At 36.3% G+C, this 144,179-nt stretch overlaps 2 protein-coding genes and 2 non-coding genes across 4 annotated transcripts; 2 read left to right on the forward strand and 2 right to left on the reverse strand.

Moving 5' to 3' along the window:
- Positions 1-4,928: 4,928 nt before the first annotated feature.
- LOC150109579 (uncharacterized) lies at positions 4,929-119,064 on the reverse strand. The gene is made up of 3 exons (XM_090402690.1): positions 118,972-119,064; positions 27,497-27,648; positions 4,929-5,105 (listed from the first exon to the last, which is right to left on the reverse strand). The coding sequence occupies exons 1-3, from the start codon at positions 118,982-118,984 to the stop codon at positions 4,929-4,931; spliced, it is 342 nt and encodes a 113-aa protein (XP_090258816.1). The 5' UTR covers positions 118,985-119,064.
- Positions 53,716-53,803, reverse strand: TRNAY-GUA (transfer RNA tyrosine (anticodon GUA)). Its single transcript is given in 2 exon segments — positions 53,716-53,751; positions 53,767-53,803. It is a non-coding gene; the product is annotated as a tRNA-Tyr (tRNA).
- TRNAY-GUA (transfer RNA tyrosine (anticodon GUA)) lies at positions 77,706-77,793 on the forward strand. The gene is given in 2 exon segments: positions 77,706-77,742; positions 77,758-77,793. It is a non-coding gene; the product is annotated as a tRNA-Tyr (tRNA).
- LOC150109582 (beta-1,3-galactosyltransferase 5-like) lies at positions 106,478-107,563 on the forward strand. Its single transcript, XM_090414207.1, has one exon. The coding sequence runs from the start codon at positions 106,478-106,480 to the stop codon at positions 107,561-107,563; it is 1,086 nt and encodes a 361-aa protein (XP_090270333.1).
- Positions 119,065-144,179: the final 25,115 nt, after the last annotated feature.

Genomic DNA, 144,179 nt, shown 5'->3' on the forward strand with positions numbered 1-144,179 from the left:
GTAATGAGTGATATGTTACTTAGAATTAAGTTTAAGATTTGATTAGGCTGTCCCTAAATGTCTTAATCTACTGCTCTCCATTTTATTCAGCGAGTTAAATTTTTTTTTATAAAATTTGCAATTTTGTGCTGTGTTATAAAACGGCATATTTGGGTTGATTCAACTTATTCTGCTACCAGGAAGTTATCAGTAACGTTGCCAGTTTCCGCATTTTTTACGTTTCCTTTTTCCATATCTTATTTTTTCAATGTCACCTTAACAAGAGAACCGCAAACATCCACGATGTTTGTATATTTGTACACAAATATCCCTTGAATATTCATACACACGTAGCTCTTAGGCATTATTTCTTTTCCCAACCTTTTGGTAATTTTCGTTAATTTTTCATTTTGATAAAACTTTGTTTTGTTTTAAATTTCATTAAGATACAATTATATGATATTTTTATTTACTATTTGTAAAATTTTATTTGGACAGTACTTCAATATCTCTAAGGTTTTAGATGTTATCTCGAAAATGGTTAAACCTGTGGTGCATTATTTTTGTCCATTATTGCCGTGAGTCGCCTGTTAACGCAACTTAGTGAAATATGTATTGCATAGTTAACATCCTTCCGCTAGGCTTACGAGAAACTATAATAAAAATACATTCAAGTCAATTTTATTGTGTAAATGAGTGTGGATGGTAGTGCCTCATTGTTCAGATTTTCATCAAATTTTGTTCACGTTCTTATGAGTACTTCTAGGAATAATTATGCAGTTTTTTTTGTTTTTTTTAAATCGGTACACGTGAAGTATCCAGAACAAAAATTCTTATGTTATTTTTGTCTGTAATTCGAGACTACAAAAAAAAAAAAAAAAAAAAAATCTTTAATTCAATTCATTTCAGATAGTCGCGTGGATAGGCTTATGTGTTCGTCACACATGTTGAATTGAATTTAAACGGTATGGAATCGAACACAGATTGATAAGAAAATAACTGTTTACTAACTGAAAAGCTAATATTTCGATGGTATTATTATCCAGCATTTTCAGAGCACACAAACAAAGTTTGTTACAAATGCGAGACCACCACAATTCGGTGTAACAGTGGGGCTAGTATAAGTAATTGCTGTCTGCAACACAAGACTAAAGTCCTAATACGACGCCATCTAAGTTGGAAAAAAAAAAAACAGTAGTCCAAAGTTTGAAAAAAATAAATAAAATTAAAATAAATAAATATTAATTTGGTCTTAGGATGACAGTCTCCCAAATCTTTGGTACATTTATACAGCCATACTTGTTAAGGTTTGCAGTATGTTTTAAGGCTTCTGTTGATTCCAGGAATAACCTCTCTGACTTGTAGAAGCTTCTGTGCAGTACTTTTTTTTTTTTTTTTTCAATTGATCCTGTGTGCCGGGGTATCCAAAGCAGCATGGTCTGCCAGACCAGACTTGCCATAGAGAAAGTGCCGGATATATTTTTTGTGTTCACTGAGGCGGATGTCCACCGTTCTACCTGTCTGTCCATAGTAGGCTCGATGACAAGACAGGGCACTTCATAGACTCCTGGATGTGATAAAGGAGTGAATCTGTCCTTAGGTGAACGGATGAGAGTTGCCAATTTCACATGAGGTTTAAATACGGTGCGCAGTTGATGTTTGTTAAGCACCCTAGATATTTTTTCAGATGTGCCTTTAACGTATGGGTTGGTGATGTTTTGTTGTAGTCTTCTGTGGTAGATAGTGGGGGAGATTTCTGGGTAGCATTTAGTATTTTATCTTTCTTATGGGGATTATAGCCATTGGTTAGGAAAGTGTGGCGCAGATGAGAAAGTTCAGCAGTGAGAGCAATGTCATTGGGACAGATTGCTCTAGCTCTATGGGTTAGTGTTTTTAAGATACCATATTGTTGAGAAGGGTGACGGTGTGATTGTTTGTGTAAATATCTCCTTGTATGTGTGGGTTTTCTATAAACCGAAAATGATAAGAACCTTCTGGAAGACGTGTGTCCAGGAAGAGCAGGCAGTCATTGGCTTCTAGTTCCATTGTAAAGTGGATTTTAGGGTGTTGGCTATTTAGATGCACTAAAAAATGTATTCAACGTGTCTGGGCCATGTGGCCAAATAGCAAACACATCTTCAACACAGTATTCAGAGACTAGGTTTGAGAGTGGCTGTGTTGATAGCTAGCTTTTCTAGATGTTCTATGTAGAAGTTGGCTAAGGTGGGAGAAAGGGGAATCCCATAGCTGTCCCATCTAATTGTTTGTATATTTTCCCTTTCCATGTAAAATAACCTGCCTGTACTGTGAATTTAAATAGCTGAAATATATGGGGGGGGGGGAATTGTGAATTTAGTAAGTTAAGTGTTTCAGTCAATGGTACATTAGTGAATAATGAGGTGATATCAAAACTCACCACTAAGTCTGAACTATTTAAGGTGCGGTTATCTAAAATACCTTTTAGGTGGGTAGAAGTTTTAACAAAAGAGGGAGAATTGTTTGTGCAAGTGGCTAGTAGTTTGGCTAAATGTTTAGCTAGTTTATATGTAGGACTGTTTATATTTATATTTACTATTTATACTATCTACAATAGGCGTAAGTGTACATTGTTTGTGAATTTTTAGAGCTGCATATATTCTGCGTATTTTAACGTGAAAGGGTTTGAGTTTGTTGACTGTTTCTTTTGGCCAAGAAGTGACTTTGTTCAATAACTTGCACACCTTATTCTTTTGTGAGTTGGTGGGATCTCGATCTATAATTTGATATGTTGACCAGTCTTCGAGAAGTGTGTGCATTTTGCTTTCATATTCTGTTGAATCCATTACTACAGTTGCGTTTCCTTTGTCTGATTTGGTTATTGTAATGTGGTTATTATTGCATAGCTCTTTTAAAACCATTATTTCTTTATGTGGGATATTATTTTTGGGAGGCTGAAACACCTAACTTACTAAATGCACAATTACCCGCTGATATATTTCAGCTATTTAAATTCACAATACAGGCAGGTTATTTTACATGGAAAGGGAAAATGTACAAACAATTACACCTTCCTAACCAATGGGACAGCTATGGGATCACCCCTTAGCCAACTTCTACATAGCACATCTGGAAAGGCTAGCTATCAACACAGCCACTCTCAATCCTAGTCTCTGGTTACGTTGTATTGATGATGTGTTTGCTATTTGGCCACATGGCCCAGACACATTGAATACATTTTTAGTGCATCTAAATAGCCAGCACCCTAAAATCCACTTTACAATGGAACTAGAAGCCAATGACTGCCTGCCCATCCTGGACACACTGATGGCACGTCTTCCAGAAGGTTCCTTATCATTTTTGGTTTATAGAATACCCACACATACAAGGAGATATTTACACAAACAATCACACCATCACCCTTCTCAACAATATCTCCCCCACTATCTACCACAGAACACAACAAAACATCACCATCCCATACATTAAAGGCACATCTGAAAAGATATCTAAGGTGCTTAACAAACACCAACTGCGCACCGTATTTAAACCTCATGTGAAATTGGCAACTCTCATCCGTTCACCTAAGGACAGATTCTCTCCTTTATCACATCCAGGAATCTATGAAGTGCCCTGTTCTTGTCATCGAGCCTACTACGGACAGACAGGTAGAACTGTGGACATCTACCTCAGTGAACACAAAAAATATATCTGGCACTTTCTCTATGGCAAGTCTGATCTGGCAGACCATGCTGCTTTGGATACCCCGGCACACAGGATCAATTGAAAAAAAAACAAAAAACAAAAACAGAAGTACTGCACAGAAGCTTCTACAAGTCAGAGATGTTGTTCCTGGAATCAACAGAAGCATTAAAAACATACTCCAAACCTTAACAAGTATGGTTGTATAAATCTACCAAAGATTTGAGAGACTGTCATCCTAAGACCAAATTAATATTTATTTATTTTAATTTCATTTATTTTTATTTTTTATTTTTTCCAAAACTTTCTATTTTTTCTATCTTTCTGTTTTTCTATTTTTCAAAACTTTCAAGGACGACTATTTGGACTACTATATTTTTTTTCAAAACTTTGGACTACTGTTTTTTTTTTTTTTCCAACTTAGATGGCGCCGTATTAGGACTTTAGTCTTGTGTTGCACGCTGCAATTACTTATACTAGCCCCACTGTTCACCGAATTGTGGTTGTCTCGCATTTGTAACAAACTTTGTGTACTCTGAAGATGCTAGATATAATACCAGCGAAATATTGTATTCGCTTTTAAGTTAATAAATAGTTATTTTCTTATCTGTGTTCGATTCAATACCTTTTAAATCCAATTCAACATTTGAGATAATGCAATTTTGAAACTAAATTAAATAATGAAATAAAGATAAATGAAAATTGGTAATTGCTAAGCTGGAAAAAAAAAAAAAAAAAAAACTCCGCCTATATTAAAACGTTGCAATGAAGAGTTATTAATATGGAATTATTTCCATCGGATGCATTTTGAATTTTAGTAAAATATTTGATACAGTATCCGACAGACGAACACTGGATAAATGATTGATTAGTGCTATGGAGTGAGTAATATTAATATTACGAGTAGACAACTGAGATGAGGTTATTAGCGACATGCTTTTTTCGATCAGTTGCATGTGTTGTCTGTTTGGTAGGCGTTTCAGAGAAGCCTCTGTAAAAGTTCAGCGTCCATTAAAAAAATAAAATAAAATTTTATTTTATTTTTATATAAAATTAAATAAAAAATTAATATTTTTACTCATTTGGTTGAAAGATACATTATATTCAAATAATTACATGATGCCATAAGATGCAAAAATAATTTCAACAAATATTTTATGTGATACACACAAAAAATCAATGCATTCGAAATGCTTGGAGGTGCCTGTTCTTGGAGGCAACCTGTTTAACTTCTCAGTGACTGTCATATATGGAATATTTTTTATGAATTTTCATGAGAAAAACGTTCTTCTCTTTGTCCCATTTTCATTTTCTGTTACTAAAAGATCATTTACTCGTGTTTTTTTTTTTTTTTTTTTTAATCCGTTATAATATAGTGCCAAAAATATTACAGCAAACTGGTGCAATTCAGCAAACGAGTCCCTTTGTAATATATAAATAAAGAAATTCTGAAAAAGAACATTATATAATAAACATTGGAAAATCAATAATAATGAAAGTTTTTTTCTTTTCATGTGATATCTTAAAATACCTTTCTTTCTTCACTTCCCCTTAAAAATAAATAAAACAATATCTTAGACAATTTATTTTGTTAAAAGTTTTCTATTTTTGGAAATCTTTGGAATGCTTTATGAGATGCATTTATCATTTTTAATAGGGCACATTTCATTTCTTGGAAGTTTTAAATATTTTAAAATTTGTTATGAAAAAAACAAAACAAAACTATATGCTTTTGAAAAGTTTGCCGAGTGTATGTTTTATTATTTATGATGGTCATTATTATTAAAGCAGTCGTTAGAAATTCTGCATTGCGTACTTTGAATACCGAAAGAGAAAATATACATTTTTTGCCATTCTAAATAAATTCATTTTCGTCATGAAATTCCATTTTTATGAACTCCTTTACCTGCTAATTAAGTACCAAGTGGAATATTTTTGTTTCAAGACTCACAACAGTAATAACTCGTCAATTCATTAGACTCCGTGCGTTGTTATGGTAACGTGCACGAGGAGAATGATAAGAAACTATAATATGGCCGCTCGGAAGTGTTGCTATTTTAATTCTTCATTTCAAGAATATTTTTATAATTCAACTGACAATTTTTAAATAGTTTTAAAAATCTTTTATCAGTTTGCCGTTTTGTCCTGTTTTTATTTTAATGTATTTTTGTTTTTTACTTACGAATCAATAAAAGTTATCATCCTTTAAAATAACCATAAGTAAACTACACGGCTTGGAAAAAAGTTAATGCACACCCACATGGGCAAGGTGCCATGAAACAAGTCACGTGCTTATAGCCCGTATAAATGGGAGAAATGTGATGTTCCCAAGTCAGTGCAACTGTTTTTTTTTTTTTTTTTTTTTTTTGGTGAAATGGCTGAAAGAATGGAACTGACCGAGTTTGAGAGAGGCGTTTTGTGATAGGATGCTTATCTATTTGGCAAATTGTTGACAAATCGAGCCATCCTTGGTCAACAGTTAGTGATATCATATGGAGATGGAAACCCAGGAAGTCATCTGCAAGTGCTAGATGCAGTGTATGACTCACTACACTCACCGAACATGACTGTAGGGTGCTACGAAGGATAATATGTAAAAACGGCTTTCGTCGGCCGACACGTTGAGTTCCAGGCATCGACTGGAACACGAATCTACACTTGACTGTCCACCACAGAGTCCGGATCGCAACCCTATTGAACATCTGTGGGATGAACTGGAGCATAGGTGAGGGCAAGGGGGACGTTCGCCGCACAACAGTCCAGGACCTCATTACATGCGTACAGAAAGAATAGGCCACGCTTTTTTGGAAATATGGAGCATACTTTCCACGCTTGTGGAAAATTGGTCCCATAGGATTGCTGCAGTTATCGCAACGAAAGGAAGTCCTACATTTTATTAAGGTGGGCGCCATGGCTGTTTATTCTTCACACTGTGGTGTCAGTTGGTTTCTTTCCAAGCAGTATAGAGTGCAGTCGGTTAGCATTTTTATATATGTTGAAATCTGATCACAGTATATAAGAAAGTAACCCTATAATTTCTATAAAACTTTTCACAATGTTTCCTCTGGGCAGTTAATGGGAATATTTATTGCACCTATCTGTTGGATATATTATTTTATAACAGCCTTTGTGAGGAAAAAATGCAATAATGAGTTATTTTTATAACTATCGCTATTATAATTTTCGTTCACAATGGTTTATACGTTCTTCCCGAAACTGTCTTTGGAAATATTTTGCCAAATCATCATCATTTGTCACGTTGCGTCCTTGCTTTGTCGTAATGCTGTCAGGAGACATTAATTCAAGAATTAGATGCAAATAACCAATCAACACGTACAATAAAGTTACATCACTGATGAGCTCTGAGTCCTTATGACTCAGTAGAATATTTTTGCTAAGAAATGCGCAAATAAAAATTCAAATTTCATAAGAAAAAGAATGTAACACTTCGAGGTTCCAGTTTATTTATTTATTACTTCCCACTTCCTTTAATAAATAGAAAAATTATTGGTAATTAAAAGTATAATTAAATTTATGATTAAATTTGAATGTTTTAAGTGATATAAAACTTTATTTAATTATGAACAGAATTTTCATATTTATTTTGAAATAATAAAGGATAAGAGATGCGAGTGTCTGTGTGTATAATACGCCCACAGATACGAGACCCTTCGACACTTCTGCGCATGTCAAAAGAAGGAGAATCCATTCCGATAATAGGGTAATCAATCCGTATTATGGGATGAGTGTTTATTATTGCACGTCGGAAAATTATTATTATTATTATTATTATTATTATTCCTGATACCTCCAAGGAGTCCGAAGACTCATCGTGGGAGGACATCTACAATTCTCTCTACACCTAACCTCTACTACGAATCATCTCCATCAACGCCATCTACCGCCCACTTCCAACACCACCACAACTAGTAATTTTTGTCTGTAAATTGCGTGTGTTCTGATGGGCCGATTTGTATGTATGCGGGATGAAAAACCCGAGTTTCCGGGAGAAAAAACCCTGCTACCTCCATATGAGATCGGCTAACTCACCTTCGATTGAAATCGACCAGATAAAGATTCCTCCCGTCGCGACGAGAATCGAACTTAGGCCTATTCCAATCGAAGGGCGCAATGTACCGTCGTTCTTCCAATTGCGCTACGGAGGCGCTTTAACTTCTCTTTTATGATCATTATAGTTTTTAAAGAGGTAACTATTTTGCTTGTACAACAGTTGGAATATTTTACGTATAAAGCACGTGATTTCGCGTGTTGGTGACCAATTCGTACATCGCCTTATTTTTTTCTCTCCTTCAACATGAATTGACTCTTCTTGGCAGTCTTCCAACGACAGCTCTCGCTTATGTGGTCGGACTATAAATGTGAAAAGGTGTGCGACTGTCATAATAAACAGTGCAAGTAACGCTTGTAAAGCGAAAAGGTTGTGGTTATTAACCAAGATATGAGGCCAGTTTATATCTCGTCGTCGCATTCTCCACCTTGTTCTCTTTTGTATAAACAAAGGGGGGAACCCAGTTCTCCTGCGAAGAAACCGCGCAACATTCTGTGTCTCAAATTTCACCAGAAACAAATCAGAAGAATCTTGTCCAATATGGATACCAAATTGCACCGGTCCTAATTTTTTTTTTTTTTAATTGTTCTTATAGTTTGTGCTCCTGAGTTGACTCTCATTTTGTGTTGCCTTTTTACGCTCCTATTCCACTGGTATTTCTCTTTAAGCTTGTATCAGTCCATATTCCACCTGTTCCTAAGAAGGACGACCAAATTACCGTTAGATCATTGTTCAACCGCCTTCGCTTCAGTTATTTCTAAAATTACGGAGAAAACCATGAAAAGTCATCCCATTTCACCTGCCTTTAGACAAGTGAAATATGGGAAAGTTGGGAGAAACTCAAGTGGTTTGCTCTTAACATTCCGAAGACATTTGATCAAGATTTGGTATAAAGGCTCCTTAAGTAGGTACACACCATACAATGGGTCTTTTGCAACTGGTGGTGGAAGATTTTCAGGATCAACACTGACTACTATGATTACTGTGATACTGCATTCTGATTTCCTCTTTTAAATGAATAAAACTTTCTGAATATATCATCTCTATACCCTTAAATACTCGTATTTCTTTCCAAAACTATTCCTCATTGAGGATCTAGAACTTTGTCAACTTCGATGTCAGAACTCCATCCTGTCTTATTTCTCGAAAGAAGAAGAAGAAACCCCCCCCCCCCTTCTTCCAGTCTTATACACCCTCTGTCCAAAAAAGAAACCGAACTTTTCGAAAATAGAAGAAACTAGTGGCGCCACCTGTTGTATCTTTTTGTTGTCAAAAGCGGCAACCTTCACTAGTGTTGTTTCATTAGAAGCCGAGTTATAGTGCCAAGAGTGATAGTGTGTTTTGACGAACGGTCGGAAAATGAGTTTCAAACAGAGCTGAGATTGACTTTTGTGTTAAACTTGGTTAAAGTTTTACCGAAACGCATCAAATGCATCAAAAAGCATACGGTGATGAATGCTTATCCCGTACTCATTACGAGTGTTTTAAGCGATTTCAAAGTGGTCGTGAGACGCTTGAGGACAACGAAAAGCCGGGCCGTCCAAAAACTGAACTGAGCGAAGTTAACATCCAAAAAGTGCGTGATTTCATCAAAGAAAACCCGAAATCATCCGTGAGATTGATTGAAGATGAATTTGAGATTCCAAAATCAACTGTGCACAACATTTTGATGGAGAGTTTGGGCCTTCGTAAATTGAATTCGCGTTTTGTTCCCTCACAAGTTGACCGACGACCAAAAAATGTATCAAATTGAACACTGCAAGGATCATTAAAACCGCTCGTAAGGACTCAAACTTCCTTGAAACGATCGTTACTGGTGATGACGAAATGTGGTGTTTTGAGTAAGAGCTAGAAACAGTGTCAGAGTGCTGAGTGGAGACCACCAGAAGAGCGGGCATCCGAAAAAAGTCGCTTGGAGAAGTCAAAACTAAAGACAATGCTGATTTGTTTCTACGATTCTAAGGCCATTATCCACAAAGAATTCGTTCCGCCTGGCCAAACGGTCAATGGTGAGTTTTATCTCGAAGTTTTGAAGCGATTGATGGCGAGAATTCGTCACGTACGACATGAATATCGTGACGAACCGACCCGTTCGTCAAAACACACTGTCACTGTTGGCACCATAATCGGCTTCTGATGAAACAAATGTCATAAACAGTTGACACAACCCTAATTTAGGTTGCCGCTATCGACAACAAAAAGCTACAACAAGTAGCGCCACTAGTTTCTTCTATTTTCGAAAAGTTCGGTTTCTTTTTGGACAGAGGGTGTATATTGCAAATAAATATCACCTCCTAGCATCCAATAAATTATTTTCCCTTTCTCTTTCGCGCAAGACGTTACTTCACTTCTGAAGGGCTATTGCTCCATACAAATTACAGTCTACACATCCACAGAATGCTGTTCTTACATCTGGAGGGGAGACTACTAAGAGTGCCCTGAATTTCTTGAATGAGTACAGAAGAGAGAATTTCCGTTGACGGCTCTTGTGACGTCTTTCATTGATTCAATGCATTCTGTAATCACAAATACACTGGTGTCCGAAACCTATGAAGACTATTTCTGAAGATCATAACAGCAAATTCAAACGCATCAGCTTGTGGCGGTTTCTTTAACAGATGATTTCAAGTATGAAAGAGGGCACACGTTTCAAATTTTCGAATCGTGCACGAATGGGTCATGTGGTAGCACTCAACAGGATAAAAGGCAAATGGCTGTGCTAAGCAAATTGTGTTTGAACGAATAAAGCTGCAAGCTTGGATGTCTTGTAATGTCCCAAAGAAATCATCTAGATGATTTAATCTAAATGATTAATCTAGATGATTTGGGGAAAAATTATTGGAAAGTTGAAGAAGGCCGCAGAATTACTGATATTGCCAGAGAGTTTGCAATCTCAGATAGCGTTGTATCCAAGATCTGGGCAGCTTTTCAAACCAATGGAATGTGTACCAGAGGTTTACTAAATGTTGGAAGTTTTATTCCCCCCCCCCCATACACGCACACACTTGGTTAGACTATAATAAATTTAGTTTAATCCTTTATCCAAGTGTAAGTAAAAAAAAACAAAAAAAACCTTCAAACATCTTTCTATAATCCAGAGTAATTTAATAATATATAACTTTTGGCAACTCGTATAGGTAAATATGACTTCTCCATTATTTCCACCTTAGTATCACCACCTCTGGGTCTGGTCGAAACCGGCATACTAGACATCGTTGATTCTGCTTGGGGTAGGTTTTGGTCTGTCTCTGAGTAGAGGCACCGCTGAGATTATGGCTCTGTCTGGTGGTGGGGTAAGCCTGCCACTGGGTAGAGCCAATGCTGAGAAGTTCTTGGTGATGGGGTGAGCCTGTCACTGAGTGGAACAAAGCTGAGTTGGACGATCTTTCGGGATCGTCTGATTTTTAGAGAGGTCTTTACTTAAATACACCTCAATAAATATCGAAACCGGTCTGGGTAGTAGCCCTTCCCTTAATGCATATCATTATACATGTCTGCAAGGAGATGTGTTTTGTATTATGGGAGATACTAAGACAAGTGATGAGAGCTTGGTCCACCTTTACCACGAGTTGTCTCAGTCCTGAAGATACTTCAGGCGCACACTTTGTTTGCTTGCACTTGGATAAAGGATTAAACTTAATTTATTATAATGTTTACTAAGAGATCGCCCTCGCTCTACCACGGAGCATGGAAACAGATTTTTGGTTATAACAGCAAAACGTCATCGATGATCACGACAGGTCAACTCGCAAGTCGCCTCCATTCAAGCACGGGTACTCGGATATCTCAGCAAACTGCGTCAATACGTCTGCGACAAATAGGCCTATACGCCCGAAGGTCTCTAGTCTGCGTTGTCCACAGCTCATCGTGGAGCACGCTTTCAGTGGTGTATTCATAAAAATTGGACAAGACACCAATAGGCTAATGTACGCTTTACAGAAGAGAGTCGTTTTAGTCTTTTCTCCGATTCTAGACGACACTTGATCTGGTGAAAGTGGTACTGCTTATCATCGGAAGAATGTTCTTCGAAGGGATAGATACGGCAGTGTCATGGGTCTAGGGTCATGGTGTGGGGAGGCATTATACTTAATGGACGCACCGAGCTACAAGTGCTGATAAAAGGGACTAATAAACGATATTGCAACGAAATTCTTCAATGTCATGTTCAATTGTTCCGTGGTGCTGTAGACGAAGAATTCATTTTTATGGATGACAGTGCCACACCACATCGTATACTACTAGTGGAGATACTTCTGGAGACCGAGGATATTAATCGAATCGAGTGGCCAGCATGCTCCCTAGATCTCAACCCCATGAAAGATGTTTGGGATACAATAGGGAGATGCATTGCTTGAAATTCCCCCTCCACAAAACAAACTCCTGAATCACTTGGTACTAAGCATGGTACGATGTTGTGAGCGCTGCATCCCAATACGGAAGTGGACACATTCCGTAATGAAATCTTTCTCCGCATAGTTTTCTGTAAGCACTGCACATTAATTCCATAACTATGTCCTTAGGAAATTTGTAACTGTTGCCAAAAACGAATTTAATTTATACTAATTGTATAAATTAATTTAATTTATACTAATTTAATTTAACTTATACTAATTGTACAACACATTTAGTGTGTAACGGAATTTATTAGTATGCTGGCAATAAATTTATGTCCACATTTGACTGTAGTCATTAACTTTTTTTCATATTCAGGTAATAATGTAGTTCGTCCTTAGCTTTTGGACAACAGTGTACGTTCAGTTCGATTTGTACACAGATTGCACCTATATATTTTGTACTGATATATTCGTGGCTGTTGTTTGCCGTTAATATATCCCACGTAAACATAGTTTTTGCGAATTAAAAATCAGCGGTTTTCTGTGGGAAGAGGCAAGGCCCGCTGTACAAAGTTCTCTGAACTAGCACAGATTTTTATGACCATATTTCATTTAAATAAAAATACCTTTCATTTATGCTGTGGCCTAAATTTGAAGTAATATCCTTGCAAAGATACTTTATTGATCTGCTATAAGGAGAACGTACCATTGGAGAAGGGACAGTGAAGATTAACCTAAACAACTGGTTAGAAGGTGTCCTAAGCACTTGAGATTACCTAGTATTATTTTAATATGTTTTTATAGTTATCAATACTGTCAGTATTAATTATGCAAGAGTAGGGTGTGTATAGTTGAATAGTGTGTCAGACTAGATGGTGATACTATATATTTATCTCTAAGCCTATAAGTGCAATTAGGACAGTGAGTATTACCGAGACAGAATAATTAATGTATTTCAGGATGTGAACATCAATTTCATTTTATTGATTTTTATTTAATCTTTCCCTGACCTAGATTTAAGTTATCATAATTTACTTCTTTTGAAATAGTATTTTAAATCATTACGTTTAAGAAAATGCAATTCATTTTCTCAGGAGGAAACTAAACATTTGCAGTGTCGATTAAAAATGTAATTAATACGAAAAGATATTGGGAAATCCGAGGCGCGCAATAGCTTGTTTGTAAGCCTATTAGATTTGTTTTCTAGCTGCAGATCTAAATTTAGATCTGCATTTATGTAGATCTAAATCTAAAACAGCTGGCGATTTATGTAATGCACAGTCCGTTTCGAATTTTGTTGACGCCTTTAAAAAGGCTACTTCAGTATAAATAAGAACAATAATTTACTTATAGATATTATACAAAATATTATATAAGATTTTCAGATTAATTATTACTCCAATTTATAAAGCTTGGTCACTCGTTTTAGCCTTTCGCATTATTTCAAATTGTCTCGCTAATACACACACAATAAAACGAAGAAAAATTATATTCAAAATTTCAAAGAACATTTCTGAAGTTCATTACAGAATCATTTCACTTTTGGCATATGCTTTACATGTAAAAAAATTTTTTTTAAATGTATTATATGAAACTTGCCAGACTCAAAATAAGATCTCGTGGAATTATTATATAATTATTATATAGCAGCTGCACTATGCAATGGCCATCTCCTACCATTACGTAATAATATAAACTGTAAAAAAAAAAAGCACATAATTAAAAAACGATCGTGTATATAAATTGGTGTTCCCATTGCGAGAATTCTCCAACCTGGATAACCTGGATGCTGCTGTTAGAATACACGCTGTTTGTCGCCAGTGCCATTCAAGGTTCACTAGCAAGCATTCAAACATACAAAGAGAGAGAGAGGGGGGGGGGGGCTAGCTACAGGTAAGCTTTGTAGGACAAGGTTAACTCTGTACGTTCCGCTTCACTCATCACTTATTCTGAACGGGCAGATCCTGTTTTTAACTTCAAAATACTTGACAATGAAAATATATATATATACATTTCACACCAGATTAATATGTACTAAGCTGCTACTAGTTCTGTTTGGGTATGAAGTTTGAAATAAATTTACTATTTCAACATAAGATTACTTATTTTTCCAACTATGTGACCGATCACTTCCTATATCAGAGTATTGAGAGTATTGGAATAATAGGTATTAATACCTGTGCAATCATTAAATAAGTTTAAAGCATCCGACATGGCAAGTATTAAAAGCATTTACCTAAAAAGACCCACAATATTAAAGACATTATCGCATTTAAAGAAAATGATTTTTTAAAGCAACCGAAATGAGATAAAAATTTCTATTGCTGTATTTATACAACAAATTAAATGCAAGAAGAAAAAAATCCACGTAATGAATAAAACAAATAATCAGGTGAGGTTTATTCCCTTAATCGCGGTGAATATTGATCAGTATTATCATATTATTATTATTTACACGGCATACATGTACAATTTTACATATATGCCTGGTGGTGGTTTTTCCCTTCAGCCGTTTCCGACCGTAGGTGACCTACAAGGTCACCTACGGTCGGTCTTAATTTTCCCCAAACTGTTCCTGGTGAGATTTTTACAGGATAGTTCGCCATTGCTTCTCTCCCCCACCCTTCAATTTTCATGACTGTAATCCGTGTGTATTCACGGGACCGATTTGCCTGTTCTGACGGACAACCCTCCACCCCCGTATGAGACCGGCTAACTCACCTTTAGTCGAAAGAGACCAGATAAAGGTTCCTCACATCACTGACGGGAATCGAACCCAGGTTTTTCCGACCAAAGGACTTCGTCTGTACTGACTGAGCTACGGAGTCCCACATGTACATCTGTACAGTATTTATCATAACTCATTCATTGAAAAAGCACTCACGATCTGTTCTAGTCATCCATTGTACTCATTCCCTTGTTTAATCACATATATATAATAAGGATACCAAGTAATTTTATAAACTTGTTTTTTTTACTCCCTCTCCCAAGTAAGCAAAACATTTAAGTTTGCGCCTGAACGTAGTTCAAGTCTAAAGGTGGTGCAACACCAGGACAACTCGGTGTAAAGGTGGGTAAAGATCTGATCACTATTCTTAGTATTTCCCATAATGTAAAACACATCTCACTAAGATGTATACTGTTATACATTATGGTTGTGTGTGTGTGGGGGGGGGGGGGTCACTACCCAGACCTTATGAATAAGTAAAGCCTTCTCTAAAAATTCGGACGATCCCTAGGCCACTCAATTGTGGGCGAAAGACCGTCCATCTCAGCGTTGGCTCCACTCAGTGATGACCTTCCGCCCACTGAGCAGAACCGTTCATATTCTGAAGAAAAGCATTCACCGACAAAGTCCCTCACCAGGCCGTGCCGGAGAACACTTTCCCTGGAGATTCAAAAGGCAAAAACCTTAAGAGAGCGAACTTATAATGGTCCTCGCCGGTTTCAACCTTTATTGAGGTCTCATCAGTGGGAGCCAGGCTAAAAATACCAAGATTTTAGTAATACAGAGCTTGCCTTGACTTGCACTACTTTGAGGGTCAGCTAGACTTCCAATACGTGCAGGCGCAAACTTGACTTGTTTGTCTGTTTGCTTACTTGGGAAATGGAGTAAAACCAGGTTCAAAATAGCTTGGTATCTTCAACATTTATTATACCCAAGGTAAAATACTTTTTACATTTATATCTCATCCAGACATTTTTATTTAATAAGGTTAAAACACCTTATGGTAACTTGTTCTGGTAAAATACTTATAAGCTCTGTATTACTAAAATCTTGGTATTTCTAGCCTGGCTCCCACTGATGAGACCTCGATAGGGGTCGGAACTGGTGGGGGCTGGCTTTGAGAGGCTCTGCTTGGGGATAGGTTTTTGCCTGTCTCTGAGTAGCGCCACTGCTGAGATTATGGCTCTAGCTGGTGGTGGGGTGAGCCTGCCACTGGGTAGAGCCAACGCTGAGAAGTTCTTCTCGGTGACGGGGTGAGCTTGTCACTGAGTGGAACAACGCTGAGTTGGACGGTCTTTCGGCCACTATGCAGTGGTCTAGGGATCGTCCTAATTGTTCGAGGTCTTTACTTAAATACACCTCAATAAAGGTCGAAACCGGTTGGGGGCTATTATGAGTTCGCTCTCTTAAGGTTTTTGCCTTAAGGGAGCAATTTGATTCTCCAGAGAAAGTGTTTTCCGGCACGGCCCGGTGAGGGACTTTGTCGGTTAATGCTTTTCTTCGGAATATGAGCGGTTCTGCTCGGTGGTGGTGGTGGGTGGAAGGCCATCACTGAGTGGAGCCAACGCTGAGATGGACGGTCTTTCGCCCACAATTGAGTGGCCTAGGGATCGTCCGAATTTTTAGAGACGGCTTTACTTATTCATGAGGTCGAAACCGGTCTGGGTAGTGGCCTTTAATACATAGCATCATACATCTCCTCAAGGAGATGGGCTGTGTATTAAGGGTAAATATTAAGAATAGTGATCAGAGCTTTTACTACTTTTACCATGAGTTGCCTTGGTCTTGCACTACTTTGAGGGTCAGCTAGACTTCCAATACGTGCAGTGCAAACTTGACTTGTTTGTCTGTTTGCTGACTTGGGAAATGGAGTAAAACCAGGTTTAAAATAGCTTGGTATCTTTAACACACACACATATATATATAAAATAATTAAACATTCCTCTTTTAGTTATATTAGAGACATTTTAATAATATCAAAATTTATTAATTAAAACACGAAATTGAGTGAAATTCCACTTTCCACACATTCAGTTGCACAATTTCAGCGCCCTCTCACGTTTTTCGTGCCTAGTTACACAAGGTGATGTGACGTCATTTCACGTGTATCGTTTTACTAGACAAAAATGAAATTTCCGGCGTGCTTTTTTTTTTTCTTTCTTTAATTTGCATTTTTACCCGTATACTTTGTTAACTAAATTAATGCAGGAAGCATTAGTTATTGAAGAAGCTGCGTGCAATTTAATTGGTTAACAGCTCAAACAGGAAATGCGTTTATAAACGTAAAGAAAAAAAATAATAACAAAAAAAAGTGTCTTGTTAATTGCAGAAGACGCTATTAAACAACATTTTTCTTTTATTCAATGTCGCGTGGAAAGTTATGTTTGTATGTATTTTAACGTAGGTAAAAAAAAAAGAAAAAAAAAGTGTTTTGATCTGTAGTATGAGAATGATAAAACAGATTTCTTTGTTGTCGAAATAAAAGGCACGTTTAAAAAAGATGAGAGACATATCGTCCAAGTCGTCATAAAGAAGATCCAAGTGATTATGCATTCAGAAGTGCTCGTTTATCCCAGACAATATCAGATCTCGTTAATGGTAGGTTGTTTCTAAAGGGCGTTCACCAACTATGCATGTCTGATCAACGTCTTGTAGAACTAGTTTTCTAAAGACTGACTCTTATATCCTGCCATTAGACATATTTGTCCACGAGCTCGCGCGCTATTTCTAAACTGACGTAATCTCACAAACTAGAACTTTTTATTCCTTACTACTCGCCTGTACTAAGAACGTGGTTTTTATTTAAATAAGCTGTCTATAGTTTAGAGGTCAAGGGCTCGATGGTGTTTCACTAAGGTGTGCATGTGTAGAAATTAGTTTATTTATTAGTATTGTTATGCGATAAAATTACAGTATTTGATTTAGAATTAGTCGATATTAGTATTCTCGAATTTTAAAGTTGGCTTTTTCGATTAATATTCAAAATTTAAAAACTGTTCTCATCTGTTTTATTTTAAAGGGATGAGTAATATTTCTTGGAAGGTTAGTCCCCTTTTTAAATTCAATTTCTACTTAATAAAAAAAAAAAAAAAAAAAAAAAAGACAGGCAGGGCTGCATCTTAGAAATTATAGTAATTTTCATGGTTGGCAGTTTAAGGGATTTTGTTTACATACTTTTCTGGTGAATTATTTACAATTGGAGTGGACGGGCTTAGAATTGTATATGTGGATTAATCAACCACCTCCACGTTAAATTTAATAATTAAGTTTAATAATTAAACTGCAACCGAGTTATGCAGTGACGCACCCAGAAAAATTAAAATAGGAGAAGACAGTGTTGATGCATGACCAGGGTGACTACATAATAGCTGTAATATATGTATTATGTAGTAGTATGTCCAATGGGGGTTTATAGTTATAACCCACTTGGACTGCGACCGGTGTTACGGACTAGAATGACGAAGTTTGGCTCCTTGCCAATTAAGGCAAGCTAAAAAGCTAACAGTTACAAGGGAACTGGGATAGTTTAATAATAAACAGTATATTATTTATCTCTTTTGTTTTCAATAAAAAAATAAAATAAAACAACAACGCCTATCTCCATTCTCGGGTCGTAAGTGGCTCATCGGGGGGGGGGGGGGTGTCGTGCTCATCCTTACTGTTGGGTACGAAAGGGGATCAAATAATCAAAATAAATATTATTAGAAATTATTTAAAATAAAAAAATATAAATATATTTATAAATATTATTATCGTCTGTTTTTAGAGCTCTTTTAATGTGGGGTCGTATGTGAAAATCGTTATTCAACTATTACAGCGTACCTAATAATCCATGTACGTTGGAATGTTAACCATCTTATCCCACTCTTCCTCAGCACGTTCTGTTATCAGTCGTGCATTCTGTGTCCTTTCGTTGTCCTTGTGGATTTATCAAGGTGCGCATATTTACATCCTATCTTGTCGTAATGAATTCTCGTGTATTTTTGACTTTTTCATATTATTAGCTTATCTCGTGTAGTTTCTTAGAGCTTTTCCTTCCGGGTTTACAGAATTCTCTCTTTTTATTTATTTATTTATTTATTATTTTTTTATGGTGGTGCTGCCAGTGGCGGCTGGTGACAATAGAAACAGGTGGGGCCAGGGGCCAAAAACAACTTATTTTTTTATATTTATATAGTGGGTTCTATTATTGATTTATAGTTATTATTTCTATTACAATAATGTTTAGTCAGAATCCACTGATGCATTGAGCTATTCATTTTTTAAAATTGTTAGGACGTAACATATACGGGCTCAACGTATTAATAACACAAAAACTCGAAAGATTTGCAATTGCGGGCATAACTCAACGGACTAGAGCAAAAAAAAAAAAAAAAACAGCCGAATGGACTAGAGCAGTGAACCGGAAATCCAAAGACGCTGGTTTGACTTCAACTGGCCGCCCTCCAAAATGTTTTCATTTTTCAAGTGTTAAAACAAAAAAGTTATTATTTCTGTTATTTATTTTATAAATCAATGTCGAAACTTCCGAGAAATAACGAGAAACGTTTTTCCAATAAACTACCGATTTTGTTCATAGTTAAAATGTATTGTTTATGGACCTAATAAAAATTTAAACTTTAAAATAAATTATAACGAAAAACGACAAGAATAATTAAACACACTAAAAACAATAAAACAGATCAACAACGAGATTAAATAATAAGACAACGAAAGAATCGCCCGCTATTTACGTAAACGCAGTGACTGGGCCAGACTAAACTGGCCCCAAGATAAGCGTTGCGCGCGGTAAACAAACACGATCACTAGTGCACTAGCCTCATACATGCCCTGTGTTCTACACGTATAAAATAGGGCCAGTCGTGGCTGGCCCCAGAGACCGTACTAAGTCGCATTATTATTATTATTATTGTTATTACAGGCAACTCCAGGGAGTCCTTAGAGACTCATCGAGGGAGGCCCAAATCATGTCCATCACAGCTATTCGACAGTCACACAGTATCTATCATACCTTGCCTTAAACTCATTCACTGTCACAGCACCTACTACAGACTCTGGCAGCTTATTCCACTCATTCACCACTCTAAAAGTAAAGAACCCGGCCCTAACACCCTTGCTAACCACATTATACAATATTGCCACAAAATACTGCAGTATTTTTTTTTATTATTAAACAATAATAAAACGTGTTGGAAATAGATCAAAAAATAATAATTACGAGAACCATATTTTTTAAAACTACAATTATTGGGCTAGTTATACAAATATAGGTGGGGCCCGGCCCCTATAGACGAGTCGCCCTTGGGTGCTGCAGTCTCTCTCTCTCTCTCTCTCTCTCTCTCTCTCTCTTTCTCTCTCCCTTTCCTACCCGTATGAGTCATCTATTGGTTGCTACAAATAGCCTGCAATCATACGCTATTTATAGAGTTTTACTCGCCCTCAAAAATGACTTTTTATTAATTGATGATCATCCCAAAATGCCGTTCTTAACTAATAAAAATTGTTCGCATTTGAATCATCATTATAATAATAATAATAAAAACTAGGAACTATTTTCTTCGTCTACTATTTATAGTACAGCACCGGAAATTCCCTCTTAATGACTTTTCTTCACGCTAATGATTTATGCTGCTCCACCTGTTTAATGACACCAATTTCGATTGCTTGTCAGACGGTCATTACAAGATTTCGATAAGTTATTTTTTATTTTTATTTTTCTTTCTTTCTTTCTTTTTCTTTATTTTATTTTATTTTTTAATGGTGTAACTTGCAGTGAACGGTCGTACATGTTGAAGAAGAAGATCCAAAATTCTTGATAAGATTGAAATTTTAGATATACACGTATTGTTTTATTTCATTCTTTAGCCGCATACCAGCACGTCAAACTGTTTATTTTCACATACATAACGGAATCAGATAATGTGGTACAGAGAATCGACAAGAGATGGCACTGTTAACCACACAGTTCATTTTTGTATTCAGGCAGACGATAAAAGAGGTACGTTTTATTTTGTATAGTTTCTACGTTTTTTTTTTTTTTTTTTTCGTGTGTGTGTGTCTTGTTTAGTTGTTTCAAGTTCCTTAATAAAGCAGTTTATATTGGTTATTCTAAAATGTGGAATCTAAATTATTTTTAATAAACTGCTTCCTTCATAGAAACTAGTAGTAAAAGTTTCTATGAGGGAAGTCAACACTTGTATTGTTAACTTATCTCGTTTAGCAGAGCAAGACTTGTAACCGTATGATGTTAATGTTGCAATATTTCTACGCCGCTTAAGAGTGATATGGTGCATGCCGATAACTTTCAGGCAAGATATTAAGCTATGTTATGATAATATATTATTATTATTATAAAAACCTCCATGGAGTCAAAGACTCATCGTAGGAGTCCACTGTTATGCACACAGTTTATCATACCGTGCCTTAAATATATTCACTGCTTCTGCACACACCACACTCTCGGCAAAGCATTCCAATCACTCACCACTCTCCATGCAAAAATCCTGCTCCTCACCCCCCTGCTTACACCCTCCTTATACAGCTTCCAGGAATGCCCTCTTGTTCTCCTGCTATCCTCACCCATTCTGTGCAAAACCTCCCCGACATTAATCTGGTCATAACCACTTAACAGCTTATATGTCTCAATCATATCCCCCCTCCTCCTTCTATCCACCAATTTCTGCAAATTGCATTTTGTCAATCTGTCTTCATGTTCTACATTCCAGAGACCAGAAACCACCATAGTCAATCGCCTCTGAACTTTTTCCAACGCAATTTCATCTTTTTGAAAACCAGGTGACCAGATCTGTGCACAGTAATCCATATGTTGCCTGATCAAAGCTTCGTATAAAGGAACCATAACATCCTTACTTCTACAAGTCAATGTCCTCCGCATCATTCCAATTATCCGCTGTGTTGTCTTCACTATTTTAGTAACATGTCCCCGAAATTTTAGGTCCTTGTCTACAATCACTCCCAGATCTCTCATTTGCTCTACCTCTTCCAAGATATTTGCACCGATTGTGTACTTTACATCCCATCTCCGCTTCCCAAATTTCAATACCTTACACTTTGAAACATTGGATTGACATCCCCACTTATTTACCCATTCAGCCAGTGTATTCAAGTCCTCTTGCAAAGCTACAACATCCATTCTACTCCTGATAGCTCTCCCCAACTTTGCATCATCTGCAAACAACTGCACATCATCATTCAGACTCCAGATATCATTTACTTACAAATTAAACAGCAATGGACCCAAAACAGATCCTTGAGCTACACCACTAGTAACTTTCCTCTTCTGGGATATCGCTCCTCCATAGACAACTCGCTAATACCTATCAGACAGCCAGTCTCCAATCCAGCGAACCAATCTACTGTTCAGCCCCATCCGTTCCAATTTAATTACCAGCTTGTCATGTGGCAATTTATCAAACGCCTTTGCAAAATCTAAATATACCACTGTATATGCAACACCATTATCCAACGCATTTGTCACTTTATTATAAAAAGTAAGCAGGTTGCTAAAGCATGCTATTCCTTTAGTAAATCCATGCCAGCCGCCAAAGAGTATTTTCCTGTTTTCAACCCAATTCTGAATCTTGTTCCTAACTAACTTCTCTAATACCTTGACCACAACTCCAGACACACAGACTGGTCTATAATTTAAAGCCTTACTCTTATCATCTCCCTTATGAATTGGAACAATTTTACCCTCTTTCCACTCTTTGGGAACTTGACCCAGCGAGAGACTCATGTTGAAAAGATATACAAAAGCTCTTGTTAACTCTCTGGCACATTCCCTCAAGACACTTGGTGAAATAGCATCAAGTCCCACAGCCTTATTTACATGAAGTCTATTCAATTCCTCATATACCTCCTGTTCACTTACTAACAGTTCCTCCGCCTTCTTTCCCACTGCTTTCAAGTTCTGCATGATGCCACATTCACAAGAATGAAATATCTTTAGAAATTGCTCACTAAATATCTCAACTATATCCTCCGCAGCGGTTATAATTCCTCCGTTTTCACCACTCAATCCCATCCTACCATAATCATTCTTTCTTCTACTGGCCACATATCGAAAAAACTCCTTAGGATTTTTTTTGGCCGCTTTAGCTAACTGCTGCTTATATTTTTGCTACCCTTATCAAGATAGTCACCTTCCTCGCCTGCTCTTTGTACTTCTCATGCAACTGCTTGTTATAAATACTCATTTGGTGTTTCTTCCATAATACCTTCTTCTTCCAGACTGCATACCTTATCTCTTGATTCATCCATTTTACACCCACTCTATTTACCTTCTTGACCCTTGGAATACACTCTGATATTGCCTCCACCAAATAGTTCTTGAGTATGGCTCAAGCAGCATTGATATCCTTTCCATCCAGTTCCTCTTTCCAGTTTATTATCGCAAGCTGTTTCCTGAGTTTTTCGTAATTACCAGTCTTATACTTCCACATATATCCCTTTCTAACAGACGTCCTCGAATGACTGGTCACCCTGCAAGTGATCACCTCGTGGTCGCTCTCACCAACTGGTGGAAGATTTGACACCTCATTTATAATAACATCATCTGATGAGATGATCAAATCCAATACTCTTGATCCTCGTGTAACCTCCGTTACGTGCTGCCTAAGGTAATCATCTTTCAAAAACTCCAAAAATTCATTTTCTTTACCTCCAGATGCAGTCTCTTGCTTCCAGTCTATATTACCATAATTAAAGTCGCCCATAATGATAACTCGTTTCTTGCAAGCTAGGCCAATTTGCCTATACATTTCCTTCTCATTATCCTCCATATTACCAGGTCTATAGCAACACCCAACTAAATATTTCATCCTGTTTACTTCTACCTCACACCATACCGCCTCAAAACCGTGACCACTATTTGCACCTTGCAATTCCACCTTAGATGGGCACAACTCATCTGCTACCATTAACAGTACTCCTCCCTTTCTTCCTTGTCTATCTTCACAAAAAATATCATATCCATTCATCTCTGTTTCTGTCAGGATGTCATCGCCATCTAACCTCGTCTCACTTATACCAACAATTTTGGGGCGAACAGACTCGAGCAAAGCAACAATTTCCTTCCCCTTATTTCGAATTCTTCTAGCATTAGTGAATAAACATAAGAAATCATTACTGCTTCTACAAGTCCTAAGAACGTCACTCCTACGATGTGACTCTTCAATACCTTTCCCAGTCACTTCCTCTATATTACCACCAATTCTACAACTTTCTTCACACCTAAACTTTTCCCACCCACCCCAGGCCATCTCAATTTGTGTTTGTCCGCTTACACATTCACCTCTGAATTCAGCACCCGCATATTTCATAGAGTTCCTCCCCGTCCACTCTGACTCCCTCCGTTTCCCTGTTCGCGTTGTACCTCCACTCTCTCATTTACTTCATTCATAATATTCACCTCCCCATTCGCAAGGGAACAAATACCTCTCCCTACCCTACTTTTTTGCTCTTTCATATCATTTCGCACCACCTCAGATATATTCATTACAGTCATTAGTTCTCATGCCAGTAACAATCTCTCCAGCCGACTCACACCAAAACCATTTAAATGCAGCCCATCTTCTTTAGACAATTCCATCTATCTCTCAAATTTCACCCACATATTCACAAAATGCACTCCATTCTCCTCACATAACTGCGCTAACATATCATTCATAATCTTTGCTCGCCTCCTCAATTCATCACTATCATACCTTGGCAACACACTGACTACCTTTCCTACCACACTGTTATCTTTTACTCTCCTTAATAATCTCCTTATATCCAATCTGGCATTTTCCTTGTTCCCATCCAAATCATTTGTTCCTACTACGACCACCAACTATTGTGCTCTCTTATTCCTCATGTCCAACGCTTCAATCACTCTCTTCATTCTATCACAAGGAAAAACAAACCTTATGCATCTTCTCATTCACCACACCTCTAATAATGGAATCTCCATAGAGAACCACTCTCGAATCATTCGATATATCTTTCGCATGGCCATCTTTCCTTCTGCTCTTTTTCACTCTTCCATGTATGTCACTAATTCTTTTCATCTCATTTCGCATGCAGTTCATCTCTTGTCTCATCATCATCATCAACTCTGCTTTCATGCCCGCATCCAATATATATTCCTGTCTGTCATTTTCATGTAGTTTCATATTATGTCTTTGGATATTTTTGGTCGCGCAGCATTTACAGCAGTCCTTGCACTGATGTTCTGACGAGGATATCCATGGATAATTAACTGACCCATTTTCCTTCTCTTCAGCAACATTCTGATCCTGTAATGGAAGCTGCTGATCATGTATTTTAGGAATGTTTGGCATAACAGCAGTCGGCCTGGATGTATCCCAAGACATCATGGATCTACTGTCTTGATGTGAAGAACTGGCACAAGGTGAAACTGCAGCTCCAGATAATAAGAGTGAGACACCAGGTTCGATATCTTTTATCATACTTTGTGCAACTTGAAGAGAAGTAGATAATTCAGGTGATACAGAACAAGGAACTAATATTTAGCTATCTGTATAGCCCTGATTCTATGTTATTTGAGTGAGTTTCAATTAACTCAACAGTATTAAGAATAGGCATCGTATTCATTACTGGGATTGACAATGAATCTTGGAGCAAACTGAATTTGATCACTGAACTGTGATTCCTCAATTTCTATTATTGTATCTTCACTTTGTTGTGATCATTTTACCAACACTGAACTCTGTATAGATGGAAATGAGTTCTGAGTTGGACTAGGATATATTTGAATTAGAAACAGAAATCTCATTTAATGGATAATCAGTTCCTGACAGTTCTAACCTTCCTTCACTTGTGAACGACTTTATTGACCTGTTAGTATCTTCTGTTGTGTCTAATTCGTTTACTTTTGATGACACATTGGCCTTCATACCTTTACTGTTAGAACCACGAAGATGTCTACTTCGAGGTCTTCCTCTTTTCTTCTTAATTATCGGTGGCAATTCTGTGCTGCGTTTTTTCTGTTGCACATCAGCAAGTAACAAGGCCTGGTTACTTGAGTCATGTTCACTCTTCTCCTGAATATCAATACTGGAAGTATCCCTCTTTGCAACTTCTGTACAGATCTTAACATTCAAACTTTTAGCAGCACTAAGCAGCGTGGCAAGTTGGCCCTGCGAAATGATCACTTCACCCTTGTACATAAAATCTATTATCATTTTTAAATCCGTGTGTTGTATATCTTTGAGAATAACAACTGGATGTTTACAAGAGTTTTCAAGAAATATGCCATGAAGAATTGCATAAAGATATCATTGGATAACTGCTCGTAAAATGTAAACTGGAATGGTACGTATATATATATATATATATATATATATATCCTAAAGATTTGGGATATGTACGTACTCAGATGATCAAGCAACATTTTTTTCAGGGTTCGTAAAACAAGTACAAAAAATATAATGAAATAAACCTGTTTACGTGCAGATACGAGCATCTACCGATTATCTTACGATCGATCGAATGTCCTAGGAATTTCTATTGAAATTTTCTTGAAGACTCAGAGATTGTAGTTGTTTCAGAGGTAGATGGAATAAAAGAGTTAGAAAAGAACCAGGTTCGTCTGCAGGTGGACTGGATAGGGATGTTGAGAAGCTGCTGCTCTTGTTTTAACAGTGCCATCAGAAAGTGGAGGGATTGCTTCGATGGACACCGCCCCTGATCCCTGGAAAAAAAAGACACACAGAGCTGAAACCTTACGTTTGTAAGATAGTAAATGAAGAAAGTGAGGATGAGATCTTCTATCCGCCGAATTCGCACCATCCCGAATATGTGAGTAGTATTCTAAGGATGGACAGATTTGGGATTTGGGTTGGTAATAGCTGTAAAATGATGTCGGGTGCGCCATTGTAATATTTTTATGATAATTTAATATCTGCTGTTGCGGCTTTTATATTATATTTTTACTTATTGTCTTTATCTTTCCTATGTCTACTTTATCTTCTATGTTAAGTACTCTTTACCTTATTCTAATCTATTCCGATTAACTTAGTCCCTGCTTGCAATTCTTTATACTTTCTACACGTGTTAGCGCTGTTAGTGAGAAGTCCACTGGAATAGGCAACTCACGGTTACAGTTAACTATCTCAAGAAAAAATTTATATTGTTTTTCGACTGCGCCGTTCTGAATTAATTTTATAGCACGAGAAGATTTAGTTATAACACTTATAGAATAGATCACTTTCTAAACTAATTACTTAAATAGTCAGTCCTGGCAATTTCTCTAATTTAAGCACACAGGTTCGGTTATTTTTGTGAGACAGTGCATTGATCAAATATCAGGCGATAGTTTTAAACAAACCAAACATGTTTATTTTACCTTTAGCACTATACAATCTATTATACAATTGAACAATTTCTCTCTGATGCCCATTTTAAGGTCAATTCGCAACCTTACAATATAGACCAGCTATTCACAATGCTTAAATAACTTGCTCTACAAAATCTAGGCAATTACTGGCTGTTACAATCTATATCTTTGGCTAACATTTTTCTCAATATATATACTAGCTAATTCTCAGCCTCAATTATTTCTTATAGCGACTTATACAACTATTTTAACAACGCTACGTTCAGCGGACATACAATTCTTAATCGCTATCTCAGCGTTAATACAATAGAATCTACTCACAAATTCGTAGAAACATATAATCCTACCAGCTTTGAAGATTTGTGTACGGGCCTGCTGACTGCTGTCCTCCATCCTATATACCAGGGGTGTTCAACTCGTCGATCACGATTGACCGGTCGATCGCGGAGCGATTTTTGGTTGATCTCTTGTGTATTCCTCCTTACAAATTTAATTAAAACTGAAAACATAATTTTTTTTATCATTCTATTGTATTATTTTTAATTCGCTTTAAGTGTATTGCTATTGTTTATTTATTTTTCGTTAAAATTGACAAATCAGTAATTTTCTTATAAGTCCGGGTAAATGAATTCATTTGGATCGGGAGAAGTCAAACAGTGAGCCGAGGGAATACGATTATAAGCAAAGTGTAAAAACTCGATTGTAGCTAAAATATTAAATATTCCAAAGCACATTACATCGATTTTTTTACTTAGGTAAAGTCCCATGTGAATATTGTAAAAAAATAAACTTTGTTTGTCTCGGTATAGTTTGTATTAGATGCTTTTGTAAATAACTCTTTTGAAGCTAACTGTATATACTGCTTTAATAAGAATATGCTAGAGTGCTAAGAACAAAGGCAATGTTTTTGTCGCCGAAGCTGTACATGGCGGCATTAGAAATATTGTTATTGAAACTTGTGTATGAGAAAGGCTTGCAGGCTCTAAGTGTAAACATCTCCGAAGTCAGTCAGAAAGAGTTCAAACAACTTTCCGATGGCCGGCAACTTACAATCAAAAAAAAGCGGAGGAGAACAAAAGGCGTGCCGAACTTGAAACTTAAGATGAAAGACTCATACTGATTCTTTGGGGGTTGCAAACTTCATGCGAGGTCTCAGAGGAGGCCTACTAAAAAGGGGCTGAAGCAAGCAGAAGAGGTCCCTGTTCCAGAATTGCTGTCAGAGAGGAGGTCCCGGTTCCAGAGTCGCCATCAGAGAGACTGTCCAGATCCACGTTGCTTGAGAGAGGAGTTTCCCGCTTCCAGAAAGGAGCTTCTCTGTTCGAGACGTCGCTAGAGAGAGAGACTACTTGTAGGCCGCAGACAAGGTTTCAAATTGCCCAAAGGAAGAGCTCCAATTGCCAGAGAAAAGTTTCCAGGCCAGGTTAATGTCAGACATTCACCAGCGTGTTGCATTTCATTACAATTTGATGAATCAAACGACTTCACTGATATTGCTCAGTTAATGGTATTTATTCGCATGGTATTTCAAGATTATTCAAGTAAAGAACTTTTGAAAATTATACCATTATTGGGAAGGACTAGGGGAGAAGACATTTTTTCGGCATTTGATGAATTTGTGAAACAACACAAACTTCCGCTTTTTAAACTTCTGTCTATTATTACTGATGGTGCTCCTTCAATGATAGGCTTGAAGGAGCACCATCAGGTGCTCCTTGAAGTAATATATCAGGCTTCATTTCATTATGTAAAAACGATGACAAATATCCCGATTTTTTAACGTACCACTGTTTTATTCACCAACAAGTACTGTGTAGTAAAAGATTAAACACAGAAGATGTTTTGGATATTACATTTAAAATTGTAAATTCTGTTCGAGGAAAAGCCCTGCAACGGCGGTTATTTAAATTACAGGCAGATGATGATAGGGAACTTCGGTTGTACAATAATGTTCGCTGGCTCAGCAGAAGTCAATTTTTAGAAAGATTTCTTGTATTAATTAACGGTATAAAAATTTTTCTTGATGAAAAAGGAGATATTTATCCACAATTGAATGATAAAAGATGGTTGTTACACTTATCATTTTTAGTAGATTTCTGTACGAAATTAAGCAATTTAAATTTAGAGTTACAAGGTAGAGATAAAAATTTAATTGACTTGTTAAGTTCATCCAACAATACTTACTTTTATTAAAGAAAAATATAAATGACGCGAATTTAGACATCTCTCATATTTATTAAAATTTTTTGAACAAAATCAAGAAATGCTTCGCTATGATTTAAAAGAATTTATTCGTGAAATAGAATTAGTTGAGGAAGAAATAAATTCAAGATTTAATAAAACTGAAATGACTGTATCTTTTATCAATAATCCATTTCAAGAAAACTTGAACATCACAGAAATTTCAAATAAAATAAGTGGGCTGTTTGATATAAACCAAGCTGAAGTAGAACTTGAGATAATAAACATTCAGAATAGTTTACGTTTAAAATCAATAAACAATGAAGTCATTTGGAAGTATGCACATGAAAAATTCCCAATATTAACTGATATTGCGCGAAAAATTCTGTCGTGTTTCGGATCGACATACTTGTCAGAATCCACTTTTCAAATATGAACGTCATAAAAAATCAATTAAGAAACCAAATTACAAATGATCATTTGGATGATTGTCTGCAATTCGCCACTTCTTCATATCAACTTCACTATGAAAATATTGCGAGGGCCAAACAATGCCAAATTTCACATTAACTTTTTTTCTTTTTTTTAATCAACCAGCATTTCCTGTAACTTGTGAGTTTGTAAATCAATATGTTGTTTTTTCTAAGTTTGGTTTTCCAAAATAGAGAAATAAATATTTTATTCTAATATATTTATTTATTTTTTTGTTGTATTAAAATAATTAAAAGTGATAAATAAATTTTTAAATACACAAATAAAGTTTTTAGTTGTGTATTTTTTTTTTTTTTTTAGTTGTTTATTTGTGCGCAATCAGATATCAGGTTGGGGGAACGTGATCTGTATAAGAGAGTAGATCGCCGAATAACTTTTTATAGAAAAGTAGCTCGCGTAGTAAAAAAGGTTGAACAGCACCACTATATACTATCCTTCGCTGAACGGCTTTTTGTGGTCGTCCTGGTGTAGTCTTCTCCCGGGATTTGTGGCACATTTGTATCTGGTCGCACGTGGCACGTTCCATTAATGAAAATACATCTGCTTCTCCTGGTTTCCCCGTGCCTACGGGTCGCGATCCAACGAAATCTCGGAAGTCCGAGCGGGCCAACGAACTGCAGCAAGACGAAAAACTCCCCCCGTGTTTTATTTGAGGTTCTCCAGACCTCTTTTACGATTCAGACGTTCCTTGTTTTAGGATCGGAGACCCCCGAATCTTCACATCGCTGTAGTCTTGACCTTCAGTTTTGGCAGCGAAATCTCCACACCTTCAATACCTTTGTTCACTTTCAAGTCGCCAACATAATCTTGTCTAATCCTCTTAACTTGAGGCAAAATTACTTTTAACATTCCATTACTCTTATAATTTTACATCAGAACTTAATACTAAATCAACGTAACGCGCAATTTGAACCTTTACAATAGTTTATAATTTATGAACAATTCTGTGTCATTATTTTAGTCAGTTACTTTTTACAAGTTTACAATCAGTATTTATCCTTTAAAATACAATTTTATTTTTTTCCACATGATTTATGACCTGTGAAATCGATGTCAGGAAATTTTACAAAATATCACCACATCGAATTTTACATCTGGATGGATGAAAAGTAGCATCAGAAAAGAGTGCCTAGTTTTTTAGAGGTTGAGAAAGCTAATGATGTATTTATGTCAGTAGAGGCTGGAAGTGAATCCCGGTCTAAGGAGCGAGATTTGATCCTTTCTAGCGATATGTGTATCGTATATATGAGAGTATGGTAAGGTTCGCTGAGATCCCTTTTGTGAGAAAAAAAGACGAAACTGCATTTTGGTGGCATTCCAGTTGACCAGGTTATTCTTACTTCATTGAAAGATGATATGGAGATAGTGTTTAAGGCACTGGTTGCAGACGTTCTTGAAGCTTGGGGTGAATGAAGTTGACTATCGTTTACAGATCTGTGGATGGGATTATTGGTAATTCAGATTGTGTCATTTATGTATAGGAGAATGAGGGCTGGTGAAAGAACAGTGTCCTGAGGCTCCTGCACTTGGAGAACAGTTGGAAGAGAGGGAGTTACTGGTAGATAATCTCGGAGAGAAGGACTATAGCGAAAGCTGACTACCCAGTTACAGAGAGTGGAAGAGAGAGAGATAGAAGGATGGCAATTTACTGAGAAGATCTCGATGCCAGACATGATGAAATGCTCTGGAAATGTCAAGAGCGACAGCACCAAACCATCCCAGGTCACATGTCCAGTAATGGGTCATTTTTAGCTAAGAGATCAACCTTGAATTTAGAGTGACCGAATCCACGTTTGGGGTCGTTGATTAATGACTGTTGATGACTGTCTTCGTTATTTCGGAGAGGATTGAAATGATAGCACTCGGTCATATATGCTTGCTTCCATGCACTGGAAGCAAACATGTATCCAACCTATTTATAGTGTCTGAAGTTTATTAAGTATTCTTCTGACGCCTTTTCTGCCAAACCAGTACAGGAGGCAAACGGGGCTCTGTTTCTGGTAGGGTATGAAGCGATTTCTCGTGGTCAGTTATGCATGAGATGATTAAAGTTGCAGGTCCGTTTTCTCCTTTAGGCGCTGTCACACCGGTTGCACCTGAACCTGGATGAGAGAAAGGTGACAGTGCAGGCAAGAATTTGCGTCCAATGGTCTATGCAAGGGAAAGACACGACTTCCATTTGAGCAGGAGGCGAGTTTTCTGTTATTGCAGAAAATAATTTCTGTTATTGCAGCATCTACTTCAGCGTAGGCTGAAGTAGATGCTGGGGTGGGGATCCTTGTTACAAGTCCCATGCAGTATGCTGAATTTCCCTCCCTTCAGCTGTTTGGGTACCTTTTGTTAATTCATGGCTTGGAAAGTGTAAGGGGGGGGTAGGGAATTTGGATGGAATGGAGAATGAAGGCCTTCCTGACGGTGAAGATAATTTCTGTGACTCGCTCAGAGCAAGCGTTCTGGAGCAGCACTAACGAACGAGGGTTGCCGAGGAAATTGCGTTTTGTGAGAGAGGAAACTTGCACAAGATTGTGGTAAATTTATTTCCACAATCTTGTGCAATTAGCCACTCTCTCGGCAGTATTTTTCAGACTGTGGCCTGCTTCCCTTAGGTATGTTTTATGTGGTCCCATGCAAGAAACGTTTGTATAAACCTGTAGCACCGTGGGTGAGCTGAGGATTTTTTCTATTTTTAATCATTTATATTTTCTGTATTTTTTACGATCTATTTTTATCTATTTTTACATCGTCCGGAAACACTGCTCTTGAGACCAAACTTGAACTTTTTTTCAAGCCACTTCTGGCCTCCAATAAGCGAAGCTGTGGTCTCACACCAGATGATGAAATTCATCTCCCACCTGAAGACAGTCACAAAGCATCCATGCCCACGTGGTGGGATTCGAACCCACAGCCTATTAGTTGCAGTGCGAATACGCTAATCACTCGCCAACCGGGCTGGAAAGGTATGAAAATACACTATTCGATCAAAAATATCTGGACGCCTGCTTGACGTAACTCTCGCTTTGTGAAAAATATCAATATGGAGTTGGTCCACCCTTTGCTGCTATATAACAGCTTTCAATCTTCTGGGAAGCTTCCTCTAGAGTTTCGTTTGCTTCTTCCAGAAGCGACATTAGTTTGGTGAACCAGACCGAATTTTATAATAATTAATATTTAATTTTTAAATATTAATGTTAAAGTAATTAATATATTAATACTGCGTATTCAGCTCAAATTTTCGATAGTCGCAGAGTTCTTAAATGAATAATATTTACACACACACACGCATACACAATGTAGACGTTAAGTAGCATAACTGCAATGCTAATTGTTTATAAAATAACATTTACAAGAGCAAGTGCAACAACTTTCTTTTATTAAAACTTGAAACTTATTATAAACTGATAACTTTGTAAATCACTCCGATATAGCAAGCTTTTACAATAAACAATATTGTCCCGCTGCTCTTAACTCAATGCTCTCGTAACTACGGAAAAAGACAACTTCCTCCTTACTAGGAGGTTCATCAATTAATTAGTGATGATCGCTGTGAAGATCTGACAAACCTTTTCCACCTGTGGACGCAAGCCATGAAAAAGTTTGGAAAACTCACGTGACGCACTCCTGATATTTCTGCGGTATTTGATTGAGTCCGGCATAGAGGCCTTCATCCTTTGCGATTGGGACGCCAGTTCCCTCTTCGGATTTTCCATTGTCAGATTAAATTAGGGCTCTGTACTTCCACCGATGCTCATCCTATTCAGTTTTGCTGATAACAGCATGCTCCATTCTTCTCTTTCATCATTTGACAAACAGCCAAGTTCGAGATATTCCATATCTGATGCCTTAAACACTGATATGCTTACTTATATATATATGTGTAAGTGGAGGATTAAGTAGAATAGAATTTTTGTTATTTACTTTTTTTTTATCCTAAGACATGAAGAGAATCTCTTTAATGAGCCTTTTCAAAGTATCGGCATATTTCCAATGCAGTCTATAACACAAACTGCACAAAAAGTGAATGCTAACTTGGTAGTAACAGCCTTAGAATATGTTGCACACTCCTGGTCTAAAAACTCTGTTGAGCCTGTCACTTCACGTATGCAGAGCAGTTAATCAGATTAACTCCTTTTGCCTTAAGAACACCCTATACTCTCGGTGGCATTGATTCAAGTGTCTAAAACGTTCCTCTGGGATGGCATTACCCAGTTGTTGCAGATTGAATGGTGGTATGTTGCTGCTGCGAACTGCCCGTTCAACCTCATCCCAGAGATGCTCCATTGGGTTGAGATCTGGGGACTGAGTTGACCACTGACGTAAAGGAAACTCGCTTCAGTGTTGAAGTGGAATATTCAACACACTATGCGTGTTGAAGATTCCACTTCAACACGCTATGCGCTTTGTGGAATCGCTCATTGTCTTGCTAGAACTAGTTAGTTGATAATGGGTGAACATGATTAATGAGGGTGTTGAGACAGGCCGTAACATTCAGGCAGTGTTCAACTGGTATTAGAAGACTTAATGTATGCCAAGAAAATATTCCCTGCCACCAGCCTGAGTTGTTGCTACCAAGCAGGAAAGTCCAACGGTTCTGCCACATTCTGGTTCTGCCATCAGCATGATACGGAACAAAATGGGACTCATCGGAGAAAGCGACATTTTTCCAGTCGTCAGCTGTCCAGTATTGGTGACTTCGTGCCCACCCAAGCCGCATCTTCCTGTTCTTAGCTGACAGCATTGGGACACGGGATGGTCGTCTGCTGATGTACCCCATCCGTGACAGCGTACGATGAACTGTGTACTTCGAGATGATGTTCGGAACATCACTGTTATGCTGAGCTCTGATTTTTTGATTTAACTGGTTCTGGTTCTCCTGTCACGTTTCGCAATCATTGCCATTCTTCTCTGACCTCGTGCATCAGTGAGCTTTTCCGACCAGAGGACTGCTATTGGCTCGAAGATGTCTGGTTATTACATCACTCCTGCTATAATAACTTAGGTATTACACCCTAAACACTGTTGTGGGTAAAAAGCCTAGAAGAGCAGATGTTTATGAGATATTGGCACCAACACGTCTGGCACCAATAATTATATCACGCTCAAAGTCACTTTAAGTAACGCCTTTTACCCATTCTAATGCATCAGCAAAAAAAAAAAAAAAAAAAAAAAAACAGAACCGTCGGAGCTTGTCTGCTAGATTTATATAGCAAACTTTAGTCACGTCTTCAAGAATAGCTTTTTTTTTTTAAACGGGGAGCTGTTCCTAATAAAGTTATCATTCAGTATATATTTTTGAAATAAAAATTGTTACGATTAATGACTGTAGCGTTTGGAATTACAGAAAAGTTAAAATTAGAAGTGGCTGTATCGTTCTTTTTTCTGTATTATTCCATTCAATATGTAATAATATATTATTATTGTGGGGGGGGGATTTCCTGGGGAAAGAAATTCCGTGCATGCATAAGACTGTTGTTGGAGAAAGGAATGTTAGATGTTGAGGCTTTAGTAAAAACGAAAAAAAAGAAAGAAAAAATAAAGGGGAGGAAAGAAATTTCAGTGGCCTTGGAAGTGTCAACGGCTCCCAAGGCCATGGAAATATATTTTCTTCTTTCTTTCTTTCAATGACGTGTAAATGTCAGTGATCCGAAGACAGATGTCGCTACTGTAGTTATAATAATACGGTTGTACAGAAAGTGCGTTCTGGGAAAGTGGATGGAATTTTAAACGCCATTTCTGACACGTTTGGTGTCTTTTTTTCCCCTAATTGTCTCGTAACTTGACTGTTGGCTGTAAATTTGCTTCTGGCGGACATTGAATAACAGGAAGGTTGCTCAAAGTGATAGTTGGGAAATGTTATTTGACTCTGATATGTTTCATCCCCCTCCTTACCCACCCCGCATTTTTCTGCAACATGAGCGACTTTATATCAGCATTTTTGAATGCCGAAATCTAAAATAGATAATCAATGGATAAATAAAAATACAAAATAAATAAATAAATTCCAAGGAAATAAAAGAAATTTTTTTTTTTACCTTTGCGACCTGCAGACATTCCAAACATCGTCTCTTCTTCCAAAATGAAGAAGAGATGTTAGAAAAAAAAAAGTGTTTTCAAAAGAAAGCACTTTTTTTTTTTCTGTAACCACTCAGGTTTTTTACTAACTGACTGGTTTTCCCCTTTTAGTCGTTTCCGATCGTAGGTGACTTTTGTAGGCATTGCCCACAAAGTATTCCTGGTGAGATTTTTTTTATTGGGTAGCTCACCATTGCTTTTCCCAACCCCTCAATTTTATCCAGGCTCGGGACCAGCATATGGTTGGGACGTATTTATGACTGCAACCCATATGTGTTCACGTGTCCAGTTTGCCTGTTGTGGGGAAAGAAAAACCGGAGTTTCCCCTAAATTCCCATGAGACCAGCTAACTCATCTTTAGTCGAAAGAGACCAGATAAAAGTGCCTCACTCACTGACGGGAATCGCACCCAGGTCGTTTCGATCAAAGGGCTTCGTCTATACTGACTGAGCTACGGAGGCTCGGTTTTTCACTGGCTAATATATATTTCCAGCAATTAGCCTTCCAGATAGTTATGGTTCATGTTATAATAATTCATACAATACCTGGTCTTATTTACTTCTAAAGAAAATAAGACTGAATCCGTGTAAATATGGATATTGTTCTACATTCCTGTGAGTTGTTGTATATAGTCCGTTAATCATAATAATAAAAAGAAGTTTCTTGCATTGCAAAAAAAATAAAATAAAATAAAATAAAAAGGCTTAATGAAAAGATTCTCTGTTAATGTCTGGCACGCATTATTACGTCATTCGATAAATACTGTATTCATCTCGGCATGAAACACGTGAGAAGGAAGATGAAATGTAAATGAGACATACTCAAATAACCAAACGGGAAAAAAAATCAGTTTTAACAACGATCTGATTTTTTTTTTTTTTTTTTTTTTTTATTCTTTTCTTTTTTGGTATTATTTATTTAACTAGATTTATCGTTCAATTAAGAATTTAGCGACATAAAGTCAGCGAGGCGGAAACTGTAGCCGAGAATTGCGGGTCGATTCTAAGAACAAAGTGTCTCATTTGGCTTGCCATGCACCGCGTTCTAGGTTGTCTGTGCTATTAATTTGTACAAGCGTCTTGTTCTCGCAGAAGTCGCCTTTGTTCTCGTACTCAAAGCTATCGGTAACTGCTCTTTGTAACTAGTGTTCATGCTGCTCTGTTCGTGTCAAAAAAACCACTGTCATTATTCAACACACACTTCGCGACTGGAGGGGGGTAGGAAGAAGCCCCCCCCCCCAACTCTCGTGTCAAAGCATATACCGTCTTCTTTGTTGTATTATCTATTTTAAGGTTAAGGTGTTGGAAAGAAAGCTACTGATTTTGAATGCACACCAAACAGAAATAATGTGGTCAGTAGAATACGTCAAACAGTTGAAACATTGAAGTACATGCAGCCAACCAATCTTGGATTATATTTTAAAATGCGGATCTTTATCAACTAGTTCAACATAGAGAGGGGGGGGGGGACTATTAAACCTAAACATTTACTCATTTAGAAAGCTGCTCGAAAACACTAACTCCCAATGTTTATTTTACATTTTTTTTTTTTTTTCAAATTAAAAGCCAACTTCTTCCTCCTGAATCATTTACATGTTGACAATAATTCTTCCTTTTACAAGGTTTAGTTTCAAAGAAACATTTTGGCAAATCCTAGTTCGCGGAAGTGGTTCAAATTCTCTGTTTACAAGTAGGGAAGAGGGGTAGGGGGGGGAGAATGAAAGTGTCGTTCCCTTTCGTGATGAATCAACGTCAACTGGCTCCACCTTATAATACATCAATGTCAGTATGGGCATTCCAAACAGTATCGTCATCTGCCTTACAATTTTGAAAACATGAACTGAATCTTAAAAGAAATTTTGAATCCAAAAGTATTGTTAAGATAAAATTTAAAACGTTTTGTCTTTTTATATATATAATTGGCTAGTTTTTAACATCGCCTTTCAAATGATTGATTTCCTAAGATTTTTTTATGTGACGAAGATTGCTCAAAGATGGTCGAAACGTTATTTAAATTAATGATGTTGCCAGATTGTTGAGATAACTTGCAGAAAGGCGTATCTAAAGATTATTTCTTGATGAGAAATGAACTAGTTTGCCGTGCTGACATTTCTCTCTCTCTCTCTCTCTCTCTCTCTCTCTCTCTGTTTGAAGAACTTAGGGAGATGCTGACGCTCTTGTTTCATTCGAACTCTATAGAGGGAAAGATTATTTATAAAAATGCATCTATAAATAGAATTTGTAAAACAGAAATTACTTCTCCAAGGTAGCATTTCATACATTCTCTGATAAAAACATCAGATGATCTTATCTCGAAATGAAAGAAAAGTGCTTGTCCTCTGGGATATCTCCACAGGGAGGAGAGGGGGTGGGCTAGTATAGAAGCTCTCGGTTTTCACACAACGCGAAGCAAGAACTCATTCATATATTGTTCAAGGTTTGTGTGCATTATTTCTTCTGCTTTGAGGAAGCCAAGGAATCCAAGGAGGAAGGAATAGACGAAGTGAATTACATTTAAGTTTTCTTATGAAGAAAAAAAAAAAAAAGGCCAAATATGCACATTAACGTTGACTCTCCGTTCAATTAGATGTGAAAATTTTTGGGAAAACACAGAAAAAGAGGGGAAACAGGGGATGCTATGCGACTGAGAGAGAAGGGATGAGCATAAGATAAGCACGATGATGATCTCACACGGAGCGATAAAATTCATTTACTACTTTCACAAACATCAGTGGAAAAGTGAGATTCCAACTCCTAGTGCCTGATGATATGAAAGCGGAGGCTATTCTCTCTTTCTCTCTTTCTCTCGGCTACCCAGAATGACTGAATTGATTCTATGTAGGATTTTGTGAGTTGAAAAAAAAAAAGAAAAAGGAATTGTCCAGTAAAAATTATTACCTTTGTACATTTGACTGGATGACGATTAAAATCAGAGATTTTCAATAAACTTTCATTAAAATCATAATGTTTATATATATATATGCCTTCTGCATTACTTCAACCTTGGTATCTCTCCCGGGTCTGGCTCCCAATGAAGAGACCTCTAGGTCGAAACCGGTTGGACGGTGGACCGGTTGCACGCTTGGGTGGTGGATAGCGATGCTGTAGCCAATGACGTTTACTGAGGCAAGGCTGTTGTTGCTACCCTGGTGGTGGTGGTGTGTGTGTGTGGGGGGGGTAATGAATGGCAGTGCTGTAGCCCATGAAGCTAACTGAGGCTGTTGTTACCCCTCAGGTGAAATCCTAGCGGCTCAGCTCAGTGGTGGGGTAGAGCCAACGCTGAGAGTTCTCGGTGACGGGGTGTGCCTGTTACTGAGAGGAACAACGCTGAGTTTTTGATCCTTCGGGGGATCGCACGAGTTTTTGGAGATTGACCTGCACTTAAACAGTCAATAAAGATCGAAACCGGTCTGGGTAATGGCCTTTCCCATTATGCATTGCATTATACACGCCTGAAAGGGGGTGTGTGCTTTGCATTATGGGATCATACCAAGGCAAGTAATATGAAGTCATCATCCTCTATATACAAGTAGCTCAGACGTGAATATATTTCACGCGCAAAACTTTGTTTTGCTTACTTGGGTTAAAACCAAGTATATATATATATATATAATTGTTTTTCAGACTTCAAAAGTAATAGTTTTTTTTTTTCTATTTTGTTATCCGTCTACTTTTATCCATTGAAGTTTCTCCAGTAATGCCAGGTAGCCGAGTAAATCCGTTGCATCAAATACATTATTCTATATTAATGTAATGAAATAGAGTTCGTATTTAATTTTAATCCTGATTCTGTTTTTCTTTTCATTTTTTTTATATACTTTATAGCCTCAACTTGCTCAATAACCGCGAGACTGGAACTCACTATTATTAATATTTCAAAGTAATGGGATATAATGATAATGACCGCTAAACGGTGAAGCCCTTTTAGTTATGGGTGGGGGAGTGAAAACAAAAGAGGTTATTGATGGACCTTTATTAGAAAGCGCACGACATCGTCTGCAGAACAGCTGACGCACCTATAGATTAAACTCGCGGCCTGGTGACCTCTTTATTTAAGACTACTGGGTAAACGGGTTGGCAGAAGTTTCGCTATCTGGGTCACTCGTTCTATTACCAGGTTTATGGCGACATCTCAGATATGGGACCGCCTGAACCCCCATCCTTCGACGCAACTCGCAACTCACTAGAACTGAGAAAAAAAAAAAAAAAAAAAAAAAAAAAAAAAAAAAAAAAAAACGAAGGAAAAAAAAAAAAACGATGCGATCCAAAATAGTACGAAATAAATGGGAGAACAAAGGGCTATTTTGGCCACCGCACCTTCATCCAAGCCGGCGGAAAGGTCCCGACCTTTCCGCTAATTCTATTCCGCTTCTGGCACCAAACTCGACGGAAACATAACGATCCTTCAAGAGACCGCCTCTTCGGTTGTTGTTGTGACGCAATCTGTGTGCGCGCGGGTTCGTGACGTCACAAGCATCAGGGGCTTGATACCGCATGACCGCGATGCTATCCATAAGTTGAAGGGATGGTGTTTTCAGGGAGTGTCTTCCCCCCCTTCATTACCTTAAGTTCCGAGTGATACCCTTGTGATTAATGCCAGTTTGTTCTCGCTGCGTCCACGTCGGTTGAACAACGTTGTCACTGGTTCCATCCATAACTCAGCCTCCCGTTATCCCTGAGCAGACGGATCTTCATCTCCTGCATCATTTTGCTGCAGTAGTCAGCTTGCGTCGCTGTCTTTTCCGTAAGTATGACCTAGCATTCTTCGTTCTCTCCAACCTCATAATACCGTTGTTTAGTGGCTATCATCTGTGCTTAGGTAGACCTCCATACACAATCATTAGACGTTTCTCTGTGTGTTCTGAATAATGTTTTATTTTTAGGTACTCTATAGTAAATGAACAAAAAAGTGAAGCCAATTGGTTGTTTGTTGCTAAATAAACAGTTGCTTTCAGGTTGTCTGAAAGGTTAAAATGAAAATGTTTATTTTGCAACTGACCATAAAACAGAAAAAAAAAAAAATCTAATTGTTGCAACCACGTGTGCTGGGCACTTTCCCCAAGTTCATCAATGATCATTTTTATTGGTGATATTTTGTTTGCAGAGGCTCCATACATCAACTATGCATTAGTGTTAGCTGTCTTAACTTTAAAAAAATAATAAGAAGAAAGTCAGTGATATCTATTTTGTATTTTGACATCGTAAAACAAGGATTACCTACTATAATATAATACCCAATCAAATAAAGAAATCCCCCAAACGCTCAGACGATACTTCATTTTTTATGGACAATAATGATAAATCTTTTTCATTTTAATCTCTTTTTTTGTATGTATTTTCTGATACACCGTTTTAAAAACAAAACAGTGCTTCACAACAATTTTGTAATGGGTTAAAAATCTCCTTAATTTTGGATTCCTAAGTAGTAGAGAAAGAATATGCTTCCATATTTGCAAATTTGCACTTTGGCACTAAACAAATCAGCCTTAGCACAAATCCTCGAGTGATATAATAAAACATTTTTTTTTTAATCCTTGCTGTTTTATACACACGAAAGGAGACTTTAGGGGGAAATACTTCCTCTCCCTCGTGAATAGGCTGATTTATAATTACAGAGAGGAGGCAGTTATGCAAGAGGGTTTTTTTCATTATTTCCTCTCCAATTGCATAACGGTATTAGTTCATTATTTCTCTATAGGATTACGTAACAGGTGACGCAATCAGTGTGTGTTACGAACTATTCCAGCTATTGTTTTTGCGTGCAACAGACCCATTGGTGCTTTTTCGTGCAGGCAAGTAACTTTTGTCACGTGTTCCCAAAGAATAAGTGATAATGTCCATTTTACTTATCATTGGGATATTTTTGTCTACAGCTTTCGCTTTTATGAGCGAGAGTAGGTTGTCCAGTAAGATCATGAAATACTATTTTTACTTTAAATCTGCAAGTTCGTTTCGAAACAAAACGTTTTCTATTTCAATGAAAAGGATCTATTTTGAGTTTGAACTCATTTGATATATTTGCGTTGACATTAAAACCATAAAAAGATGTTGCATATATAGAGCACATCCCTAATAATACTGTATTTGCAACAGTTTGGGTTGAGTCTCATGCTTTCAGTTTCGCCGTGTTCTTTAGGTGAACATCAAACAATATTAGTGCAAGTGGAAGATATTGTGTGAAAAACGCATCAACTAATAACCTAACTTACAGAAAATATTTGCTATTCTTAATTTTCCTTTTAGATTTGTAATATTATGACGCATTTCAGCATCAAAAACATCGGTATTTCATTGGCTATCCACGTTTTTTAAATGGGTAAGGACGAATACAATCAATTTTAGGAGCAAAATGGATTCAGAAGATCAGAAGTTTGATTTCACTGGTTTATTTTAAGATTTTATCCCCTACAGATTTCATACCGTAAGATCCCTGTAGGAGTAATTCCCGGGTCGTCGCCCTTAAAAACAACATACGTGTGTTCACGGGCCAGTTTGCCTGTTCTGGAGGATGAAAAACCCGAATTTCCTGGTGAAAAAACCCCATACCTCCGTATGAGACCGGCTAACTCACCTTTAGTCGGGAATTGATCCGGTCTTTCCGACCAAAGGGCTTCGTCTATACCAGTGATAGCGAACCTTTTTACCCAGGTGTGTCAAACATCTTTTTTTTTTTTTTTTGACGTTGTTGATGTGCCACTTGCATACGTGCATTCTAAATTTAACTACTAAATTTAATCATAGGTGGTGACTTATACATATCGTATTAGGCTATTTATTTAATAGGACATTGATATAAAATCTATGAATTCATATTATACAATTAATTGAATAAAGTGAAATTACAAACTTACATTACGTTTAATGACTTTTCTGTTGCTGAGTGCTGGTAGAAAGTTGCTTTTTAGAAGGGCTGTAGACAGACAGCGCTCAAATCATTGCTCAATCTATTTCTCCCTTCGATTTGATATTATTTAAGGCAGAAAATAGAGTTTCACAAGAGTATATTAGAAGAGAAAATTGTTAGAAGAGCTTTAACAAAGATTTTAAGAGCAAAAGGTTTTCGGGAAGGCTATTCCACACGCTTAGAATTTCACAGTCTTTATACGCGGTATCATGCAGACGTTCCCGCTCAAGTTCTTCTAATTCATTTCTAAGAGCAATAAACTTTCTTTTCCAGATAGGATTACACTGGAAATCGGTTAGTTGCATTTCTAGATCTTTTAAATCCAACCACTCGAAACCATCTAATTTGAGATCCATGAATTCTGTTTCATCAGGATACTTTATGAATTGGATTATTTGTTCCAACATTCGAAATTGCTCAAATCTAGAAGAAAACTTCTCAGTTACTGACTTTAGAACTTCGATAGTTTGGTTGATATGTTGTTCACGATTTTTGGGGCTGGTTTCGTTAAAAAAAAATTTCACTCTTGGGAAATACTTAAAATTGTTACTTTCTAAATCACGTTGAAATATTTTGAGTTTATTCTCAAAGCGCTTGATCGTGCCAAACATAACATCGACAGATTTTCCGAAACCTTGCAATTGTATATTGAGTTCATTCAGGTGCAATGAAAAATCTGTGAAAAACATCAGCTTACTGAGCCAAGCAGAATCGTTCAACTGAGAAAATTCGTGCTCCATGCCCTTCGTATTTAAATATAATTTCATTTTATTTAAACATTCAACAAACCGTTCTCAAGTAGTCGGCCACGACTCAACCATCGAATATTATTGTACATTAATAGACCATTCTCGTTTGTTTAAAGCCCTGGCAGCAATAAAATTAGTTACCTTTGTCACAATTCTCATCACATCATCAATCCTTTAAGCCTGATTTCGCACCCAGTGTCTCCTCATGTATAATACAATGGAAACAAACCAGGAGATGACCAACATATTCTGTAAATTGTTTGATAAAACCGACATTACGGCTAACCATATTAGACGCGCCATCAATTGTAATCGAAAATATTTTCGATTAATCTGTTTCTCACGGAACACTTTAACAACACAGTCGCATATGTCTTTACCTGTCGTGTTTTGAGGTAAATTTTCTAACTTTATCAATTCCTCGTACATAGAATCACCGTGAACATACCTTGCAATAATAGCCAATCGAGCTGATGACGTAATATCTGTAGTTTGGTCGAGACAAATGGAAAAACAATGGCATGAGTTCAAGTCTTGTTGTATTTGATTTTCTATACTAGCATTCATTGATATAACTTTGTCTTTAATAGTATTCCTACTTAATGGTAACTCTTTCATGCTCTTTACAATAGCTTCCTTCTTATGAAAGTCCTCAAATAAAAATGGCGCACACTTCACGAACGCTTCTTTAATATAATCACCATCACTAAGTGGTTTCCCATGTTCACCAATAGTATGTGAAATACTGTAACTTGCGGCTACTAAATTTGAGGGTCCTGAAACAATTTTAATTAAAGTCCCTGATTGTGATTCTGCCAGTTTTATATGTTGCGATATGTATTCTTTGCGTTCTGCAAAAGTTTTTTCTAGGAGCCATTTGTGCTTAGTTTCAAAACGTCTTCTTACATTCCAAGTTCTACTCACAGACAGCTCAGCACACAATTTACAGAGAACTTTATCGCCTCTATCAATAACACCATATTGTTCAGTCCAGGCATCTTGGAAATTTCTCCCACTTCCTTTCTGTGATCATTTTAGTTTTTTATTAGTGCTAGCTGCCATTGTAAAAGTGTTCACAAATTAAAAAAGAGCACAATTATATACAGCGATAATTAAGCAGTAATAATTAATCAGAACTAACAATTACTGGAAATGACTTATACACCAGCAACTAAAATTACTTAAATGGCAGACCATGCAAGACTACCACTACTTCTTTCAGCGGGGTTGCCACATTTATTACCGGTACGTTCGTACCGGTCATTTCACACAGAAGTCAAATGAAAACTTTAAGTTTATAATATATAAAGCACGTATTTATAAGTTTGTATCGTATAATATTGCTAATAATTTTTATAAGTTTTTATAATATCATATGACTGTGCAGAAATTATAATGATTAAGAAAGAAAACGTAAACTTAAAACGCTCGTTGTTTATAGGCTGTTACAAAATTAAATAGAAATAGGCTAACTATAAAATATAATTCTTTCAATGAGCCGAAACCTACCTTCGTCTTAACTGAGAGCGATCTTACACCATTTATCGCAGATTTTTCATCAGAATACTAATATTTTTCAACATCCAAGGTGTGTCACCTGAAACCCTCAAGTGCGTCAGTGCTGACATGCGTGTCATAGGTTCACCATCACTGGTCTATAACGACTGAGCTACGGAGGCTCAAACAACATACTTAGGATATAATTTTTATAGAGTAACGGTCCCTGAACTTTCCAAAGAGGTCTTCTCTGTATTCTCCGCGTTATTTTGCCTATCATCTCTTGCGTTGGCTGTCTGTTAGTAAGGATTTGAGTCGAGTTTTGCATCCTGTAATTTAGTTCCAAGGCGCCATCAAAAAATCTTCCGAATGCTATAATTGTTAGAGGAGAGAGAGAGAGTAGAAGGCTTCGCTCCAACATGACATTGTAAATCTATTGAAATATTAAAATCCCTGAACAACTTATGAGAATGCACCCTTCTTGGCATCGGAATTGCCTTGATATTGCACTACTTAAAAAGACCACGAACTTTGCATAGGAACCCGTTTGATTAAGCATTCCTTTCCGGCATGGATCTACCACAGGCAACTCTGATGCCGAAGGTTATATTTTCATAAGCTGTTGAAGTTGGTTTCGAAATTCTTAAGTTTCAGCTATTTGACTACATTTTGATATTCTTTGATTTCTGTAGTTATTCCCATCGCATTTTGTTTTGTGGTACAGCGGCATTCTCATGCAATCTCTCTCTCCCATTTTTCGCATCACTGTTGAAACTTCCGCACTAATTTTCTAAAAAAAAAAAAAAAAAAAAAAAAATCTCAGGGTGCCATATGCGGAGGTGTATAAAAATACTTGTGCCATTTTTAGTAAAAAAATTCCTGTACAGACAAAACAGAGTTTTTTTGCTGCAGTCTGTCGCCTTGTGTCAACAATGTTTGACATGAGCGGAATACAATTTCAAACTTCGTTGAAGCAGTGCGTCTATTTTCAAGAGAGAATTCCTTGATCATCGCCATTTCCCCCCCCCCTCTCTCCATGGACATCCCCAGTTTTCATTATCATCAAGAGACGTCATTTGACTTTTGAATTTAGTAAAAATCAATTACATATTTGAGTTCTATTCGTTGTTTTTACCTTCAGTCAAGCAGGCCTTAAAACACCTCTGGTGGCATCGCACTTCTTTGAAGTCTGCTTTTTTTTTTTTTTAATGAAGTAGAAATTTCAAACAGTCCAACTCAAGTATGAAAATAAGTAGCCCCATCTAGCTCTCAATCCAGATGCCACGTGCTCCTTATGTCTTCTTTTCTCAGATAACCATTTACTTCATTTTTATTTCTATTTTCAGTCTTCCGTACTTTACGACGATCTCTCTTTCTGTCCGAGTGAAACGTGATACTTATTTTTTGTTTTGTTTTTTTTCTCTTTCGTTGGCGGAAATTGTTGCAACAGATATCCAGTTTCAGCATACATTTTCGTTCTCGTCATAACAGTGGAAAGTCCAGAATACTCTTGCAGAAATTTGATATGAGAACTAAGCCCCCCCCCCCCTCCCCCACACGTTTAAAGTGATATTTTCAAGAATATTGCTGTTTGATTGATCAGCTAGTAGCACGTCCGATTGACCTTAGCTACATTTCACAATGAAATTTCTCTGTAACTCTCACTTTATTTTTTATTTTTATTTTTATTTTCTGTTTAGAAATTAGTTCCAAGAGAGCTTCATTCCGATTCTTCTGGTTTCAATCATCTGCAGCAGGAGATATACTCGTAGTTACTACCACATTAAAAAAAAAAAAAAAAAAAAAAAAAAACCTGTGCATGTAAGCATTTCATAAAGAATATTACTACGTATTCCAGATCTCCTCCCCTCTCATTTTTCCGACTCCCCTGTTGAAATTCAATCCTAAGTGTATTTGTGAATATTTTTCGACTGTTTTATCACTAGTTTAGCTGCACCGAATAAGATTTTGAAGTTCCCTTTCCTCAGATTGTTTTCTTACATATAGTTTTGTTCTATATTCTTCCTTTTTATAGCTGCTTTTATACTATAATTTAGCTGTCCTTTGTATTATGGAAGCATCCATGCAATTTTAATTTTAACTGATATGTTCCTTTTTTTTAATGCATTAACTACGTTCATTCCCTCTTATCCCAGTACTGTTTGTATATCTGAGTTCATTCAAACTGTTCGAAGCGAGGAGTAAATAGATAAAGAGAAAACAGAATATCCTGAACCTGTCTGAAGGTATTACTATCCACAATAACGCAGTTCTTATTCCTTCCTTGTTTCTTGTGTGGATATTTGTACATTAATTTATGCACATCTTCATGTTGAAATATGCTGTCCATCGTTCAATTCATCCTTCCCACCCTATATACGAAAAAATTTTATATAAAGTCTTTTAAGCTGAATGCAAGTGGCTGGTCTCATATAGGGGGGCCATGGTAGTTTTCCTCTTGGAAATTCGTGTTTTTCTTGCCACAAAAACAGGCAAATTGGGTGTGTTGCATCATTATAAATCTATCCAACCAACTCCAACCAACTTTCCTTCTTTTTAGGCTAAAACAACATTAACAACAACAATAATAAACTGTAGAAACGTGTATTGATCGTAGATATTGATAGCTCAATTGGCAGCGCGTGGTAGACTGTAGAAGTCAGTGGTTCAAATCTGACTGAAAGTCATCTTTATTATTATTATCTTTTTTAACTATCGTTTCGGTTTTTTTTTTTTTTTTTCTCTTCAGTGAAATGGCTATTAATATCCTTTAGAAAAGTAGACGACGTTGATGTATATAAAATAACAAAGATTAAATTTAGTATCTGGAATATTTTTATAAATTATGTATCAAGATGGACTGGATCGATATCTTGGCGCCTTCCTTCTGCACACTGGCAAGTTCTGCCTAACAGCAATGGAAATCTACCTTACCAATTACACGGAAAATAGCAACACTGTGCAAACAGCGCCATCGCACGGAATCACTTGAACACACTATCTTTTCTGTGTAACACATCCAAGTTACTATAACAAGAAATAGGATTATTGACGAGTTTCGTGTTTCTCTCAACTAGATTGAAAGTTTACTTTAACTCACAAAATATCTTATGCCCAAGGAAGGTCAGTGAATGCAATTATATGGCCATAATAAAAATAACGGGTTTAGAAACATGTAATCCAGAGTGTTCGTTATAATGCTTGTATTCGAACGAATTCTCATGATGCTCAGTAGATTCACATGAGTAAGTTAAAAGTGGATTCCTACCTGAGCTACAATAAAGGGCTTTGGTTTAAAGTAATCAAAAGCTACTTTTGTTATACGTAATAAGAATATATCATTCGATGTCGTATAGACTATTAAACTTCGTCAATGCTGTCGTTATTGAAATTATCGTCAACAAGGTATGAAGGCTTAGCGACTATATCAAAGGAAGTTAAATATCACGTGTCACTGAGGCTAACTGAGTCAGCATGTATAAGAGCTATCATGCAAAACGCACGGAGTTCCTGTTGGATGGACATTTGTCTTTTACTTTATATAATAGTCAATACAAAATAATGTAGTGTGAATGCTAATAAAATATAGTGAAAACAAGTCTTGCATAATAGATTTTATTTCCCATTTTCCTTTGCATGTTAGGCTCAATGGCCTGTCACAGCCAAGTAACTTTTCTTAGAAACTAATGCTTTGATAGAACGGTTATTCCTAACTGCTTAGTACATTATGGCTGTAAATTGCGTTTACGTGTTTTCTGGGATGTTTTTTCCGAGTTACCGGGAGAAACAACTCTTTCGCCTCCACCTCCACACGAGACCGGTAACTGACTTTCAGTTGAAAAGCCCTTCGCGTCCTAGATGGGATTCGAACTCAGGTCTTTTCAAAGTTTCCGTAGCTTAGTCAAAAAAAAAAAAAAAAAAAAAAAAACGACTTATGTACAAAGGCTTCTATTGACTTTATTTCATTTTAAAATATTTTTAAAATAATTTTTTAAAAAAATTATATATATATATATATATATATTGTCATTACTGTTTTGGGAATCCCTATTAAGAAACAAGGAACCGGAAAAATTTGTCTAAATCGAATATTCATTATCTACGCCTTCCAAATGTTTATACTACGCATTCTACGGGTTCAGAAAAAAAAGTTCTTTTTTATAAATAATCGCAAACACAATTAGTGTTTTCCACCGATGACAAATAATTACCTTTGACGAGAGAGAGAAGCCACAGCGATTCAGCTTGACAATTAATAAATATTTTAGTCGAGAAGTACTTTCTCCTACAAAGTAACTGACAAACAAAAGTTTGCACCACACCAAACAAGTTCCGATGGTACAAATACTGCACAGCGTTTTTTAGTCCTTTTCAGAGCCCATCTTCTGTATCGCAGTAATATATAAAAGACACCATCCTCTTAGCGGCAGTGTTCTATCTTTCCTGAGAGTGTCAAAACATCAACGCCAGGTACATAGTTTCGACATTAAACTTAGGGTATATTTTCCTAACAAAGGTGAATTTTACATTGACTGCCACCCCCGTTTCAGAATGACACAATCGTCACACGTAGCCTGTATTATTACTATGTAAGCAAACGGACTGCAGAGTCGATTGTATGTTTTGTGTGCTGTCACAATGGCATGTCGAGAACTTCCAGACTTTGAATGTCTTGAGAGGCCATCCATTCATCACACTGGTGAAAGACTGCATCTCCCAAAGCCATAGGCAACATTATCAGTTAATCGAAATGTGAGAATTGACGGCGAAGAAATCACAACAAACCCAGAAAGCTTAATAGCTGGACTAAAGGGTGTTTAGAAGAATCTAAGACTATTCTCAAAGGTCCCACATGAAAACAATCAACCAGAAGTTCAAAGCATATACAGGATTTCGGTCGGTAGCGGGGATGAACTACGCAAACAGATGCACAGTCCCGATTTCTAAGGAAAGGCAATTGCACATAAGCCAAACATCAATTATAGTAAGAACCATCGGAGACCATATTTGTGTATATAGTAAGAACATCGTCATTGGTATATAGAGCCTTAGAAGTCTGTCATATGGAGCGATGATTTTTTTCTATATATATACTGTATATATATCATTTTTGATGGGATTAGATAGGCAGTGAGTTCAAGATACCTGGGGAATATGCCAAACACATCATGGTTGCAGAAGTGTAATGGTATGTAGCTGTTTTTCCTGGTATGAACTCAGGCTTTTCATCGCGATGCTTGGAAGGATGAATGTCTACGGATATAATTTTTTTTTTTTTTGATAATGCAATACTTTATACATTCTGAACGTGTTAAGGAACAGACCCATGTTTCTTTCTGCACGACAGCGCACACTGTACCACGGTTCAAATGCTGTTACAAGATGGCTTGAGGAAAATGAGGTGCGAGCCCTACCGATGCATCTAGCAACGGTACATGAACTAGTGGTCATATTACAGGAAGAACGGGCCAAAATAGCTGATTCAGACTATCACTAACTGGTGGAGAGTTGCCTATTTATACAACAGTGTATATTTTTCTGATTTTTCTCGACTAGACGTGAGTTCCAACAACTTCCAAACAACCAGCCAGATGACATTGTTACACTTACGACGTGATAGTTTTTTTTTTTTTATTGTTGTTCGAAGTTTCTTTCACAGTTATTGCATGTGTGACCTGAGGAGCTTTCAAAGTAGGATTGTATATTGCATCTCTTGCGATTTTTGCTTCATCAAAAAATGGACGACTTCGAAAAAACAGTGAAAATGCAACTAAGCTCTGTTTTCTAATTGGGTGGGGGGGGGGAGGTAAAGTTGTTAATGTTTGCTTTCGGGGAGGAAACAGTGAGTAGAATTTAAATATTCGATTGGTTTCTCTAAGTTCAAAAGTGACGTAACGTCTGCTAATGATAATAAGCATAGGGATCATCCGTAGAAGGACAAACAGGTTTAAAAAAATGTGCACAAATTCACACGGAAAAGAAATAAGAAAAATCTCATTGACCATATTATTGTTGATAAACACATTTACACCGTTGTTCAGGACACAAGAATATATAGGAAATTTGAAGTAGAAAGTGTCAGCATTAAGTTTTAAGCAGGATAGAAATGAATATCATATTGAGAAAAAAAATATGTACAAAGATTACAGAAAAGATTCCAAGACTAACACTTTGAAAAGTGTCGACTCAAAGATACAAATATTATTCAAGGAAAAAATGAAAGAATTTGAAAGCAAGCCCAAACCTTGGAGACTCATTGGCAGGCTGAAGAAAACATTGACTGATTCAGCTAAGAAGCCATGAGGTAAAATATATATGCAAGAATTTTTATTTTTTTTTAATCCAAACTTCGTGGTGAATTCCATAAGTAAAAATCGCAGCCTTGGAAAAGAAAAAAAAAAAGTGTAACAAAAGTTTGTAGATAGTAAGTTCAGCAGGTTCCCCGAGAGAAGATGGAAAGATGATGAGCTCCTTTTACATATAGCTTAGTTTCATCATGCGTATCAAGGATTTAGGCCTAGCATGGCCTATTCCGGCCTTAGAAGTCATCGTTGAATCGTTTAAGAGGACGTCCTCGTTTTCTTTTTCCTAATGGCTTGCACTTTAAGGCTTGTTTTGGTAATCTTTCTGTTTTCATCCTTTGAACGTGTTCCACCCATTTATGTTTATATTTTTTAATTTTTTCTATTACTGGTTCTTGGTTTGATTCTTTCATAATTTCTTCTTTTCTTTTGTGATCAAATAGGGTATACTTTGCAGTTTTTCTCATAAACTTCATTTCTGCTGTTGTTAATCTTTGTTTGTCTTTTTGTTTTATTGTCCAGATTTCACTTCCATACAATAAAACTAGTAGGGCTAATGTATTGTATACTTTTAGTCTGCTTTGTTTTTGAACTAGGTTTGGTTTAAATATAGAGTTAATTACACCTGTTATTTGTAAATATTTTGCAATTTTTACGTTTATATCTTTTTCATATGTGATCATACATCCTAGGTAGTTAAATGAATTCACCTGTTCTAAGATCTTGTCATCTATTATTATTTTGGTTCTTGCGTGATCTTGTCTTTTAAAGGCCATAGTTTTTGATTTTTCTGTTGATATTATCATTCTATAATCTTTGGCTATCTCATTTAGATCTAAAATAGCTTTCTGTAAGTTATCTTCAGAATTTGTAATTATTATTTGGTCGTCTGCAAAAAAGGAGAGTGTTTAAGTTCACAGTAGGAGAAAGTTTAATACTTGATGGAAATTTTTATTCCATTTTATTATTATTTCATTTAGGTAAATATTAAAAAGAGTTGCTGAGAGGGGACATCCCTGTTTAAAGATAAACAAGGTGACCCCTTGGTTTATCTCTCTCGTATATGATAGCTCGTGATTTAATCTTATTTGTATTTGATTATTTTCATATATACTTGTGATAGTTTTTAGGATATTATTTGGTATTTGTCTTTCTTTTAACATGTTAAATAAAACATATTAAAATAAATTAATTATTTTATTAATTTATTGATCGTCTTTTTCTAAATCCATTCTGTATTTCTAAAATAAAGTTTTCGGAATATTTCATTAGTTTGCTTTTTAAAATTCTGCTATATATTTTGTAACAGGAATTTAGTATGCTGTAAAAGGAGCTAATAATTAAAGAAAAAAGTCATCAGAAGATTTTAGTAATAATGAAGAAAATATCAGGAGGGTGCAAAATGTTATGTATGCTATTAAAAAAGCTTAGAAATTGAGGAAAGAGTACTGTAATAGGATCACAGATGAAAAAGGTGATATCAAAACTGAAGATATCTCAGGCGTAACTACTATGAACGATTGTCAAATTAAACCAGTAGTGTCAGAACAGTACTAGAAAATATTGAGAAGGATCAGCCGAATAATTTCTATTAAAAGAAACAACTGATATGATAGGTTTGGTATGAATGTGAAACAATAAAAAGACAAAAGACAATGAAAATAGATATGAACATGAAATTATCAACTGCACTTGAATAGAAAACCTGCAGAACATGTTAAACATTTCAGCTATTTAAGCATAAAATTTAGTGGAAGCGGCAAATTAAATATAGAAATGAATCTTCGACTGAGAAACTAACTAATATGGTGGGGAATCAGTTGAATAAATTTATATGGAATAAAAGAGAAATTTGCCAAACACTAAAGTAGTTGTATGGAGAGATTAAATCTAAATGGAGAGATTTAAATTTAATCTCTCATCTTCGTAATTTCTCCATTTAAATGGAGAGATTATGGAGCTGAGATGTCTTCAAATTGCATAACGCACGAACAAAGTTTAATTTCATATATTGAAAATATGTCTATTGACCAACGTAGTCAATCTAATAAATCTAATTTAGAATACATATTCTCTAAAAAGGACAGTATTGTAAATTCTATTTTTTAAAAAAATGAAAAATTGAAGTAAGATTACCTGTATCCATTTGAAGATTCTCCGAATTTTAATTTTTAAGATGATATATAATATCATTAGATGGCGCTAGTGAGACTTTCATTAATGGATGACATATTTCTTATAGGCATAATTTTTCAGCTTTAAATCCAACGTTGTAATGAGAAAAAGAAGCTATATTTGGCTTTAAAATTATGTTTGGAAATTTTAATTCCGCGTTTGTAATAAACTAAAAGAAAGAAAGGGGAAAAAAATAAAAAATCCGTCGAGCCGGAGTCGAACCAGCGACCTATGGATGCCTGTTAAATTCAACTACAGTCCACCGCTCTGCCAACTGAGCTATCGACGGTTGCGTGGGATTTCTTGAAACTTGACACTAAATACAGCACTATAGGAAAAACTTGTTTCTTTGAACTAGATTCTGTAATTTCTGTTTGTTTTTTTCTCATATAAGTGGAAATGCACGTTGCAAATTTCCTAATTTGTAATAATAACCACTAACATCAGCGGAGTTTCAGTGAAAGTCCTGACAAATGACAAATCAGTTTAGTAAAAACGTCTTTTTTTTGTTATTGTTAAAAAATTGGACTGTGGCAATTATTCTTTGTTTACACACGTAGTACTTAATTTTTTGGAATCGACTCTTCCTTAAGCACTGCTAGTGGCATAACAAACGTATGTTTTTGTTTTCATTTCTATTTTACTTTCAATCTTCACAAGCTATATGATTTTTGTTTTTGAAGATCACGCCTCGCACTTAATAAAAATAACTTCTTTCAAAAATCCCTTAAGAAAAGTCGCTCCAGGCTCCTTTTCTGACCTTCAACAGTGAATTAAATCGAATTCTGTCTGACCCAGCTTTAATTGGCAACAAAGAATTGTTAGCAGCAACAAGAAGTTCCATCAGGCTAATTACTGTATTCCCATTACTCAGATACGAAAATAATAAGCACTTGCTGTTGGCAACCCTGTAATTCAAACTGTCAGTTTTACTGTAAAGGATAACTAGATCTGGGGGATAGGAATTTGAAGTTCAAAGGTCGCATAGCGAAAAGTTGCAAATACAACTCAGAAGATAATTGCCATGTTGAAGCGAACCTTGACATGTAAGGATAAGGAAGTCATTTTGCCTCTTTATAAGGCTTTGATAAGACCACACCTGGATTACTGTGCTCAGATTTCGTCTCTCAGGTTCCAAGGGGATAAAGAAGCTGTGGAAATGGTGCAAAGAAGAGCTAAAAAGATATCCGGATTATGGGATTTAGATTATGAGGACAAATTTCGAGTATGTGAATTACAGAAGAGGAGTTATATGATTAGAGGTCTAAAAACTTTTGAATGGGTGTTATAGGATATTATCTGATGAAAGTTTTCGTTATATGGAAGGCGGGGAGAGAACACGGAGGCATCCGTTGAAGTTAAATTTGTTTGCAGTTAAGAAAGTGATAAGAGCTAGGTTTTTCTCCCAGAGAGCAGTGAATGCGTGAGCGGAATAGTTTTCCTTTAGGGGTAGTGAGTGTCATCTAGTGCAGTGTTTCTCAACGTGGGGCGTACGCCCCACAGGGGGACAATTTGAATATTTTTTTGGGGAGGGGCAATTAGAAAATGATGTTGCATTCGTCACCTCATCACCGATATACTCAAAAAACTCACCATTGTCGGCGATAAATTGTCGATGTTGCAACCCTGACTTTCCGAGAAAAAAAGATGACACCACTAGTACAACAGTCAACATAAATACAGTATCAAGAAGATCTCTCAGAAAAGAAAAATGATGAGTCCATTAGAACTTTATTCAACATAAAAGGAACAATTGCATGGCTTTCTGATGAGACAGAAATGAAATACCGAAATTCAACTAGTTTTGCAAAAAAAAAAAAAAAAAAAAAAAATACTGTTTCCCTTCCCGTCGTCATATTTAGTTGATGTGGCTTTAGTGCCGTAAATCAGCGCTTCCCAAACTGTGGGCCGCGGCCCCCCCCTTGGGGGATGTAAGTTTTGTTGAGGGGGGGGGCCGTGAAATAATGAAAACACATTTAAAATGTTTTAAGAATAAGTAGATTTTTTAAATCTTAAAAGAAACATATTTAATCTTTATTATTCATTATTTCTTTTTTGTTCTTTTTTATATTTTAATGGAAAAAATGACACATTGGTGTTGATTCACAAATTTTACTTCTTGCGTATTTCGGCGATTAATGAATATTAGTAAATATATGCTTATTCACTTACTGAGACAAGGAGTGATGAGAGCTTGGTCCACCTTTGCTCGGAGTTTCCCGGTGTTGTACTACCTTACCTTAGTCCTGAAGATAATTTCAGGCGCAAACTTTGTTTGCTCACACTTGGATAAAGGATTAAACTAAATTTATTATATGCTAATTCATATCAGTTTCATTTCAAAGGTATTGATAAGAAACGCAAAAAATATTACAAACCAAACGCAAAATCTTGAATATAAATTGTATTGAATATAAATACAATAAATATTATAATAATATATGTCTATATTACGATTTTTTTTCGAAGGGGGTCGTGAAATATTTTAATTTTTCCAAAGGGGGCCTTGGCATCCATAAGTTTGGGAAGCACTGCTGTAAATGACTTATTACTGAAAAAAAAAAAAAATCATCTGGATACCGTGTGGATTTGAGATTGAAAATGACTAAATTAGTACCTCAAATAAAAACTCTTTGCAGCAGACATCAAGCTCAAGGATCGCATTAACTTGGACTTTATTTTCCCAAGTTCAGTTCGATTTATGTTTTATAATATACAAAGTGTAATATAAAATTTATATTCATTGAAGAAAGTCGAATAAAAAACAATTTTACCTATGTTCCTTTTTTATTTGAAGTACATATTTATATTATACTTTTTCAGAACTTGGCCGACTATTATGCTGTGGGGGGGGCATCAAAACTTTGAGCCGTTGAGGTGGGGCATAATCCAAAAAACGTTGGGAAACACTGATCTAGTGTGAATGACTTTAAGGGAAGGTATGACAGCTGGTTTCGGTGATGTGTGGACTATTATTATTATTATCATCTAAGACCTGACTCCCTGCAGGTCTCAGATAATAATAATAACAATAACTTAGTTGAGAATTTATTTTTCACTTGGTTAGACTATAATAAGTTTAGTTTAATCCTTTATCCAAGTGTGAGCAAACAAAGTTTGCGCCTGAAAGTATCTTCAGGACTGGGGTAAGGTAGTACAACACCAGGCAACTCGTTGCAAAGGTGGTAAAAGATCTCATCACTCCTATCTCAGTATCTCCCATAATGCAAACCACATCTCCTTGCGGATATGTCCAATGTTATGCATTAAGGCATAGTGATTTAATAATAAGATTGTACACCCTTTGGCAACTCCTATAGGTTGGGATGACCTCTAATTGCTTCTGCCTGGTGTCTCCACTACTGGACCTGGCTCCCACTGACGAGACCTCAATAAAGGTCGAAACCGGTAGGGGTAGTGGCCCTTGCCCTAATGAATAGTATTACACATATCCGCAAGGAGATGTGCTTTGCATTATGGGAGATACTGAGATAGGAGTGATGAGAACTTTCTCCACCTTTGCAACGAGTTGCCTGGTGTTGTACTACCTTGTCCCAGTCCTGAAGATACTTTCAGGCGCAAACTTTGTTTGCTCACACATGGATAAAGGATTAAACTAAACTTATAACAATAGATTAGATTCAGTGATAAGATTTAATATCACAACCCGCACAATTTAATATTACAAATAGGTTATGTGAATATCCTGGAAGTATCGACGATGAATTGGTCAAGTTTCCCCGAACCCATCGTATGTAACAGACATGCGAACCTGGGCGATATCTCCTTTAGAACGAAATATAGCACTGGGCACTCTAAAATACAAAAGATAAATCCTCGTGGATAAAAGACAAAGCGGCAAACCGTCACATTTCTTACTTATATGAATGAAAATAAAATACACAATGAAATAAATAATAATAAGAAGAATAGAGTATGTCAGCAACGTGCTGAGCTTTGATTCACCTCCTCGAGTTATGTGAAAATAGATCAGTAAATTAGGTAAGTGGATGGAAGATTAATGAGACAATTACGGACTAACTAAGAACTTCCCTATTGTAAAAATAATAAAATTCCTATATATATATATGTGTGTAGGAAGATTGATTTACTCGGTTAATATACATTTTTTAAAAAATATCGAATGACTAGAAACCGAGAGAAATGAAAACAAAGTTTAATAGCACAACTAGTTTCAGCTTGTTCTTCTTCAGGTGCACATTAAAAAAAGAAATAGCCAGTAAAACATAGAGAAATAATTGTAAACATCACGGAAAGTTAATGTATATATAATCAACGTTGAAGTCTGCGCATTCTAAACTGTTCTCTCGTTGGCTTCATTGTTGGGCGTATGCATGCGTATAGCATCTCGCGAACGCCAGTATTTGATCGTAGCACAATGACAGTCAGAAAGGTTATATATATATATATATTTATTTATTTATTTTTTTTTTTTAATTATTTAAAAAAATTTATTTTTATTTTTATTTTTTTTTATATTTTTACCGGAATATCTATCTATATATATATATATATATATATATATATATATATATATATATATATATATATATATATATATATATATATATATATATATATATATATATATATATTCGAGTTAAGGGACCACATCAGGAATAGCATTATTTGCCCCACACACAAGGGTGCAGTGCACCTACATAAGACAAAAAAAGTCGACTTTACACAAGTTTTTTCTTTATCAGTAAAATTACTGACGTAAAAACTTAACAATTGGCCCTAATTCAAGAAAAATACAGTATATGCCATGAAAAGAATTAATTTATATACGTATTTAACACGCATGCAGTTCTAGGCAATCTATGATATTCTAGGAATTGATGGAGTTTAACCTGTCTGGATTTTTTTTTTTTTTTTTTTTTTCATTGACTGCAAATGAACAAAATCAGTGTAAGTATCTAGTGCAGATAGAGGACTGCCTTCATTGCCTTCCTGCATGAAATAAAGTCGTAATCCAGCAATAAGTTTTCTAGCGTCCTGGTCAGTCATTAATTCAAGCTTGGGAGTGTCATCTTCATCACTTTTTTCATGTTCTTCTGTCCTCTGATGGTTTGTTGTAATTTCCTCTAGAGTTTCGTCTTCGAAATCCTCAATTTCATTATAGCATTGAAGGCTGTCCTCAATGGATGCAAATTCTTTGTAGTTTCTGATGTAGTTCACTTCTAATGGAGTGTATTTTCACAATCTGGCATATCCATGACTGAATGCCAGATAGAACCACCGAGAGCAAAGCAATTTTGAATGGTTTTGTTGCTTATTCTTCGCCAACTATCGGCCATAAACTGGATTGCTTGCAAAAAACTTACTTTTGCACTCATCTCCTCAGCTGTTGAAGAAGATGTCAGTGGATTTTCTTCAATTGCTTCAAGTATGTAATTTATCAACATTTCACGATACAAGGTCTTCAAAGTTTTAATGATTCCCATCTCCATTGGCTGTAGCAATGATGAGGTGTTGGGAGACGGAAATCACAATCGAATATTTTTCAGAGAATCTACATGAGGGTGTGCTGTGCAGTTGTCAAGAACCAGTAAAAATTTTCTTGATTTCAGTTGTAACTCCATGTCCATGTCCAACTCATTAACCAATTCTTAAAGATTTCAGATGTCATCTACGCACTTTTGTTCGCATGGTACTGAACTGGTAAACTCTCAGTCTGATTCCTTCAAAGCATCTAGGCCTTGCCCTTTTCCCAATAACTAACACCTTTCGTTTATCAGTTCCTGACATATTTGCGCAGCATAACACACAAAGAACCACCCGGTGTGGCACGATAAAATAGTCCCGTTTCATCAGTATTGTAGATGTCATCAGCACTAAACATTCGAAGAAAGATTGACAGTTTTATTGATTCCCATTGTTTGACACTTACATTGCTGTCTTTCTCGCCGTGTGTTTTCTTGAATCTAATGCCGTACCGCAATTTCCATCGCGACAGCCATCCATCTGTTGCTTTGAACCCGTTATGACCAAACTCATTAGCTAACTCTTCTGATTTATTTTTCAGCATTGGACCACTTACACGCATACCTTGTCCAGTTACCATACAGAACCATTGATTCAGGGTCTCCTCAACATCCGGATCCTTACCTTCAAGCTTTCGTTTCTTTGAGGCTCCCTGCTTGTCTTTCGCCAGTAATCATTCTTCTTCAAGCTTCTCTTGTTGCTGTATTAGGCGTGAGATTGTAGACGTTGGCACTCCAGTTATCTTAGCTAGTCGGCGATGACTGGTGTTAACAGGCTGGTTTTTAAGTTGTTGAAGTAAATCGATTTTGTCGGCAAGTGTCAAATGTTTTCTTGACATTTTTGTAGGGTTCAAAAATTTTAAAAACAAAAGCTCTTCTCACAGCGCGTTACTAACAATCACCACCGCACTTGTTAGGCGCCACTTCAAAACTGAAAGCAACCGCTGCTACGCATTCGTTCTATTGATTGAGTGAATCATGCAGTGATGACGTAATTTTTTGACGCTCCATGTAGTCGAGGTTATTGGCTTGTCCAGTTAAACGGCATTGTGTCTCAAATAAACGAGGCAAGTTTTTTGTTGTTCTCATTTTGCATTTGTTCTAATAAACTTGTTCTCATCTTCTCCCCCCCCCCCCCAAAAAAAAAACGGCTGTTCCAATTAACCGGAATTATATATATATATATATATATGTATATGATGAGTTATGTAAAGTGAAACAGTGTTGACAATGAAATTACAAAAAAAAAAAAAAAAAAAACAAGCTCGGGGAAGTGGATTGGTGGAGACAGAGTTGTAGCGTGGATGCCCTCCTTGGATGAGTCTTTGGACTCCCTGGAGGTGACAAATAATAATAATATCGACGTGGATCGTAGAAGAGGAGGGAAAAGAAGTCTAAAACTAAAATGGCAAAGAGTGACAGAAAGCTGGCTGGGTGGGAAAGATGGAGAGAAGCAGAATTAGTTTATTTATTTATTTATTATTTTCACACACGTCCGCAATCAACACACACGCTTGAGGTTTCATAATTCCATAGCTACTATGGGTAAAGTTTCAAGAAATAGTGGGTACCTGCAGTACCGTCGACAGGGTGTAGAAAAGAGGCAGTCTGCCTCACGGGGGGGGGGGGGCTTAATAAGGGCGCTCGTTATGCAATCGTTTTGCATTAATGTTTCTCTTGTAATAAAAACAAAATAGCAATTGGAGATTTTCTTATAATCCATCAGGAACGATATTTAATTGTTTGCCTCAGGGCGCGATCTAATCTGGCAACGGCCCTGGGTACCTGTTGTGGATTTCGGATGTGCTATAGGGAACGAAGAGGGCGGGTTTTAGTCGTATTAAAAGCACACACCCAGTTTATAATGCGATTACTAGTAGTATAATTCTACGTACTCCACGCATTTTATTTATAAGAGTTTTAAAACTTCATTATTCAACTTACAACGGTTTGACGCCAAACTTTTGGAGCATTTTAAAAAGCATTAAATGAAATTAAAGCAATCCGTTTACTTTTAAAACAGTAATTTACTTTATATGTGCGATAGGCCCACGACTTGTCCTTATTGACTTTCACAACCATAATTTTAGGATAAGATGATTTGCATTATGACGAATATATATTGCTGGGTGTGTTTTCTGGATGAACAACCCTTCCACGGCCGTATGAGGCCGATAACCCACCTTCAATTGAAAAACCTTAATATAGGCTCTTCGCGTCGTAGACTGTATTCGGAATCAAGTTTTTTCGGCGGAAGGAACTTCGACGAAACTGACCGTGTCAGACCTCACTCGAACATATCCGTATTAGTTAATATTGTTCTTGTAAAAGTTTGTCATTTTTGTTTTTCGCTTTACGACATATTAATAATAATGCGTGTGATTCATATGAATTCCACCTTATCACAAAGCGAAACCTCTCGAAAAAAATTATTATTAATTAATTATGTATTCTTAAAACAAGGATAGAAGAATAAGGAAAAGAGATAAAAGCTGCCACGTTTATAGAATGATTCTGATAACGACTTGGGCCATTTCCAGATCAGATGGAATAAATTGTTTGAAAGAGTTGTGACCCGAATCTAAATGCCCTGCTCATTCTACTCTTCAGACGTTAAGTATACTTTTTTTAATAGCTTACAGTGTCGTTATTTAATTCATTCCACACACCCCTGGTCATTTGTTTTAAGTATTTTGACAGACGATGTCTGTCATCAGGTCAGACATCTCATAGTAACATTGTCTTTCTCTGGGAAAATAATGATTCACATAGCGATGACTCACCCCACACCCATGTTTCAAGGAACTCTTGCAATGGAATATTGCAAGGACCTCTTATTTTTATACGCATAAGTGGCGTAGCCACTTCTTTTACATCTTTATAATCTTCTTCACTTGATTCATCTTGAGTAACATACTGATTTATAACGTCATCTAAATTCAAAGAGAATTAAAAGGAGCTTTGATGGTCCTACCATCAAGTATTTTGCATACAGTTCGTAGGCTTGTACAAAATTCTTACTTTCTTTGGATTGTTTACCTACAAACTCCCCCATTTTATGTGCGTTTCATTTATATCACGAGAATATTTTGCTGCATAGGTATGTTTTTCTCTTTTTAATGTTTATATATATCTACCCTTATATATATATAAATAAAATCAGCCGAAATTTTGAAACGTTTTTATGTCACGTCTTACCCGCTTATCAGTCCTGAACTCCGGGGGTTGGGAGCCAGGGGGGACGGAGCCCCCCCTAGTGTATGTATATATATATATATTTTATTTATTTATTTATTTATTATTATTTTTTTTTTTACTCCTTTTCCCAAGTAAACAAACAGACAAGTCAGTCAAGTTTGCGCCTGCAAGTGTCGCAAGTCTAGCTGATCCTGCACGTAGTGTAAGTCCCTGAAATACCAAGGTTTTTATAATATAGAGCCTTATCAACTTTACCTATACAAGTAGCTACAAGGTGCTATTACTTTGAATAAGAAACTCTGGATGAGATAAAGATGTGAAAAGTTTTTTACCTTGGGGATAATATATATTTATTAAGGATACCAAGTAATTTTATAAACTTATTTCAGGATCTAGCTACTCACTGAGGAGACTTCAAAAAAGGTTGTTGAAACCGGTCTGGGTAGTGACCCCCCCCCACCCATAATGTATAACAGTATACATCTCTTAATGAGATGTGTTTTACATTATGGGAAATACTAAGAATAGTGATTAGAGAGAGCCTGTGTAGCTCAGTGGATGTGGCGTTTGCATACCACGGTGCTTGGCCGCACGAAGGAAGATTTGGTTTCGAGTCTAGTCGGCGACTAGAGGAAATTTTTCTAAGCATTTTTTTGACCGGTTCCCGAATTAGTCGATCTCTGACACGGGCAAGCGGGTTTTTCCTCCCGGAAACTCGGGTTTTTCGTCCTGTAAACTCAAGAAAATCGACCGTAGAACCCGCATTATTTTCAGACATTAAATATATTGTGTTAGGGTTAGGGACCACGAGATGGCGGCACATTTGAGCCGTCTCTCTTCACTGCGTATCGCTTAATTAGTGATAGCCTTGGGTCATCTATCTCTGATTGGTACCAGTGGAGATTGTACTACCCACTCAGTCTCCAAAAAAGTTAGATAGGGCTAAATGGCCTCGCCTACTCCCGTATACGGGAACAAAAAAAAAAAAGGCGTTAGCTGATATATATATATTTTTTTTTAGTGATCAGAGCTTTACCCACCTCTACAACGAGTTGCCCTGATGTTGCACTACCTTTAGACTTGAACTACGTACAGGCGCCAACTTAACTGTTTTGCTTACTTGGGAGAAGGAGTAAAAAAACCAAGTTTATAAAATTACTTGGTATCCTTAATATATATTATCCCCAAGGTAAAAAACGTTTCTCTCTCTCTCACACACACATACACACATATATATATGTTAAAGATACCAAGAAATTACTTGGTTTTAATCCTTATCTCAAGTAAGCAAAACAAAGTTTTGCGCGTGAAATATATTCACGTCTGAGCTACTTGTATATAGATAGAGGCTGATGACATCATATCACTGCCTTATTATGTGTCTCATAATGCAAAGTACACCCCCTTTCGGGCGTGTATAATGCAATGCATAATGGGAGGGGCCACTACCCAGATCGGTTTCGACCTTTATCGAGGTATCTTTAGTTGGAGCCAGACCCGGCAGAGATACCAAGGTATCATATATATCTCATATGCAAGTAGACAAAAGGTGCTTGACTTTCTTAATAAATATCTGTGGATGAGAGAAAGATGTAGAAAGTTTTATATATATATTTATTGATTAAATTTGATAAAATATACATTGGAAGATAGATAACAAAAAAAGGACTAATTTACATATTATAAGAATGTATATTACAGAGAAAAAAAAAGGATTTTCTTTTTAGTTATACAACAGAAATGAGGGGGGGAAATATACATTAGTGGTAGACAGAATCTTTTCAGTAAGAGTCAATATTACAGTTCAGTATCAATTTTTGTACTTTTTCAGCTGAAGTGTAATGTCGTCGGCAATCCAGAACAGGATACCAGTTGGATTCCACTCCTCTATGAATTTTGCGACAGTTCCTGTTTCTTTGTAATAATCAAATTCCAGTGAAAGCCTGCTCTGTAGTTTCCTACGTAGGCTGCACATGAGGGTTTGTTCCGATTCAGTGATGGATGGGTGCTGGTTATTTCTTGTGTGCTTAAGGTAGATACTGTAAATGACAGCCTTGGCGCAGATGAAGAGGAAATTGCATATTCTGTGTTTGTTCTCTTCTGTGTGGACTACGCACACAGCCAAGAAGACAGTAGTCTTCTTGGCTGTGTGCGTAGTTACAGGTGCTAGAGGCTGTATTCAGGGCGTAGATGATCATCGCTTTGTTTGCAGAACAGATTAAATATGTGTGTTCCAAGGTGCCTGAAACTTCGCAGAATGGACACTAATCCAATTCTCTTAGCTGAAATTTGTGGAGCTTAGTAGAAGTTGGATGTTATGCCATAGCCTCCACTGTATGTCGGAATCTGGTTTGGCACACCTCGATTTATATGGAATATCCCACTGAAAACTGGGTGGCATGTGCAGCTTAGTAAATGAGAGGGTTAAGGATGAATATACGAAGGGCGAAGTTGAGGTAGTGATATGAGGAAGCGGTATATTTTCTTGTAGTTGGAGGGAAGAATTGGAAGTGAGGCTTCAGATGATGCAAGATGAAGGGTAGGCTCCCCGCAGTTTCTAGAAGAAATACGGATTCCCTCAGGCGTAGCGATATCTGGGAAGGCTTTTATAATAGCAACTTAATTCAGTTGATATTGCTTTTCAATTTTTGAGTATTTCAATGGTAGGCATGTTAATGTTTTCCAGTTTAGTGTCTGGGTCAAGAGGTCTCCTATGATTCTTATTCCTGCCCAGTTCCATGTAGGGAAAAGGAAGGGCTGGCCAGTTGTGAGACTTGCTATGTTTCTGTTCGAAAACAGTGGTTCTGTTAATGAAGCTGACTCTGTTGATCCTGTCAGTGTGTGTGTGATGAAGTTCTGTATTTTTCCACCGCTGTAGAGCATCTTTGTAAAAATGATGTAGTTTATGAGGTGGTGGTGGTGGTACAGAACTGGCCATTCAGAGGATTGTGTAAAGTGTAAGTCTTCTGGTTGATGATTTCATGATGTAATCGAAGGTGGTTACATAAGCATGATTGGACTGAAGTGTCTTTAGGAGAAGGATTATCTTGAAGGATGTGATCTTGTTTGAAGGGTAATCAGGCTTTGACCTTCCTTATTGAGTGGCTTGCAGAGTTCAGAGTATGTTGTCCAGTTAGTATTGTTCCAGAGGAAACGTTTCATTGCCTTTTGAATGTGATGGCGAAAGTCTTCAGAGGGTGTTAGTACCTTGAGGGTATGCCATAGCACACTCGCAGCTAGCTGGTTAATTATTACGATTCTTCCTCTAAGTGAAGACATTGAACGAATGCTGTTCCATTTTCCTAGCACTTGTTTAAATCCGTTGTGTAGCTGTGTCCAGTTCAGTGCATTATATATTTTGTTATTGTCAAGGTGTACACTTAAGTATGTTTGTCCTTCATTTGTCCAGGTACATTCAATCGGAGAATCAGCTCTGGCCTTCCATCTGCCTGACCACAAACCAGTGGTTTTTGCAGAATTTAATTTGGTCCCTGAGGCTTGTGCATATAGTCTGTGTGTGCTTCATTGGTTACTGTCATTTCTTCGTCATTACGGATTATTACTGTGACGTCATCAGCATATTGATGTGGCTCTGTTATGCGGGTTCGTTTGGAGATGATGGTGTCGTGTACTCTTTTTAAGAAGGGCTCTATGGCCAGTGTGTATAATTGTCCAGAGAGAGGACATCCTTGCTTGATCTCTCGCGAGTATGGCAAAGTGCGGTGAGCCTGTTGTTAATTTTTAAACAGAAGAGTGCATCTCTGTATAGCAATTGCACTGTTTCAATGATGAGAGGGCCATAACCGAATGCTTTTAGGACTTCATAAAGGTACTCGTGCTCTGTCCTGTCGAAAGCCTCCTAGCAAAAATGAAGACCTAGCACTGTGATGAGTGCTAGGTCTTCATTTTATCTGTTTGCGATGTCGATGAGATCTCTTATTAAATGGAGGTTATCATGTATTGATCTTCCAGGAACAGAATAAGTTTGATATCAGCCAATAACTTCAGGCAGTGTTGACTTTAGTCGGTTTGCAATAACTTGAGAAATGATTTTGCAATCTGTATCGATTAGTGAGATTGGACGCCAGTTTCGAATATCTGTGTGGTCTCCTTTCTTTGGTATCAATCGTGCTACTGAGGTCATGACGGATTCTGGAAGCCCATCGAGGTAGGCTTCTTGCAGTTTTAAGGAGAAGTGGTTCCAGTTGATTCCAGAGACTTGGAAAAACTCTGTTGTGAGACCATCAAGGATAGGAGTTGTTCTTTGGCAAGGATGTGCATACAATTTTCAATTTCTCTAGAGTGATTGGATTTTCTAAGTGATTCCGATCTGTTGCAGAGATTCTTTTTGTTTCTTTCAGTATTTCGTGAATGGCGTGAAGGGATGTTCCTCTAGAGTTGTATGCATTCTTGTAGTATTGTAGGGTTTCAGAAGTGATTTTACTTGGATCTTCTGTGATGCTGCCATCTTGAAATCAAGTAGTGGAGATGCAGTTTGCTGCCTGGTATTTTTTTCCAAAGAGAAAAAATATTTTGTGGGTGCATCTAAGAAATTTATTTGTGTATGTCGCGATCTAAGTAGGGCACCCTTTGCGGATACTTGTAAGTGTCCTTGCGTGGCTTGGAGAGCTGAATTATATTCAGGGCTTTCTTCTGGTAGATACTGGAGTTGTTCTCGGATGCTAATGTTTCTCTCTTGATTCTTCTGGTGACTGTGGATCTGCTTAAAGGATTTTATTCGTGATTTTCAGTGGGGCCACCATGTTTTCATTGGTTCTGAATTCCCTTTCGAGTGAGTGAGGTTACTTATTAAAGCCTGAGTTTTTATTATATAATCTGAATCTTTCAGAAGGGTATTGTTGAAGATCCAGTAGGCACTTCCTGATTTCGATGCTTCCAAAGATAATGAAAGGTGAAGCTTTATGAAGCATTGATCTGAGATGTAGGAAGGAATATGTGAGATGTTTCTAACTAGAAGAACAGTGTGTTTGGAGATGTAGTATCTATCCAGTCGAGCTTGGTAGAGAGGCCTATGAGTTACTGTAATTGCTGACCTCCATGTATAGAACCCCTTATCTGGATGCTGATGCTGAAAGACATCAATGAATTCATTATCGTTTACTAGTGTTTGAAGTTGGTTTATTAATGGGCACCGATGTTCAGCACATTGAAGTCCGTCTTTTTCTTGGTCAAGAGTGCAGTTAAAGTCTCCAACTATTATTATATGTTCTTGGTCAATACTAGAAAGATGGTTTTGAACGAAGTCCAAGATTTGTGATGCCAGAACATCCTGCTGTGGTATGTAGATATTGAACAGATGCAGGGTATTATGATTGCATACATGGCGTATCTTGGTATATCTGCAATCACTTTAAGTTTGTAGGGAGGGGAATTGATGATGTACACCTAAGCTAACCCCTGCTCCATGGTGTTGTTGGGTTGCAGAGTGATGTAAGTCATGCCACTCTGCCCATTTTCTAGATAAATTGGATGAGGAGCTGATACTTGTTTCTTGCAGAAGTATTAGGTCTATATGGTATTCATGTACCTGGTCAAGGACTATCCTATTGTGTAAAACAGGCACATCCTCTTGCGAGAGAAAAACGGGCTCGACAACATTATGTTTATGAAAGTTTGATTGTAAGTTGAATTTAAAATTGGTTCATGTATTGTGCTTGTAGCCCATTAATTAGGTAGTAGATTCGCTTACTCCTGTTAACCTCCACTCTGCTCTTTTTACATTTCAATTTCGAGTGTAGATCCTGAAGTTGAGATATTAGTTCTTGAATTTTTGTGGTATATTTAAGGGCAGTAGTTAATTTGTGAGGGGAGCCTCGCACTTTTTGTTTGAACGATGACAGCTGCTTTACGATTAGGGGACGGTCTGTGTGGGGAAGTTCCCCCTCAGCTTCTTCCTCTTCTAAGTCGTCGTGTGGAAGTACAGTTTCCTCATCGTCTGGAAACTCTGTTCCTCCTTTGATGGCTGCAGGTGATAAAAAGCCATTCTGATTATTTTCTTCTATCAAACAAGGTTTTGAATTAGTGGGAACCTGGGTTGGTGATTCTGATTGTTGTGTCTGGGTATTGCTTATAATTAGTTCGTCCTGGTCATCTCTGTTAGGAGGGTGAACAAACAGCATGAAAACACGGATTGTTAAGTGTTGCTTAATCTGCGACTTCGTTATCAGAGCTTTGGATCTCATTACTCTTCAGGCATTCCAGAGCGACGTGAATCTTGTCTTTTCCAGTTCGGGGATTTTCTTGGCTCTGAAATTCGTGATGAATGGGGAGAGGATTTTCGGTTTACTTTTTCCTATGTTTTGATTTTCTTCATGTACGATGTTGTTCTGTTCAATTGGTTTGCTATTCTGGACTGGAATATTTGTTGATGAATTGTTGGAAATATAAGGACAGTGTTTCCTAATGTGACACTCTTCATGACAGAAGAAGCACTGTGATGAGAAGGGTAAGTAGAAAGTATAGGTGATTCCATTTATGATCGTGTTGATTAACTTTGACAAGTTGTGATGTGTCGTTGTTTGGAAAGTGCATTACTGCCTGTCTTCGGAAGCTTTTCACATGGGCGAATTCGGGCTTTTTCGTGGCTGCTGACAATGTGCTTATTTTTCCTGTGACAGAACAATAGCTTAATAATATGGATCTGATGAGTTGATGGAGAATTTCAGGGGGGAGCGTTTGATACCGTTACTTTTGTCGGGACCAGAGCTATTGGAACTGCTTCGAAGTGATAATCGCCAATATCGACGTCTTTTTGCAGTACTGTTTGTGCCCATGAGATGAGACTGAAATACACCTGCAGAATACCAGCTACAAGAGGCGTCAGTGATGTTTTTTGCGGGTATAATTTTGGCGATGGCCGTCAGATACTCTTCTACTGCTATGTTTTCTTTGTGGCGAAAATAACAATTTCATTTTCTCGGGAAATGATGTTAGTAACAGTGGTAGTTGTTTTTGCGTTAATCGGTTTACTGCTGGCTGTTGTGACATTGGTGTGTGAAATGTGTTTTGGGGGATGATAGGATATTTCCATTAGATACAACATTAGCATAAGATTTTGAATTGACTGGCCTGTTTTCCTGTGGCTATATCATCTGTGAACTTTGCTCTTCCTTCAGGGTCCGAAGTCGTAGGGGGGGGGTCTTTGTTTTGCTGAGTCAGTGGTAGTACAGGAATGTGCAGTTGCCATGGCAGGTAATCCTTCGCCGGCGATAGCGGCAAGTGAGGAGTCCAGCTATTGCAGGTTGGGAAGAAGGAATTATGGCGTCGAAGTTGAAGTCATATAGTAACTCATACAGCAGGAAAAGGAAACTGTCATAAATCACTTATCAATACACTTACGCGTACACAACTGGTATGAGTGGATAGCTCTCAGATCGTATAAAAGGTGGAAAAAGGCAGGAGCGATATAAACGCACGTGCAATTTTCGGGTATCTGGTAAGAGTAAGGTAAGACTGGTAAGAGTATATATTATGGGTATGTATAGAATTCGTGTTTTCTGTAGATGCTTTGCATATTGTTTATTTATAAAAATGCAATGTAAAGTGAATGAAAGTAAGCTAAAAATCAGGGCACCATAAGGGAGATGTATCGGACATTCCTACGGTGAAATAGATCCAAATATCGCATTGAAATAAGAATGGAACATTGATGTCCAAAAGACCAACTGTTGTCAACATTTTGATTTTCAATAACCAGTTATAAATCATCATGCTTATCTAAGAAGCAGCAACGTGTGAAAGATAATTAGAAAGACAGAATATATGAGTTTACAGTTGTGGCGGCTAGATGAGCCGCCACTACCAGGCGGCTCATCTAGCGAGCTCCTCTTTTTTATTTATTTCTTTTGATAAGTGTTACGTTCGTTTTAGTAACAGAGCTTTAATAGTCTGAATTCAATTTTATAGTAAAAAAAAAAAAAAAAAACCAAAGTTCTTATTCAAAATTTTAAATTTTGCGTTTACTTAAAAAAAAGAAGAAAAAAAAAAAACTCCGGTGAAATCAGCCTACTGCTCTGACAATTGAACTATCGATAGATCCGGATGGATTCACAGAAGAGGTCGTATTCTAATTATTCTTTTTAGGTGTCAGTTTATCTTGTGCAAATATGTTCATGATATTTTAAAATAGTCCAGAGAATTGAATAATAATCTATCGCGATTATATAGTTGTTGTTTTTTTCAATTGAAGGTGAGCTAGCCGATCTCGTACGGAGGTAGCAGGGTTTTTCATCCTGCATACAGACAAATCGGCCTTCAGAACACACGAAATTTACAAACAAAAATAATACTGTTGTGGTGTATATGGGCGGTAGATGATGTAGGTGATGATGGTAGTGGTGGTTCGCTGTAGTTGGCGAATTAAGTGGTGAAGACGGAGAGTTGCAGAGTAGGTGTTCTCCCTCGATGAGTCTTTGGACTTCTTGGAGGTGTCACGTAATAATAAGAATATCCCAAATGATGTGGGAGTTGAGAGAAACTTTAGCCAATCTGATGAGTATCAAAGCAAAATAATGATTATCGCAACGAGTAATTAAATTTTATGTATAAATTTGCGGATCTGCGAAGGTTTATTTTTCATGTATACCACCAGATGGCATTAGTCGCCATATCCAGAAAGATCTTTGCATGTGAATTTAAAACGGAGTGCATTGTTGATGTCAGTTATAAATTTCTTATAAAAATAAATCTTCAGTATTAAATTCTAAGTTGGAAGAAGAAAAATTCTCATTTAACGAGTTTCCATTTCCCGTTATGGAACAAATTATAATAAAAAGTCGTTATGGAGCCTAAGGATCTACTACATGTAAACAGACTGTTTCTGATGAATATGTTATTATTCTAGTCTGTTCATTTCACAGATCTTTAAGTGGCTGAGAAGAATTATGCGTCTATAGAATCAGAATATTATTAAAAATGAATTGCAAACTTTGTTCTCCGAAAATGGGGAATCGAGTATCCTGTGTTTTTATACAGTCCATAACGATAATGAAACCTAAATCGTTAACACTAGTACAACGGTTGGCAAATTTTGGATGTGAATATTAAGCATTTATAAGTACAGCATACAAAATAAAGCTTCAATGACTACTGAATATGTACAAGATTACTAAAAATTCATAATTTTTTAATTAATCTGTGTTCGTTCCACCAGATGGCTCCTCCATCGGGTATACTAAACTAGACTTCTGAGAAATTTAAATCGGACTTTTATTTGTTTATTTTGAAATAAGTTCTCCTTTATTGTGGACATAATTAATTATAAATTCACCTTTGGGTATATAAAAATCGCTGAATCTGTGATTCAGATTGTTCAGTTAGGTCATGCATTCCAGAGCCGAATGGAATGCATGACCATTTATTCATTGGATAACTGTTACGTACATCTCCACTCCATCGCTCTGCCAACTTCGACTTTTTACAATTATATACAGATAGAAATATTATATTCAATATTTACATCATATGTCGATTTCATCTTTGTACAATAACAATCTTGTACACTCTGTACCGGATTAACATAGTGTTTGTTTTCGTACAGTTTCTACTCAGTTTACTATGTTCAGGTTTTCTTTACAATAAACCTGTTTTATTCCTTCAAGGCCTTTAGTCGGGTATTTTTTAAACTGCTCACAGTGCTTCACTTAGATCCTAAAGTCCTTTCTTTACAATATGAGCAGTTACTTTTTGTTTCCCCTACACACGATATGCCAACTAACCTATCTTTAATTTTTCACTTTTATTTTACTAACAACTGTAACAATTATTTCCATCGTAATGAATTATATATACATCAAAATAAGATTGTTATTCGATCATTTATGGGGAAAATTCATCTGCACTCTATTGTTTATTTCAATAATTCATGGTAAATTACATATACATACCATATGTCATCATCATCATCATCATCATGCGTATCAAGGATTTAGGCCTAGCATGGCCTGTTCTTCCGGCCTTAGAAGTCATCGTTGAATCGTTTAAGAGGTCGTCCTGGTTTTCTTTTTCCTAATGGCTTGTACTTTAAGGCTTGTTTTGGTAATCTTTCTGTTTTCATTCTTTGAACGTGTTCCATCCATTTATGTTTATATTTTTTAATTTTTTCTATTACTGGTTCTTGGTTTAATTCTTTCATAATTTCTTCATTTCTTTTGTGATCAAATAGGGTATACTTTGCAGTTTTTCTCATAAACTTCATTTCTGTTGTTATTAATGTTTGTTTGTCTTTTTGTTTTTTTGTCCAGATTTCGCTTCCATACATTATGACTGGTAGGGCTAATGTATTGTATACTTTTAGTCTGGTTACATACCATATGTATATTACTTATTAATAATTTTTGGCAATCAAAAATTATTACGTAAGAGACAAATATAGACGAGTATAGAGCCGAAAGACCTCATTTTAGCATAGTTAAGGATATTATGTATGCCAAAGGCTGAATCCATAATACCTCCATTAATATGGAGGGTATTATGGATCCAGCCATATTTTAAATAACCAAATATAAGAAAGAAACTTAAGAGTCGAACATTTACCAGGGAGTTTATGAGAATATGATCTTCGACATCTGAGTTGCCTTGGTTTGTACTACTTAAAAGACACATTCTATGCAGAGAAGCCTGTGTGTTTATCTTTTATTAGTGCTTATATTAGATTTCACTGGTCTGAAGACTGTTTCGAATTGTTGGTTCTCATCAGAGAGGCCAAAGTCCAGAGTAGTAGCACCTTCTCATTCGGTCTGATATATATTTAATGAATCTCCTCAAAATTACGAAAGTGGATTAAGGATTTGATAATCTTTTCCTCTGGAGACCAAATGTGATACTTTAGCAAGCTCTTTCAGTACTTTCTATAAGCACTGAACGCACTACCAACCATGCTAGCAAGTGTGAGTCATTTCCAATTGGAAGAAAAGAGAAATGATGCCGAAATAGACTTAAAAAGACGAAAGTGAAATAGACTTCGACAATGTCATCGACGATTTTGCGAACAGAAAAGCAAGAAAAATAACATTTTAGAATGTTGGAATTAAAGTTTTACTTCAAAAACAAACATAGTGTTTTTAATTTATTTCTCTATACGTCATTTTGACTTTTCGTAATTTTTTTAAAAACCTAAATACGAATTACCAACATTTCGGGAAAACTGTGCCATTTATAACATAATAAATCTAAAAGCATGTTTTGAATATACAGTATATGGAAACATAATTAACTAAATTGGAAGTAAACGATTAAGAGTGTATCATCATTGAACAAAGTTTTAATTTTTATTAAACAAATAAATAATATGATATAATTACGTTACTTTTAATGAGATGGTTGAGCTTCGCGAACCCACAGAAATTCTTATAAAAGGTATTCGGAAAATGTTTCAAAATTCGGTTTCAGATTTTTGAGGTGGTCACAAACTCTTTCCAGAAACTTGGAATCGACAAAAATATCATTTTCCACTAAAAAAAAAAAAAATCCAATGTTGGAAAAGGTGCAACTTGTCTGTTTTTTACATAACTAATACATAAAACCAGTTTTTTCTCGAATGCCTTTATTTCGTCGTAGGCATCAAGAACAGTTGAAGAATTTCCCTGAAGGGAGAGATTTAGTTCATTTAATTTCGAAAAAAATATCTGAAAGATAGGATAGTGTTGATAATCCATGCTTCGTCAACAAGGAGTGATGCAAAATCAGAATTACGTTCATTTACAAACAATAAAACTTCGCGCCTTAATTGAAATAACCTTGTTAGTACTTTGCCCTGGAAAGCCAGCAAATTTCAGAATGAAGCAAATGTTGTTTGTATATATTCACTGACCATTTCATCGCGGAGTACTGAAAATAACCTGTTATTTAACAGTCGAGCATTAATAAAATTAACTAGCTTTACACCGTTATATAGCACAGTTTTAAATTCTGGTGGCATTCCTTTGGAAGCTAACGCTTCCCTATGTATGAAACAATATACCCAATTCATATCCGGAGCTACTTCTTTGACCACAGAAACAACCTCACAATGCCTGCCTGTAAGAGCGCGTGCTCCATCCGAACAGAAGCCAATACATTTTTCCCATTGGATCCCTTTGTGTATTATGTAATTATTGAGAGTGTGAAATATTTCTTCTCCAGTTGTTCGGGATGACAAAGTTCTACAAAAGAGAATATCATCATGAATGTTGTTATCATGCGCATCACTTGCAACATCAGTAGTCTCTTCTATTTGTAACGCATAATAAGAGCTCTTCTTAACACTTTCATTGCCAAGCTGAAAATTGGAATTTCGTGTGGTGGCCAATTTTTTTTTAATTTTTTTTATTTAGTTAACGACGTCCACGCGATAACGCGTGATCGGCCGTTTGGTGAGAACTCGCATCGCGCGATATCGCGTGATTGGCAATGAACGTGTTAACTCTTTCGATTAACTGGGATTCTATGTCATCTGCTATATCATTAATTCTGCGACCGAGAGTGTCATTTGAAAGAGGAATCAAATCAACATCTTTTAGTAACTTGTTGTCAAACATCGTTTTTACCACATCTTTTATAGCTATAAGCAGTAAATTTTCTGTCATACGGATTGGACTGGATCGGATTGTTTTGAATTATACCCGACACAAGAGTTAGCTGACTCGGCTGTATTATGTATGTTAATTGTGTGTATTGTTCGAGCCGGTTTGCCTATTTATGCTGGATGAAAAGCTCGAATTTCTGGGAGAAAAATCCCTCTATCTTGGTATGAAACTAACTAACTCACCTTCAGTTGAAAAGCCCTTATAAAGATGCTTCAATTCCCATTCGGCTCCTTCAAATTAAAGGATATTGCCAATATTCTCATGAGGAGATCAACATTACATTTTCATTCGACTGCAAAAAAAAAAACGCACGAACCAGAGAACACATTCCTGTATGCTTGGATGGACACGGAAGACTGTAGCAAATAGGATTAATCCCTTATCACACCATTAATTACATTTACGAGGATCATTTCGAAAATTTTGCACACTGTACTTCTGTTGATAAGCCAGGTTTATGTAACAATACATTTACTAGCACTCAATAGAATGCCCACCGTTTGGTTAAGTCTTGTATTCCTGTCTGCAAACTTTTTTCTTTTGCATCCTCTGTCCAAAAAGAAACCGAACTTTTTTCGAAAATTGAAGAAACTAGTGGCGCCACCTGCTGTATCTTTTCGTTGTCGAAAGCGGCAACCTTCATTAGTGTTGTTTCAACTGTTTATGACATTTGTTTCATTTGAACCCGAGTTATAGTGCCAAGAGTGACAGTGTATTTTGACAAACGGTCGGTCGTCACGATATTCATGCCGTACGCGACAAATTATCGCTATCAATCGCTTCAAAACTTCGAGATAAAACTCACCATTGGCCCTTTGGCCAGGCGGAACGAATTCTTTGTGGATAATACCCTTGGAATCGTAGAAACAAATCAGCATTGTCTTCACTTTTGACTTCTCCAAACGACTTTTTTTTTTGCGGATGCCTCTCTTCTGGTGGTCTCCACTCAGCACTCTGGAGCTTTGTTTCGGGCTCATACTCAAAACACCAATAACGATCGTTTCAAGGAAGTTTGAGTCCTTACGAGTAGTTTTAATGAGGTTCTTGCAGTGTTCAATTCCATACATTTTTTTGGTCGTAGGTCACCTTGTGGGGAAAACAAATTGCGAATTCAATTTACGAAGCCCCAAACGCTCGTTCAACAATTGATTTTGGAATCCCCAATTCATCTTCAATCAATCTCATGAACAATTTCGGGTTTTCTTTGATGAAATCACACACTATTTGGATGTTAACTTCGCTCAGTCCAGTTTATGGACGGCCCGGCTTTTCGTTGTCCTCAAGCGTCTCATGACCACTTTGAAATAGCTTAAAACGCTCGTAAACTTGAGTAAGGGATAAGCATTCATCACCGTATGTTTTTTGAAGCATTTGATGCGTTTCGGTAAAACTTTTACCAAGTTTAACACAAAAGTCAATCGCAGCTCTCTGTTTGAAACTCATTTTCCGACCGTTCGTCAAAACACAGTCACGATTCGCACTATATCTCGGGCTTCTAATGAAACAAATGTCATAAACAGTTGACCCAACACTAATGAAGGTTGCCGCTTTCGACAACAGAAAGATACAACAGGTAGTACAGGTCGCGCCACTAGTTTCTTCTATTTTCGAAAAGTTCGGTTTCTTTTTCGACAGAAGGTGTAGTTCACTTCAACAGAAACTCGTCACTGGTAGTAAAGCGTTTCCCACGGAGTATCTGAGGACTTATGTTAGGCCTGTACGAGAGGGAGAGGAAATGAGATACTTCTCGTGGAACACATGACCTTGCCTTGTCATGCGTATTGAAGATTCCGTCCTCGATATCCCACCTGAGTCTGACTTACAATTAAAGTGAAGTGGAAAGTCTTACGTCTTCCTGCTGTGTAGTGTACAGAACTTTTAAAATAACTCTCTTATGTGAAGACAGGTTGCTTGACCTTGACAAGGCCAAGGGGACCTAATAATAAAAGAAAATGGGACAGCGTTATTTTGATTCAAATAAGATCCACGTACAAAGTGCTGAGTTCTTGTAGAAAACAAGAATTTCAGAATGAAAGAAAAAGGAACACACTCTTTACAGTTTTTTTTCTTTTCTTAATTCGTTAGAAAATGCTTAATTATTTGCGCGGTAATCTCGTTAACGAAGAATGCAGGAAGATAAAATTCAAATGAGAACATCGAATTGTTATGCGGGAATTCTGATGAAGAAATGCACACAGAGTTCACAATTCCTCTAAATCAATTAGTTGAAATTTATGAGAGGAAAAAAAAATCATTTTTTCCCTAAATAGTTGTTTCAGTGTTTTCGAAGCACTCACTCCGAATAGATTCGGTCAACAGAGTCTAATCCTCCAGCGAGCATCGTAGCAGTGGATGATATCGGGAGGAAAATCATCTTTCACTTAATGAATTTCGCAAAGTTGGTTTAGGAATGGAAAGGGAACAGGCAACTAAGGAATTGTTATTAATATATTTTTAAACATTTCCTGTTTTTAACATAATTTATTTTTTTGAGCAATCATATTATAACTGTATTATATTTTAAAAATAAAAAAATAATTACACGTTTCTTAATTAATTGATGGAATAGGCAAAGGAAACATTTAATTAATAATTTAGTCAAATCACCGAAATATTCGTAAATCTGAAAGTTTGCCTTTTATGGCAGAATCCTTGATTTTGATCAAGATTCGATCGGAGGCCTTCTAACATAGTTCAGACATACTAGAAATGATCTTAACTTCACTCCACTACAGTAATTTTTGGCTGTCTGATGATTGGTGTTGAACTACGCAGTAGCTCTCTTGTTGAGTGATTCAGGACGAAGGTCGAACAGGAAACAAACGCTAAATCCAAAGAAGTAGGGTTGACAAAAAGAACCAGTTTCTATACTTAGAACAAGGTATGGAGCAGATAACCGTGGCCGTCGATAGCTCAGTTGGCAGAGCGGTGGACTGTAGAGGATTATTACGGTTATCCATAGGTCGCTGGTTCGACTCCGGCTCGACGGAATTATTCTTTTTTTTTTTTTTAAAAAAAACCCTAAAACAATCTGACTGAGTAATCTAAATCAGAGCTTCAATTCAATATTCCATAAAATTATTTTAGATTTTTTTTAGATCTTTAAAAATAAGTAAATCAAATTTAAAAGTTCTCAAAAATATACTTAGAATATCCTGATAGCGCGGCCATCTAGTGGGACTAACTGGAATTAATTTAAAAATTACAAACCCACAGGTGTCCTTAGAATATTTAGTCTTTTAAGACAATGGTTGCACACTGGCGACGAAAATCATGTACCAACTAAAGAATTTCACAAATAGACATGTTCGAACCCACAGCTTGTCACTTACCTTCCATGATCTTTTTTTAAGAGTTGGGCTGTGTACGGAGGACTTTGAACGTGAAAATAAAAATTTTCTGCACTCACCCTGACTCTTGCTACAACTTTGGCCAGACATAATATCCTAGCAGTGCAACCTCATCAACATTAAAATAAATAAACGCATATTAACTTTCTTCTTCCTCAACTTAAAGAATTTTACAACCACGCTTTGCACGTACAGAATTAAGAAATATAGTTTTAATTTCAAAACAAAACTTTTTTTTAAAATACAGTGAAACAAAATTCCCAATTAACCTTGCACAGAGATTCATATTACAGGATATCACATAAACATCTAAATTAACCCAATATAATATAATTTGTTATATTATATTGATGATAAATGATTAATAATCATTTATGTATTAAGTGATCGAGTCTTCAAGCAGTGTCTTCCAAAATAAAAACCTTTCATTTACAAAAAAGAAACACAAATATAATACAGCGTCAAATCAACTACGTTACTCTGAAAACCGAAACAAATGTGTCCACGCAAAATGAGTCTACTTTGAGGGATCTTATCTTCAGACTTTGGAAGCGCAAGTTTTGATTTTCACAGCTTTAGTTCTATACTTTTTTATTAGACTCCTTTTTTGTGGGGGGGGGGGGGGGTAGACGAAATTGTGCCACATTTTATATACTATTAAATGAAACAAAACCTTACAGCTCGAAGATTCAGTCTGATGACTCGCCGTGCAAATGTAAACCATCCCTTAAAACTTTGTGCCCGTGTTCAAACTTGTGATGAGTGGACTCCCATCTTGCTGGTCATTTGATGTCTCCTACAGAATTCCACGGAACACTGAAATAGTTTTTGAAATAGTTATTCTCAGAAGTTCCAAGAGCTTTAGCTCGTGGAACTTCTGAGATAGTGAGCGATATTCATCTTAAAGAAGATATTGCTTCAAATTAAAAAAAAAAAAAACACAATTCGTTTGGTAACGAGTTCACAGAGTCTAAAATCTGAGAGCTCTTGTCAAGTGAATTTAATGAGCGTACTCACTTAACCTTTCGATCTCAGAAAAGTCATGGGTTCTGTCTTGTAAATAACCCAAAGAGATCTTTTCCCTGACGGATTTTATACATTTAAAAAAAAACTTACTAAAGAACGATTAAAAAACATTCGGAAATCGTGCTAAAATATATATCTATATTTGCGGTTGAAATAATATTTTGGCCTGTGATAGACATTCCTAGATTCTGGGTAACTTACGGTAGCTAAGAGTTAATGTCAGGTGTCAAGGAGAGTGTATGATGGCACATATTTGCAGAATAATAATAATAATAATAATAATAATAATAATATCAGGAAACGGTATATCCACAACAACAACAACAACAACAATAAAAAAAAATACACATCGTTTGTACATCAAAATACACTTTAACCGCACTGTTTTATTCTAGATATATTTGGTTAGGTCAGCTGGTTATGTTTCGGATCATCCCAAATTAGGGTTGGCAGCTGTGTCCTTTTGGATCGGTGACTTTAGTTTCTCCGGTCCGAAAATTTTTGTTTGTCTTTATGCAAGACATATCGGATATACTTTCTTCAAGTTTTTAAACTTTTAAATCCGCAGTACGAGATTGAAATCATATCACACCGTGTGGTTCGGTTTGGTGTATTTGGATTTACAGCCGACTCAAGTTATGAGGCCCGTATGTTATGTCTGTTTATCGAGGAGTGTGTTCTAATGGCAGTCCTGCTTTGAGAAGCAAAAAAAAAAAAAAAAAAAACCTGCCACTCATCCCGTGTTCTGTCCGCTCATTGTTTGATATGTGAATTATTTTCTTAATTCAAGTATAATTTTGTTTTATTACTACTATATATATATATATATATATATATATATATATATATGCAAGTCGAAATATTTTTTAAATACTTTTAAAAAAATATTTACTTTATTTACCTTACTTGTATGCCGAATACTTATTTTTTTAGTTAGAGAAATAAAAATAATTTAATATTTATTTTACATACTTTTATATATAACATTTATTTGGTTTGTTGGTATTTTGTTTATCGAAATAAAAATTCGAAAAAAAAAATATAAATGAAGTTTTAACACTCCCCCGAGATATAAATCTCCAGCCCGTTTCCTGAAAAGGTTGGTAACTCTATCCCAGTGATGCAAAGGTTATTTTCGTGGATTTAGTTAGCCTAGGAAAGAAATCTTTATTTAATTCCTCCTGGGACGAAAAGCAATTTTCTGGACTTTTAAAATAGAGCTATTGTAGCCATTCTACAGAAAATTCACCCATTTCTAAATAAGAAAACCGTTTACAGACATGACATATGACACGACACTGATAGTCTTGCCATCGATTGGCCAAAAATAACGGACCGAAAGATCAAACAGGTGAAGTGAATAACAGAGTTGTATTATGTGTGTGTGCTCTGAATCCGATGCTCGATTTGTCCTTATCGAATATTGAAGGTACATTTTAATGTTATTTCATTATTATTATTATTTAATCACCCCACGCACGAGAGGTCTCAAGAACTGTAACAGGACAGTGTTGTGCGTGGGCGAGCGATTACAGAGAAGAAAGAAATCCGTTCATGTGCTGATTAAAATACATTTAAAAACTACATACCATTCGTATACCCGTGCAGTTGATTTACTACTACAAATTCCTTTAGATCATGAATGAAAATATTTGGATAATATTCAAACACAGTGCAGCAATAGTACCTACATTTCTTGTCAGATTAATGGTAAAGAAAAAAAAAATAATACTATAATTATAGAAAACCACAACGTCAGATTCTCACATCCACGCAGAAAGCATAAAATGAGTGTTCCTCTGATTGGCAACCGAAGGTAGCATTTTAAAATGTCAAAACCCTGCTTTTTTAAAAAATTAGCTCTCTCTATATATATACACACACACAAAAAATGATAGTCGAACGTTTTTAGTATAAAATAGGTGACACGAATTTGAGTAAGTTTAGTGTAAAAAAAAGACAAGGTCTCGACCTCTTTTCACAATCCTGACAGTCACCAGACCAAACTCGGTAAGTCTTTGTGATTCAATTTGTTTACAGTAATGTTACTGGGTTTCTGACCTATGGCATCTGTTGTCGATCCTTCATGATAATGCTCTATCATATTAGGCACATTTCATTGTCTTAATTGCAATTTCCTCGTTGGATTTTAAATATGAGACACTGAAGCAAATCAGTTGCGTATTAAGGGATTTAAAAACTGCGCTTACAGCGGAACCGGAAAATATAAGCTATGAACACCAACAGTGCTTACATAAAATGTAACAATTTCTTATTATAAATATATTAAATTTGACAAGTTCGAATTTAAAACTGTGATTGAAATAAATGTCGCAATTCAATACTGTGTAGCTAATCGCTGTGATTTCGGATCCCTGGAATGAATCGTTGAATTGTCATTCGTTTATGATTCCTGTAAACGAATGACATATATATATATAAATATACTGTATTTACTCGAATATAACTCTAACTTTTTTCCCAAAATTAAAGCTAAAAAATCGTGCTGCGAGATACGTGCGGGAATTTTCGGAAACAAACTGAAAATGGTGCGACTTACCAAGAAGCTCCTACTTGAGCTTCTTGGTAAGTCGCATTAGTCTTGTTAAGTCAATTAGTCTTGGTAAGACTAATTGAGCAACCAAATAACGTACTTGCTCTCTGTGCAACAGGCTGTGGTTCGTTTGAGACAGTGTTTCTCAAAATGTGGTACGCGTACCCCCGCGGGAACGCGAAAGGTCGTTAGCGGATACGTGGCAGTTTTCGGCTATGCATAATTAAAGGAGTCATTATATTTTTCAACAAACAGTGCAATTAGAGACAACCGGATAAAACGGCACTAACTAATGAATCGCATCCCCTCTCTAACAGAAACTGCTTTATAGACCAAGCGAAACCATATGTTGCCGGTGCAGCATATGGTTTTGCTTGATACCACCTCCGTCGTTAACGTGTTAAAACTAAGAAATATATGGTGAATGTGTTTCAGATATTATGGAATTTGGTTGAAGGGAATTAGCATTTCAACTCAACTGCTAAAATGCTAATTTGTCTTTGGTTCGCGCGATCTTTTGTTAATACCGCATCAATCATATGCAGTTCTTCGCTGCTCTACGTATCTCAAGTCTTGTGAATTACTGATAATTTTTGCTTGAAATAATGGGAAAGAAGATGACGCTATTTGGATAGATGACTTTGACGATGCACACAAAGAAACTGTTCTCGATGCCAAAAGTAGTGAGAGTGAGTAGGAGCTTCTTGGTAGGTCACACCATTTTCAGTTTTTTTCTGAAAACTTTAGTTTTCGAAAATTCCCGCACGTATCTCGCAACACGATTTTTCAGCTTTAATTTTGGGAAAAAAGTTAGAGTTATATTCGAGTAAATACAGTGTTGTTTTTTTAGCTTTCAAATTCTTACGTGTGGATCATTGGTTAAAGATTGGATTTATGAATCCCCCAAAAGAGAGCAATCTAGCAAATACAAGTAGCTGTAAGCAACAAGAAAACGTTGATATTGCATCTGGATCAAATGAAATTGATAAGAGTGTGTCGTCTGACATCTCTAGAGAACCAAAATTTAAGAATAAATGATATTTTTTGTTTACATGAACATATAAATTCAAATAAAATAGATATTTAATTTTAATTAATTTTTAATTAATTAATTAGGGGATATTTGGTAATAATGAAAATTTAAGAAGGGGTACGCGGATATCGGAAGTTTGAGAAACACTGGTTTAGGATAAACATTCCAATACGGAGCTACACTAATGACCAGCCACGGCATTCTTAAGGGGACGTTATCGTGTGAATTCAGATTTAGGTCAAAATGCGAATCAAATACATCTCTAACTAATCCTATCCAATGGAAATGCTATTATGACGTCACTCTTTTATGCTATGAACACAGTATGTTATTCATACGTATAAATTTGTCTAAAAAATAATGATAATTCCAAATTGGAAATAATAATTTAGAGGATTACTTCAAATGATATATTGGGTTTCGAGATTTAGTTAACTGCCAAATCCATATTCGTGTGTTGATTACTCTGCCCCTTAATAATGACCTCTCTGCAGCGCCATCTTAACTGAACTACCTCAAACCACAATTAGAATACGGTGGCGCCATTTTGTTTTATATACAACAAAAAAAAAACTTATAAGATTAGCTAACTCATTTATACTGCAACCTTGGTGTCAACAGGTCGGTTAAAAGCAGTCGGCTTGTACCTCTCCTTAAATTTATTTATTTTTCTCGAATTTCTGTTGCCACTCATATGCACATTTTCGATGCGCATTTTTTTTATTCTTCATTAATTGTGTGTTTATTTCAACACAGTATTCAGACAGATCTGTTTAGCTTACTGTGTATTTATAACGTCTTAGGCCTAATCTCTTCTCAATACCCATCGTTCTTCTCCTTAATTTTATTTATCATTAGTGCATCACTCAATCACGACGAGAAAATTCTGCTCCTCATTCTCTTACTGACTAACTTATACAGCTTACTTATACCACTCCCTTTTTCATGGATTAAAAATAAAATCCGTATGTAAAATACTTTCGCCAACTTATTATGTCGCTCTCGTACTAAACTCTCTGTTTAATCCATCCTCATATTCCTGTCATAATCCTAATAAATTTTATTCATCGTATCTGCCTGAAATCCGGGAGATCAGACTTCTTTACCTTGGTCTAGACGCTTTTGGATCAAGGGCTTATAAGGAAGAATAATAATTACCTTATTTGTGCTGATAAGTAAGAATAACATAGCAGTTGCGTTTTGCACTGTCTTTACCACGTTTCAGTATCCTGAACTTCAACTTCTTGTCGAATATCGCGTCTTGATCCTTAGCCTCTTCAGTCTCATGAATCATACTGCCATGATGTGATAGACACACAACCTTCAATGTTTTCCGTCTAAAATACAAAACTATAATCTCTAGCTACATCACTGTCTCCAATGTAAAAGTATATAAAGGAAAAAAAAATAGCCTCTTCGGTTTTATCTTTGATATTACCATACTTTGCGAAATGACACAGCAAGTTGTTCACCCGATTATTAGTGTTTATTTTTATGTGTTTATCTTATTTGTAATGACGTCCATTTACTAAAAATAAATTGTAATTATAAAATCACCAAGTTCAATCAGAAAACCGGTTTTATTAACGTAACACTTAACACAATCATGAATTACTATTCGCAAGGGAAAACATAACTATACGTTCCCGTCGATAGCTCAGTTGGCCCCACCCAGAAACAATACATCACAACTGGTTACTGTCACGAGACTTCACAAATATGGAACACGATACTACACTTCCTACGCAAGAAACAACCGTTCACCGAGAAAGACGTATTCTGGTTGGAAGACCAGAAAATAAACAGAATTGAAAAGATCCTCATAATAATAACTATGCATGCAACATGGTCCTACCGATGCGACAAATTACGCGGAAGAGAATCAAGACCAAACATCCTAAGTAAAATTAACAACTACCTAAAAGAAATAATCAATGACACACTAAACAACAAAAAGATAACAAAACAACAATGGAGAAAAATAGGGCTGATAGCGGAAGAAGAAGACGGAAAGATAACAATAACACCCATAAAGGAACCCCTTAGACGTTAAAAAAAAAAAAAAAAAAAAAAAACTGACCCCACACAGCACAGCACACTCCTGAAATAATGAAATTAAAGTCACAACACAACAAAGTAAAATACATTACATGTGTGATGCACTGTATTCTATAAAAGTTACGGATCTTATAAACTATAATATGAGAATAATGATAATGAAGGGCATACAAGACAATGTACAGTGTACATATAGTATGCATAAATTTTTCAATAAATATCTGGCATAACAAGTGCTATATGTGTCACGCATATCACTATATATATATATATATATATATATATATATATATATATATATATATATTATAATTACTAATATATTATACTATGTAATAAACTAGATAAATGTAGCATTCTATATCCTGCATGTTCTATGTATAAGATAAGAGAAGAAAAAATGTTAATATAACACATGCAGGAAGAAAACTGTATATACCAAAAAACAATGTATAATATACATATATATGTGTGTATGTAGATAAATATATGTATATGCAAGAATATACCTACATATTATGGAGAAAACTCAATGATTAAATAACAAAGAGTTGTTACCATAACGCAATGCATATTGGAGATATAGAACGAATGCCTGCAAGTTAGAAAGATGTAAATATTTAACCCAATCCAAATGTATAGTTGTCAGAATAGAAATGACTGATGTAAAACAATATATAGCATATGCATGTATATAAGTGTGTGTGTGTGTGTGTGTGTGTGTGTGTGTGTGTGTGTGTGTGTGTGTGTGTGTGTGTGTGTGTGTGTGTGTGTGTGTGTGTGTGTGTGTGTGTGTGTGTGTGTGTGTGTATAGGGTATGGATATACTAGTAAATGTGCCAATATCAAACATTTGTTGCAATAACGCAATTTATATTAAAGGTATAAAATGAATGCCAGCAAATTTGAAAGCAGATGTAAATATGTAACTCTTCCAGCTGTATAGCTGAGGGAACAGAAATGAATGATGTAAAGAGTAAAAATAACATGCAAATACAAAAAAAAAATAGACATATAGAACTAATGTAATTGGTTAGTAACATATATGAAAATAGATATATCTAAAATATTACGTGTAAAAAAAGGTAGATAAAAATGTACTTGCAAACTGAAATTGTCAACATATTAATATGAAAACAACAACCACGCTATGTAAAATTGTATATAAGATTGTAAATATTTGTAAATAGTTCCGAATGTACATAGCATGTGGATTATACGAATAAAAACTCAGTTGGCAAAGCGGTAGACTGTAGAAGTAACTAACCATAGTTATCCATAGTTCGCTGGTTCGTCTCGACGGATTTTTCAAAAAAGTTTTTTTAATTCGTTATTTAATTTTTTGATGAACGATATCATACTTTAAAAAAATAAACATTCGGAATTATACAATTGTTTCTTCTACTCTCAAGCGAACTTTCAAATTAAAAAATAAATATATTTCTAAAAAAATATCCAAAACAAGCCCAACTGACTACATGGAGTATATGTCGCATATAGCTACTAAAGCCATCTGGTAGTGGTGGCATTTTTCATAATGATAATTAAATCTTCAAGGTTAGTAGATTGCATAAACGTTTCAAATCGTATTTCAGTAATTTATGATTTAATTCATGATTATCGGATTATCAATTTATTGCAAGGTGGCTCATGATTTTTGATAGCTGCTCAAAATCCTGTAGTTGTGGTTTTCTGTTTATTTTTGCTAGCGAGTTAGAGGTGCTTTGTATGGCATCGAATTTTCTAGTTAATCAGAACACTGAAATCCAAGGAATAATCTCTACAGAAAATACACGCAATTTATGACTAGATAAAAGTTACTAAATAAAAATTGTAATAATCGCGTACAGTATTTAAGTGACGTTTTGGGTCACAAAAAAAAAAGCATTTTAAGTGACAAAATATAAAAACAAGATTAGAAAATTTTAAAACACTGTAGAAAAATTGAAACTGTTATGTAAATTATTAAACATCGAAAACTATGTGACTTACCATTGCTTTTCTAAAATGAGTAAATTAGATTAGAAACAACTTTTATCCACCTCTTTTAGAGCCTCCGTAGCTCAGTCGATATAGACGAAACCCTGTGGTCGGAATGACCTGGGTTCGGTTCCAGTCCATGACGTCAGGAACCTTTATCTGGTCTCTTATGACTAAAGGTGAGTTAGCTGGTCGGTCTCATACGGAAGTAGCGTTTTTTTCACCAGGAAACTCGGGTTTTTCGTCCCCCAGAACAGGCAAATCAGCTCGTGAACACACACACAAGGATCTACAGTCATGAAATATACTTAATCCCTCATTAGGACGGCTCAACCCGTCCTAAGGGACGGGAGGGGGAGGAAAGGGGGAACCCTCTACGAAATAAATAAATAACCACCTCTTTTGCAAAATTCGTATCCTCCCTATTGTGATCTGATCTTCCCTTTCGGTCGTTTCCGACCGTAGGTGACTTTGTAGGCATTGCCCACAAGGTATTCCTGGTGAGATTTTTACAGGGTAGTTCACCATTGCTTTCCCCAACCCCCCAATTTTATAAGGGCTTGTGACTGGCATATGGCTGGGATGATTCATGACTGTAATCCATGTGTGTTCACGGAGCCGATTTGCCTGCTCTGGGGGGACGAAAAACCCGAGTTTCCGGGTGAGGGAACCCTCCCCCCCCCTACAAGACCGGCTAACTCACCTTTCGTCGAAAGAGACCAGATAAAGGTTTCTCATGTCATTGAGGAGAATCGAACCCAGGTCTTTCTGACCAAAGGGCTTCGTCTATACTAACTGAGCTACGGAGGCTCTTCCTCCCTATTAACTAATATAAATACAGTATTCTATTTTAATGGTGTGTTTGTAACTGTACATCTCCTGTAGCATTGCTCTGTCGAAGAGAGAGAGAGAGAGAGAAAGAGAACTTCCTTGGACAAATTTTGGGGAAATCGGATTAGGATTTATCCTAGGAAGGTGAATTTCGGTTCTACATTCTAGACCCCAAATATTATTTTAAAATCCAATTTTTTTTTGAGTTTGGGCGGGAGGGGTGATATTTACGCGTACTGTGGGCTCAAAAGGGTGCTAGTATATAAGTTGTTTTTAAGCTAATAGACAGGGAGAGAAACATAAAAAAGGAGAAAAAATATAGAATATTTGCCACTAGAAAAGTATTCTGTATTTCCATGTCTGATATTCTAGATTCTAGAAAGTTCTTAACAGTTCAGAATAAAAATAATTAAAACAAACATGAAGAATTTCTGTTATTGAACTCTTAAACCGTAAATGCATTTTAAAAGTTGGTCAGTATTTTCTGATATGATCAATAGTTTCTCGGAAAAATCTAGCTAACATTTAATATGGAAAATAAAAGCACGATGGTGGGAGAGCGTGTTACTTAAGTACTCGATATTGAATTATTTATTTTTTTATGAGATATTTATAACAGATGTGATTTTCTAAGAAGAAACATTATGTAGTTTTTCGCGGTGGCTCACATTCGCTATAATATCACTTTCTCAAGACGATATCAATAAAATGATGAAGGGAAGGTCAAAAATGTCAACAAAGGAGCAATTCGATTTCCTACCAATTTGAGCTACTCCTGTTGGTATATCTTAGATTTCCTTCCTCGTGTGTGTGTGTGTGTGTGTGTGTGTGTGTGTGTGTGTGTGTGTGTGTGTGTGTGTGTGTGTGTGTGTGTGTGTGTGTGTGTGTGTGTGTGGTGGAAGGAAGCCGTCGAAAATGCGTTTAAGAAAGAAGAAAAATGTTTTGTGTCACCTTGGAAAGAAAGTTCATAAGTGACGCAACAAGTTACCATGACAATTGATGCGCACCATCTATAAATAGTACACAATATCTGAGTTAGCAGTCTGATTTTTATCCAAGTTCAAATTATAACAAACAACACAAACTAAAAACTGGCTGATTCTTGTGACAACTTTAGGCTTAACAGAATATTCACTGCTGGACGCATTTTACAAGTTGAATAATTTTTCGTTTACGTGTTTTAAGTTAAATGAATCAAGAGCAAGTGGTATTAAAAAAAAAAAAAATTCAGTAAACTTGAAAATCGATGCAATAAAATCAAGTTTCGTTCTAAAATCTGGTCATTGAAAACCAGCTATCTCCGAAATATCAGCATATATATTTGATTGCCATAATGTTAATTGCTCAGCCACGTTTACAGCATGAGGCTGGATTATGAATGTGCCTCTATATTCTTCAAAAACAACCAGGCTGCACATAACGCTCGAGATAGGACTTAATCGTTCTGGTACTGTCTTTATTGACTACAACGAAAACAGTCTCTAACTGCTTAGATATTTTGCGATATGGAATGTAGTTTAGTTTGATTCCTTCGATAATAAAACCACACTTTTTTTTGATAGTTCAAATTCAATTCTATTTATAAATCAAAATCACGATTTGAACACATTAGCGCAACCGGCAACCGCTATGGTCGAGCAGGATGAACAAATACAAAGAGTAAAACCGAATAGTTAGAAATAAACATATTGTAATTTACTGAATGAGACTGCTCGCGAGTAGAATTAGTGGACGATTTTTTAGCGAATACATTATTATTACGGACACCTTTCATCTTAAATTTAACATTCAATCAGCAATCCACGTATTACCATTTGGTCTTTGCACAAGCCTATAAACGTTTTCATTCTCGACAGACAAATGACCGCTCCCTTCCTGCGTGACCGGTCACCCGTTAAAGTGCGACATTTAGATTCACTTCCCTTGAACAGAGCAGCCGTATCAGAAACCCATGAAGCATAAATGTTGATAGTTTTTTTTTTTTTTTTGCCAATAGAGCAGAGTGAGTCAAAATATAACTAACCACAAAGCCGTGTTGTCAGAGGAATAGTTTTACGCATTTATAATTTATAATGTGGAGATGCAATCATACCGCGTTTTGTAGAAGTAACGAAATAGCCACCACGGCACAAGTAGAGTCATGGGATTGCAGGAAACGACCAAAATTCCAATTGGAATTGTTTAAAAACGTTTGTATTTTCACTTCTTACAACCATGCGCCTTCTTCTTCTTCTTCTTCGTTTTTTTTTTTTTTTTGGTTCTTTACTTAAACTTCGTCAAAGGTCGTAAATGGTCAACTGCCACCATTTATTTATTTCTACTATAGCTTATGTTCTCACACTGATAGTCTAACAAATTTATTTGTTTTCCGACTGCGCCAGTTAGACCATTTATTGAATGCGAGATCATAAGATTTTTCAAACTAAACACAAAGCAAATATTGTTTTTATTCTTCCTTGCTTATGCTAATCTTTACCTTTGATTAGTCGTGGCTTGATTATTGACCACTTAAATTTAGTCTAATGCAGGTTCGAAATTTTCATTGAGAATCAGTCCAATGTGTTGTTCACAAACCATTTAATTAAATCAAAAAGGAATATTTACAGTTTGATACACGATTGCATTACAATTCTTTGATATTTCCAAATCTTCCTAATTCAAAGTAATATCCTGCTAGTCAAATATACACAAACTGAAAATAAAGCATACCTTGAGTAAGCTTAATTCTATATCAATATGCATTATCTTGTTGTATCCATAAACAATCACACTTGATATACATTCTTGTTCGGAATCATGTACAAGGCAGTACTGAACGAGAATTGTAACTATACGTGTATATGAATCTTTTGTCAAGACGAACGTGCTCCTTTTGTTTCTGCCGGCTCGTTTTTGATCTTCCCCCAAACTTCTTTGTCCGAGTCGTCGATTATTCTGTCCTTTTGGACCCCTTAACATGGCGGCAATGTGCAGCCGTTTCCTAGCGAGATGCCCCGACAATTTAACAGTTTTTATTATTCACATCACGTATACAAATTATACATATTATACTATTCAACTTGCATAATTATCACAATATTTCACAATACGATTCAATGCGCAGTACAATGTTACAAAATAAAATTCAAGTATTACTATCATATTCTGTTGGTACTAACACTTATTTTGGCTATTATTTTCTCATATATGCAGGTAGAATATAATATATTTCGAATGGTTTCATGATAAGTAACTGGTTTAGAGTAATGTAAGTTAGTTAATGCAAATATGTGTAACCAAGGGCCGTAACTATACATTTAAAAGAATTGTCAACATTCTTTAATCCCATAAGGTAGTTTCTCAATCTTTTTCTGAATACATATTCTGAGGTTATAGATTTAATTTCATTCGGAAGTTTATTTATAGCTACTCGTCGCAATGTACTCGAAAGATTTATGAAAAATTTCTTTGTTAGCCTTAGATACTTCCAGCGTGTTTCGACCGCAGCGCAATCCACAGTCTACATTATACACCAAGAAACTTTCAGTGTTTCTTTTTACATATAACAGACAACCCTAGAGATATAGTTTCTGAAATGGTAGAATTTTATATGATATACAGATCATTGGTTGAGTGTGCGAAGTCGGTAGTAGTTATGGCTCTAATTATGCTGTTTTGTATTCTTATTAATGGAAGGAGATGGTTGTAATAATCTCCACCCCAACAGGTGATGCCATATTGCAGTGAAGAATTTACCCAGGAATAGTATAAACATCTTAAGGATGCTGTATTTACAAATTTTTTAACATAATATATTCTGTTAATTATGAACCTAAACTTATTTGTTAAGAAAGTGGTGTGGGAGTTCCACTTCAAATTGCTATCGATATGGAGACCCAAATACCTGACGGTTTTTTTTTTTTTTTTTATTAAGCTACGGTTACAATTTAGGATGTCACAACATTTCCTTTCATGCCATTTTATAGTTATACTGTGATCTAATTTGTCTGTTAATGTAAAATACATATATCTCGTTTTGTCGGTATTAATGTTAAATCCGTTGTTGCTAAACCATGCTTAGTTTTAACATATCGCTATTAATCCGATTTTTTAGCTCTTCAAGGGTTGTTTCGGTGTATACTAAATCCGTATCGTCAGCAAAGGATATCATTTTGCCAAAACGTTTGTATTTACATAGACTATTAACATATATTATAAATAGGATGGGTCCTAGTACCGACCCTTGTGGGACTCCGTATTTTATTATGTTTGTTGTGCTTTTAAATATACCGTAGCTGGTATATTGTTTTCTATTATTCAGATAGGATCTGAACCAGTCATTAGTAATTCCCCTAATGCCGTATTTGGACATTTTCAATAGCAATAGGTCGTGATGAACATTCGAACGCTTTAGAACAAGTCGAACGCTTTAGATATATCAATATCAAGAAAAACAGCTGCTGTGTGCATTCCTTCATTTATTCCACTATAGACCTTTTTATGAAACTCCAATAGCGCTTTTTTAGTATTGCATCCGGATCTGAACCCATATTGATTAGTTGCGTAAAAGGATATTGTATTTAAATAGCTATTTAAGCGTTTGTTTTTTTTTTTATCAGAATTTCAATAAACTTTGAGATTGTGGATAGTATAGATATCGGTCTGTAATTTTTGATTTCATTTCTATTTCCTCCATTAAATAACGGTACAACTGAAGCAATCTTTAAGTATTCTATAAATTTACCATGTTCAAAGGATTTATTAATGATATTTTTAAAGAATTGTAATTTATGCCTAACGATAATGCTTAGCTTTTAACATTTATGTTGTCACATCCCACTTTTTTCCCTTTTTTTAATCCGATTACTACGCTCTTCACTTCATCTTCGTTTACTGCATGTAGATACATAGAATTCTTAATCCACGGAAGGTGACTGACATACTTTGCCCTTTCTGCAGGGTCGAAAACACAACTGCCATAGTTGGTAAAGTGGTTGTTCATTTCGTTAAGTATATCAGTGATGTCATTGCCCTCTGGAAATTCTCGCGTTTTCTGTTTTGTGTTACCTATTATCAATCGACACAATACCTCTCATCGTGGCGGACCCAGGTAAGAGAAGATAGAGAAACCTCAAAATCCTTCTCGACGATTCGGCTTATAAAGGCCCGGACTTCCGTTGTACGCATGCGCGCGCGTCTCTCAAATCTTCCATATATGGTCATGTGTTGACACCCGAACATGACGTCATACTTCGCGCGTCTTTTGAAATTGCCATATATGGACACCGGTTAACAGCGTCACATAATGACGACACGCGCCACGTTATTTTAACAAAGGCCTATGATTAAGTTATTACAAAATGCGAAATAAAACAAAAAAATTGACATTTCTTTAAGTGCGATTCCCCTAGAAAAACATGCAAAACAGAACATGATAAGTTACTTATCATGAGAGATTTAACAGTGTTGTTAGACTTATGTTGAGACAATTAGGCTATGAGGTGAACATTCCATCACTGTGTGCGTGTGTTCTTCTGCGGGTTTGCCTGTTTTGCAGAAAAAAAATCTGAGTTTCTGAAATTAAAAAAAAAAAAAAAAAAAAAAAAAAAAAACGTGTTCCATCCATCTGGGACCGGAAATTTATTTTTAGTTGAAGAGTCCTTATATAAAAAGTTCATGACCTGGGCGAGATTGGTACGCAAATTTTTCAAAGGACACTATAGTGTAGAGAATTCTTATTAAAATACTAATCCAGGATTCGATTTTGTTGTAGCTCGGACTGCTATTTTAAATAAACTGAATTTTATGTCATGGTTTCTATCATACAAACATGTTGTCCACTGTTGACTGCACTTTCTGGGTTCACTTTCAAACATCAAATGTTCTTCGAGCATATCCTCGCTCTGTCTTGTGCTACTTTGATAAGCGGGTGTATATGTGTGTGTGTGTGGGTGGGGGGGAGTTATGTGATTTTACTGTGAATTGTCTTTAAGAATTAACGTAATAATATTTATGACTTAGACGAATAATTATCGATTTCCTTCTCGATTCATTTTATTTTATTAATGAATTGATTTGGGATGATTTGCTAATGACATGCTAATTAATATTAATATTTCATTACAGTTCAAGTGGTTTTTTCTCACCTAAATTACAGCTAAAGATTAAGTAACAATTTCACACTTTTAATGTATATAACGCCACTTAAATCATGTAACTGAGAAGACCTCATGGTGAAGAAGATCGCAATTTCTTAATTCAGAAATTAATACGACCATGAGTTTATGTAGTAGCTTTCTTTTTCTTTCTTTCTGTTTTTTTTTCTTCTTTCTTTTTTTATTAATTGGGAGCAATTGCTAGCGACTGCTTTGAAAAGCTTTGTATAACTGTTCTCGCTTTTGGGAGGGAGCCAAAAGAAATACAAGAATATTTATTAGCATTTCCTTTTAACCTGTAGTAAAGATCACCTACCTCTCTTCCTTCATAATTTTTATTTTCAAAAAGTCTCATATACGACAAAATGGAACTTATGTTGACACTTTAACCAAACTTAAGCCTAATAATTTATATTTGTATTCAGAATATAAACAATAATACTGGGGCTACTTACTGAATTCAGATTCGTTTTTGTGTAAAAAAAGGATCGTTAAAACTTACTTGACTTTTTTTTTTATTTATTAAATATCGTATTAGTTCAACTAAATTAATTATTTGTGGTTACGCATGACTCAAAAAAGTTAAGACCGTGAAGCGTTGTTATTCAAATGTTCCCTGTTTATTTGTCTGTTTTGCAGAAAGGTTAAATAAAAATAATAATAAACTCGGCGTGGATGTTCGCGATTGTCTTTCAGGTGGAAGATGAATTTCATCATACAGTGTGAGATCACCATGCTGCTTACTGGAGGCCTGAAGTGGTTTGACAAATTCAATACTTGGTCTCTAGAGTAGGATTCGTTGACTAGTAAAAAATAACTCAATTAATAAAAATAGAAAAATAATCCTTAGCCCACCCAAGGTATTATTGAACTATAGGTGTACACAAAAACATTTCGTGAGTGGGAGCCACATTTTAAACGAAAATAATCTTCATTTCAGAAACCGTTCTGGTTTTTCAACAGAAGGTGTTTCATTCTAATTCAGGATCGTTATAACCCAGAGACACGCTGTCTTTTTTTATTTTTATTTATTTATTTTTTCTCCCGAATGTGCTGCGATGTTTGGATTAGCATTTCTTCTTAAACTCAAGTTCGTTCTTGGTGTTTCCCATGAACAATCTCCCACAATTTTCATACTTTTATGGGATGGATAAACGAATGAAAAAAATTAAAAATGCACGATTCGTCACCTGTATTTTCTAAGGGAGGTAATCTAGTCAAGTGGAGCTTAAACTCCTGTTGATCGAACCATCAACACAAGAAAGAAAATGAAACAATTTCGTTTTTTGTCTGTTTTTATGTTTAAGGAATCTGAGACTCCTTAAAAATGGGAATTAAGTAGGAAAGAGATAGCATTCCCAACTTAGTTAAGACATATTGCAGTTGATAGGGATGATTAGTAGACATAATGCTTTATCTATGAGGTCAAAGCATTATCTGTTAATAGTGTGTGTTCACCTGGCCAGTTTGCCTGCTTTATTTTGGTGTGTGTGTGGGGGGGGGAGAACTTCCACCTCCGTACGAGACTTGCTAGTTCACCTTCCGTTGAAAAGCCTTCATAAGGGGGTTTTCAGCTGCAGGCGAATTAATGTCAAACTGGAAGCCATAGGTTTTTGCGGGGGGGGGGGGGGGGAGGAAACCTTCCTCCCCCCCCCCGCAAAACAGGCAAAGTGGCAAGAAGAACACACACACACACACACACACACACACACACACACACACGATTAACAGATTTAATACATGGCCTCATAGCCTTAATTGCTTTGGCTGTCATTCAAAACACTTACTAGAAGTTCTCCTCAATGCCAAACCCTCGTATGCTTATAAGCGACGCGCACACATGTTAGATGTGCACGCGTGCTACCTCTTCACGACACATGCGCACAGCATACTTCTGTAGTTCGTGCGCGTCTTCATACTAGAGTCAGTATAAATCTCTTCCCCCCCCCCCTTATTTATCTTTTCTTTCGTGTAAGGCATTCGGATTCGATAAATTCTTTTTTTTTCTTCGTATAGTCCGTCCGTTATTCTGTAGAATTTTCGAAAAATGGACAACCATTTTTCAGTTTCAAATTGAATTTTTCCGGTAATACAAACGACACAAGAGGAGCAGTTATTTGTTTTCTTTAAACTCTTTATAAGTTTCGTACCGATTATCATGAAGCGTTTTCCAAAGTAATTGGAAAAACACGTTTTTCTGGCGGGGGGGAGATGAAAATTTGGAAAAATAATTTGCAAAATATTGGACCACCTTAATTTTTTAAATGAGATTTTAGGAGTTTTCTTATCATTTGTACATCAAACCCATCTTCGTAGAAAATTTTAGACTTCTTCAGTCCTGCCGGAAATGGTAAATATTTTGATCTGCATTGTTAGAGCGTGCATAAATATGATAGATATCCCCACCCCCTCTTGTAAATAGCGTGTTATTGCGTATTGTGATTTTCTAATGAATTAGTTAAGTATTAACACTGGATAGCCAATTCAGGTGTGTGTGTGGGGGGGGGGGATACAAGAAAATTAGAACCCATGGTTTCAAATACCTTAAGCCAGTTCTGATTATTAGCACAGAATGATTAAACATCGGACAATTAATAAAATGTTGCCTTAATCCTATTTTTAAGTGCTGCAACTTCTCAATGGTACGTAGTAGATTATTTGATGTTTTTTTTGGGAGGGGGATCAATATTTTACGTCAGCAGGTTAAGAGTCTGTTATATTATTATATGACATTTTGTCGTGGGGTTTAAAAATACGAAAAAAAAGATTGCTTTAGAACACGCGCATAGTTGGCTGATTGAATAGTTCTTTCACTTTACATGCAATGAGCTCTTACTATCATGTTCATAGAAACTGTATCACTTGTTCTATGATATTTTGGTCATTAATTTGAATGCCTATTTGAAAAGGGATAATAACACAATAATTGTCACAAATAATGAAAAAGTTGGACACTTTTTTCAACAAACGCCCAGGAAGAAGTTGGACTTGGCAATCACCGAATGGAGACCAAAAAAAAAAAAAAAAAATGAAATTGACTACATTTTAACAGACTGTAAAAGACTGGTACAAAATGTTGGTAAATAGGCGAAACATATTTCAACGTAGATTCTGACCACAGACTCCTCAGTGCCATTATAAGAATAGACCACAAAAAAGAACAACATATCAGGGCAACATCAAACCACAAAAGACAACCCAAACAAATAGACTACTACCACAAGTTCAAGAAGTACATAGAAGAGACTGAATGGACTATTAAGAACCGTTACATAAACGATGACTATATTGACTTTATTAATAAATTCAACGAGTGCAAGAAAAAAAATCAGAAATTCCTGTGAAACAAAAAAAAAAAGAGAACGACTCTCACCTCAAACTATGGAACTACTGAAAAAGAGAAAAGAACTAAAGAAATCTGAAGAAAATTTTCTAGAATACAAAATTATTTGTAAGTTACTAAGGAAAAGAATTTCAGAAGACTACAAAGCTTTCAGGATACAAAAACTAAGAGAAGCAATGCAGGCAAAAACCAGCCTGAAAAAAATAGATTAAATTTTAAACAGTCAATTCCATCTGCTTTACAGGATCAAAATGGAGAAAAACATACTAATAGAAAAGGGATAGAAGAAATTGTGCAGAATTTTTATAATGATCTCTATGCAACTAAGTGCCAAGTTTCAGAACCTATCATTCCAAAACCAAGCAATATACCAGATGCACTTCCAGAAGAAATAGAACATGCCCTTAAGAAAATGAGTAAAGGTGAAGCCTCAGGACTTGATCATGTTAAGGCTGAAGAAATCCAACAAGGTGAACCAATTATTTTCAAAACGTTGGCTGCCAGATTCACGTGGTACTTCAAAGAAAGAAAGATTCCAGAGGAATGGAAGATTTCAAAAACCATACTTCTATTCAAAAAAGAGAACAAGGAAGACAAAAAACTATCGTCCAATCTGTCTAATCTCTCACATATATAAAATCATGAACAGAGTAATACTGAACAGAATCCAAAACACTCTCGAAGACAACTCCAGTAGAGAGCAGGCAGGATTCAGAAGAGGCTTCTCCACAATAGATCATATCCAGGTCATTTCACAACTAACAGAAAAATGTAGAGAATACCGAATCCCTCTATGTTTCCTCTTTATTGATTTTAAAAAAGCATTTGATATCATAGAACACAATGCAGTCATCAGTGCCTTACTGGAAATAAATGTGGATCCTACGTACATCCACATGATAAAAGAAATTAACAAAAATCAGACCACACAAATAACCCTATTTGATCAACCTATAAATATAGATATAAAGAGAGGGGTCTGTCAAGGCGATGTAATCTCCCCAAATCTATTTACCAGCACTTTAGAATGCATTCTGAAAAAAAAAAAAAATAGACCTAAACGGAGGAATAAGCATAGATGGTGAAAAACTACAAATCCTTATGTTTGCCGATGATCTAGTACTGATATCCCACAACCCAAAAGACCTAGAAGAAATGGGTGAAAAAATATACACAAACAGCAGTAAGATAGGCTTAGAAATGAATCTAGAAAAAACAAAATGGATCAAAAACATCTACACAAGTGACAGTCACGTATGTATTGATGGCATCCCTATAGAATGGGTTGACTCCTACAATTACTTAGGACAAACAATAAAAATGAATAATGATTTATCTGAAGAACTAGCAAAAAGAAAGAAAGCTGCATGGCTATCATTCAACAGACTAAAAGAAACACTTACTGATCCAAATCTTAACATCTCTGCGAAGGCAAAACTATTTAATAATGACATTTTTCCATCACTCACATATGGATCAGAAACATGGAACACAACAAGAAAAGAAGAAGAAACTCTCAGAATAACTCAGCGTGCAACAGAACGCAGGATTTGTAACATCAGCAAAATGGAACATGTTAGAAACACGGAACTAAGAAAGAGATCAGGCATAAAAGATGTGGTAACTGCAGTATATGAAAGCAAGATGAGATGGGCAGGTCACATAGCCAGAGTCAGGGATAACAGATGGATATATAGAATACTCAACTGGCAACCAAGAATAAAGAGAAAACTTGGAAGACCACCTACAAGATGGGAAGATCCACTAATGAAATCTGTGGGTATAACATGGAAGAGAGAGAGGCTCGAGATCGTTGGAGGCATCTTAGTGACCTGCACTCATGGAGAAATCCTGAGTGAAACACAGGTCCATCAAGGTAATGAAGGTAATATAATATTTTTATTTTTTTGATTAATACTTGTCTCTTCTTAGTAGATGCGATATAATTAGGATAACAAACTTGAAAAATTTGCAAATATTTCAAAATGGGTGGACTGATATTTTCACTGCAAAAACAATTACCGATATCAAAATTTAGTTCAACTACACAGTTTTATTGACATTCAAAGCCAAAAATTCACTTTTTTTGCTGTTTAGTACTTCATGTGTCTTCTCTTGCCTTTATTACAGCTTGGTTTCGGCGATTAACATTAACGAGGCATTAACAAAATCAAATTCCTGACGAATGCAACTGTCAATTCATGATTACATATCATTATAATGGCTTCTTCTTGTGTATTTCAGTCTTCATTTGGTACCACAAATTCTCAATAGGATTGAGATCTGGGCTGTTTCCTGGCCATGGTAGTCGCTGAATCGAGTGTTCATCGAGCCACTTCTACAGCAAAAAATAAAGCTCTCTGGGAAGTACTGAACTCAATTCATGGTACATTTTAGAATTATAATAGCATTACTTACACATTTTGCCCTATGACAAGGGCCATAGTCATCTTGAAAGATGCAGTTTGTCGTTACGGTAACGTGATCTCTGATGGCAGGCAGCAACTCTAAAATTTTCTGGTACACTTTTGTGCATTCACCGAACCTTTTGTGAAATGCAAGCGACCAACACCATAATACGACATGCAGCCTCAAATCATCTGATTAACTGAGAATTTGGCTGTTGACACGAGACAGTCGGGGTTGAATTTTTCCCCGATCGTCTTCGAACTGTCTATCTGTCGTCGACGTTCTGCTAGTTAAACTTTTTCTCGTCAGAAAAACTTACTCTTTTCCACTGATCAGGGATCCATTTGGAATGCTCTTTGCACTAATTTAATCGAGCATATCTCTTTTTTTTTGGCTAACCATCGCTTCTTTTTTAGGGCGCCTGGCTATCGGTTCCTGTCGAATGAGTCTTCTCCTGACAGTTACAGATTGCCACAACTCCCGTTGTTCTTAGTCCCGTTTCAGTTCTCCGGACGGTGCATGGCGCTTTTTGAGGCGGAGCTTCTTTAGAACTCGATCTTGGCATGGTGTAGACAGTGGCTTTCTTCCTGTCACCTTCTTCCTTTCAGCAGATCTAGTTTCCTTCACTATGACAGTAGCCGTACCACAGTAGATTTACTACAGGACACCCTTTTAGCCATTTCACGAGGCGGGGGGGGGTAGGAATAGTCTTCTTTATTCATATCGCACTTTTTCTGCGAGGTGTTAACCGCACGTAACTAGCCATAGCTATCTTCGCACGAAAATGCGAAAACTAGCTCTTGCTGTCAATTTATAGCATAAAAAATTCTGATGCAATAGCAGCAACTATTGCATTATACAGAAACCGTGGGAATGATAGAGGATGCAATACAAAGAAATATCTAATGATAAACCAATGAAAATGACCACTCAACTATTAAAAACTGTATTTGTGTAAGGTGATGCGGTTTCTATGAACATGAGTGTATTTCCACAGCTGAATTCGAACCACTTAAAGGCATTCACTGCCTCGGACAGGGGCACGCCAAGGGTATTTGCCGCCCGGATGCAAAGTTTTATCGGCGGTCCCCAATAGTGCATTGTATGATCCAAATTAGATATTAGCTACATAAAATGCCGCCCTATCAATGTTGCTTCCCGGGTGCGATGCACCCTTGGGTTGGTGCGGCCCTGGCCTCAGGCAGAGAATGCCTTTAAGAGCGGATGATTTTCCCTGTCAAGTATGAGACCTACCATCCTGCTTTTTACCGGAATGGCTTGAACAAATTTCATGTCTGGTCTCTAAGGTGTAAGACTTCCTGGTTGTGTAACTTTTAGCCCGTCCATGTGCTATAGATTTACAACTTTTTGCTGGTGGGATTGTCATATAAAATGAGTGATTTTGTTAACAAGCGGAGCGTTTTCGTAATAGTCTGTTAAAGGAATGAAATTATGAAAAAAAAAAAAAAAACATATTCTGTCTGCAAGGGAAAATTTCTCTTAAATTTTATTCATATCTGTCAGTTATGTGTTGCTTAATATAAATTTGCTTTAATTTTTTAATAATTAATGGAGAAAAAAAACAACAAAAAACTTCCGGCGTGTTTGATGGAAAGGAAGAAGGAAGAACATTTGTTAGGAACAGGTGCACTTGCATAGAGCAGGTGTGGGACTTCTACGTCTGTTCTTTAGAACGAACACTTTTCTGAGTCATTTCTCAAAGTTAAAATCTTCAGGAATTGAAATTCAATTACAGTAACTTGTTCTACTCTTACTCTCTAAGAAATTGCCCATAATCCCCACTTAAGAGTGGAATAATAATACTTATCTTTAAAAATAATGCACAAATTTATTTTGTATTTGTAAAAAAAAATAAAAAATAAAAATAAAATAAATAAATGAAATAAAAGCATTGAAAAGTGTGCAGTTTAACTCACGATATAAATAATTTCATTTTGCGTCTATTAAAGCATGTTTTGCTACTTAGGAATGATTCAACTTCGTGCACGTCTTGGGAAGAAAAAAAAAAACGACTCTGTGAATTTTTTAAACTGTTAGCAAAAGAAGCTTGAAAATATTTGCGTAATTAGATATCTATTCACGAAATCACGCATTCAGCATGTGTTACCAAATCTTCTATTCATGACGCATGCGCTTGGCAAACGATAACATAAGATGCATCATGTACTAATGTTATAACACTTCAAGATGCAATGTAGTATTGGATGTGTCAAATAATAACAATAATCATGGGTTAATTCATACTAATTCAACGAAGTTTATTATTAAAAGACAGTGTATAATACTAATTCAACTTTTTGAATTAGTATTATACTAATCTTTTATATCTTTTACGCTGCTTCTGAGAATAGGCACCACCTGACTGACGATACGTTACACTTCGTTTTAATGAGTACAGCTTTTCTGCTGCCAGAACGGTTTTGGAAGATTAATTTTTATTTATCCTTTCAGTGCTCCGCTTGACCTTTGTATTTTACTTTATTTTCTTTTCCCCTTTCCCCCCAATAGTCGTTGCAGATATCCCATCTGGAACAAACTCATCAACTACCAGTTATATATAGTAGCGAGCAGGTTATTTTCAACTGGTCCGACACAAAAATCCCTCTCCCCTTATACTATACACCTCTCGCACGTGTCTACTGACGTCATTTGTGACGTTCATAGCTCTGTTTTCGTCGAAGAGTATGAGCCAAAACGAACAGGGTTTTTTCATTAAGTTTATTTTTTACTAAGGAGAGTAGAATATACTTAAAAAAAAACATCGCCCCAAAACTGTTCCTGTTTCGCTTTTTTTTTTTTTTTGTCCCTCCCATGGTATGTGTGTTGCTGGAGATATGCCAGACAGAGGGGGAAGGGAAGGTATCGGATGCTGTACTTCAAAGAGATATAAGTGGAAGACCCATCTATTTGGGCAATCGCCTTTACATACGAATGTTAAAAATATATATTTATACATATTTTTTTAAGTTTTAATCGGCTTTTTCTGATTTATTTTCCTCGCAGCTGAATAAACGAACACATTGCAGGTGGCGCATCTTCTGCTTATAATATATTTGATAAATTTACCAAACGAGTGTAAGTGTTGACACTTTATTGTTTATGAACAGTCACGTGTTTTTTAGGCACGTTGCAGCATGGTTGTTGAATAGCGTTGTACGCAATGGAGAAAACCACAGAAATTAGGTAAGTGAAGAACCTTATTTGCTATTGCATTCCCTTATCCCAGTGTAGTATCCCATTTTTTTTTGCATAGCTACACGCTTTTCTCATCTTTTCTTTCTTTCTTTTTCTTTTCTTCTATGTTAATAATCCACTATCATTGTCAAACTGCTTTTGTATAGTAGGAAGAATTCTGAGGTTAGTCCAGGGGTCACCAAAGTTATTTGCCCGTCGATCCCTTCAAGCGTTTCTTGACTTCTTATCGACCCCCTATATTTTACTATTACGTAATTATAATAGGACAAGCAAAAAAAAAAGACGCTTATGTGAGTTTTTAGATTGTTTATTTTATAGTTACAGTGTTTATTGTATGTATAATATAGTATATATTATTATATTACTATCATTAGTAATATCACTGGTATGACTAGTGATATTAATAAACTACTGGTATTAATATCACTGGTATTACTACCAGCGCTGTTCAACTCTTCAACATAGAGAAGTTTAGTTCGTGAATGAATAACGATTGAATTATAATATGTATGTTGATGAATTTTAGAACATTAACGCTCACTTGTATGTCGATGCGCAAAAATGAGATTGGGATTGAATACTTGTATCAGTAAATAAGAACCACGCACGTGTTGCAATCTCGCTCCCACTGCGCCGGCTGGCAGGAACCACCAACATCCGTTTATTGGTAAATACGTAATTTTGGCCTACTTGATTGGCCTCAGTAACTATTTTCATGACCTTGCTCCATCTTACAGGTCCTATTCATGGACCTGTAAGATGGAGGTACTGATCCCACGATTCACTCTTGATTGCGTTGTCATTACCTCCATGTCTTTTGTCATGGAGGTAATCCAAGTTATCGAATTATATATTACCCATACAATGATGTCTTATATTTTCCTGTCGACCCCTGAGCCCGAATCGACTCCTAGCAATGTCATATCGAACCCTTTGGCGACCACTGGGTTAGTCTGTAACTAAAGAAAATGCACGTGTTTTAAAAACCAAATACGTTTAATGAAGGAAAAAACGGTTCTAGAATTATATTCATATTAACCGTTTTTGAACATCAAAATCACGAACTGTTTATTACTGCCTGTACCATCACTATTTAATAAAAAAAAAATAGTGATAGACTTTTATTTAGTGGTTATTGTTCAGTTGATACACTAGAGGGAGCTTCTGTTGTTATTGCCGGGCTAATTTATTCTTTAAAGTTATATAACCGTATTCACTAAGAATGTATTTTTAATGACCTTGAAATAGCGTTTCACCTGTTTCGGTTACCATGGTAACAAGTACTGAAAGTTACTCGTGAATACGTAAATACCATAACGAATAGTTCTTTCTTTGCATAGAGCATGCTTTGGAAAAATACACGCAAATGAAACGCAAATTTATTGTTGTCCGCTCTCGTATTTTTTGATACTACCCGAAATTGCTGCCAGTAGTTTGAAGCTCGTGGAAGACACACTTAAGTTATATTTAGCATGTCTTAATTTCCTTTTCATCTCTTTTACTCCCCCCCCCCCTTGTTTTTTTAACTCTGTTCTTGCACGTGTTTGACTCGTGTGGGGTTTTTGTTGACGCGTGCATCTGCGTTTACGTGTTTGCGAACATGAAGTCCTTGTTTTGATTTGACTATTGCAGAGGGTTTTTTTTTTTTTTAATGCCCTTGGTCCAACCTAGTACTCTTTCGCATTTTTCTAGGTTTCGTTCCGTTAGTTGACTTTAGTGGAAAAGCATGTTGATTTGTTTGGTTTAATAAATGGACTTTGTTTAATATCAGCGTCCACATCCCACTGTAATATAATGTATTGGTTGAGCTGTATAGATTACAACGGTTATTAATTTTAACGATCGCTGAAACCTATAATAACCATCATGATTTTGATGCGCTAGATATTAATTTGAGGGGCTGGTCACAAATTCAGAACATTTACTCGTAATTAAAAAAAAAAAAAAAAAAAGGCTATTGTCGTATGCTTTTGGAAAATCGTATATTCAAAAGTATACCATATACTGAATTGAAGCGATTGTGCTAAGCAGAAACCATCAAAATATTCTAAGATTTTTTTTTTCTTGAAAAAACAAACTGGAAAATGTATAATTTTAAAAAGAAAAGATACTCCCGCACAAGATTTATGTTTATAATTAAATTTATACTTCTTCCGGCTTGCTATATGCCAAGAGGTCTTTTCCAAGAACATTTTTTTATTTTTTTATTCCAGAAATATTCGAAAATGGCTTTATGCATATTGAGTGGCTAATTTATTGGCTCCACCTAGGTAATAGTGAGTAGTATTCACTCTTCTTAGCTTCTATTGGCTTGGAGGTGCCAAAACGCATTGCTCAATGATGCTGGCTTGTAAAAACTCGTTAACCACACTTTCCTCAGATTTGATGGCGCGAGATCCCTGTCTTTACCAGCTAGTTCCATATCGTTCTACAAACTTTCGGATGGGTTTAGATTCAGTGACAGAATAGGTCTGTGAAGTGTTTTAAAGTCACTGTCATACTCCTTCGAGCAGTCTGCGCTTTGTGAGATGGTGTAAAAAACTGTTACCAGATGGTAATAAACTTGCCTTCAATTAGGCACCGACTCTACTGGTATCAGGAAGCGGTGTTTACCAAGAAAACACTCCTATCACCAGTCATCAGAAGCATCACGCACAACATCGCATCAGTTAGCTCTTTAACGGGTTTTTCATCCCACAAAACATGCAAACCAGCCAGAAGAACATGCGCAATTAACAGGCACACACACTGGCCTCAGAGCCTTGGTTGCTTCTTCGGCCATGATCCCAAATAGCAACAGAATATGTCCCCAACCCCATAAAACGTAATCCGTTTCTACTGAAGATGTGACCTTTCACCTGTACAGTTTCTAATCCTATGCAAACCCGTCCAATCTTACATCGCTCCCAAATGTTTTCGTATTTGGGACGATGTAAAAGAAAAAAAATATATATTCCCTAGACATCCTTGAGGCTGTCCAGAAGAGTACACAAGGTTGCCTGCATTCCAGAATCCTTCTGCAGTCACTGTTGTACTACGCTGCCATTTAGATGCATTTAGTTCATCTGTTAGATTGTGTACTACTCTTATGAGTCTTCAACAGTGCTCCGGTCACCGAACTGTAAATGGCTGCGTATCTTCTGACTGTTTGGCCATTCTCGGTACATTCTAGCCCGCTGTGTGCTGATTTCGAAACAGTCTGATACTTGTACCAACTATCATATCGCGTTCCAAGTTGCATAACTCGCACTTTTGATCCATCATTGTGTGGGAATCGTGCGGAGTCTCTCTTTCTCTCTCTCACCTTGTTACTGCCTAACTTATATATTGCCCGGAATTCTTTGAAAGAACATTAATAGCTCAGTCGGTTTTGACGAAGCCCTTTGGTAGGAAAGACCTGGATTCGATCCCGTGTATGACGCTAGGAATCTTTATCAGGGCTTTTCAGTTAAAAGAAAAATATTTATCCTAAGAGAGATGCAGCAAAGGAAGAATGGTAGGTTAGCTGCATTAAATTGCCTAAAAAACCTCTTATGGAGGGACTCAACCTATCTAAGGAAGGACGAGAAACGGTGGATGGATGAATTCTCTGAACGAAATAGTGGATGTCAGGGATGGTAACAGTGATCATTCACTTTATATTACGTGCTTTGTTATTATTATTTTCTAAAGAAGTAGATTGCTATTAACAGCTCTTTTTCTTAGCTAATCTTTTTCTTTGTATATTTCAGGGTGGTAACGATGAAACCGTTGCTGGTATTCGAGCGACGGTTGACCGTCTGGGCCCTCTTCGTGTTCTTGCTCATCACTTACGTCCTCAACAGTCTGTGGTACGTAAATAACTTTGACCTTCATCTTCCTCGTCGGCCTACTCCTAGTGCTATCTGGTGGCGATTAGCGGCGGAGCCATACAACATGTCTTTGCTTAACGGAACGACGGACTTCAGCACGTTAGTTGATCGCACCGACTTCCGTTTCCTTATCAACAACCAACGCTGCAAACGAGCCAAGGATCTGTTCATGGTCGTGTTCATTCACAGCGCGCCTGCCAACTTCAGAAAGCGTCAGGCAATCCGTCGCACTTGGGGAAGAGAACAGAATCTCCAGAACGACCCCATGAGGGTGATATTTCTTGTGGGGGAAGTCACCGATGCCACCATAGATCAAGCGATCCGTCGGGAGAGTGCCCTATATCAGGACATCGTCCAGGGTAATTTCGTCGACAGTTACCGCAATTTGACCTACAAACATGTGATGGGATTGAAGTGGGTGACCTACTTCTGCAGAAAGGCGAAGTATGTGTTCAAGACAGACGACGATATCTTCGTGGACATCTTCCAGTTGGTGGACTATCTGAAAGCGACTTTTGACAACGGATCTCCTCGAAATCTCATGATGTGCTTCCTCATCAAGAATCCGTATGTTAAGAGAAGCCAAAGGAGCAAATGGCGAGTCACCTTCAAGGAATACCCAGGAAAGTATTATCCCCCTTACTGTTCGGGTTGGGGAATCATCATGTCCCCAGATGTGGTCTTTAACTTGTATCTCCAATCTTCGCAGGTACCCTATTTCTGGGTGGATGACGTCCATGTCTCTGGAACTTTGGCCCAGAGGGCAGGCATATCGCATATCGACTTCACTAATAAACTTGCCCTCACAGAGAGAGAAATCCGTAGATGGTTGGAAGAAGAGGACATTGTACGACCCCAACTTTTTGGACATCCTGATGCTGATGTGGACACCATATACGCTCTGTGGAACAAAACCATCAAATATTATGAATGGACTCGAACGTACAGGAGGCGTCATCTGGAAGAGAAAACGTGAAATTCTCGCTTCCTCGAAGCATTACAGCTACTATAATTCCCCGATTATTTGGTGGACATTGGTGATAGGTGCACTCATCTCCGGGAGGATGTTATGTTCTTGATGGACGGCGAACTGTGAATTATATAGATTCGCTCAATTTAAAAGAAAAAAATCTCACATAAGAGGGCGAAATCCTCAGGTTTTAACCGAATCTCGCTGGCTGGTCCTTACTCTAAACTGTTTGAAGTTGTTTTTGTAACTTCAGTATTGCTACGCTGGACGTTTTGCGCTGGGTGCTATAAACGTCCTAATGTAGATGACAATCGTTGCCAAAGAACAAACACGGGTTTTTTATTTATAGGACTTAGCAGCTTATAACCAAGTTAATTCTCATGTATGTTTAGCCATTTTTTTTAAATTGTTAGTCTCTTTTTTGTGTTTAGGTAGATGGTAAACAGCTAATAGCACAGATTTGTGACCTGACTACGCATCTTTTTATGGTCTTCCATGTTCGTTTTTTGCTTTACTGAGAGAATTTTGGGGCACTTTAAGCCAAATTTTCTTATAAGATTTTGATTTTGACTGTTTACTATTAGGAATTTATCACGTTGTCTTCCAAAATTTCTGCTTTATACATTTGAAATAATTGTTTACAATTTTTGCTGTGAAGTTTCAGTAAATATATTTTGAGTAAGATGTGTGGTATTCAAAATCACTTAAGTATGTGAATACACCTCTTTTTACACAATTCAGACCGAGACAGCATTCGTTTCTTTGTCTGCCTCTAGAGAATGCTGTTTAATTTTTTTTTAATAGTATGGGTCCAATAGAAAGAAACCGAGGGGAAGGAAAAGAAATGGAAGAAACGAAAGGAGTAGATATTTTTTCTTAGAGGTTCAAAACCGCAAGTTTATTTATAAAATAAGAAAAGGATGCTGAAATCGAGAGGCTTGCTTCTCATCTACTTTTCTCGATACATGTTTTCTTAATGTAACTTACTATGTAATAATTGCCACATTACAATACTCTCTTCGAAGGGTTCCTTCACATCTTATAGAACGCTTCTTTTTTTTTCCTTTCAGGTTTCTACATCCTCTTCCTCTGTGACAAAGTCCTATAAACCCTCTGCTTGCAGTTGCAAATATTGAACTTCTCTTTCCTCAGAACAAAATAAGCAAGCATAAAAATTATTTTTGCAGATTCCAAAACTTTTACATGCTTTAATTTAAAAAAATGATAGTACATAAGAAATTTACGTCTCTATAATTCACATCGGGCCAAGTGGAGGAACTATAATATATTTTCTACATACCCAGATGATATCCCTGTATACTAGTTCGTGCTTTCATTTCAACGTAATTTATAATGAACACATAAATTGCATCCAATTAGTTCCACTTCGTCAGTTTTTACAACTCCCATCGTTGGAGCAATTCACAAGCATTCAATCTCTCTCCCTCTCGCTCTCTCTCTCTGAGTCATGTTTGGGATCTTAATTTTAATTCTGTAGGCACCATTAAAGAACATTATTTTTCGCAACCCATTATTATAATATATTTAAAACATGCAGAATGACTTGCTTGTTATACAATGGAAGTAAAACAGTGCAAATTTCGAACCAGACTCCATGTTTCAAAAAACCTGTTCAACCTAATAATATAAGTGCATGCAGAACACATGACTGCTTCGACGCTGATTCATATTAATGCAATTCGCAGTGGCTATCATAATGTACAGCAACAATTCTTTTGAATTGTTTTTACTCCTTTTCTTCTTTCTTGGCCGTTTCATGGTGTTGAAATTCTGTTTATGGGAGACGTCAGCTGAGTCTTCTACAACCACAGTTAAGAGACCATGTCGGAATCAAAGCATGTATCAGATGTTAACCGATTTGGTTGATGGATCAAGCCCTAGCTTTTTTATTTTTATTTTTAAAATCCCTTCATCTGTTTTAGAGTGTACGAAGAAAAGAAATTCAACAGATACTTGTCCAGCTCTTTGCGAGCATATATGCATAGCAGTTAACCGATGAGGATTGACTTGGGACCTATGCATCTTGATATATGATATATCCGGTTCATTGTAGCTCGCTGCTTGGCAGATTAGTTGACTCATTGCGAAGAATTTCATAGCAGCATCGCCTACAATTTTATATTCAAGTGTCCACCTGACGGCGACTTTGATGAATTTGCCACCAAACATACCATGAAACGTCATACGCTATTCGTAGACGTTTATTGTGTACGCCTTGGTTTCTTGATATTTGGGCCTACCGTGTATCCCCATACTCGTTGGCTTTAGCGCAGTCTGTATGGGTTGTAAATTGGAGAACTTTATCCAGTTTCTGTTCAGTACTTAGTGATCGTCAGAGAATGGCGATGCATATCTTCTTTACGATAAGAACTGCAGCGCATTGATCTTTTAATGATACTGATACGCCACTTACTGAAGCACACCTCCAGTTGAAGCAAAGACGACTGCAATTTCTTAGTAATCAAACCTGGTGTTAAAGATCAGGTTATTAGAACGGTGTCATCGACATGTATAGGATCGTAGGCATGTAAGGAAAGTCAGTCATAAAGATGTTCAAAAGTAAATGAGATAGTAAGGATCGTTAGACGAACACCTGCTACATCTCTTCTTTATTCCATCTATTTTTACTCTGAATATGCAGTTATTAAAGCACGGGTTGACTAGAAACAGAGTCGGGTGGGAAACTGGCTATGAAAAGTTTGTCGAGTAGTCAATAGTGCAATGTTTTTATCAAAAGCATTGGCGATGGCTATAAAAGATTGTACCAGTGTGCTGCCACCAAATGGAGCCTACTGTAGTACCGCAGAATACATTTCGAAGGAAGGCAAACTGCTTTTATTGGATGATTCTTACTTCTTTTGCAGTTTCCCAAAGAACAAAAAGTGTTGTCCTTTCGGAGATCTTCCCTGTGCACGATAGCCAATTGACTAGGTGGTAATTTTCAAGAAACTGAATTGGTTTCGGGATTGAATACGTCGTCTAGTTTCGAGATACTTGGGAAATAGAGCATCATGCTTTTATGTGATCGATCATTTGTAACCTTGGATTTTTTTTTTTTTTTTTTTTTCCCTGAGTCGCTAAATACTTTCTCCTTCGACAATGACTGGCGTAAGACGTTTCAGTCAGCACAAAAATCTTTCGTCATTCTCCATAAAGATTGATCATCCATATTCAATGAATTGAGTTTCAAAGCCATTATTGGTTCCAAGGGTCTTTAAGCAGCACACGCACAATAGACTAGATTGGTGTTCTATATGAGAGCCCAACGTCTTTCAGTACCATTTTCACGAATGAGATGTTAGACTTCTTCTGGCAGATAATTAAGAAATTCAGGGTGGCTGATATTTGCTTTTCTATATCCAACACTGACCTGTCATTTTTGCTTCGTTGAGTTTACGACGAATTGGGCTAACAGATTCCTGGAGGGTAGCGGAGATTTGCACAGTTGGAAGGTGGACAGTTGGGAATGGCGCCTAGTTCTGAGTCCAGCTGTAGTATACTCTCGTTGTGCAGCTGACACTTGCGTGCCACGTTCTTTACCACAGCAGTTTTCTAGGTATTCATTTTCGCTGAAATCATTGAAGACGTATGACTACTATGTTCCTGATAGCACACCTTAAGTTTTGCCATTGCAATTGGTAGGTTCAGCTGTTCCAAGCAATTTGGCGTTTAGATATCTTGCGACTAGTACGGCTTGGTAGTACTTACACCTCATTAAGGTCAGATTGGGGATTTGCGTTTGGGGAGGGTTGTGAAATGTAGGTTTTTAGGCTACTCGTGTTAGACTACTTGATTCTCAATCCCGGTGATCCCAATGTTGGTAGTTTTGTGGTGCATTGTACTACACTTGATAAAGAGGGCAGTACCATTCTCTCATTTCGTAACAGCATGCATTTCCTAATTTTTAGTTTATTGGCAGATTGCAAATGCGTTTCATTGATAAGGATGATTTCAGGATGGTAGCTAGTGGAAAGTTCCTGCAGATAGTACAATTCACTTCCCAAGAGGTTATCTGTAATTAGTTGGGCTCTCTGTTACCACATGTTCGTTTGACTCCAGAAGTACTGTACTAGCTTTGGTCCTTCATGTTATTATTCCTCGATGGATATTTGTTCAGGAGATCTGTGTGGTCGTTGTCAATTAAACAGAAAATGACTACGTCCTTATAGATGGCGGAGCATAGGACTGCTGCAATTTGTACATTTGTCTCCAATTTTCAGTTTTTTCACAGGAGGTCATAGGATGATTTTTCTGCATTCAGAACAAAATTTGCCTTGCAGCATTCGGCATGCTCGAATCACTGACAGTAACGGAATTGACTGGTCGTTGATCTATGTCCCGAAATCTTAGGTTTAATAAGCAACTCGCAAAATCGCGAGCTGTTTTGAGATCATGAATTTCGGCCTGCTTTATTGATCTCGACCAGCACAAGTGGTACTGTCCTTGTTTGCTTTGAACATATGAAACAACCTTCATGAGTATGATAATCCTTGTTTTGAAGGTCTATTGGGAATTCTTCAGAAATAAGTTTCCGCGATGACTCGTAACACCACTTTTAAGCTTTTCTCCCATTTTTAGGGCGAAAGTATAGCAAGAATGTTTTTCTCCAGTAAGAACTTTGGAAGGTTACGATAATCACCGTCTTAGGCTGGATGTAGACACCCTCGTCCATGTTTTGACTCTAAAGAAATTACTCGATTTTAAATGGCAGCACCAACTGCTCTCCATTGATCTTTGGCCCATAAGATGACAGAAGACGCATGTTTTTGCATCCATGAGGGAGGGGTGTACTTTCACTGATAAAAAGTTTTTTTTTTTTTTTTTTTTTTTTTTTTTTTTCTGTTGACTTCTTGGAATCCTTTCGGTCCTTGAGTTTTTTTCGGAAATAGGATGTGATGTGGCTTGAGGTTGATGCTTTGGATAACAGTAGGTCCAAGGGCTGCGTTCAAGGGTGCATCGGAATCGAATGTGTACTCGATCGGACCATTTCGTTTCACGAAGTTCGCCTAGATTTCTGAAGTGGACGAGAGCCTGTTCGAAAAGCACAGAACCTTTATAGAGGCTTTTCAACTGCAGGCGAGTTATCGATCTCATACGGAAGTGCTTCCCTCCCGAAAACCCAGGTTTTTCATCCCGTGTAACAGACAAACTGGACAGAAGAACACACGCAATTAACAGGCATAATATATTGGCCTCATAGCCTTAGTTGCCTCGGCCGTCTCCCAAACAACAGCAGCAGCAACAACCATTTGATATATCATGGAAGTATGTTCAATCTCAAGGTTTTCTCAGCAGCTGAGCTCTTCCATTATCAGGGAACACGATCACCAACTTCCGAACGAATAAAGTCACACAAATCTCAAAGAAAAGTAATTCACTTTAAATACACGATTCTCCGTAATCTTCTCAAGTTACTGTGAATTCGAATGTCATCACCAAAATCCGACATCGTCATTAAAAAGTCACTGATATAATTATCACTGTAATCTCATCGCAAGGAAAAAATTCGCGTGAAAATAAAGAAACAAAATAATCATTATAATCAAAGTTTGAACGATGATTAAGTAGCCAATACAATCAAAGAAATCCATATTGATCTGCTCACAAGAGTTTTCTGTTACGTCGAGTGTCTAAAACGGGTTTTTCCAATTTTTTAAAAATTATTTACTTAAAAAAAATAAAATAAACGTAAATGTTTAACAATTTAAATATTTGTGAATATATCGATGACAGTTTTGGAGTCTGCTTAATATTTCTTTTCAGAAAAAAATTAAACGTCATTGTGTTTTCTTCGAATTATTTCTGGAGTTGGCAGAAAGTATCTCAGAATTTGAATCAAGAAAAAACTTCGGATCGCTCTGAACTTCTATTAGTATCATAAAAATATTGCTTGAAAAGCAAATTATTTCGTCCAAGGGCTTCCTAATTCGTTCGGTTTATGCATTTTCACTTATTAAAGGTTTTCGGTTGTATTTTCAAACATCTTTAGAATTTTCAGCATTTTCCCCCACTTTAAATAATTTAGACTTGCCACAAATGTTTTACTGATCATACTTTGCCAAAAGACTGACCGTCACTTGCTGTTGTAAATGAGTGGCCAGATCACCGAAAGTACACAAATGTATTTAATAATAACAACCATTTTAAAATACGCATATTTCGTCTTAAAAATTACAAACCATCCTCAGTGAAATTAATGCAAATTTAAAAGGTGGAACAATCGACGATGGATTTCAACTTAATCACGTCTGAGGCCTGTGCCATAAGGCGAATTCCATTGTTGATTATTTTTATCTTATGAATTTGCCATCCTCGGTGAAATAATCACAGACCGAAATATCTGTATTTTAAGATACTTATTAAAATATATTCGTGTACTTTAGTGTATCGTATTATTCACTCTTTATAACTAGTTTAGCTCCAAATAACTTTTGCTCTCTGGTTGGAAAAGGTTTTAGTGTGGGAATTAAGTGTGAATGAAGAGCGAGAAATTTATTGAATAAATCAAAATAGCAATTCCTGATCCAGATTAAGTGATCTATGATAACAATGGATCTCAGGTTAAGATCGAAATCTCGCTGAGATTTTTAGGGGGGGGTAGAGAGAGACTGATATTATTTCCAAGCCTCCACGCAGTCAGAAAAACAAATCGGTTTTATACTTCGTTGCATCTGTTTTAACGCGACCTCTTATGCAGTGGCACTGTCTTGTGCGAAGCACTTTTTAAAAAAAGCTACATTTCAATAAATGTTAAAAGCTGCAATTTTTTTTTTCTTCTCTCAAATACTCGTCCTATCAATGCTCAAAATAAGTCTTCGATGAAAAATGCTCCACACTGAATTCGCTATCTTATCATCCAGCGCTGCGCATATCCGAGGAAAGATTCGAACTTCAGGTTGGGAGCAATAACAGCTGTTATAATACCTGTATTCGGATTCTTCGTAGTTTGTAGCAAATGACAGAAGTCAAAAGATTAATTTTCTGTCTTTGTTGATGCAAGTTAATATGACAAAGATAAGATGGTCATAACAGTGTTCTGTATTTTGTGTGTGTGCGTGCGCGTGCAGGCAGGGAGGTAGTAGAAATTATTGCCATGTACGCTTAGTTACAATTGATTCAAAACATGTTTCTAATAATCTGTAAAAGTATTGAAATAACTATTAGAGGGTAAGCTCTTATTTGGATTATGTCTTTCGTGTTTGTCTACAGATGCATCTTTGATTACAGATGTCATACACTATGCTTAAAAGCTCAAAAATCTGTGTTACGATTCACAGCAGAAAATTCAAGTAATATAACTTATATATTAGTTTTAATAAATAAAACGATTTTCATAGATTCAAATTATGCTATGATTTCATAAACGTTTGTGTTACCAATTATTATATACATGTGAGAAAATCTCATTTTTTTAAGAATTTTTTAAATAATACAGTAGCACTGCAGTTCATTTTGAGATAGAAGTGCTGCCATCTATCAGCTATTTTTATAAATAGTAACGAATTTAGTAATCATATCTCCACCTAATGCCATTGCATCAATTTCATAATCATGAATTTACATGTGCTGCCATCTACCCATTATTTCCGAAATTTACGAATTATTCGCTGGGTATCCCATTTAGAACAAATGCTTTTGTGAATTTCTTTCTTATATAAATTTACAATGACCATATATTAACTGTGATAAAAACATACAGTTGCAATTAACTGTACTCTGATATATCATGGAAATATGAATTCATATTTAAGCAAGCGATTATTTCCAAAATTTCCTGTTCAAAACACAAGATATATAAACTATATGTTTTATGTTCAATATCTTTTTTTCTTTCTTTCTTTTAATAAACTTCCATTCAGTAATTCATCTTTTATGAGCGGAACCGTTTCTAAACTCAATAGCCCAAGTGTAAAAAGGTTTCGGATGTTCCTAGGAATTCTGATCTAAACAAACTAATGCGTTATTATACCTAAAGTATTTTTAAAAAAATGAAAGTCATTAAAACTAATATAATTACATAAGAATTAGCATACTTACATAATATTTATTGAATATCAATCAATCATTTTTGATACAGTTAGGGTGTTTTTTTTTTTTTTAATATACCTAAAAAAAATATTGTTTCTAGAACGAACAATAAATAAATATCTCGCCCGTAAAGGCTATTCGATGCGGTTCCTGGTGTTACAGGAGCAAACAAGGTGACTTTTTTCTGACTAGTAAATTTCTACGGATGCAATTGAACGATAACAATAATTGCATTTATTTTTTGTTTTTTTATTTTTATTTTTAAATTTTTTTAGAAATTATTACAATTATTTAAAACTATATTTTCAGGAAAGAATATACACGTGTCTAAAATAAACAAGCTTTAGAAATATAATGAAATCTATTCACATTTTTGCAAATTCGCAATATTAGGTATTATTATTATTATTATTATTACACAGTTTTAAAATTAACCGAAACACTGTGCTTGTATGTTCGAGTTTAATACACCCTTGAATCTTTGACTTTTAAACATAAAGTAATTGTCAGAATATTTCCAGAAAAGAAGTCTGAGATAAGTTTGAAAGAAAACAATGCTACAATAGGAGGAGGAGGAGTGTCAGAGGGTCATAACTGTGACTTCAAGGGTTGTATTTAATCTTTCTGCAGTTTTACGGGTGTTGCTATTCTCTCTTGGCTCATTAGACGCCTCCGTAGCGCAATCGAAAGAATGGTTGTGTTGATATTAGGCTTGGAAACGGCACCTTCGGATTCCAGATCGAGGATGCATGGAATGTTTATAAGCACTTTCCAGCTGAGGACCAGTCGCTCGGGGTTTTGCATGACGTCGGGAGAGATTTTTCCTCCGGGAAATTTGCACTTATCTCTCCCCCCCCCCCCCTCTCTCTCTACAGAAAATGGAGCAAAGAATCCAGACGAACAGACATAATGAATTCGATTTGACCTTATTTATTTTGACGTAATACCGAACAACTTGATTCATCGAGAATTACAATTTTTTTTTTTTTTTTTTGTCAACTTGATCCTTCAAATTCTTTTGTCGTTACAAACACCAACCCTAAGAGAAATATCCTGTCAGCTTTATATTTCCTGGGTAAAACCAATCAAAAATGTAATGCGGAGAAATATCAGAATTCAACATAGTTGATTCTAAGCTGAAAAAGGAAGAGAGAGAGAGAACCAAATATTCGATCATATTCAGGTGCATACTATGCTCTATTGATCCTAAACTAGCCTGAGAAACTAGAAGTTATCAGAACCCTAATATTATCCACTCAATATAATGAAATGCATACTTAGAATCGCGACACAATGACAATACGACTATAAACAATGTCTTTTCAGTCCAGAGAAATTTTTTTTATATCATTACTGTATTTTAAAAAAAATTGCACAATGTATCAGTGGTATCTGTGTTGCATCATGGTAACTTCCATGAAGCTAGAGTGGCAAAAGAAAGACTATTATAGATTCCTATTCTAGTCGCTGACTAGAGGAATTTTTTATACGTTTTTTTTTTTTTTTTTAACCCGGCTAGCTCCAGAGTTAGCCGATCTTTAGGTAATTTGGATTTTCATTCCGGAAACTCGAGTTTTAAAATTCGAAATCCCCAAAATTTAACTCCAATACAAGCTATTTCAGACAATAAATTCGGTCCTGAATCACTATTCACACAATAAATTTAGATTAGGAACACTAGATGGCAGCAGTGGTCAGCTAGTCTCGTAATCTTAAAGGTTTACAAATCGTTGGTAGAAATGAACTCAACTACTGATGATGAATGGTGGCGATCGGCAGCCTATGAGTTATAACAGGTAGAAAAGAGTTCTGGCTGCTTCTTTGGGGGGGGGGGGGATGAAAAGTTCTTTGAGAATTTCTTTTACTTATTATTTATATCTATGGGATTCGAAATGTAAGTAAATTCTGATATATTTTTAAAATGCTGTATTTTTTATGTAATAATATTTATAAGTTTTTTTAATTGACTCACATTATTACATTTTACTTCTTTGACTCAGTCATACCTTAATTTTGTAATCACTGTGTCCTATATAGAAACGGTCTTTCTCGGAAACTCATTCAAATGTAATATGACGATCTGTTTAAAACATTTTATCTACCCAGATATACTGACAGTAATATGAATACAGAATATAAACCGAATTTAACTGAACATGCTGGATATGTTTGTGACTATATTCAAATATAATTACCATTAAGTAGCTTTAAGGTGTTTATGTATGAAATTCAGCAATTGCATAACATAAAATGTGTTGTGTACATGTATGTGTAAAAGAGTTGAGTAATTTCTGTTTCTGTAATAATAATAATTACTATTATTAAGAGTTGTTTTATTTTTTATATAACCAATTTAGGAAGTGCAGATATAAAATGAAAATCAATGTTTGATGTAACATGGTGCCATCTATTAATCTGCTGTGAAACTACACAAATTTCCCATGAAATTCTGTACCTGAATCATAAATATATACTTGTAAAACTCAGTAGGAGATTACTTATAAAGAAAGATTATATAATTTACTTTTCACAGAATGATTTAATGGCGTGGCGAGGGTGGTATTGTGTGAAAGGAAGCAAAGGCAAAAATTTCCTCTACAATCATTTGTTGGAATATATCCAAAACAGGAAATAATCATTTAAAAAAAAAAAAAAAAGATCACCCGCCCTGGTGTGGTATCTCCCATTGCTATGCCAGTGGGAATGATTAAAGAAATAAATTATAACCAATGTGTTAGTGTATTTTCAGATTGTTAATATATGGGGGAAAAAAAGGTAAATTTTACAGCAGTGTGGTCAGTATGCTTCTATTTGAATCTAAATTTTCAATTTGATCATTCAAATTCTCCATCTTACATAGCCCTTGTTTCCAATAAATGTATGGATAATATAAGTATTATCTAACGGTTCAAACTGCTTAAAATAAAGAATTTAAAAACCTTTCTTTGATTATGTGTTTTTTAGACACAAGCAGAACCGGAAAAAACAGAAAGAATAGTTTGTCTTTATAACATGCCGTTCAATTCTGCCACACAACATAATACGGAGTTCTAACAAAGCATATACAGCAATAATAACATAAATGTTGAATTAATACGATGTGCATACGGCTTGAAATCTGGTGGCGTGACAAATTCATATAAATTAATTAGTCACAAATAATGTTTCAATGATACATTTTCCGGAACGTTACTAATTTGGATTTTAATATAACATCTTAATAACACATTTTCAGGATTATTAATATTAAATATACTCCAGAATACGACGCAAGAGTTTGTGTTCATGAAACATTTCATCACTCACTTCACCGTAATAATCGTAAACAGTTTTATCGAAATATAAACATAGCCTTACAAACTAACCTTTCAAGTGCATTTTGGCCTTGTACGCATCGAATTGCGCATAAGCAAACGAGATTCCTACATTCAATCACTTCTCAATTGATTGAAAATCGAGGATTACAGAAATTGAGTTACTTAAAATGGTTTGGAAGAGCTTTCAAAATCTTTTAAAATGGAGTGAACTTTAAAACAGTAATAATAATAAAATTACTTTTATAATAAAACTACTTCATATTCAATACCTGTCACTATTTACATTTGATGAATTCTTACTGTGACGTAATGGCACGTTAACGCCATCTAGGGGCAGAATGTAATTGATGAACTGAAATTACACAATATTATAAATTCAATGATTGTTAATCTCATCTGCCAAAGAAACAAATTTTATGGGTGAAGTTAAATATTTAGGAAATTAATAATTTAGGAAACATTGAAATATTTCCGCGTTCCTAAAAATAGTTGCTGTTTTAAACAGACTATTGTGCCATTAATATTATGTATATTTATATCCCTCTAATTGTTATTAAAAATAAGATAAGTACAGGAGCTGATATTGATTCGGACCACAGTTTAGTGATTGCAAATATAAGACTAAAACTGAAATAGAAGTACAAAGGAAAGTTCCAGAAAGCTAGAGACATCTCAAAACTAAAGGAAGACAGGCTAAGAACAGCATATCAGAACATATTGGAAACTAAGCTTATGACCGCAAGTGAAAAACAAAATATAAATACAAGAGCAGAACGACTGACTACAGTGATAAAAAAAAAAAAAAAGCGTAGAGGAAGTAATTCCTGAAAGAGAAAAGATCAACAAGAAATGGATAACTCAGGAAGCCCTAAAATTGGTACAAGAGAAAAGAGAATTGAAACTTAAAAGAGATAATTCAGAGGCAACAGATGAGTTGCACCGTCAAAAATGCAATGAAGTACGGGAAGCAGCAAGATCTGATAAAGCTAAATGGTTGGAGGACCAGTGCAAAGACATTGAACAGTGCTATGGAGAACACAAAACGAGAGAGGTCTACAGACTTATAAGAAATGTCAATAGGAAGCGGCAAACAAGATTAGTAGCAGTCAAAGATGAAAATGGTAAAGTATTGATGGACAAGACAGAAATCATACATAGATGGACAAGATATTGCAGCGAACTATATAAAAATCAACTAAATGATACTGCAACAGAAGTAATCAAAGAACTAAAAGCAATCTCTCCACCAGCAGGGATCTTTGAAAATGACATCTTGGAAGAGGAGGTGAATTAGTCTAGAAAACATCTCAAGAACAACAAGAGTCCTGGAAATGACAACATAATAGGCGAGATGCTAAAATATGGGGAGAATCAGTTGTGAAAGAAATACATCAGCTATGTAATGAAATATGGAGATCAGGATATGACCCCGAAGAGTGGAAAAAATCGGTCTTGGTTGTTCTTTATAAGAAAGGCAGTGCTTTAGAATGCACCAATTGCAGAACTTTTGCATTAATGAGTCATCTTGGCAAAGTGCTGATGAAAATACTAATAGAACGCCTGAAGGAGCATATGAAGGCTCATATGAAGCCTCATCTTCCGGATGAGCAAGCCGGATTTCTACAAGATCGAAGTACAGTGCAACAAATACCCGCACTAAGACTAATAGCAGAGAAAGCTCGAAGAAAGAACAAAACTACATATATTGCTTTTTCGTGGACTTCCAAAAAGCATTTGATAATATTGACCAAAATATAACAGGCAGTCTTGATATCCTATGGTATGCACAATAAATTGATCTGCCTGCTGAAAGATATAAACAGCCAAGCACAAGCAAAAATCAAGATAGCAGGTGAGACTGGAGATTGGTTTTCCACTAGTCAAGGCACAAGACAAGGGGACCTAATATCACCAATCATCTTCATCACACATCTGGGAAGAACACTAGAGATTAAAGAAGGTGGAGGCATTTCAATAAATGGCAGGAGAATAAACTACCTCTGCTTTGCAGATGACATCGCCCTGATTGAAGAAGACGCAGCAAGGCTGGAACAGACATTGCAAACACTATATACACAGAAGGAAAAAGATATGGACTAAATGTCAACTTTGAAAAAACAAACAACGATATTCGGACAACAGGAATTACTGAACAGAGTTACGATAGACAGATTTCAACTGGAAAATGTGGAATATTTCACATATCTTGGATACCACATGACGCATGACTTGGACTCCCCCCCCCCAAAAAAAAAAGAGATAAAAATTAGAATAGCCAGAGTAACGACTATTTTAAAAGCCATGGACAAAATATAGAACAGCCGAGCTATAAAGATGCAAACTAAATTGCGCATTGTAGAATCATCTTCAGCAGCATGCTTTATGGATGCGAGGCCTGGGTACTCCTGAGAGAATCTGAAAGGAGGATATTGGCATTTGAGAGGAAGTGCTATAGAAAGATCTTGAGAATAAGCTGGATACAGAAAGTGAACAATGAGGAAATCTACAGGCGAATACAACCAAAAGAAAACCTGATCCAGAAAATAATCAAAAGGAAACTATATCTATTTGGCCATATATGTAGAATGAATGATGAGAGAAAACTAAAAACGTTGTTGTTTGGAATAATTGAAGGAAAGAACAAAAGAGGAAGACCAAACAGAGAATGGGGCGATGACATCGTCAAATGGTGCGGAAACTCTATACACAAACTGAGTCATCTTGCACAAAATAGAATGCAATGGAAGAATCATATCAAGATGGCAACAGACACCTACGGGCATTGGACACATAGTTGTTGCTGATGATGATGATGACAGGTAGTCCTCGACTTACGACTGGGTTCCGTTCCAACGTGTCCGTCGTAAGTTGATTCTGACGTAAGTCGAGGACTTTTTTAAATTCTTGATTTGTTTGTTTTGTTTTATAATATTTTTATAAATTAGGATTATATTTAACTTAAAACAGTTAAAATGTATAAACTTCCATAAACATTTATAAATTATTTATTAGCACATATACATATAAATACTGTACATAATGGCGACAAGCCGTTACTAAAACACACCCAAGCCAGTAAAGATGGAGACGGATAATAATACAAATTCAAAAGAAAGAATCCGGCTAGTCATCCTAAGAGATAAAAAAATCACTGGATATCCATTGTCACTTCACTCCGAGTATTAGAAATTAAATTTACCAAAGCCACCAAGACAAAAGAAAGAATCAGCATCCAGCCAAAATCTTCCACCGATTACAGAAAAGTAACCAAATTATTGGATAATAGCAACTTACCCTACCATTCATTTGCGCTCAATAGTGAAGAGAACCTCAAAGTTGTGATCAGAGGGGTAACAGAATCAATTCAACAGATGAAATCACGTGAGACCTCAAAAACAAAGGCTTCAGACCTATTAAAGTCAGCCGTATGCACAGAGCTGACAAAACACCATATTCCCTAGTAATGGTAGAAATCAGCAAAGACCAGAAACACATCCATGATCTCCAAATCATCTGTGACTTGCCATAAAGACTGAATCATTAAAACAGAAATCAATAACGACGCAATATCATCGCTGCCAAAAGTTTGGCCATTCACAACGCTGTTGCAAAGCAGATTATTGATGCGTTAAATGTGGTGACAAACATGCAACGATTGAATGCCAAAAACCACGCAAACAACCAGGAAAGTGTGGAAATTGCGGGGACCCCACATTCCGCAAACTACAGGGACTGCACAGCATTTCCTCAAATCTAGAAGACACAACTCCAAACCAGCAGACCTCGACAAGAACGCAGGTCCTCCAACCAAACCACGGTCTCCAGAACGAACGGAAGGACGTACACTGAAGTAGCAAGACCAACCTACTTAAAAGACCCGAAGTCAGGAACAAATTAGTCACAGCAAACTAACAAACCTAATCTCAACAACATAACAATTTGCATAGAAAAATGCTCGCAGAACTCCGACAAACCAACTCAACTCAAGAAGCCAAGGATACCTTCCTAAGACACACACAGTTACTGTTCTCTGAAATCCTTAATGGATAAGACCAAAAGAAAACCCACCTAGCTACAAATCGTCAGCTGGAATGCTAATGGACTACTGAACAAAACATAAGAGCTACAGGAATTTGCAGCAGAGACAAACATCATTCTCATAAACGAAACACTTACTTCCAAGTGACAAGATAAGAACTACACTACATGATACTACATTACATACATATACATATAGCTAAGCCCCAAACAGAACACATGGAAACAACAAGAATAGAAATACATATGGAAAACACAAGGAGTATCATGACCCTAGCAGCCTACAACCCCTACGAATAAAAATTTCCTAGAATCAGACCTGAATGCGATACTGAACACAGGTAGAGCAGTAATTATAGGATCTTAATGCCAAACATTTATTCTGGAACAGGAGAAACTCAAATATCAACGGCAGAATATTCAATTGGTATACTACTACGAGGAATATGAGAGTGTAGGGCCCACAGAACCCACACATTACGGAGCAACCGGACGTCCAGATGTACTCGAAATAGCACTGAAAAACATAGCGCACGGCTATCAAATTCAAGCAATTAATGACTTGAGTTCTGATCCCAACTCCATCACATTGTAACTAGGCACCATACAAGATCTAATTGAAAACACCACCATTTTTATTAAATGAAAAGACTTCCCTCAGCCTTCCAGGAAAACCTTGGCCCAGTATCACATATAACATTCACTGAAGAAATAGAAAAGGCAGTGACAACCTATGAAAAACAAATATTAACAGCAATATCACATGTAACAAATATAACCAGGTTCGGTATGCACTAGAAGGCCACCGCAACCAATTTTGGAACAACAAGATACAGAAGATCACCTAAACACAGAAGATCAATCATTATGGAAAATTATGAGTTCGCTTCGCTCAAAACAAAACACTCTCCCTCCAATCCAACGTGAATGTGGATTAGCTTATAAAGATGAAGTAAAAACAGAAGCATTTGCAGATAGCTAGGAAAGACAGTGTAGCCCCAATTATGCTCAAGTGCGTAAAATAACTCAGAACGCAAAACCTAATCCTACAACAAACCCATATCGCCGGCAGAAATATATCAAATCATAAAAAACGTAAATAACAAAAAGCCACGGGTACGGATGGAATCACAAACACCGCATTCAAGCTGCTACCACATAAAGGTATGGTGCATCTAGTGGCTATTACCAATGCCATCCCACGGCTAAATTACTTTCCACAACGGTGGAAACTGTCAGGGGTCTTCCTAATTCCAAACCCAGGAAATAATACACAATTTCTACAGAACTATCGACTCATCGGCCTACTATCCTGTGTAGGCAAGATAGCCGAACGCGCTATACTTACACGGATTCAAGAGGCGGAAAACAGCCATGTCACACAAGACGAACAATTCGGCTTTAGGAAACAGCATTCCAACTCTCCAAATCTACAGAGTAATTGAATACATCACCCAAGGATATGAATGGCACCAACACTCTGGCGCAGTCTTCCTGGACATAACATTTGAAAGAATCTGGCATTATGGGCTAATTTTCAAGCTACACCAAGTAGAAATCCCTTTACCACTAGTTCTACTCATCAAATCATATCTGAACAACAGAAAATTTAGGATAAAAATCAATGGAATCAGATCCACTGAAAGAAAAATCACGGCTGTGGGTCCCTCAAGGCTCTCTACTATCTCCCTTACTCTTCTCCATGTACATAGCAGATCTCCCCAATTTGTCCCCGTCCATTACCGCCCTTTACACCGATGACACGATCATCATCATAGCTAGATCTCTAACACCACAATTGACCATAAACAAATTGCAGATAGCAATCAACGTATTAGAGAATTGGTACAGCAAATGGCGTATCTCAATTAACCCATAAAAAAGCTCCGCAGTACTATTCACCTGACGTAAAGCAGAACTGAACACAGCCATACAAATGTTTGAAAAAAATCATCCCTTGGCACAACTCAGCCAAATATCTAGGAGTTCAGCTTTATAAATGCCCAAACTTCAAGACACACATAAATAATGTCTCCATTAAAGCCAATCAGACCACAGCACAGCCATATCCGCTCATGAATAAGAACAGCTTCTTAATCAATAAAATTCTCGTCTACAAATCGGAAATAAGACCTCAGCTAACTTACGCCTCATCAACCTGGGGACACACGTCTTAACAGAACATCCACAGATCATAAACGATCCTGAACAAGTGCCTAGGAATAGCGTTTAATGCTCCTTGGTTCATCAGAAACCTCCAGTTACACCGAGAAATCATCCTACCAGATATCAAAAACCCACATGATAAGCATTGCGGAAAAATTCTTCACAGTCGCAGATAATCACCCAAACCAGCTAATTCGACAAGCAGCTAACTACAAACCCTGATGGCTTCAAACATAGAAAACCGAAATCCTTCATCGCAAGAGTAAGTTGATACAACACGAAATGCTCACAAAGAGCGGTAAAATACCCATACTAAACCTCTCACCCACAATCAAGAACTCAGATAAAGGGATGAAGAGTCAAGGACTCAATCCATCACCTAAAGAAGTTCCAAGTTCCAATTTCCTTAGTATTCAGGTTTGTGTGTCGCATAGGGTCTGCGGGTGGTGCTATTGGCGACTGGTCATGAATTTATTAGGTGAAATAGTTTATTTTGTGTTCTACAAGTGACTTGATTTTTAATTTAGTGTTTGTAAAAAGTAGTAGATGTTCATTTAAATTATGGAATATTTCAATATAGACGACATAATCCAAAATTTGGACAAAAACCTAGCGCTCGATCTGCTTAAAAACTATTAAAGAAATTTGAAGTCGTGTGGCCAGGTTACTTGAACTTATATTCAGTGATAAATAATGACCCTGAAGGTGATGATACGGGAGCAGAGGCGGCGGGGGGGGGGGGAATAGACTTGGTGGTTTCACCACCTAAAGAATTTCAAGAAGTACATGCACGTAAAAAACGCAGAACTGAAGAGACACAGAGACGACAAAATTAATTATGACATTCTTAATATCGATACTTCAAGCACTGTTAAAGAGAATGTGCCTCCAATCATTCTACAAGACAAAAGCAAATGGACGTCGCTTATATCAATCATGAAGGATCAAATTATTACCTACTCATGCAAAAAATACAGACCAGGGAATAAAGATTCAGCCCACTACAGTCGGAGACTATCATCATCTAACCAAAAATAATGGACAACCTCAACGTACAATATCACACATTCTCCCTCAGCTCGGAAAATAATCTGAAAGTAGTACTGAGAGGTGTTAATGAGGATATCACCACTGAGGAAATAGCGACAGATCTCAGCTATCACGGCTGACTCCGGTCAAAGTGAGCAGAATGTTTACAGCTAACAAGAGACCGAAGCCACTTGTCTTGGTAGAAATTCGAAACTTCCATAAAAATATTTATGAATTACCATCGATCTGTGGGCTCAGAATAATGGCTGAACCTTTAAGAAAAAGAACATCAGCAGGACAATGCCACAGATGTCAGAAATATGACCATGATCAAAAATTATGTAGAGCTGATTACAGGTATTTGAAATGTAGAGAAAATCACGCAACTAACACCTGTGCCGAGACTAGAACCATATCGGCCAGATGTGCCAACTGCAACGGCCTCATCCGGCAAATTACAAAGGATGTAGCTTCTACCCAAAAATAGAGTCACAATGGGAAATAATCAGACTTCCTCTCAACCTCACACGCAATTAAAGGAAGCATAATTTCTTCAGACTCGAGTCTTAGGAAATATAAAAATCTACAATATAAAAAAATCAAGAAGATACATCAAATGAACAAACCGTATACCGAATCTGCACGCCCCATGAAAGCAACCTGCCAGGATCAAACACATTCTAAGCTGACTGTGGTCATTACCGCCTCTCTCGCTACCATGCTTCAATATTTCAGTAAATCAAGCACATCATTGACATCTACAAAAAGATTCCTTCAAGAAACACACTCTATCCTAACAGCACTTAATAATGATTAGAAATAAATTTATTCCAAACTTCCTTTTAATTGGCGCTTGGAATTCTAACGGCCTCTCCAATAAAACTATTGAACTACAAGAATTTTCACTATTAAATGAAACTTATTTACGACCTGCCGACAATCCGAAATTGAGAGGATACCTGCTCTACAGAAATGATATACTTGATTATAGAGGCGGTGGCACTGCCATTTTTTTCAAAAACTACATTAAACCCAATACAATAACCAACCCACCAACCACAAATTTAGAGATTACAGGCATTGAAGTCTACACCAACACAGCTACTAAGCACAAAATCTATGCTGCTTACAACTCACCAACCAAAACTTTACTGTTGGCTGACTTAGACGCCATTCTAGGCATCAGGGAATCCATCATCATCGCTTGAGATGGGAATTCTAAACACCCAGCTTGGCATGGCAAAACAACCAATAAAAACAGTCGCATACTATATAATAACACAGAGTCAAACTACATTGTAGTGGCTGGTCCCACTAAGTCTACTCATCACGGTCCCCCTTGGGAATTCAAATGTTTTAGATTGCTGTCCTACAGACCGTTAAACATGAATGCCAATTACAAACTTTGAATGAGCTTTCCTCAGATCACAACCCTATTTTACACAAATAAGGAAAGAACAATTATCCCCCACATTCCTTCATAGCTTGACAAAGATTATCAAAAGTATTCCCCGAATGCATTTGTCCTGTGACCAACATAAAATCAAAGAAAGAGATTGCCAAAGCAATAGAAAACCTCACTAATCAAATCAACAAAGAACTAGAAGCAGTCACCAAAACTACATCCATTGACAAGCCTAACCGTCTTTTGGAAGATATTATAAACAAAATTAGAGAGAAGAAGAAAGCAAGGAAAAGATATCATAACACACGTGCTCCACAAGATTACAAAAAAAAAAAAAAACTCCTCAATTAATTGAACAGTTCTGTCAGAGAAGCTCTCAGAAATCACAGAAACCAGCAGTGGAAAAATAAATTATCATCTCTTAGTCCTGAAGATCATTAAGTTTGGAAATTTTTAAAAAAATCTAAGAAAGGCAATCTGGAAAAAAAGTGCAGTCTAACATACGAAAATTCAAACATGAATACTGTTCTCAACATCGTCATGTTAGATGCACACTAAAACAACCTAACAATAATTCAAAACGGATTACTCCTATTCCACCAGCAGAAATAATTAACATAATCAAGTTTCTCAACAATAAACAAGCTCCAGGTCCAGATGACAAATAAACTCATCAAATAATTGCTACCATGCAAAGCTATAGTGCATCTTGTCAACATCAAGTATGCAATCCTAAGAATACAATATTTCCCTTCTTCCTGGAAAATTGCTGACGTTATACCAGTTCACAAGCAGGGCAAAGATTCACATTTGCCTCAGAATTAGCGCTCCATCAGTCTACTATCAAATCTAGGAAAAATTGCTGAAAAAAGTATCCTCTCCAGACTTCAGGAATAAACAGCGAGTGTTCACGACCACGAGATGGCGGCACTTGTTAGCCTGTCCTTCACCGGATGCCATTTCAAATTAGCGATAATCTTGGGCCAGCTATTTCTTATTGGCTATCAGTGGAGATTGAACTGCTCCTTCACTCTCCAAAAGCTAAATATTGCTAAAAAGCATTGCCTACGCCCTCTAATGGATGGATAAAAGGCGTCACATGATTTTTAAGTAAATATAATAGGAATTTAGTGAATTAATAGCTAAACACATAGTATAATATCAAAATAATAAAAATAAAAGAAATATAAATTTGAAAAGTCTGATTTATATCACCTTGCAATCCATCAATTTTTGGATGTAAGGTGGAGGAGATTTGTGTTAGGTAAAAAATTAAAATAACAAAATAAATAAATAGCCGTTTGAGTTCCAAGAAACTTTAATAGCAAGGAAGTAAATAAAACTTAAAAACATTATATTTTTTTATTACTACGTGACACCTCAAGGAACTCATTGCGGTAGGGCACTACTCTACATCCCTAAATACATCTCTCCCTCTCCATCACTAATCAACTCTCCTACTACGACACTACTACCATCAACGCCATCTACCGCCTATCATCACCAATAATAGCATTTTTTGTCTGCAAATTGCGTGTGTTTTGAAGGCCGATTTGTTTGTACGCGGGTTCGATTGTATAAATTCATGCATTAATTATTGGTAAAAATGGCATTTTTAAACGTTGTATGTCAAAATAAAAGACATTGCAAACAACTACAAATGCAAAATAACCATTTTATCAAGAAAATATTGAATTAAGTTTAAATTTGCAGATTCAAGTTAAGACTCACATTAAGTTGAAATGTTTGAAATTGCAGACTATGTGGAGACTCATATTTTAGATTTTAGAAGCATTCTCATTTTAATCATTATAATAATCTTACAATCGTTCTATTCTTATTTATACTACTAATTTATAAAGGAACACTGACATTAAAATTAATGAATTAAGTTATCAACTTTAGTTCTTATTCCTTTTATTATTTAGAAATGTGTCCATATTTTAAGTGATTTAGAGAATTATTTGAAAAAATGAAATGATATTCTAAATATTTCATTTCTGACTGACGTTTCTAAAATCAGCTGACAGATGGCACCACTTTATTCTATGTTACTGGGTACTTTGTAGCTTTCCTGTTAAATTTTTTATTGTTTGTTTGTTTGTTGGTTATCAGTTCGGTTATTAGAATCGGGTACATTTTAAATGACATCTACATATTTTTAATTTTTTAAACATGAATTAAAAATAGAAGAAAAATAAATTATATTTTGATTGAGCAATGGCTAAAAGGGTATTTTATTATTCTTCATTAACATCTTAAAGTTCGTTAGCTAAATTATTAAAACAGGCACATGATAAATTGGTTGTAAACAAATTCAGTGTGTTAATATAGCTTAAAATAAGCTAAAGATAAAGAAAGAAGGCCTGTCATAAATCATATAATTCATGTGGTTATTGGTTGCTAAGCACATTCAGAGATGGTAACCATGGCAACTGTCATAACGAAGTAATTGCACATTTCATTAGCTTTATGAATAGAAGCTGTCATAAAGTTAAGAAATAATGAAGGGATTTTGTCGCTCCCTCATAAATTCATTGTTAGCTACTAAGTTGAGACACATGTTAGAGGGCGCTTGCAGCGCCTAACTTTCTACCTGCGGCGGGTAACTCGTACCCTTGCTCACTGTTACAGACTGTGTGTGTTTGGCGTGCGCAAGGGACGTTGTCATGACTGTTCATTTCTTCGAGTGAGAGATGAAAGGATATTGCCTTCAGCGGCTTTGGTGTTTCCGCTGGTCGTAGTACTGCTTGCCAGAAGACAAAATGGACACAATGACAGGTTGAAAAAGGTAGGGAGAATATTTTGCAGCATAAGAACCAAAGTTTTTTTTTTTTTTCATTTAATTTTCTATTACGCGAGTGCCCATTTTTTTATATTTATCAACAAAAAGATTATCAACATCAAGATAAAATGTTTTGTATTTTACTGTTTTATTTTCTTTATTTTTTTCAGCAAATCCTTCCAACATTTTTATCAGATTTGAAATTTCTTGCTTCGGGGTATCCGTTTGGGTTAAGATCGATAAAAAAAAAAAGACTTTCATGTTTCATTTGTTTTCTTTTGTCCTAAATACCGTACTTTACAAAGTTGGTATTCCAACTAGCTGTTACCGACATAACTTATACTGGGCCATCTTCATTCCCTTAATACTTGTTTTCTCTTAGCGAGCGAATGCACTAACTCTTATGTTATTCATGACGCTATCAGCTCAACCAACCAACCACTAAACCCTCTTAAGTGCATCACAACGTAAGATGCTGGACTGTGATGTTTATGTCAACGCTGCTTACAGAAAACAATACGAGAGTGTTTTAAGAATTGAGATACGAAATAACATTACAGTATAAAAGAATAGAAAAATATGAAAAACAAACAAATAAATGGTTTAACGAGATCGGCAAAAGCATTTTCTTTATCAATATAGCTTTTATGGTGAATAAAGTTTACTCTTATTTGACCCAGGATTGTATGAACTACTATTGATTTTGAAAAGAGATAGAAATGTTACAAATATTTGATGTAATAAAGAGTTAATATATAAAAATATTCAATATTTTAGCCAAAATGTCTTTGGGCTTTGATTTCTGTGAGTGAGACTGTCCAAACATCTAAATATAAAATTCCCGCTGTATTTAAAATTGTCAAGACTCACGATCTGCCAAGTCTTTTTAGCTTTCGGAACTGTAATGTGAGGAATACGTGGGTAGTCTTATCAGATCTAACCGTACGAGACTGATTAACACACTTTCGATTGAAAAGTCATCTAAATATATATATGTGTATTTTTATATACTAAGGGCATCACAAAACAGACTGGGGTGTCCGAATCCTTTTTCAAACTCCGAAAAATGGAGAATTAAGGATATATAGACGCCCTATTATATGAATCTGAATGTGAATTATAGTTAAATTGAATGTGGCATTTGATATGACAGCATCGGTGGCTCCGATATTCTGAACTCCCTAGCACTATGGCATCAGTTACCTTCCAACCTAAAAGGTCTGGTGAATCTTTCGCTCTTAGATTCCGATTAACTTCCCCTTCTGTATCCTGTTCATCATTGAAATACGAGCTGTCGTACGCCTGTGTTAATTGACGCAAATGGGGCAGGAACCTATCTAGTTGTCTCTTATCATGATCTACATGTCACTTTTATTTCCATACTTTCACTCTTTCTTGGATGGAATAACTCACTTAACGATCTCCTGTCTTGAAAACAGTCACTTAGCTGATGTCTGTCAGTTAAGCTTTTGTTTTCAATAGTCTACGAAAGAAACAAGGGAGTTGTCAGCAGCATACGTACGACATCAATCCCTTTTGTGATTAAAATGTTTGTTGCTGTTTTAAGTTTGACTGATGACGACTTTAAAACTTAGGAACGAAAGAAAAAAAAAAAAAGAGCTTCATCTGGAAAGAGATGTAAGAGTACTTAATCTGTTCAGATTGGGAGCGGAGGGTGATCGTAGCTCAAGTTCTTGCTTTGATGATGGCGCATGTCTACTTAAGTGACTTAAGATTAGATCCTTCATGACGTTAAGAAAACGGTGTGAATATTTCATTTCGTCAACCTTTTTCCCCCAAGAAACACCTGTTCCAGTACTCTAAAAACAAACGATTTCTTTTTAAAAACAAGGATGTAGGATAAAAAATGCTTTCAGAATTGACCACTAGATAGCGCTATTGCAATTCTCTTCCAGGTGTAAGTAATAGCAGAATTTCCTGTATCATTCGCATCTTTCCCCCTCTAAAGTTGTAGCAAATTATTATTATTATTATTATTATTATTATTATTATTATTATTATTATTATTATTATTATTATTATTATTATTATTATACAAACACCTCCTGGAGTCAAGACTCATCAAGGGAGGCAATAGTAAGATGCATTCTAACAGAGATAATGTTCATCATACCTCGTCTTAAATTGGTTCAATGTTTGCCCACTCACCACCTCATTTGGCGATACATTCCGCTCACCAACCACTCTCCATGCAAAAAAAAAAAAAAAAAAAGTCATGCCGCACTCTCTTACGCACCACACTTTTATACAACTTCTAAGAGTGACCTCTTGTCTCTATCCCCTTCTCTCCTTCAACCCTGTAATTCAGAGAAGAAACAACGGGAGGACTAATCAATCATTCTCTAAAATCAATCATTCTCTCAGCGTTCATCTTCTGCGGTACCTTCGCATCCTTTTCTGAGACTTCAACAAAGTGACATATAACTACTTAAACACGTTCATGATCATTGAATTACACTCCTTCAATTCGAGATGGAGTTAGAATCGTCTTTATATCCGTAATTTAGTGGTAGAACTTTCTATTTGCATATCATTTTCCCATGAGTAAGTCTTCCAATACTTTTATATAAAAAAAAAAAAGGAAGAAGAATGCGAAGCGTATCTATGAAATAATTAATAGCATCCCATTGGAGACGTGCGTAGATTGTGAAGGTTTTAATGCCAGTTATTTATCCATTTATTTATATACATGCCATTTATATTCTACGGCCAGTTTATTACGTATTAATTTACTAATGATGATTGGTACGTAGTTTTTACTCTCAAAACAACTTCATGTTATCAGAGCAGGGACTCAGAGAGGTACGCAACGAGTTCCACTTAGTTGCTAGTGTACTCTTAAACAACTAGTTCTACTTCGTCTTACAGATGTCCAAGAGAGTTAAGATTCAGTGCCCGAGCAGACCAGAGAAGTCTACTAAAGCCTCTCATGCTAGAAGAACCATTCTATTAGCATGGGAGTTTTTCCATTTTAATAATAAGCGCGTCATTCTGCTGGAATGAACCTTTACCAGATGAATAAACTGTGCAACTGTGCTCATCAGGGGAATACACCTCGGCAACAATAATCATTAAGGTCGTGACCTTCAAAACGTTGCTCTGTTATCAGGAGAGAAAACTCTTGTGCACACCCTCGTCAATAACAACGTACTGTGATGATAATGTAGACCAGCGTTTCCCAGATTTTTTCTACGACGGAACAAATCCTGAAATTTTCACGGAACATCTTGGTTATTTTGTAATGTATTAATAATTAATAATGAATTATTAATTAATTAACGACTACTTATTAATTATTAATACACTAAAATTTTCTTTATATTTCCTTGCTGATTGGTCACTAACATTTGCAACACAGATGTTATTTCGTTCGGTTTTGAGAACAGAGGATACGCCGCCCATTGTTGTAATCGGCTTGCAGGCAATTTTTATGACCGGTCATAAACAGCGGTATTCCCTTTCCCGAATTACTCCCATGTTTAAAAATACATGGCTTGGTCACTGACATCACGGAACATTTATTCACATTCCGCGGAATACAATTTGGGAAACCCTGATGTAGACTTTCGACCAGTAAAGGTAATTATAAGAAGAAATGCATTGGGTTTGTTTAGCCGTAATAATAAATAAATGAGACCGACTAGTTTCGCTGCATATACTTGCGACTTCTGCCTGGTTATGACGAACAGAAAAATACAGTAAAAGACTAACATAAACTATAATATTACTAAAATATAGAGCATGTAGAAACCGTAACAATGTAATGAAAATTAAAACTACGTGGAGAGTGGGATCATCTTTTGTTGGTTTGGAAAAACGGGCGATGCAGTTAAGGTGTGTGTGTGTGTGTGTGTGGTGTGTGTGTGTGTTTTCTAACAGATTGGCCTGCTTTATGAGATGAAAAGCCTTTCCACATGCGTATGACACCGGTTGACCTACCTTCACTTGAAAAGTCCACAAGAAATCGAATCTGAGTCTTTCCTGCAGGTGGGCATCGTTGATACCAACAGACACTTTGGTTATCCGTGGGCTTTGTTTAAAACTGACTAACGTTGATAATGTTGAATCGCAAACTTTTTAAGACAATTTTCTTCGTTAAAGAAAAAAAAAAATTTATTAAAACGAATTCTCATTTGTTTCGCACAAGCTGAGTATTTTATTATTTTTTTAATGAACGAAAATTATGTGATTTAAATGCATGGTCTGGCTGGCTGGCTAACAAGATTCAGAGGCGCTGGATTAGAAGCAATTTTTCGTCGAGCGAAAAAAAAAAACACACAACCGACAACATTTTTAGCACTGATGAAAACGAACTTGACTGTAGTTTACTAAAAAAAAAAAACTTTATGAGAGAGAGAAAAGGGACATAATATTGAGGGAAGAATACTCTATTTTGTGGTAACTGTTTTTTTTTTTTTTCCCTCTGAAACTTTGTAATACAAAATTGGGGAAGGGAGTCATTCTGACAGTTTTACCAATGGTTTATTCAACAATTTGAACCATTAGTTGAATACTGTTTGAGAACCAAATCATTTTATCACCCCCCCCCCCCCGAACAATTATTGCGATCCAGTAATGGAAATATTTTGGTGAAATATTTGCCACCCAACTGTCACACTCCAGTTAAAGGAAGTTACCATTCAAAACTTTGGGCCACTTCATGAAAAGAGCCTCGGCTTTGACGATGCCCTTTGGTCGGAAAGACGTGGATTCGAAGCCCATCTAGGACCCAAAGAACCTTCATCAATGCTTCTCAGTTTAGCCAAATCTTATATGAAGGCGAAAGGAGGAGGGAATTCTTCCTCCTCCTTTCGCCTTCATATAAGATTTGGCTTCCGAGGGGCCAGAAGAATCTACAGACAAAAGAAGACAAAAGAATCATTACAACTTGTAAAGTATTATACAGTAATGTAAAATTCGATGCAACATCATAATTCTTACATTGTTTAATTGCATCTATTTTACAGGAGTCACATCCGAAATTAAAAGAATTGTAAACTTGTATATAATAGCTGTAAACAATAATATCAGCCCATATAAAATTAGCTCAGAAAATTTACATGATACTGTGGATAGAAGATATATGAGTGTGTGTTTCAAAAGAAAATATCTTAGAGAGTAGAAGTATGTTAGAATTATCTACATAAGTAATACAAAATGCCTATCTGTGAAGACCCAGAGGGATTACACATGCAAAAATAAAGTAAACAGGTATCTAAAAATAGAAGTTTAGGGACAATTGCCTTAGAGTTCGGAAATATATTTGATGTATCACTTGGTATAGGGTAGAATGGAAGCCCATTGTAACCAAAGCAGTCCGACACCGCCGTCAAGGTCGATAGCAGAAGGAGGCGGTATACATCAGAAGCTGTTACGCTATGCTGAAAAAGGGACTAAACTACACTTCAGGGAGAGAGAAGTCGGAACCTTCTAGAAGGAAAGGAGTTAGCACGTGATAGGTACGGGGATCTCAGACCTTAGTTCAAAGTTTGCGCGGAAATATCTGGGGTCTAAAAACTTCGCGCAAGGTCCAGAGAGGCGAAATAAAAAGGTCAGGAATGGACTAAGGTGGATAGACTTGGAGAGATGTGACGCCAGGATAAAAGAGGGGAGTCGATCCATGGAATACGTACGATCCCGGATGAAATCATTGAGGGTAATCGGAGGCGAAACCTTGTAGAGCGGCCCAGGACCAAGATACCTCGTAATAGGCCTCGGACCCTACGTCCGAGTGCCTACTACGCCGAAAGATCGCGCTCCAGCCTGTGAGTAATTCCAGAGGAGAACACGGTGTCCATGATGCGTCTGAAGCGATAGAGGGGGGGGGGGGATCCAGGATAAGCCCGAAGAGAAGATACGATTCAAGTGCAATTGTGCGTATGAAAGAATTAATGTGAGTTGAATTTTTTTGTGGAAAAAATTTCTCTTAATTTATGATGTGAAGGACTGTTTCGGATAGACTGAATTCATAGGATTGAAAGATGTAATAGATTGAAAACTAATTCGTATGAAGTAAATCTGCTTTTAGAATAATTGAAAAGATGTTAATGAAAGTTTAAGCTTAGGTTGTTTTACATTGAAATGGTTTAAAAGAGCTGATAAGAAAATTATAGAATTTAGAATTGTAATGGTGTGAAAGGTTGATTGCTAAGTGAGTGTTACATTCTTTTTGTGAAAGTTAGAATTGGAGATTTTTATCAGTCAAAGCATGATAATGCCAAGATTGTAAATGGGCTGATAGTTATTTGATATACAGAATTAATTGTTTGATGATTTACGTCTTTGATGTTTACAACATGCCTAAGAGTTGTCCTATGTGATGTTTTAATTTTGATGCTTAGCTTTGAGAGGAAATGATAATGACAACATTTCAGTGTATACTTTGTATTATTGTCTTAGTGTGAATAAATATGTTTGTTTTATTTATAAGAAGTGCCGTCTGATCTTTTTAGCAACTGCACTGTTCCCAAATTAAAATCCGATCCTGTAAGCGGGAAAGAAATTAAACCTTGGTACGAAATTTAAGTTAGGAGTTAGCCACGACTGTAATTAACTGTATAGAGGTGCTTTACTGGAGGTATAATTAATGTCTTATGCCAATTAGAGATTTTTAGTGGCGCAGTCTGGAATAATCAAATAAATTTCTAGAAATCTCAAGTGTAAGTATAATATACTGAAAGTAGAGAAAAGGTATTAAGATTAACTGACTATATAGAAAGGTAACGGATAAGGATAAAGTATAACAAAGTTAATAAATGAGAATATAGAGACGGGTCTAAAGAAATAGATAGATAAAGAAATCGATAGACAGATAAAAGGAAACATAGATATTTTACAGAGGAGTAGAAAACAGTATAGATATATATTACAAAGGCGCAGTAACAGTAACAATAATTAGAAACATTAGAAAATATATAAAAAAATAAAGAACATCAAAATATTACAGTAATACCCCGCTTTACGACCTTTCACTTTACGACGATCCCCTCATACGACGTCTTTCGTATTATGACCATTGCCCATTTATGGCACGCCGCATTCGCTCATACGACAATTTTAGCAACAATTACGCTCCCAAAAATGTCGTTGTTAGTATGACTCAACTCTTTGGGGAAGTTTCCTGCATGAATATTTCGTGTTTTTGCTATTACTTTGAGTTCCTCTACCCTCATCTTTCGAAGCGAAATGCAATATTTGCTTCGTGGTTTGCTATAGGCGGATGATGATCAAATACGTAATCCATTTTGAGATAGACTGAAAATAAAAAAAGTTGTATCTAAACAGGAAGAGAAATGTAACCTGAATATCTGTCACAGAAACTGTAATTACTTTCATCACAATATTTTCTGTTTCTGTTCCTACAGCGTTTTGCACTTTTCTTTCACAACTTCGTCTTCCTGAAAAGTTGTCCATTAATATTAAAACAACGCACTTTGATGGCCAGGAAACGTTTATTCCTTTCTACTAAGGTCGAGAGAAAAACGAATGACAACTTCGCTGTAATTTAATAAGGGTGAGTCTAAAACTGTGCGTGTGGCACGTAGAGGGAAGCAGTGGATAAAAGGAACAGATAAAGACCGGTGTTCTGTAAATACACGGGACTGAAACAGAAATAAGTCTTTAGTTATACTTCACGATTATGACACTCTGATCAGTTCGTCTCAGCCAGTAGCTGGAATTTTGGTTTCATGTCTCCATCTCAAGAGCTCAAACTGAACACAAATATCTAACTCTGATATCTTCTACTTCATTCAGAATCCATCCAAGCGATTCCACTGAGGACTCTTCACATATATCATTTACGAGTACAATCTAGCAGTCTTAATAGGAAATACCCAACAATGATAATAATGATTGGATGTCTTTTGTAAATACTCACAAATCCAACAAATTTCATCGCAATGTTTATTATTATTTCTAAATTGCAAGGTCCAAATTTGGCGTATCGTAATGTTAGTATTTTTGCTACATAAAAATGAAAGTGGCATTGATCAATGGAACTGAAATTTCTGTATAATAATCAAAAGAACAGTGTTTTGAACGAATAACTCAAAGTAACTTGTACAGTAAGGCCTTTAAGTTTTCTACAATTAAAGGACATACTGTACAAGCATTATACAGTCCTGATTCTTTGATACATTTTTGTATATATATTTTGCACATCTTTATAAGTCTCGGAACATTCCCATAAAGAGATCTTTTTCTTTGAAAATATAAGATCGAGACGATCTATTCACTTTTTTTTTTCTAAAATATTATTACCATTGAATAGAAACCCGCTTATAAGACAATTTAAAGGAGCTATTTTGGAGCCATTTGTATGAAGTTATGATAAGCATCGAGACATGTACCTCACTGAAGAAGCAGGTGCTGAATCGCATACCACCAACCCCATTAGCGTATGATTGAAAGTGCTGTCGGTGAAGTTCCTTTAAGAGCACTAAACTTGATGAGCTATTCTATTCTTTTCCCGAACTGAGACGTACAAGAGCTTTAGTCTTTCCCACGTCACTGAAGGCAACTGCAATCTTTTTCTTTAGAGATATTGGTCCCTGGTGACCAGGGGCGAATGCTGGTCTTGAAATTCACGCTTGCTCTTGTTATCATTCAGGGAGTGAGAGGTGTGATTGAAGTCTGATTAACGGAATAATGAATTAATGACCATTTAAAACTATATATTTAGAAATTGATGTACATTTAATCATACAAATACAACATTCATTTTACAAATGATATTCTATCTTTTTCAGTTTAGCTACCTGAATACAAATTCTACCATACGGTTTTTCTTTATGAACTGGTCAATAACATCGTCGTAAAAAGTTGGTTGTAACTTAATTTTCCCAAGCAACACGCACACTTGTAAAGGCTAGCTGAAGCTCACTAGCTAGAGCTACTTTGACTGCGTATGGCCTTGTGGTTAACACGACGTGAAGGAAGTGAAAGGGCTATGCGCGCGCATGAAATCAGTGCTGCAGCGAGGACTGGAAGCTCCTACAACCGAGCAAGCCAAGGTAGCTTTGACTAGACGAGCAAGCATCGGCCTTCGATACACAACGCAAAGCTCAATTATTGCCGCGCAAGCTTAAAACGGCTTCTGTCTACAAAAATAAAAGCCTAAATGGAATGCTTATAAATGCATGCATTTATTAACAAATAAATATTACTTCTTTCTCAATTAATGAGCTTGCGCAGCAAGCAATAGCAAGCATGGAGAATTCGTCCCTACTGGTGACCAACAACAAGACATCGGGACAATTGAAGACGGAGGTTGACTTCTTTATACTCTTCTTTTGACTTCTTTGAGGGGATTCCCATTGCTAACATTACTTTTCCTTACTTGTCAGTTTTATGATTCGAGAGAACCCACCCCTCCAAAAAAAAGTATATTACCTGTCTAAATATGATCTTGTTTTTACTGTCCCTTAAATCCTTAAGTATTGAATGGTAAGAATTAATATTACTGCTCTCATTAATGTGTTCTAAAAATAAAGATAACAGAGAATTCCTTTTCTATTCCATCCACTCAGACACCTAATATTTTTGCTAATAATGAATTGTTAATAGATGACGTCATACATTAGACATCATTCGTTCCCCATCAGTTATATACTCCAGACATCTGTGAGTGTTGGTTGTTAGTGTTACGTGTAATTTCGTACTATTTACCACAATTCAGGTGTCGAGATTTGCTTGAATTAAATCAAGAGTTTGCCAAATATTCCAAATTTCATCAACATCCGTCCATTCGAGGCAGATGTTATATGTTTATACAGAATCAACGAATAGATTAAAAAACAAAAACTGATGGGCACCTAAACATTATTACAAAATGTACTTAACAGATGGACGAAATATAATCTTAATAAATTATTATTGGATAGATATGCAAGTTTCCCAAGCACGTGATATTTCAGACTACAATAAAGCATACAATAATCAAATGAAGAACAGGATGTACATGGCTATACTGAATGAATATGTGTACGTGTGAAAATTTAGAATAATGTGATTTCTTTTACGAGTAATTCTGCAAACACGCTTCATCTTATCATCACAATGGCGATCTCTGCTTCCAAAAGAAATCACGCGAGCAGACAAGGCAGAAGAACAATCTATTAACCTCATTTGTAGTGAGTTTTCGTTGCAGTTGTCTTTGCTATAAATCGATGACATTCTTTCGAGTTAAATGAAGGACACAAAAACTCTTTGACACATTTTGAGACATAAACGGAATTTGAAGTTCTGTGGAAGCAAAAAAGCTTATCTTAAACTTTGGCTTAAGGATATGATTATAGGGATCTAACATCATCATCATTATCATCTCTTCTTCTCTTTCTCTGGCTCTCTTTCTTATCCTTCATCAACAGGAGAATTACTAAATACTGCATGCCTGGGGCTCAATTATACCTCCCAATTCACTGAAGCGCATCGTCCTCTTACTAAAGCAACGAAGTGTTTATGTTTACATTTATATCCTCGATTATAAGAGAAGTTCTCTCATAAATCAAAGTAAATGGGATTCGTGTCAGCTTGATTGCAATATACTACCGAAGGGTACTCATAAATTACATTAAGAAGTCTATGGAATAAGCTCGTCTCTTTTGTGATGTCCGAAGTAATGAAATAATAAACAGTTTCATGTCTCACGTGTCTGCAACTATCTTCAGCTAATATAGTTTTATACTTCAGATCTCGTCTCTCTGATGGGTTTGTGTCTGCTAGAAGCGAGTTACTTGTATTGATTGTTGTGTCGGAACTTATTCTAGTCAACGTATTTAATCTGTATGGATAACACCAAATTTTAATTTATAACAGGCAGATAATCTATAATTGAACACTAAACATTTTTGCAACGAATTTATATGAACTTGAATGATACCTATTTTTAATATCTCCCTTTATAAAATATTCAAATTGAGAATACGAAGTTTTATTTGAGTCTAAAAAGATAACGATATTGGTTGGATATACGGAAGTGGTCTGGAAAGTTTTGATAGACACCCAGAATAAAAATGATATTAATGTTTTCTTGTATTTTTGCTTCTTGTAATCTATTTAGAATAATTATTTCTGCAATTTTTCCTAAGTTCAAGAAAAGATTGATGGGAGAGTAGTTTTAGGGGAGCTTCGGAGCTTTTCCTGGTTTGCAGTATTTTCCACGGTGAGGAAAATACTGCAATCTTAGTATTGCATTTATGACACTAACGAGGTGCATTACAGCTTTGAGCGGAAGAAATTTGATGATTTTGTTTGTGATTCCATTCAGGCATGATGATTTCCTGTTGTTGAGACATTTGATGAAACTGATTATTTCTGCTAGGGAAGTGGGATGAAACGCTACCAGGTTTGTGGACTCTGGCTTAACGTACGTCGATCATACTAGTGGATCTAGCGAACAAAGTTGAGGTTTGTTTTCCTAAATTGGACAGCACTGCCTTTCCAGATTGTTGGCAAAAACGTCTGCCTCGTTCCTATATGTATATACGATTCCCTATTCGCCTTGCATTGAGGGAGATGATCTGCAATTGATGCGAAGAATTTTGAGAAATTTCCATATCGAGTGATCTTCCAGATTGAAGGATGTGACTTTCTTTTCCCATTGCAGAGTTCTATGATTTTTCAGCGCTTTTTCTGCATTAGTTGGTAATTTTGTTGAGGATTTTTTAATCTTGTTAAGCTTGTGTGTGTGTGTGTGTGTGTGTGTGTGTGTGTGTGTGTGTGTGTGTGTGTGTGTGTGTGTGTGTGTGTGTGTGTGTGTGTGTGTGTGTGTGTGTGTGTGTGTGAGATATCTTTTCCAGGCTTTGTTCTTTTATCTGATTAACTGCATGATATCATCCGAGAGTCTGTTTGGAGTGAGTTGTAGTCATGGTGATGCTGTCAAGGCTGTGTTGATTTGATTTGTAAGGGTGGTTATTGCTTCAATGATGTCTTCTTTTTCGTGCGGTTGGTACGGAGCCGATATGTTTGGGGACAACATTGGAGAATTGTTACCATAGTATGAAGGATTGGGATGGAGTGAATTGATCCCTACGTACTAAATTTGGGTAGGATTGGGTTGCGGTCTGAAGAGAATTCATTTATCATTTGCAGTTGATCCTGATCTCTGATATTTTGTAGGACAGCAATATCCAGTAGTACATCTGGTATGAAAAAGGGATTAAAGTGTGTGAGTTCAGATGGACCACCTATATTGAGGACCTATATATCAGATGAGCCAACTCGTATATTGAGGTGTGTTTCACTAATTGGAATTATTTCTGGATTGCGTAGGATGACGAGTCTTCTAATGCAGGAATTTTTTGTAGCGAGCCGTTGGCGTTCCAAGAGGCAATGAAAAGTGAATTTGGTCTGACTAGGTTTCTATTGCATTTCTGAGTGGGGTCAGCATGAAGCGGGTCTCTGTGATAAATCTTTTTTGTAGAATTCAGATTCGGATTGGACTTGCTGAAGCTATCTAACATAACTGATAGTGTAGCAGTTATGAATGCGGTTAGGTTGTAATTGGTATGCGAATGTTCAAGGCGTGTCGGTTTCTTTCACCGTGTTATTTGTTATTTCTACGTTATGTTTTATTTGGTCGAAATTTCCTTCTTTTTTTGTTCAGTTCTGATTGACTAGGTGGAGGAGCAGATTGTTTACCAAAAGTGGGAGGTTGAGAGGGAGTTTGTCTTCCTGTAGCTCGGTTGTTAGGATGAAAACTGCAACCTCTATAGTTAGCTGGGTGTGGCTCACTGCAGTTTGTGCATTTGTTTGTTTGCTTAAAACTAATAATGAATGACTATAAGAGCTATGTATATAAAAATGATTATCATTACATTCTAATAAAGCTTTGGAAATAAATTCAATCTAGTGAAATACGTTAATAAGTTGAACAGTATATTATTATTATTATTATTATTATTATTATTATTATTATTATTATTATTATTATTATTATTATTATTATTACCTCCAGGGAATCAAGGACTCATCGAGAGAGGCTATAAATCACTTAGGCTATAAATCTCTCCCCCACCTTCCATATAACGAAAACTTTCATTAGTTGATATCCTATAACACCCATTCAAAAGTTTATAGACCTCTATCATATCACTCTCTTTCTGTTAACCAGAGTCTGAAATCCGCATACTTGCAATCTGTCCTCATAATCTAAATCCCATAATACGGATAATCTTTTTAGCTCTTCTTTGCACCGGTTCCACAGCCCTTGGAACCTGGAAGACTAAATCCGTGCACTATAATCCAGGTGCAGTGTTATCAAGGCCTTATAAAGAAGCAAAATGATTTCCTTATCCTTACATGTCAAGGTTCGCTTCAACATCGTTGAATTGTATTTGCAACTTTTGCTATGTGACCCTTGAACTTCAAATTCCTATCCACCATTACGCCAAGATTCCCAGCCTCATTACTTTCTTGTAGCATAACCCCGCTAATATAATATGCCGCTGGAAATCTCATCACGCCAAAGTGCATAACTTTAAACTTACTAACAATAAACGGACCGCCATTTTCATTTGCCGAAATTTCCAGTCTATTCAAATAATTTTGTAATTGCTGAATATCAGTAGCATCCTTGATTGTCCTGCCTATCTTCGCATCATCAGCAAACAATTTCACATCTCTTGTTAGACCTTCCTAATGCCATTGATGTATAGATGATAATATTTATGCAACATCCTTTCGTATGATATCCTATCAAATTCTTTAGCAAAATCCAACATCCTCATAGTGTATCCATTCCCTTTATTCAACTCGCCGTATTTGTTATAGAATATGAGCAAATTGCTAAAACATGACCTTCCTTTAGTA

The sequence above is a fragment of the Typopeltis vanoorti genome, chromosome 2, assembly GCF_054136105.1.
Source record: "Typopeltis vanoorti isolate ZY-2024b chromosome 2, IOZ_Tvanoo_1.0, whole genome shotgun sequence".
Lineage (NCBI taxonomy): Eukaryota > Metazoa > Arthropoda > Arachnida > Uropygi > Thelyphonidae > Typopeltis > Typopeltis vanoorti.

Bases quoted from the DNA above. Each gene is read 5' to 3' on its own strand.
- LOC150109582 (XM_090414207.1), top strand. From the start codon at position 106,478: ATGAAACCGTTGCTGGTATTCGAGCGACGGTTGACCGTCTGGGCCCTC.
- LOC150109579 (XM_090402690.1), bottom strand. The intron at 5,106-27,496 runs GTAGGATTATAT...GTTCTTTTTCAG, and splicing joins TACACAAATCTTCAAAGCTG to AATTTCTTTATTTATATATT.